This window comes from Artemia sp. Qi Xiang Cuo, chromosome 15 (assembly GCF_049724085.1).
Source record: "Artemia sp. Qi Xiang Cuo chromosome 15, ASM4972408v1, whole genome shotgun sequence".
NCBI lineage: Eukaryota > Metazoa > Arthropoda > Branchiopoda > Anostraca > Artemiidae > Artemia > Artemia sp. Qi Xiang Cuo.
Genome location: NC_142808.1, coordinates 62882716 through 63026894, shown reverse-complemented (window position 1 = coordinate 63026894; position 144179 = coordinate 62882716). Strand labels below are relative to the sequence as shown.

Here is a 144179-nt window from a genome sequence, read left to right as displayed (position 1 = left end):
GAACCTCTTACCCATATTTTTAATCTATCTATTTCAAAAGGTGTATAACCTGGTTCGTTTAAAATTGCAAAAGTACTCCCTCTTTTTAAGAAGTGTGACCCCAGCTTAGTGTCAAATTATAGACCTATATCAATTCTCCCAATTTTCACGAAATTAACTTAAAAAGTTGTGCATAAGAGGCTTTTTTCATTCCTGTCTACTGGTGCTTCAATTGGAAGCAATTCTGTTCTGTCTGATCACCAGTATGGCTTCCGACCTAAACTCTCTACTGCTTGTGCTCTAGTTGACATTACAGAATTTGTGCATGTTGCACTGTCTCTACTTGGAGTTTGGGGAATTGCCTTTAAATGGTTTAAATCTTACCTGTCTAATAGATCTCAGTTTGTTTGTTATGATGGGAAATGTTCTGATCTAGCTTTGGCTTCCAAAGGGGTACCTCAAGGCTCAGTTTTGGGACCACTCTTCTTTCTTATTTATATTAATGACCTTCCTCCATTTCCCAACCTTGATACCCACACTGTTTTGTTTGTAGACGATAGTAATTTTTTGCGATTTCTAATGATCTGCCCTCTGCTGTTGCTAAGGCTCAGCTCCTGCTCAACCATGTGTGTGATTGGTGTGAGCAGAACGGGGTGCTGTTAAATAGCTCTAAGAGTAGCATTATTCATTTTAGAACCCCATACCACATGTCTGAACCTTCCCCAACAATCTTTGTTTTTTTTTGGTACTGATATAATTCCCCAGTGCTCTTGTGTTAAACTTCTTGGTGTGCATGTTGATTGTTTTCTTTCTTTCAAAACTCATATTTCCTATACATATTCTATAATTTCTCGTCAAGTGTCTATGCTTCATTGTGCCAATCAATTTCTTCCTCCCGATGTAATGCTTTCTCTTTACTATGCATTTGTCCTTCCTTATCTTTCTTACTGATGCTCTGTATGGGGCAATACTAACTATTATTCCCTTCAACAACTCCAAACAGCACAGAATAGAGTGGGGAAGACAACTTTTTGCCTACCCCAACTCTATCCTACAGCTGATCTTTACAGTGATACAGGTCTAGATGCCTTAGATGTGGTTATCAAGAAGCAGAACCTAAAATTAGCTCATCAAGCCTTCAATTTCTTGCTTCCTCCAAGCATCTTATCCTATTTTGATATAGCATCAACATGTAAGTGCCAGACTTTGCTTTGGAGCTCTGTTCACCAATTTTGGCTGCCTAAAAGGGTATCCTCAGCAGCTCAGAGGTCACAAATTTATAGAGCAATTGCTCTTTGGAACTCTATTTCCAGTGAACTTTCTCTTATCAAAAACTTCTTCCCTTTGCAGAAAAATATTCTCTAAGGCTTGAAGTATTTTCATTTTTTTTTCTTTATTTCTTTATTCATTTTGCTTTATCTATTTATTCTGCTTTACTTTATATAGTTTTTTTTCTTTTTTCCTCTCTCATTATGTTGAATGAGATTTGAACCCTGCTTTTTAGTAATATTTATTAATGGTTTTGATTTTTAATAAATTACAGGACATTTTCAGTTCAGATAAAATTAAGGCAAAGGTTATTGTGTAGCAGTTGTTTTTTTTTGTTTTTTTCTGTTGATTTTTATCGCATTGTTTTTAAATTTTTGACATATGGTTGTATTTTTTTTCCTTCTCTGATTGGTTTTGTGTGTATTTTGTGATTCATACGAGGTCCTCTACAAGCTATGCTTCTTGGGACCTCTAGCGCTTAAGTGTATTTATATATTTATTGTAGTATTTAATAAATTGAATTGAATAAAAATTGAATTTGATTTATTAAAGTTATAAAAGTAAAAATATTTTAATTTTTCAGTCAAGTGTAAATTTTGTTCTGGCCTTGGGAAGGCATAGGGATTTTGAACCCAACTTATGTTAATTTCTGCTTGTTTTGAGTTTGACTTGGTTATTTATTGTAATTTCTGTTTGTTTTGGGTTTTATTTATTTATTGATGCTGATTTGTGGTAGTTTCAAGCTTGGTAGATTATTTGATTTTTGCTTCATTTTTTGTTTAATGGATTTCTTTACTTTTCTTTTAAAAACTTATTTTGTGGAAAAAGTTTTTTTAATTAATAAAAGAAAAACTTGGCATGTAAAATTGGTAAAATAAGGCAAAATTGGTAAAAATCAGGAACTTCCTAGGAAATATATGGTAAAATTGGTGTTTTAGAGTTACCATTTCTTTTTAAGCATCACATTCACCTTTACATTAAACTTTTTAATGATTCTGATTTCCCTAGGCTTAAAAAAGGTAATGCCCCTTCCCTTACAGTTTCATCAATTTAATTAACACACTAGCTTACTCTTTTGGTAATGTTGTGCCTAGGGGAATATCTCAGCACTTGGAGAGTACCTGATTTCAGAGAGTACCAAATCAGGAGAGTACCTGATTCCATTATGTAAAAAAAAATAAAACTATTTGGGATTAAAATCATATAAGAATTTTTTCTACATTTAAATCTAATAAATATTACCCTTGCATATGTGAACAGCCATATTCAGACACATTTCTTATATCATAAAACATATATATGTCATTTTTCATTTATTTATAAAGTACCACACACAAGTAAAAAAATGGCTTGTAACACTTTGATTACTGTGATCAACTCCTAGATACAGTTTTGAGGTGAGGATTAAACATCAATTTCTACCTCCACCCTCCCCTCACCTCTCCCTAATTCTGTATTTATCTGTAGATTCTTTCAAATCAACTGCTAAGACACAAGGGCAGTTAACCTAGAATAAGAATTTTTTAAAGACATTGTGGTCATTATCAACTCATTTGGTAGCAATTTGTTGAAAAGCAGGCAAAACATCAGAAAAGGTCACTGGAACTTTCAATTTCCAATTGACAGAACCACATCCAAAGTTTATTCAACCATCCCTTCCACACAAAGTGCCTCAGGGAAAAATGAACAAAGAACAATACATTTAACCCTTATGGATCTTTACTGTTGGCAGTGCTAGCAGATATGATTGCCTCTGACTCAATTGCAACCCGGGAATGATCCCGGGGGACGGGGGGGGCTTTTCGGTGGGAGAGGGGGAATTCTCTGCTGGGGGATGAAAACCAGCTTCTGGGGGAGCAATAACATGAACATGAGATTTCACTGAAATATGAAATAAAAAAAAAGAATATTGATTTTGCTTTGGTCCTCTGCATTGTTCAAAATCCAAATCATTTTTAAAGGTCATCAAAGTGAGGACCCTCTAGAGGGAGAAGCAGGGGAGGTAGGTACTTCAGAATATAGGCCTATTTCTGGGACATGGGCTACTTTAGCCTGTAGATCCATCCCTGAAAATTTCACTTTCCTAACCTAAGCTCTTTCCAAGATAACCAAAAGTAGCAAAAGTAGAATATTACCCTAAATTTTGCCATTCAAAACTTTGCTGTCAACAATTCAGGGTATATATTTGCACATTGGGGGAATAGAGGGGGGGGGGTAAACTTCATGATTTTCACTTTCTTCCTAGCTAAATTATAGGGCCACCCAGAAATTTACCCATGGTTTGAACCACTTTTGAAAATTCATCCCTACCCTCCCTCTCATTGTCTCATATAGCCCAAAGTTATGTAGAAACATGTAACATAGTAATTGATGGAAACAGATTCAAAACAGAAACATGATTCATTGGTGCTCGTTGCATATTATAAAGTAAGACACTTTAGCACCCAACCTGAAAGATATAATACATACATATTCAATTATTAATTTATAGAATCAATCAATCAACTGTAGTGATTCGAGGCGTGCGTTCTGAAAATCATATTATTTGCACCTCTTCCTTCAGGACTGGGTTGACAATGAATCCCAATCTTTGAATATTTCTTCTTTTATTAGGATAAACTCATATACTTCTTCTCGGGACAATTCACTTGCAACTGAACAGGATGCTGCCTTTTTATGTAAATTCACAAGTCGCAAAAATTATTTTACTATTAAAATAAATGGCGTAATTGTAAACACTGCTTATAAATATTCGAAATATGGATGAATATGTAAACATGTAGATTAGCTGGGGGAAGAAAAGATTAAACCGGTGATAAAAGATCTTTTTCTTCAAGTTACAATTTTATTTTGAGTATTGGTGATTGTTTGGATTTTATTAAAACATTTTTGACTATTAATAAATAAAAATTGACATTTGTGATTTTAGCTGAATGTTTCAGCTACCTGACCAGGTTTTACCTGGTCCCACCCAAAATTTCCACCCTCCTTACACTCAACCTATAATTGGTATCCTCCCCAATGGACAAAGAGTAAGAATTTTTAATCCAGCTGATATTCAAAGGAGCTCAACTCAAATAAGTGTAACTACAAGTCATATCCCTAGTTCTGTCCCTCATAGTTATGTTTTACCTCCCAATTATCCTAACTACACCATCCCAACAACAAACAGATATTCTGTGCTCAATGAAGAGTGCTATCCAGCTTTACCCTCTCATGACAGTGATGAAGAGCTCAGAACAGCTGGAAATCCATTGGAAATAGAAGGAATTGCTGTGCATGAAAATGGATTAGCATTACCAAGACTAGGGCAGAATCCCAACATTGGCACGAAAAGGAGAGACTTGTCCCCAGACAGTGAAGCAGGTTCAGCTGCAAAGTGTAAGCAAAGGAAATCTGCAACACCTCAAGCAAATTACATCAACAAAGATACACAGAGCATCATCCCAGAACAAGAACATTATAAAGTGTTATTAGAAATTATCATAGAGGAAAGTGGAAAAAACTTCCCTCCTGATTATGAAATTGCAAAATCAATCCAAACAACATTGAAGAATTCCAAATTTGAGCTTGAAGTTAAGAAAGAAAGAAGGAACATGCTTTTATATCTACAAGGTGAAGATGAGGCTGTAAAGATTTTATCTACCAGCACACTCTGCAACATCACCATAAAGACAAAAAGAATTCAACCTATAGTAAGAGGAATAATTAAAGATATCCCTATTAACTTATCCATAGAGGAAATCAAGGAGAGCTTACAAACCCCATTAACTGTGAAAGATGCTATAAGACAGAAAAGATACAATAAGGAATCTAAAAAACTTGAAGATAGCCTTGCAGTATTAATTATTTTTGGTGGAGGGTAGGACCCTACCACCAAATATCTGGTGCTTTGGAAGAAAAAAGAAGGTATACCAATACTATCGAAGAGTCCCCCAGTGTCACAAGTGCCAGAAATATGGACACACTCAAAAAGAATGTAGAGCTAAAGAGTCAATATGTTTGAGGTGCTCAGAGAGACACCCGTCAAACCAGTGCCCACATAAAACAGTAAACCCTGAAATCAGACCAAAAGCATACATGTGTGCCAATTGTGGTGGAAGTCACTCATCAACATCCAATTGGTGCCCAGGCAGCAAAACCAAGGAATCCTCCAAGTAGCTGAAAAATATCATATTGGGTTCCATATGGCACAGGTAGCTTATAAAAGCTATGCTGATGTAATAAACAAGAGGGGGCTACATCACTATCAGATCAATCAGACCTCACAAAGCCAGATCACAGACAGACTTGTAAAATCTTCAAAAACAGAAGCAGCTGAAAAGTTAGTAATTGGCCTATTATGCAGCCCAGATCTTATGAGTTTATCAAGCCTAAGCCTACCAGTTCGTATTGAAAAGCTCTGTAAGCTGGTAGAAGAATTAAATTTAGGCTCCCTTAATCAACAAAAGATTTCAAGTGTTTGTCTGCTTAGTAATGCTTCATTAGATATGCATCATGGTCCCTAAAATAATGTCATATTATTCTTGACCACTTCCAGAAAAATACTATTGATATAATCTGTATCCAGGAAACATGGCTACAACCACATATAAGAATGTGGATGACAATTTTGATGACATAATTTAATACGCAAATTTGTCGAATTGTATTGCAGTTTTTACAAGACATAGGAGCAGATAAGAAGATATAGTCCAGTTTATTACTTAAATTTTGTGCATCTTGATTATGAGTGTAGCGTAAAATTATATTGACAGTTCACCCCTTCCTTCATTTTTCAACTTCCTAAAGTGATATTTTGAGAAACCATTGAATGAGGACCTAAGTGACAGTTACTGTCAAAAAAGGTCCGAAATCCTGCTGCTGCTGCTGCATGTAGATTAGCTAATTAGGTAAAAAATGTGGTATAATCGTAGTAGGGTTTACCCAATTCAATAAGTCAGCATAAATTGATTGCTATATATAGTGTTGTAGGTTTAGATCCATTAACAGTTTGAAAGCATGAATGGAAAAATCTCTTTTTGAAGATTCGATTAAAGTTTTTATATTTGTCGGAGGGTTTGAATTCAGTCCTAGTTTAATTTTCAAATTTAAGAGATTCACTTGTTTTCTTTCAAACATTATATATTTCAGTAACATGTGCTCTGGGGGTTCTTCTTTGATCTTCCAGTACCTGCAAAATGGACTACAGGCAACTTCTCCAGTTGTCTGCCTAATTTTATGTGAAAAAGAATGCTGGCCGAGGTTAGTCGTATTTGTACTGAGGCAATGGAAACGGACTGATCGCATCCGGGTTTGGAGAGGAGGATAGATTGGATGGCTCAAATTGGGGTCATGTTGTCAATTGCAATCTAGTGATGTCCCTTGTTGTCAGAGGTTCCACTGGTTCCGCTTGGCGGTTTGTTCCTTGCTTTGCTATATTGTCCTTTTTTATTTCCTTCTATACCCAGGTGACTAGTTATATATTGAAATTTAATAACACAGCCTAATCTTCTAAGGCTGGTAAGGTTTTCTTTAGTTTGATGTAAGTCTATGTCCAGTGTCTCAAAGTTAGGGTTTGTTAGGATATTGAGAGCAGATTTGGAGTCAAAGAATACAACCATATGTTTATTGCTCTATTTCAGTTTAATTAGCGTCTCTAAGCCCAAATTGATTGCAGCTACTTCAGCTGTTAGTATGCTGGTCCCTGCCTTATGTTTTTCCATAATGCATAGGCTGTGCTCTCTTAGAAAGCACCCACTTCCACATCCATCTTCACTTAGTGATCCATCAACATATAGTTGGTTATATCTATCACATTCCTTTTTTAAGAGCTGTCCAAAATGTTGGATTGCAGTTTGGATTCAATTTCTTCCTTTTTTGGGGGGAGGAATTCTAGTGTAACCTCTGGGGTGATTGATATCCATGGTGGATCTTTTGCTATTTTAGTTTTAACATGCTCTAGTTTGATAAGGTATTGTGTCCTGGCCATAATTGCTGACATCAGTGGGTGATTTTTTGGCTCTAGTCGGCTAGCTCTGGCTTCTGGAAATAAGAAATGGTGAGGGGTTGTTTCCAATTTTGTCAGGTATCTTACGGTTAAAAGTTTGTATCTATTTTCAATAGTGGAACCCCTCCTTGTTGGAGAAGGTTTTGAATCTTTGTTGTTTTCCGACAACCTTTGGCAATGCTGATTGCTGTATTTTGCACACATTCTAATTTATTGAAGAGCTGTTTTGAGCAACTTCCATAGATAATCAGGCCATACTCAATTACTGGTCTGATGTACTGTGTGTAGAGTTTGAGGAGGGATCTATCCATGCTTCCCCAGGTTTTACCACATAGTCTTTGAATAATTCTCATCTTTTTCATGCACGATTGTATGATATGGTCAATGTGAGGTTTGAAGGTAAGCCTGTTGTCTAAAATTATTCCAAGGTATTTAGTTGCACTGGTAGTTGGGATTGTAGAATTTCCTAGGGTAACTGGTTGTAATTCTACTTTTCGTCTATTATGGAAATATATGATCACTGATTTGGGGACTGATATGGGTAGTTTCATGCTGGTAGAAAAGTCCTGGAGGTTATTAGAAATAGTTTGGAGTTTATTTGCAACTTCAGCAAATGTTTTCCCTTTTGCCCATGCTCCAATGTCATCTGCAAAAATTCCATGTAGTGAGTCAATTTTTAATGCTCTCATATACAATATGAATAATAAGCAGCTGAGTACAGCCCTCTGTGGAATTCCTTTTTAATAGGCCTCGAGCATGATAGTTTACTATTTGCTTTAACTTTAAGATTTCTGTTATATATAAAACTACCATTAAATTTTCTGATTGGTTGGGGGAAGCATCATGCACGGAGCCTTTCCCCTAGTATTTATTTTTCTGCATTATCATATGCTCCTTCTAAATCAATCAGTATAGCACCCAGTATTAATCCATCATTCATAGTTTTCTGTGCATCTGTCACAAGTTTCAAAATGATGTCTATAGTTGAATGGTAAGCTCTGAATCCAGCTTGCTATTTTGGGAGGATGTTATTGGTCTCTGTAGACCACTGGACACGGTTATAGAGCATTCTCTCAAGCAACTTACCAAGGGTTGGTAAACATACAATTGGTCTGTATGAATGTGGGTAATCTTTGGTTTTCACTTATTTGGTCCCTGGTGTAATAAGTTCTTGTTTTAATTGCTGGGGGAATACTCATTGTGAGTAGCAGCGGTTAAACTTACGTATAAGAGCTTCTTGGAAATTTCTTGGGGCATTTGATATCCAAGAGATATGGATTTCATCTTCACCTGGGCTTGCTTTTTGATTCATTTTATTAACTGCTTGCAGGAATTCATTTGTTTTAAAGGGCTGTGTTAGCTCATAAGCTGTATTTAATCTTTCATTGTGCCTTTGCTTATTTAACTCTTCTTTGTGGGAAAACTTCTGTTGGTAGATGTCAGCAAGTGCTTCAGCTTTTTTGCTATTATCTTCAAATTGGATACCAGATACAAGTAGGGGATGCTTAATGTTATTCTTTCTTTTTCCTGCTCCCATGATTCTGTCTAAAAATTGGTGTATTTTTGATTCAGGTGTGTATCTGTCAATCTTTTCCAAGTAGGAAGCCCAAGTTAGGGCTTTTGCCTTTCTTGTGTCTCTTCTGAGTCCTGCGCAGGCTTGTTTAAATCGGAGGTATGGGTTGGTGTTTGGGTTTTTTCTAAAATTCTTTTCTGCATCTCTTTTTGAAGTAAATTAGGCTTGACACTGGTCATTCCACCATGGTTTTGATGTCTTCCTTGATGAGTTGTTTATGTATTGTTTGTTGGTAGTTCTAGGTATTGATGATATTGCAGCTTCTTTAAGATGAGTAGTTAGTCTTTTGGTACAGAATTCTGTGTCTTGGCTTTCTTGAATTGGCATGTAATCAATATTTTTGAGAATTTCTTTAAATTTAGTCCAGTTTGCCCTGTTATTGTTAAATTTTGGTGTGTGCTCTTCTTCTTCATAAACAGTTCTACCAATTTCTACCAGTATGGCATAATGGTCTGTTAGTAGGTGATGGACTGTACTTATTTTTGAGTATTTAGATAGTTTATTTGGCATTAGTTGTAGGTAAATGGTAGAGAAAAGGTTAGTCTTGCAGTCGTAATAGGTATTCATACCATATGGTGTGACTATTGAAATTTCTGGAAATTCATTTAATAGGTTTTCTAAAAATTGGCCTGCCTTGTTGGTTTTCTTTCCTCCCCAAGTAGGGCTATGAGCATTGAAGTCTCCTGCTATTATTATTTTCTGATGAATCATCTTAGGTGCAATTTCTGTAAGGAATTCCTTAGCTTCTTGGTTACCATTGGGATTGTAAAAGGAGTATATTGTTAGTGTTTCTCTATCTTTAAGACTTATTTTTACTCCAACTACATCAACCTCATTAGGGTATTCCTTTGGTATTATGAAGTTGTGCTTAACATCTTTCCTTACAAGGATAGCTACACCCCCTCCTTTCCTGCCAGATGATCTTTCTTTCCTGTAGAGCTCATATTCTTCAACCCATAGTGTACTTTCTTGGTCAAGGTGGGTTTGCTGGAGACATAGAACATGTGTATCTCTTACTTAAATATACATGAGCAGCTGGTCTAGCTTTTCTTTTGATAGTGAGCGTGTGTTCCATTGGAGGATCTTTAGTGTTGTTTTGCTCTGGTTTTGTAATGGATGGTTGTGGATTTGGTCTTCATGCATTGGCCATATAGTGGTAAGCTTGATGGTTATTTAGGATGGTGATTAGATCTAGCTCTGCAGTCTCTACTAAGCTTTTAGAGAAGTATTTTGTGGCTAGTTCTCTCATGATGACTGCCTTAAGTCCTTGGGGCATTTTAGCTTGGGAAAGGAAAGTACTTACCATGGTGTAGGCTATGAGGTTGGTGATTGCCTTGGCTGTGTTGGTGAGCATTGATTCTGTGGCCTGGTTAGTGGCTGATGCTACTGGAGCTAATGGCTTGGGGTTTTGCTTGATACCTGGTAGGCTTGTGGGTCTTACTTGACTATTGCTGTTGCTGGAGCTGGTGCTTGCTGGGGCAGGGAACAGGGAAGAGAATCTGGAAGGTATTGGAGATTTTTGTGGTGTGCTAGATGTTCTTGGTGTCCATTGGGTCTCAAGCATGCTGTAGGTTGGGGAGAGGGGTGTGTAGGGAACTGTTTCTGAGGGGATAGCTGGCTTGTTGTATTTACTTACTTGTTGGGCAGCAAATGGGATTGGTATATTTTTCATTTCTGACATTCTAATTATGTTAAGACGCTCTCTGTACTTAGGACATAGTCTTCTATTATCAGAATGATGGGGGCCATTGCAATTTATGCATTTAGGTTGGGCTTTACAGTCATTGCTTTCATGTTCTTCTTGGCACACTATGCATTTGTTTATTGTGGTTTTGCAACTCTTGTAGGTATGGCCTAGTCTATGGCACTTTTTACACTGGATTGGTTTGTCCTTGTATGCTTTATGTGCCTTTGGCTGCCCAAATAGAAATATTTGTTGGGTGATCTGGGGGTGTCCATCCAATATTAAAATTACAGTCCGATTTGTTTGTGGAGAGTTTATTCTTGGTTTACCTAGGTGGTGGATAGTCTTAACTGGAATGTCTTCCGCATTGGCTGTCATTAAACCCTCGTTTAGTTCAGCTTCAGGGATTTCAGGTGATATATTGTATACTGCAATTTTTTCTTCTTTTTGTTGAGGTTTCCACTTTTCAGTTGTCACCTGGATGCTTCCAACAGTTGTTAGATGCAGAGCTGTGTTGGTATGGTTAGCTTCTGGAAACAGCACTTCTAATGAGCCATCTCTAGCTATGTAGATGATGAAATTGCATCTCAGGGCCTTGAAGAGCGTTAATCTTATCTGCTGTATATTCTTAGGTAAGAATAGTGTCTCCTGAGATTTTGGAATCAGTCTTATAACTGTTCCATCTTGGATCTATTTCTCTATAGTTTGTTGGGTTGGGCTATGAATTAGGAATGGTTGGGTGGTTTGGTAATGGCCTCTATGGTTTGTAGCCTGTAGAGGACTAGTAGATGGCTTCTTCCTTTTTGATTTTCTCTGTACAGTGATGAACTCAGTTTCTACTGTGCTGGTTTCTGGTCTCTCCTGAACTGTGATCAGGGTGTTGTTTTGGCTATCATCAGATGTTTCAGTTTCAATTTCCAATGCAGGATTTGGGACTTGATTAGGGGAGAGTATTGCATCTCCCCAAGACTGGCCCCCTTCCAAGTGGGGGCCAGGTGGATCTGGTTTTGACATTTAGTCAAGGAAAATGGCAAAAATATTGATAACAGGTAAATCAAAACAATAAATATATCAGCTAAGATACTTGACCAAAAAAAGGATAATAATTGTAATCCTCCTCAAAATGGTAGTAAAAAGGATAATTTCTGTATTATTTAATTTCTAGCCGTTTTCTTACTACTGCCGTTTTTTTGTCCAACCAAACAGAACGTGGTTGATGGTCTCGTCACGGGTTTGGCATAGGCGGCAAAGAGGGCTCGTCACTGTTGGAGTGATTGTGTTTTGATAGTGATAAGTTTGGCTGTTAAGGCTAGTAGCATTTGATCATATTCTGTGGTACATATTTGAGTCTTTCCTGGATGTAAATGGAGAAAGGTTTGGTGGACATTGGTTTGCAAGATAGCTTTTTAGGCACCAATGGTTTATATCTCTTACTGGGATAGGCCTTCCAGATATTATTTCTAACTGAAGGGCAGATTTGGCTATTTCATCTGCCTCGTGGTTTCTTTTAATACCCATATGACTTGGGATGTATTGGAATTTTGTGGATATGCCTTGTTTGATTAGTTGGTTCAATAGTACAAGAGTGGTGGAGGTATCATTGTCTGCGTAGTCTGAATGCTCTGGTGATATTGAGGCAAGGGCTGATTTTGAGTCTTAATAAATTATAAGAGGGGCGTTTCTTGGAGGGTTAGGCATCTTTATAATGGTTTCCAATAGAATGTTGATGGCAGCTATTTCAACTGTCATGATACTCACATCATTTTGGAGCCTTTCTGCAGCTGCTATACCTAAAGATGGGAAGTGGACTCCACAAGCAGTCCTGGAATCTGTTTTTGAGCCATCCACAAAAATTGGGAGGTGGGGGTTATATCTCTGAGACTCAAAATTGTGGAATAATAAATTTACATTGGCAAGGGAAAGATCTGCCTTAATAACTGACGCAAACAAAAGGTTCACTTCTGGGTAGTAGATAGCCCAGGGTGGTATCCAGGGGTATATTTGAAATAAGGAAGATGGAGGTATGGGAAAGGTTATTTGGGTGTTTGCTAAGGCCCGTGAAAGAGCCCTAAAAGCATTAGGGTTTCTTAGCCAATCAAGCCAACCATGTAATCTATGGGAACTGTTACCTTCAATTTTTTAAAGTAGCGGGCAAGTAGGTTTTCTCTGCGAGTAGCAATAGAGATGAGACCACTTTCACTGAGGAGGAAGGTGGTTTTGGTGTGGTTCTTAAGGCCAAGTATAGCACGGATCATAGTATTCTGCACAGTCTCCAGATTACATAATATGATTTTTGAGCATGAGCCATAGACAATTAGTCCATAATCGATCTGAAATCTGATATAAGTCTTACAGAAATTCATTAGGGTTTTTTCATGGCAGCCCCAAGGCATATTGAGTAGCCTTTGTAAGATGCGCATTTTTCTGAGGCATTTTTTTCTCACATTTTCAACGTGGAGCCTGAAGGTTAGTTTTTGGTCTAGATTAAGGCCTAGATATTTGATGTGTTGTTGCTTTTGGATGACAACACCATTTAGGGTTAGTAGGGCAGATTGGGGGTTTCTCTTATTATGAAACTGTACTATAGCTGATTTTGATGGAGTGGTGGGTAGGCATGAATTGTTGGAAAAACATTCAAAGGCATAAAGCGACTTTTGTAACTTGGATTGGGCCCGTTCAAAATTATTTGAGGTAGACCATAGGACTATATCATCTACAAACTGAATATTTGTTTGGGGTAGGTGCAGATCCCATAAATATAGAGAAAACCGGAGAACGCTGAGGAGAGCACCTTGAGAAAGGCCTTTGGAGACATACTTTTTAGAAGAAATGTAGGAGTTTACTTGGAGAACAAAGGAGCGTTTGGATAGGTAACTTTTAAAGAAATTCACTACAGGTATTGGAAAACCCATTTTTGATAATTTTTGCAGTAAGAGTGAATGTTGGATATTATCATATGCATTTTGGAAGTCCAAGAAGGCTGCAACTAGGATTTGGTTGTCTTTCAGACTGTCAAATATGGCATTGGTTAAGCAAACAAATGCGTCAATGGAAGAATGATATTTCCTAAAGGCTGTTTGGGTATGTGGGATAAGGTAGTTAGACTCAGCAAACCAATACAGTCGGGAGTGCATTATCTTCTCATATACTTTTCCCAGAACTGGGCTAATCATAATGGGTCTGAAGGAGTTGGGGTCCTCTTTGGGTTTATTTTGTTTTAATATAGGGATGATGAGTGATGTTTTCCAAATGGATGGGAAGAAGGAGTTATTCCAGGCGTTGTTGAAGAGAGATAAGAGTGCTTTTTTAAATTCTATTGGAAGGTGTTGGAGCAAAGATGGAAGGATCTGGTCGTGTCTACAAGATGTTTTGGGTTTGATTGAATTGATTGCTTTATCTAGCTCAATCATTGTAAAATTTTGGAGTAGATACTAGGACCCAGGCAAGTCAAAATGGGGTGTTAGGCTGATCTGAGGTGAATTATGAGGGGTGTTATTGAATTTCTTCTAAAAAAATCTGCTAAAAATTCAGCTTTTTCTTTGTTGGTTTCCAGCTGTTGACCATTTAGAGTTAGCTGGTAATGGAAAGGGTTCTGTATTAAGAATTTGCCACACATCTTGTCTAGGACTTTATGAATCTTTGATTCTTGTGTTTCACGGGACACTGATAAGAGAAAGTTTTTGCATGCCTCTTCTTTTGCAAGTTTGATTGTTCTCTTAAGATTTGCCTCTGCTTTAGTTTTGCTATATATTTTCCAGTGGATGGTTTTCTCTTGAAGGATCTGATGGCCTTCCTTTTATTGTGCCAAGCTAGTTGGCAGGAGGATGTCCATCATGGCTTTGTAAGTTATGTAGGAACATGTAACATAGTAATTGATGGAAATGGATTCAAAACAGAAACAGGATTCATTGGTGCTCGTTGCATATTATAAAGTAAGACACTTTATCACCCAACTTGAAAGATATAATACATACATATTCAATTATCAATTTATAGTAAGTAAACCTATTTGAACTCTCGTTTAACTTTTGATTTTTCTTCTTCTACTTCTTCTTAAAATGCCAAGCCTTCTGGATTCCACTTCGGTCTCCTTTTGGCTTCACGACGATTTTCAATCTACAGGGGGTGATGGGTCAGGAATAAGTCTTGCTACCATCTATGTGAACTACTCACAGATATTTTTATGTCTTAAGTAATCGAAAAACCTTTTGTATAGATGTCTTTCAGTGCTAGCTGGTAGGTTTGAGAGCAGCAACACTCTCAAGTCAGGCTGGAGCTTTGCCTTACTGAAGATTCTCCTAATGTTGATTACTTTTTTGCTGGATGCACTGACATTCAAAAATCAAGTAGCTCAGGGATTCTGGAAATGAGTTGCAAAATCTGCAATATGGGTCGGTTCGTTTGTGCCAAATAAACCCCTCTTTCCTCAGGATCAAAGAGTTGGTTTTGATTCTATAATAAATAATGTTATCTGCCCATGATGAAAATCTTCTGAGTATGTCTCTGAACGTCTGGGCCTTCAAATTGGGATTAATTGGATTATTCAAGGAGCTACTAGCTAGCTGGTCCACTACTTCATTCTATTTGATGCCTTGGTGGCTGGGGATATGCTGAAACTTGACTTCAATAAGGCTATTTTTGAGACTGATTAATTGATCTCTCATTGTCCTCAGGTCTGTATCCTTAGCACTCTAATGGATATTATTAATGAGCTGAAGGGCACCTTTGGAGTCTGAGAGTAATACTAGTCTTTTGGAAGCCGGTGGATTAATATTGATGACCTTTAAAGCCTCTTTTATTATCGATAGCTCTGCAGTGAGGATGGAAGTGTTATCTGTAAGTCTGGTTTTTATATTCAGTTTATAACTTGGGATAACAGCTGCAGAGCCACATTTGCTGCTTTTAACCAAGCCATCAGTGTAAATTTGGAGAGAATCTGGATACAAAGTGGTCATTTTCTCATGAAAAAGTGTCTGTATTTGGATTGGCAGGTAATTTGTCTTTTGCAAGGGTATCAACTCTAGTGAAACACTTAGAGGTGACATTTGCCATCCTGGGGGGGGGGGGGGTCAAGTAAAGGACTGAACAGGGTGGGTCAAGTTTCCAAGATGGGACAAGCTCGTTAAATGTTTTCCATGACCTTATAGATGTCAAAATATGGGAGATACCATCATTGGCAAAAGTGAGCTTAAAAATATCATGATCATAACCTATAGCTTGTATCTTGCTGCAGTATTTGATGATCAGCTGATTCCGTCTTTCTAAATGGCAGGCCAGTTAAGTGTTTAACTTTGTTAGAGGGGCACTGAGCATGAAGCCCTAGGGCAGTTTTTCTAGCCATATTTTGGATTGTTTCTAATTTGACAAGGTTAGTCTTACAAAATTCTCAATATGCTTCAATGGCATATCCAATCTTTGAACGAATAAACGTCTTGTAAAAATCAAAGAGTATTTTATGGGAATTTGCCCACTTTGACCCTACCAGGCGCTTAAGGATGAGTAACCTTTGCATTCATGAATTTTTCACAAAGTTGACCTGATTTTACCAAGTAAGTCTTGGATCCAGGCATACTCCTAGAAATTTAGGGTCTACGGAATATTCTATTTCCACATTGTTGACAAATAATTTTGGGGATATGACAGACTTTTTGTTGTGGAATAGGATTGCATTTGTCTTAGACTTAGAGATATGTATGGAAAATGCAGCAGAAAAAGTTGCTAATTCATATAATGCAAAGTTAATACTATTGGCAATAATGTTTACATCCCTACCTGCCGTCCAAAGAACTAAGTCATCTGCAAATTCAAGTTTGGATATTGAATCACTGCTAAACTGAAGCTCACTTAAAACTAATAAGAAAGAAGGGGCCTGAGTATGGACCCCTCAGGGAGTCCAACATGTAGTGCTCAAATACTGGATAGCTCATTTTGTACCCGGACTTCGTAGCTTCAATGAGATAGATAATTGAAGAGGAATTTGATGACTCCATCCGGGAAATCCATCCCTTTTAGAATTTGACAAATGAGATACTTACAAACGTAGTCAAAAGCTGATTCAAAGTCAATTGAGACTGCTATCATGATCTCACTGCTATTTATGGCAATTCTTGCAGCTGCTTCAAGCTGGATTGCGTTGTTTACAGTATTACGCCCCTTACGAAAGCCAGCCTGGGAATTAGGTAGATTTCTATTAATTTCCACAAACCATTCTAACCACCTATGTAGCATCTTTTCAAAAAGTTTTCCAAGCACTGGTAGTAGTGAGATAGGCTTGTAGGAATTTATTAAATTTGGATCTTTACCTGGTTTTCTAATTGGGATATTATTAAAGCCTTTTTCTATATCCTTGGGGATATTTTTCTAGTCCATGTGCAGTTATATACATGAAGCAAGGCACCATGAAAAATTTCTCCTGCATTTATGATCCATTGGATACTTATTTCGTCTTCTCCTGGTGCTGAAGAGGAATTAGACAACCTTATAGCCTCCTTTAACTCGAAAATGGTAAACATACATACAAGTTCCTTCTTCAAATTACTGTTCTTCTCAGAACAGTAATTTGAAAAATTGATTTTTAAAATCCAGATGGCACGAGCATATGCGAAAATTCTACAATAATGCCTATTTTTTACAAATAGGAAAAACTTGATGTTTTTTTTACAAAAACCATTGATTTTCCTTTTTTCTAGTTACGATAGGATTTTTCAGCGTCAATTTTGTTCTTGAAGAGCCTATGGCTACACCTACATTTTACATTTTCTGAAAAACTGGGTAGTGTAGACTGCTACCACTATTTCACTTTTTGGTTTCTGGGTACGGCACAAAAATACCGGAAGTGCCAAAAATTACTGCTACCAGTCTCTATGTCTGCAGTCCCAGTTTTCCACAAAACGCCGAACATAGACAAACTCTAAGATATTTGATTGTCCTTAGACCTGTTAGAAATGCTTGAATACTTTTAAGGAAGAAAGTACATTATTGTATTATTTTTGAACTAAGGCAAATATAAAGTTTTGGAATTAATACAAAATTATTACAGATGGTGCTTAGAATTTCCATTCGTGTCAGTTAGGCATAAGAGTAAAGCTTTTGCAAACTGAACCTCAAACTGCTAAAAAAAAAAAAAGAAAACTAGCGATAATTTAATGCCCAACACTCCAAAACATTTTTTTTAACGCCCAGAGCCCATTTCGCAAACTTGTAAGATAACCAAATATTCACATTAAATTAAAAGGAAACATTAAGTTTGTTTAGTTAACTAACCATTTGAAAATATTATAAAATTTGTAAAATAGATAGGGCATGGGCAAATGTGAAAACAACTCAAAATCCATAATTTCTTTTTAAAAATTATTCTGTGTGAGCAATTACGATTCCACAAACAGTCAAATGATATTAAACAAGAAGAAAAAGGCTGTTGGGTTCTTTGGGAGCTTGCATTTGGACAATTTTCAGCACTTTTATTTTCCACAAAAGAGTTTTATGATATCAATGTAAAAAGATTTGTACAAAAGAAAAATGCAGATAGCATGAGCATATGAAAAAATGCTAAAAAGTATATTTTCTTTTCAACCTCTTCACTGGCAATTGTTTTTCCACAAAGAGTCAACTGATATCAAGTCACAGAAGGGAGAAGAGCTTCTGGGTTCTTCGACGATTATTCAGTATGTTCATTAGAAAAAATTGAAAACCACACAAAAAATTTTTCATTAGGGATATTTTCTGGGTGGGTATTTTACACAGGACAGGGAGGGGGGCTTGTAAAATTTATTTTATTCGTCTTTCACGCTTTCGAAGTTTAATTAATTTATTGTCATTATCAAAATTATACCAGGTGAAAACAAAACTCCGAGTAGTACTGGCCAACACCACCCTTGCATGAAATTTTCTGCTGACGCTCATAATGCCCCGCACTACTTCAAAAGTATGCGCCAGTAGGCATGTGAATGTAATCTTAACTTCTACAGAGGAAAAGATCATTGCAGTGGGTATTTTCACCACCAATTGTCAAAGTTGTAGACCAAAAAGAATCCAGGAATTTGAGAAGGATTAGAGATTAATAGCTAACGCCTCCCCCTCTTCCCCAGAGTTATTTATTTATTATTTTAAGGTTGACTGACAGTTAGTGAATTTGGGCATGAAGGTGTATTTTTGAGGCTTTAGGCACACTTCTTCCACCTGATCAAAGGTCTACTGGCCCCCTCCATATTGGCTGATGCGCGATTATGCACCACAGTAATTTTTTTTATCAGATTTGGCATGAGTTAAGATAAAAACATGCTTAGTAAGCGGTTTATATTAACCATTTAATATATGGAACTGCATGCATCTTTAGGAACGAAGTTTTACCCTTTTTTACAAGGATTTCCCAACTTGTTTAGATAATATGCTAACTAGATAATATGCTAACTGTCTCATCTAACGTCATTGCAAAATACAGTTTAGGTGTATCAGTTACCGAACTTTTGGCTTGAATCATTTTCCTTCAATTTGGACTGTTATATCTATATTAAAAGAAGATAACTTTTCACGTGGGGAGAAGCCTGAAGATTTTATGTCTCTGATAGACTTATGGATATTTATTTATCCAACTTGTGACAGGTAATGTCCTGGCCTACCAACCGGGAGGGGAAAGCGACTCTGCTATCGAGTGAGCCATGGATTATTGTCAACACTATTGAAAAAATGTACGAGATGACCTTTCTTAAACGCCTACCTGAACTGTGAGTCTGATAACACCTGGGATATGTTTGAGAATGGATAAATTATTTGTGTTTTATTAGTTGTGTATTATTTTTGCATAAGGACAATGAATTGATATTATTCTAACAACAACGAACTTTTCAAATACAAAATTTTAAGAACTCATATCTTAGGGACAAGAAACATAAAATTAGGAGAAAGAAAAGAGCGGCAAGTGTTTGCGGTTTCTTTCAGTTCCATAGTCCACCGTCTCGGCGCAAATGCTAATACTAATGATCATTTATTTTGCCGTTTGTTTATCAAGCCCAATGTGTATGTTGCCGCCCACTGTGTATGTTGCATAAGGAAACACACCGAATGTGTACGCTACCATTTAGTTCTATAGGCCACCATCTTGGTGTAGGCACTAAAACGAACAATCTTTTCTTTTGCCGTTCGTTGATCGAGCGCTTTTTTAACCGCCCAGTGTATACGTCACAATAATATCCTGCAAAAAACTAAGAAAAGCTAGGTTGCGTGTCTCGGGGCTGAGGCCCGAGACATTCTTGGCGTTTTCTACAAACGTCGGTAAAACAAACGTCGACGGCAGCTATGCAGCCATCCATTATTACTTCGATAAATAAACAGAAAAATAAACAATTGTTTATTTTAACACCTTCGCTGAAATGGTTGCCTATGGAAGTAAATAGCAGCCTAAACATTCGGCGTTTTTTGTTTTTTATTGCCACTGTTGAGTGCTGATGAGAGAGTGTATTTGCAGAGGGTATATTGCAAAAGAAAATTAGATTGAAAGTTACAAATATATTCTTTTCCTGGGAAGGGAGAGGGCAATTAAAAAAATGCCAGATAATTTGATTAGAAAGTGCCCAGAATTCAAGGAAAATTTCAGAATACAAGTGTCAGGCGTTGGGCCCAAACCAGCCCCTGCCTTCGATTCTAAACAAACTAAAGCCTATTTATCATAAATAATAAAAATGAGGGTAAATCCAATTTATGTACCCTAAACTAAATGCTATTTTAACAAAATTTAAATTCAATTACATTAAAAAAATTTACCTATTGGTTTTCAGAAATTTCTAGTTTAGCTGCTCCCCCACCCCCAATGTCCTTTTGTAAAATAAATTCATACATTATAGGGGCAAGGGCACAATGTAATTATCAATATTTAGTAGTCCATCTGTTTGTTTCCTCTTCAATTGACGGCGAAATAAAGTTAATGTAAGAAGTTTTTCTCTGTTAATGCTTTACCCAACACTATGAATGAAATAAACTCTTCCAGGACAGTTTCAGATTGTTTGTGTCAAAAATAACTTCTTCACTCCATCATACGTTTAAGTCTCATAGAAGTGACTCCTCTAAAGCACAAAAAAGGCTGAAAAGTCTGATATAGGTCTTTAAATTAGGAACCGATAATAGGGTGACGACCGTTAACCAGCTTTTGGACCTCCTTTTTCAAGAGTTTTTTTTTCTTTTTGACTAAAATAAGTTCTGAGTTTTGACTAGAATAAAGCTTTAAGAGGAGAACAGCTTCGTTTTAGGACGGGGACAAATTTTCACTCTTAGATGAATATTGAGCAGTGTCTTAGTCATCTGATGGTTCGTTTACACATTGCGGAAATTCATGCGGATTTAGCAATCCTTGCGGAAATTCCGTCCGTTTTTGTGCTAGAAAAAATCTCTAGCTTTCCGCATCGTTTTGGTCAAATCAGGACGGAATCTTGGCAATATTTTTAAATGAATAAAATCATGAGTATGGACTATCAAAAACTACATGATCTTATAACTTTGGTTCAAGGCTACACCCAGCTTCTATCATCCTACGCACCCAGGCTATAAGAAAACTAAGAAAAACGGTGTCATTTGGCTCTCTATTGTTCAACAGCTTTCAGAATAGGGTAAGAACATAGGTCATGCTGTTGCAATAATTTGAAATCTTTGCCTTAAAACGCAGCGTTATTTTAGCCATAGTTCGAACAGATACGGACGGATTTCCGCAATGTGTAAACGAACCCGTTTAACCCTTAGTTTTATAGACTATAAGGAAGTGTTTGATTCAGTCGATGGAAGAGCTTTGAAGAAGGCCTTATCCTTGTATACCCGATAAATACATGAAAGTGATTAGTGCTATGTACAAGAACAACAATGCTGCAGTTAAGATAGGAATTGAGGTTAGTAGCAGGTTTCGTATTAAATCAGAATGGTAGCAGGGTTATGTTCTATCCATATTGATAAGGATGATTTTGAAGATTTGAGCACCCCAAGAGAAAATGTAAAAACAATAAATGAACTTCCGGAGATTTTGAGAGCTCAGAGCGCAAGAATAGGCTTGGAAATTAATGCAAATAAGACTACGTTACTTAGACTATGAATAAGTGAAGGCCAAGAAATAAAGATGAGGAACGAGACGATCATGGGCACCTGCAGGAGGACAGAAGGGATGGGAAAGGAAAGTGACTCTGCTATCGAATAAGCCATGGATTACTGATGAAACTATTGAAAGGATATAGGAGAACACCTAACTGAACTGTGAGCCTCATAACATCTGGGACATGTTTTAGAATAGATAGATTATGTGTTTAGATGGACAACAAATCAACACTATTTTATCAAATACAAACTTTTCAAAGTTAAACACAAAGCTATTTATGCATTGGTGTATCCCTTCAAAGATTCTTTTAGGTTTATTAGTGAAAATCATTTGTAGAATCACTTTACTGAAGCCTATTGCAGACTCTAAGTGGGAGCAAGGGAAAAGCTAAGGCTTGAAATATAATTGGCGATGGTAGAACTCTAGGAGGCTAAGCTTGATTCTCCGTAAATAGGGTAGTTCCTAAACCGACATTTGCAGAACCGGTGCGGTAGACGCGGGCATCACATTATAATTTGGGGCCGGGGCTTTCCCCTCCAGTAAGTGGTGACACCCGTACATTACCATGCTATTATTGGGGCATTGTAGCTTATCGGTATAACACTGGTAGGCATCAACCCGAACAAAGATCAAAGAAAGTTGTTAAATATTTTAAAAGGTATATCATTACCGGGAAAATCAGCCAAACATTTTATTGCCCGTGTAGGTCACCTGCTTCGGCAAAGTTAATGTAAAGACAGTGTCAGTGATGGCGAGGGAGATCTAGAAGTTGAGTCTTGAAGAACAATTCTGGCAAATCTTTAAACAGTGGTGAGTCTGCATCATTCATTAAAAGAAAAGACATTGAGTTAGTTCTGTCTGGTCCAATTATCATTGGTGGAACCAGCTGCTAGTAGCTTTTATTTTCTATTGATCAGGCCATCTACAACATAGGATAGTTCAAATTGTATGTTTTGGTCTAATAAAAGTTTTTGAATGAAAAGAATAACAAAAAAAGATGTCATACTGAACCCAGCATATCATACACTGGAGGTAATATGACACACTTGGCTATTTCCAGGAATAAGCCTGCTGAGACCAAACACTGAATAAGAAAAGTACGAAAAAAACGGAAATATTGTATGGGGAATCAATATATGCGACCAATACTATGGCAAGACGTGTTGAATCTATCCAAGATGGAGCTTTTATGTCTTTTAAATATGGTACCACATATTTACCACATATTGGTGTCTTTTAAATATGGTACAACATAGGATAGTTCAAATTGTATGTTTTGGTCTAATAAAAGTTTTTGAATGAAAAGAATAACAAAAAAAGATGTCATACTGAACCCAGCATATCATACACTGGAGGTAATATGACACACTTGGCTATTTCCAGGAATAAGCCTGCTGAGACCAAACACTGAATAAGAAAAGTACGAAAAAAACGGAAATATTGTATGGGGAATCAAATATATGCGACCAATACTATGGCAAGACGTGTTGAATCTATCCAAGATGGAGCTTTTATGTCTTTTAAATATGGTACCATACTTTGTTTTACTTTTAAAATTCCATGTCTTAAATTAGACAGCATTTTCCATGATTAAGCTCTAGCTTGAAACATGTGTCAAAGATTATTGATTTTCAATACATTTAAAAAGAGTTAGCACTGTTTATGGCTGAAACATTCTCTTCACTTTGAAGAAAAGTTTGACAATTTCATTGGTAAAGCAATTCAATTTCTAGGTGGTATAGTAAAGATTTTAAAGTAAATTCATTGCTGAAGGTGTGATTAGCTGTCTAAGCAAACTCTGGATATCTTATCCTAAGATAGTAAGCTAGTATCAGGGTTCCTCATAGGGCTTAAGGGTGCTGCCTGCAGTAATTTTCTTTTGTCATATTTTTATTACTAATTTCAGTCATGTTTAGATAATAGTTGATAATATCATTGAATGGTAAAACTGTAGATACGACTGTGGGTGATACTTTACTGCTATGAGTCATCTTAAGGAAACAAAATTAAAAAAGAGTGATACATTCTAATGTGCAATTTTATACTCTTTATGATGCTATAGTTCTTTATTACAATTGACATCGGACAAATTTTTTTTGACATTATATATATTTTTGACATTATATATATTATATATATATATATATATATATATATATATATATATATATATATATATATATATATATATATATATATATATATATATATATATATATATATATATATATATATATGTATACATACATATATATATATATATATATATATATATATATATATATATATATATATATATATATATATATATATATATATATATATATATATATATATATATATATATATATATATATATATATATATATATATATATATATATATATATATATATATATATATATATATATATATATATATATATAGAGTAGAAGTAGAGTAGAATATTTTTATTTATAACACGTACATAAATAAATATCACAAAACAGCGCACATGCCTGGTGGCATACTTTAGGGCTGAAAATATTGTCAACGAAAATACACAGCCATTGTCTAACTAAATTTCACAACAACGAAAAAGAAAACCCTAATGAACAAAATGCTTAACATGTCATAAGATATTTCTTCACCAGTCTTAGAAAATTTCGCTTGTTGCTGCATTCTCGAACTGATGCTGGAATTGAGTTCCAGATTTTTGGGCCAATGTGACGGATGCTGAATCCCGCTCTCGATGTTGGGCGAATTTCGCACGAAAACTCTGAACGATGCGTAGTAGGATAATAATGAAATTGAGAATTAGTCGGAAAAATGCCGCAGAAATTTACAGGTAAATTACTATATTGATAATCGTGAAAAATACTAGAGATAGAAATTAAATGAAGTTGGTCCAAAGAAAAAATTGCTGGAGTCCCATATAGGTGTCGAACTGAAGATCTGCAATCAACATTAAAAAGAATCCTCATTGCTTTATTCTGAAGTATTCGGAGAGATTTAAAAAAAGACGGAAAGGTAGATGCCCAAACCGAAATGCAATAGAGAAAATATGGGTGGACGAAAGAATAATAAATAGATTTTAGAATAGCTTTAGGAAAGAAGTGACGAAGACGAGTTAGCATGCCAACATTTCGGGAAATTTTTAACGAAAGTGTTTTTACATATTTATGAAACGACAGATTTTCATCTAAAATAATGCCTAGATATTGTAACTGATCTACCCGTCTTAATTCAAGACCATTCAAGAAAAGAGAGAACGTATCTGACACTACTGATCCAGTTCGCGAAAATAACATATATTGGCATTTTTTTTCATTAAGAGCTACTAAATTCCTTGAATACAAATCAGATACAGTTAGTAACGTACTTTCTAGTTTCCGGAAAAGAACTGATAGGTCCTGGTGAGAAGCAAAAATTTCTACATCGTCAGCAAACATTATAATTTTACAAAGAGGCGAAACTTCTGGCAAATAATTTATAAAAAGAATAAATAGAATAGGCCCAAGAACAGAGCCCTGAGGCACTCCGTAATTAATTGGAAAAGTTTCGGAACGGAGATCACGAGATTTATCAACACAATCAAGTCGTCTCCCAGAAAGGTAAGATGAAAAAAATTTAACAGCTTGTGTTGAAAACCCATAAGACTTTAGTTTAAAAAGAAGCAACGAATGATTTACGGTGTCAAACGCCTTTGCGACATTAAGAAAAATCGCCAACGCGTGTTGACCATCATCTAGTGAATCATTAATATTTAGTAAAAGCTCATGAATTGCCAGTTCAGTTGACTTTCCTTTTATAAAACCATATTGAGACTTGTGTAAAATCTTACTATCAAATAAATATTGTGTAATTGACTATTTGCAAGTTTTTCCAAAATTTTGCTGAAAACCGAAAGTAGAGAAATGCCTCTATAATCTGAAGGGTCAGTTGAACTCCCAGCTTTAGGTAAGGCTATAACATTTGCTTTTTTAAAAGCTCAGGAAAAACCCCATGCATAAGTGATAGATTAAAAATATGTGCCAACAAAGGTGAAATGCTTGACGCTATTTGCTTTACGGTTTGAGCCGAAAATCCAAATTAGTCCTTAGAAAAACTCCGTTTAAGCTTCAGAATAAGTTTTTCAATTTCATGAGTTTTAATCTCAGAAAAAGAAAACGAATTTTCTGCATGTTGCTCATTAACTGGAAGAGAAGGGGAATTCAGTTGCATATTCATAGTCAATGCAAGTCTAGAACCAATATTACTAAAATAATCTCCAAAAGCATTTAAAATTTCATTTGGGTCTGTAACATTTTCTCCATTTAAAACAAGGCAATTAACACTAGTATTCTTACGACTATGAGGACGTATCTTTTCATTTATCAATTGCCATGTCTTTCTCATATCCGATTTATTCTCCAAAAATTTCTCTTTATAATATTTTCTCTTCTCATGTCTGATAATTGAATTTAGCTTATTCCTATAAACTCTGAATTCTACAAAGGCTTAGGTGTCTGTAATTTTAAATAACTATTAAATTTTCTATTTTTATGTTTTAACGATGCCAAAATACCTTCAGTAATCCATGGGTCAAATTTCTGCGCAAACTTTCCATGCGAAACTCGTGTTGAAGAAGCCCAATCCCGCAGTCGCATCATTTGATCAATAAAATCTGAAAACGCAGCATTTGCGTCATCTGAGCCATAAACCGAACTCCAATCATGGTCACCAATTAATTGACGTAGAACTTTACAATCAATCCATGTATATCGCTTTTTTGAATTATCCATTGTTGAATCTCGATGTTGTTTATTACTATTATTTAAATTTAAAAGAAAACTCACCGAAAAATGATCTGACATATCAGACAAAATTACTGACGATTTTTCAGCATCAAATAAAACAGGAGAGAAAAATATTTTATCTAATAATGTAGCTGTGTTAGCTGTAACTCTTGTCGGCAGAGAAATACTTGGAAGAAAATTAAAACACAACATCATAGTTAAAAACTCCTTATTATTTCCAACATCGAGATTCAAAAGATCAAAATTAAAATCACCCTAAACAATAACCGCTTTTTTCAACGCTTCCAGATTTTTCAACAGCGGTTCAAAAACATCAAAAAATAATTTTGGGTTACCCGACGTAGATCGATAAACAGACCCGAAAATAAATGGATCACAGCCCAAAGGTACAACTTCAACAAAAATAGTCTCACATAACCCTTCATCAAATACAGACAAATCACTGAGAATACTACAAGACCAGTCATCACGAATATACAGCATCTGACCTCCTCTCGCATTCTGACACCTTGTACGCGAAATACACTTCATCCCGGGCAGATCCAACATTGTAAGGGGTGTAGTAGCAGACAGAAAAGTTTCGCCAACTCCAACAATGTCTATAGGACTAGATGCAAGCAAAAGCTTCAGTTCATTGAATGCACTTTGTAGCCCCTGGGCATTTACATGTAACGATCTGATCGGAAAATCACATCTTTTTGTTTTATCCGATAGAAACTCGCCTGAAGAATAATCCCATTCAGGTAGATTATTTACAGTTCAGTTCAGTTCAGTTCAATATGGGTTTTAATTCAAAAAAATATATATAAAAATACACTTAACTCAGTTCCTTATGCATTGATGCACGTTTGGGCCCGTAATAATTGCACACTCTAAATACAGCGTGGCCTCATGTCCTCTCCAATTTCGACCCCGAACCGCCATCAAATAACAATAAACTTAACACAACTTCTCCTCCGCTCACACCCCTTGAAGTATCAAACTAAAATATGATAATTAATAATAATATCTAAAAATTCTAAACATAATAATAATAAAATAAATATAGTAAAAAAATATTTAATCTTTTAGATATTTTTTCACATTCTTTTTAAAGGTGCCGAGAGACCTATATAACCTCAGCTCTTGCGGAAGTGCATTCCACTCTCTAGCACACGCAATTCTAGGAGAAAATTCCGACCTAGCTGTCGGTGTCGGGGGTATGTAAATGTCTGATGAAGATCGTGTATTTAAGCTTTGGATTTGTGATGCTAGTGTGAATAAGCCTCTAAATGGTGAAGGGAGTGTTCCTGAAAAATATTTAAAACAAAAAACGGTGCAAGATAGTCTGTAAAGTGATGCCATTGATAGTCTGTTCGGTGCTGGGCCTAAAATTTGAATTGCTTTATTGTGAACTGAGTTTAGTCTCTGTAAATGTGTCTTGAAAGTGGATTGCCAAACTGTAGAACAATATTGAATGTGAGGCTTGATAAGTGTATTGTAAATCAGGATCAGTATTTTTTTAGGGAACTGGTGACTGAGTTTTCTCAAAATTCCAAGGCTCCTTGAAAGCTTCGTCTCGACACTTGCTATGTGGTGTCTGAACGAGAAGTTTTAGTCGATTAAAACCCCTAGGTAACGAACGTGTCCTTTTTCTGGTCTCTTGATAAGTCCACGAGAGGTTTCAATACCAATCACATCAGAAGCCAGTGAATCTATACGTGAAAAAAATAAAACACTCGATTTGTTAGTGTTGATGACTAGATGATTTGTGTCCATCCACAATTACGTTTCTTCAAGAATGTCTTGGAGCTTCGTTTTGAGATACTTGATTTTCCATTCGGAGCTTGCCATAAGTGAATCATCCGCAAATGCCGTTAGGTTCGTCCTCGGCTTCTACCATAGACCCCGGCGTCGTTTGTGGGTGACAAAGTTTGCAGCAATAAGGGCTACGACTTGCAGGAGTCAGTACTTGCTGAAGATCATTTACGTGAACAAGAAACAATACCGGTCCCAATTTAGAGCCCTGTGGCACTCCGCAATTAACTACGACATCATTTGTATGGTCATTTCCTGTGTAAATTCGACGATTTTCCAGGTAAGACTTAAATCAATCTAGGACTTGGCCACGAACTCCAATATGATCCAGCTTTCCTAGTATTATTTTGTGGTGGATGCTATCAAACGCTTTCTTTATATCTAAAAGCACAGCTGCCGGTAAAGCACCTAAATCTAGAAATCTATTTACGAATAAACTTAGTGAATTAAGGGCATCTTCGGTTGAATGGCCAGCCCTAAACCCGAATTGGCGGCTGTTAAAAAAGCCTTTGGCCTCTAAATATTGGTAAAGCTGGTTTTTCATCGGCGTTTCAAAGACTTTCAAGAAAACTGATAAGACTGAGATTGGTCTATAATTTGCTGTGTCTGTATGACATCCACCTTTGTGAAGAGGTATTATCTTTGCCTTTTTTAACATTTCAGGAAAAACCCCTTTATCTAATGAAAGATTTATAAGGTAAGTTAGCGGCTCAGCAATGGTGGTCACTACTGCTTTCAGTGCCTTTGTGTGGACCAGGTCGAAACCTGAAGCAGAAGAGCCCTTCAAATTTTGTACGAGTAATTCGAGCTCACCTGGTGTTACAGGACTCACTGCCATTGATTTCATAAACTTCGGGCCAAGGTATTCTTTGTATGACTTAGATGCTATCCCGACAGAATTTGCTGTGGTATCGCCAATATTTGCGAAAAATGTACTCAGCGATGCGGCAACCTGTGTAGGTTCTGTAATTTCTTCATCATTCACGACCAATTTCGCTGGTAATGTGGAAGGCTTAGTGGTTGGCCGTAGTACTGAGTTGATAATTTGCCAAACTTTTCGACCATCCTTCCCGCTTTCCGTCAGCTTTTGCTGCAGGTAGCCACGCTTTGCTCTTCGTAATACAGTCCGAAGGACTTTCTTGTATTGCTCATACTCCTCTAGCCACACTAAGCTCGGAAAGCGTCTATACTCTCCCCAAAGGTGGTTTTTCTTATTCACACAGGCCAGAAGGCCATTCGTCATCCAGGGGCTAATTGGCTGGTCTTATTTTCGTTTATTAGTTCTCGGTTTTCTCATGCTACATCTACTGTATACATCCAAGAACGTCGAGTGAAATGACCCAAATGCTTCGTTTATATCTTGAATCTCCATTACGTTATCCCAGTTTAATTGCTCTAGTTCCTGTTTTAAATTCTTCAAGTTTTCCTGTGTTAAACATATAATCGGTAACATAGAGTTGATTCGTGACCTTATCTTAGCTGGTTCTGAAAGGGCGAGTGCTGCATGAATGGGGAAGTGGTCTGATGTGTCACTGACGAGGACTGCCACCGACTCTTGGAGCAAGGAGCTGAATATGTTGTCGATAAGTGAATGCGTACTCTCAGTAACCCGTGTCGGAATCGTAACAGCAGGATATAGGCCTGAACCTGCCACATTATTTAGCAAATCTGCTGCTTCGGCCGTTAGCGGAATACTGAGGTTAATGTTGAAATCTCCCATGAGAATAAGCTCATTTTTTTTACACTGGGCTAGCTCCAGAACTTGAGCCATATGTTCCATAAACTGAGACTTTGACCCTGACGTATAACGATAAATTTCACCCAAAATAAATTTTTTATTTGGGGACAGCCATACTTCTAAGAACAACGACTCGAAAATTCCTTCAGTATTTGGTGTAAGGTCTTGGCTAATTTGAACCGTGTGTGTGTCGTGGATATAAATTGCTATATCACCCCTTTTCATCTGTTTTCTGTGGAGAAAATGGCTAGTGTAACCTGGAATATCCAAAAGGCTTTCGGTTTGTTGTGTAATAAATGTTTCACATAGACCAATGCAATCTGGTCTAAGCTCCCGACATGTCGACTCTAGATCAGAAAATGAGGAATACAGTCCTTGGCAATTCAAATGAAATACCAAAAGCTGAGAATCAGAAGACCTCCCAGTAATTAAATTAGAAATTACATATTTACTTTTAGGAAAATTTTTATCATCAAACAAATGGAAATCATTTTCTTGACCAATGTCTTGATCAAAAATAAGCTTGAGATTTAAATAAGACTCTTCTAAATTTTTTAATCTATATATATCAAAATCTCTGATACCTCTCGGGGATGAAGCTGAAGAAAGAGTCATCACTTACCAAATTCAATCGGTGGTCCGTCGTGAAAATTCCGGAAGAGCGAGGAGTAAAAAACAATATACATACCCGATTTAACTTCTTTATGGAAAACTTAAAGGAAACAAAAACAAACTAAATACCTTGAATTTTGGGAAGATGATAAAAGAGAAAAGAAAATTGAACAAATATGAAACAAAAAAGGAAGAAAACTAAATTTTCGCTTTACATCCTTCACTGTCATACAACTTAAAACAGAATTACTGTGCGGCTTCAACAATAATTCAAAAAACTTCTCACGATATCACGTACATAAAAATTAAATATCAGATAAAAAAAAATGACAAAACTACTGGTCGGAAACAACCTCCTCTGGGTCATTTTTGGCAAACAGTTTTAGCGGATCGAAACAGTCATCATCGTATTTAACCCACTGCTGTGAGCTTTTTGACTTTTTTTTGTCTCCAGCCAGAGTTTCACGTTACGCTGGACCACACGAGTCTAACTGACCTTCTCTGCTCCCTTTGCATTTTTTAGCTTGTAACCCAGAGCCAATAATTACTTTCTTCCCTTTCCTAATTCAGCAGGTAAGTCAGTTGACACGCTGTAGCCCGTTTTCTTTAGTTTACCACATTCTTTAAGAATCAATGAGCGATCATAATTCTTGAGCTGCACGAAAATAGGCTCAACTGTTTTTTTCCTACCAATCCGCAGAATAGGACCAACACCATCATCAGACGCGGTGGATTTTTTGACCCTATACGCAACACTGATACCTATTTGATCAGGATCTGCAATAGTGAGTTTTTTTCCGAAGAAATTTTTTACTGTGTCACGAAGATTTTCAGATTCATTTGGCGTATCGATCCCGTGAAGCAAAATATTGTTTCTCCGTGTATGTAAATCCACACGAAATGCAAACGATTTCACCTTAATCTGATTTTAACAGCTTTTTTTCTGTCTTCAACACCTTATTTTCTTGTTTTCGCTTCTAAATCGTAGCCGTTAACTCATTCACTCGCCGGTCAACATACTGTTTTGTTAGTGATGTAGCCATGTCTTATTTTTTCAACAATAATGCCACATAATTCAGAAAATCCTTCAAAAGTCATGAAAGGAAACTTAATCGCAAGGGCCCGTAATTTGTAATATCCAGATATTACTTAGGGCCCACTTTTAGCAATCGCAATCAGTCAAAACTTATTATCCAAATTGTTTATCCAAGCAGCGTCCTTTGGGCAAGTGACGTAGCTAATCCAAATTCATTTCACACCCGGAGACCTTCACTGTCTGAATGCTAACAGGTAACTGCAAATACTTTCTCACCAAGGTGAGGCAAATCACGCGCGGGAGATTCTATCCCAGATACAATGACCTTAGTCAGAAGAGAAGACTGGTTTATATCATCCAGCTTAGTTTCAAGCTTATGGAGCTTTGCACAATTTTGAACAATTCTTGCCCGCAAATTGCCAAGTGATTTCTCAAGCAGTTCAAATTTACCCCTGAATTGCATATCGATCGCCTCATAAACAGCTTGCGTAACAGTATCAAGAAAATCTGACTTAATCTGTGTCACCGGAGAACTCCCTAATCTACTGCACTGCTCTTCTACTCTCCTACAAATTTCATCCTGTATGCCGTCACGAAGGTTAACAATTTCAGACTGCATCAAGTCAAACGACTCAGATAAATCCCCGGCTAAACCTTCCGAGTCCTCAGTACACAGCCTTATCGCTCTCTGAACATTTTTTGTGCCATCTCTCAGCGCTTCTTCATATTTTTCCGCGTAAGCCCATATATTCTCGGACGTTACTATTTTAATTTCGTCAGTTCCGTAACAGCACACTTCATAATTACTTCCATCACCTTTGACAGGTATCACCCGCGTAATTTGGCAAGGCCAAAGCTTGTAATATTTAAATTGAGCAAACGCCTGGTTTCCCACTTGCATAGCTTCGGCAAATGACAAAATGAAAAAAGCAAAATCTCTCTCTCAATACGTGCGCACACCTTCTGTATACGAATGTCTAGCAGCGACTGATGACAGTGGGCGGGATAAAAAAAAAGGTAGAGCCGAAAACAGCCAATGGAAAATTTACCAAGTATCCAAGTTAAAATATGCAAAAAAGTATGATATAGTTCTCTTGTGTTAACTAGTCAATGACTGAATCTATACTGAATCTATATATATACTGAATCTATATATATATATATATATATATATATATATATATATATATATATATATATATATATATATATATATATATCAGTATAGATTCAGTCATTGACTAGTTAACACAAGAGAACTATATCATACTTTTTTCATATTTTAACTTGGATACTTGGATACTAAATTTTCCATTGGCTGTTTTCAGCTCTACCTTTTTATATATATATATATATATATAAAACTCCTTGTCATGAACTATTCGCTTCGTATATATTGAACCTCTACCAAAATATAACACAAAATATGCAATTTCGCTGTCTGAGCACTCAAGTTGCATCTGAATCTGGTAATAATAATTGTGGTTTCTCTTTAGTCTCATTTCACTGCTGTCAATGATTTCAATACAACTGGACTTTTGTGATTCCAACCATTCAATGATACACAGCTCTTTGGCTGCTATGGAACATTTAACCTCTATTACGGCTTTTTCACCAGATGGGAACATTCATATACCCTCAGGACTAGCAGCCAAAAATGTAAAACTTTTGTGGATATATAAGCCAGCAGGACTAATTTTGCAGTCAAACTTTATTTCAAAAGACGACTTTGCCTTCGGCTCATGGATATGACCGTATTCCATTGCTTTAATTCTGTATTGTTTAGGATACAGAAGTTGTTTCACTACTGGAGCTACTGTCTTAACACGCCGCTTGCAAATAAGCCCTGCTACTGAAGAAGTAATTCTATTTTTTCTCTGCAGCTGCCAACTATTGTCGAAACAGAGTCCCTGAAGGCGTGAGGCTAATTCAATCCGGCAAATCTCTGACTCTGAACACTGTAAGCGCTGCAAAACAGACTTTTGCATTTTCAAAAGATTCAGCGTCAAGATCTGGAGCAATTGCGTTGAGACCACAGTTTTTGTCTCCTCGGCTAGCAATCTTTTTTGAAACACTGCCAAATAGGCGCTTTTTGGCTTTACATTTTTTTTTCCTTAAGCTAGCCATAATTCTATCACGTGTAAGTTTTTTCAATTGACGAGTTGGGGTTGCTCCTATGCCTTTCCTAAAAATTTCTTGGCGATCTAAATGCCCCTTTGCATACCGTATTCCTGCAGCAAAATTGTAAGCAAGTAACAAACTCTTTCCTGAAGTCACCTCTTGGATACACAATGCAGAAACTTCATTTAAAAAAACTATGAAAAAATTGTAAGTAAGTATGTAACAAATTCTTTCTTGAAGTCACCTCTTGGATACACAATACAGATATTTCATTAAAGAAATTATGAAAAAATTGTAAGTAAGTAGCAAATTCTTTCTTGAATTCGCCTGCTGGATAAACAAAAAGACATTTTGTTCAAGAAATTATGACAAAATTTTAAGTAAGTAACAAACTCTTTATTATTTTCACGACTTGGATAGACGATGTAGAAATTTCATTCAAGAAATTATGAAAAAATTCTAAGTTAGTAACAATCCCTTTCTTGAAATCCCCTCTTGGATACACAATACGGAAATTTCATTCAAGAAATTATGAAAATATTTGTAAGTAAGTAACAAACTCTTTATTGATTTCTCCTTTTAGATACACAATACAGATATTTCATTCAGGAAATTATGAAAAAATCGTAAGTAAGTAGCAAATTCTTTCTTGTTTTCAACTCATGGATATACAATACAGATATTTCATTTAAGAAAATATAAAAAATCGTAAGTGAGTAACAAACTCTTTCTTGAAGTCACCTCTTGGATACACAATGCAGAAACTTAATTTAGGAAATTATGAAATAATTGTAAGTAAGTAAGTAACAAATTCTTTCTTGAATTCACCTCTTGGATAAACAAAAAAGTCATTTCATTCAAAACATTATGACAAAATTCTAAGTAAGTAACAAACCGTTTCTTGAATTCGCCATTGGGATGCACAATACAGAAATTTAATTCAGGAAATTATCAAAAACATTGCAAACAAACTCTTTCTTCAACTCGCTTCCTGGACAGACAATACAGCAATTTCACTCAAGAAATTATGAAAAAATTGTAAGTAAGTAGAAAACTGTTTTTTGAATTCTCCTCCTGGATGCACAATACAGATATTTCATTCAAGAAATTATAAAAAAATTGTAAGTAAGTAACGTGCGCGCATGTAACCTCGTCTAAATTAACCTTACAAAATTAAATAAAGCTATGTCGACTTTGCATGTCTCTCTCACTATGTATGCGCCGTCGCGGTGTGTAACCAATCACCAATCAAGTTATCGTATATTGAGCAACCTCCGCTGTCTCTGATTGACCCCTAAAAAATGGGTGTTGTCTAGAAAAAAACCAGTCTGGTTTTAAACGTGGAGTTGAAACAAACTTGTGTGGGGAATCCCCGTTCGTACTATTCCCTTTTTTGCAATGTGTAGGAACCAGTGGGTAATCCCCGCTCGTTTGGACAGACACCAAAGAAAGGCAAGCAAACAGCATGTAGTTTCAAAACGTGTTTAATCACGTGTAGAGATCCCATAAAATGAAATTTCTGTATTGTGCATGCAAACGGCGAATTCAAGAATGAGTTTGTTACTTACTTAGAATTTTGTCATAATTTCTTGAATGAAATGTCTTTTTTTTCTATCCAAGAGGTGAAATCAATAAAGAGTTTGTTACTTAGTTTCCATTTTTTTTTATAATTTCTTGAATGAAATTTTCGTATTGTGTATCCAAGAGGGGACTTCAAGAAAGAGATTGTTACTTACCTGGAATTTTCTCATAATTTCTTGAATGAAATTTCCGTATCGTGTATCCAAGAGGGGACTTTCAGACAGAGATTGTTATTTACTTAGAATTTTCTCATAATTTTTTGAATAAAATATTTGTATTGGATATCCAGGAGGTTTATTCAATAAAGAGTTTGGTATTTACTTACAATTTTTTTTTATAATCTCTTGAATGAAATATATGTATTGTGCATCCAGGAGGAGAATTCAAAAAACAGTTTGCTACTTACTTACAATTTTTTCACAGTTTCTTGAGTGAAATTGCTGTATTGTCTGTCCAGGAAGTGAGTTCAAGAAAGAGTTTGTTTGCAATGTTTTTTCATAATTTCCTGAATTAAATTTCTGTATTGTGCATCCCAATGGCAAATTCAAGAAAGGGTTTGTTACTTACTTAGAGTTTTGCCATAATTTCTTGAATGAAATGTCTTTTGAAATTTCTGTATTGTGTATCCAAGAGGGGACTTCAAGAAAGAATTTGTTACTTACTTACTTACAATTTTTTCATAATTTCTTAAATGAAGTTTCTGCATTGTGTATCCAAGAGGTGACTTCAGGAAAGAGTTTGTTACTTACTTACAATTTTTTCATAATTTATTGAATGAAATTTCCGTATTGTATATCCAAGAGGTGAAAACAATAAAGAGTTTATTACTTACTTGCGATTTTTTCATAATTTCTTGAATGAAGTATCTGTACTGTGTATCCAAGAGGTGAAATCAATAAAGAGTTTGTTACTTACAAATATTTTCATAATTTCTTGAATGAAATTTCCGTATTGTGTACCAAGAGGGGACTTCAAGAAAGAAATTGTTACTTACTGAGAATTTTTTCAAAATTTCTTGAATGAAATTTCTACATCGTGTATCTAAGTCGTGAAAACTATAAAGAGTTTGTTACTTACTTAGAATTTTGTCATAATTTCTTGAACGAAATGTCTTTTTGTTTATCCAGCAGGCCAATTCAAGAAAGAATTTGCTACTTACTTACAATTTTTTCATAATTTCTTTAATGAAATTTCTTCATTGTGTATCCAAGAAGTGACTTCAAGAAAGAATTTGTTACATACTTACTTACAATTTTTTCATAGTTTCTTAAATGAAGTTTCTGCATTGTGTATTCAAGAGGTGACTTCAGGAAAGAGTTTGTTACTTGCTTACAATTTTTTCATAGTTTCTTAAATGAAATTGCTGCATTGTGTGTCCAAGAGGTGACTTCAAGAAACAGTTTGTTACTTACTTACAATTTTGTCATAATTTCTTGAATGAAATGTTTCTTTTATTTATCCAGAAGACGAATTCAACAAAGGATTTGCTACTTACTTACAATTTTTGATAATTTCTTAAATGAAATTTCTGCATTGTGTATCCAAGAAGTGACTTCAAGAAAGAGTTTGTTACTTACTTACTTACAATTTTTTCATAGTTTCTTAAATGAAGTTTCTGCATTGTGTATTCAAGGGGTAACTTCAAGAAATAATTTGCTACTTACTTACAATGTTTACATAATGTCTTTAATGAGGTTTTTGCTTTGTCTGTTCAAGAGGTAACTTCAAGACAGAATGTTGTACTTAATTTGAATTTTTTCACAATTTCTTTATTAAAATTTATTTTTTAGTTATCTAGGAGACGAATTCAAGAAAGGATTTGCTACTTACTTACAATTTTTGATAATTTCTTAAATGAAATTTCTGCATTGTGTATCCAAGAGGTGACTTCAAGAAAGAGTTTGTTACTTACTTACAATTTTTTTAATTTCCTTAATTAAATTTATGTATTGTGTATCCAAGAGGTGAATTCAAGAAAGAGTTTGTTACTTACTTACTTACAATTTTTTCATAATGACATATCCAATAACAGATGATGATAAATAATTTTTTCATTCTGATACCAAGATTTTGTCAAGGTTATCCCCCGTGTCGGACAATATATGTATGCAAATTCCTTTTCTTACATCTCCGACGTTTTATTAGACATTCTAAACGTTTGATATGCTTGCTTACTCTAAAAATTTTGAATACATAACAATGTAATGCATAATATATTTTTAATGAAATAATGCTAAGTAGAATATTAATACAAAAAATATATTATGATACATTATTAATATCAATGATTAACTTTGGACATTTTGAATCTGTGCCATAAAATAGTTCACCATGTTCTCTCTTGATATTATAGCTATTGTCTTCAGTAGAATAATCATTATTCCATTTTGACTCATACACAATTTTTACTGGTGTCTCATCAACAGGCTCAATATGCTTTTCGTCCTTGGTATTATTTGGTTCATTGACTCTTTGATCAATGGCAGTAATGTTTGCTGGTGCTTTGTTTTTCATCAATTCATCTTTATATTCCATAGTGATATTTTCTGACAATGCCCTTTTCATTTTTTGGCAATTTCACTGTCTATTATCAAATTATTTTTACACAGGTAACCGTTTCGGCACGTAGACAAGATATGGTTTACGATATTAGTAGAAGAGTAGGCCTTTCTTTTGTTGAACTTCCGTTGAATGCTAATATCCGAAAGCTGACGATTGGATGTATCAGTACGTAATGTGTTACCTGCAACCGTAGCAAGTAGTTGTCCTCTATCATCAACGATTATTTTTATATTGGCATTCTCTTTGAGTGCAATCATCTCTGGAGATCTCAATCTCGCATAACCACCAACAAAAGAATTGGATTTTTTCGGTATTCCAAAGAAACTTAATTCCTTACTGTCATGACAATGCATGCATATATTTCCAATAGTGCCACCACTTTTACTTGTTTCATGGTTTAAATATTTCTCCTTGTTGACAATCAATGCTACAATAACCTTGTTATGTGAACACACTTTATTAAATTGCTCCATCTTCACTTTTTTTTAAAAGATATGATTTATGTGTTTATCATTCGACTGCGTAAAAAATACTGATTTAATACGTGCAATAGACTAGGTAGTGTCGATAACCGGACATAGAATACCAGTTGGAAAGCCATATCATGTCTCTGACCAATCATAGAGTACAATTGTTAGAGCCGTAAGCATATTTTGTCATTTTAAGATACGTACAAAAAAATAAATAAAATAAATAAATAAAGTTGAATAATTTCGATATTTAAAAAAAAAGTTTATTTTTATGAAAAAAATATTGAATTAGAATTATCAGTCCTCATCAATATGAGTATCCAAAACTAAACTTAAGTTTCACATTTGAACTAGATACCTGTATTTGCCATAATTGTCGTACAAGAAACTAGAGTTAACGGTCAAAAACCCTTATTAGCTCAGATTTTACGGAAATAATTTCATTTTTCGATCCAAAAATAAACTTAAGTTTTAAACTTTAACCAGAGAATTGTGTTTTTTATTATTGTCTTATAAAAAACTAGATTTCACGGTCAAAAAACCCTTATTAGCTCAAATTTTACAGAAAGAGTTTATTTTTCGATCCATAACTGGACCTAAGTTTCACATTTGAACCAGAGAATTGTATTTTCCATAATTTTCTTACAAAAACAAAACAAAAACAAACTAGAGTTTACGGTCAAAAACCCCTATTAACTCAGATTTTACAGAAATAGTTTATTTTTAGATTCATAACTGGACTTAAGTTTCAAATTTTAACCAGAGAATTGTATTTTCCATAATTTTCTTACAAAAAAAACTAGAGTTTAAGGTCAAAAACCCCTATTAGCTCAGATTTTATAGAAATAGTTTATTTTTCGATCCATAACTGGACTTAAGTTTTACCTATGAGTCAACAAAATGTATTTTCCACAATTTTCTTACGCAATACTAGAGTTTACGGTCAAAAACCCTCATTAGCTCAGATTTTAAGGAAATAGTTTATTTTTATAGGTTTCAGACAACATATACCTGCGAAAGACTAAGAAATCTAGCTCATAAAAACCGGAAATAACAAATTAACCATCGCAAATCATAAGTTTCAGACAACAAACACCTACGAAATGCTAAGAAAACTGTCTCTGAAAGGTCGGAAATAGCAAACTAAACACCTCAAATCATAAGTTTCAGACAAAACACACCTACGAAATACTAAGAAACCTTAGCTCAGAAAAGCCGAAAAGCCTGAAATATCAAACTACTCATCCCAAACTATAGGTTTCAGACAACAAACACCTATGAGGGAACTATGAATCCTAGCTCTGAAAATTCCAAAAAGCAAACTACACATCCCAAATCATAATTTTCTGACAACACACACCTATGAAATTCTAAGAAATCTAGCTCAGAAAAGTCAAAAATAGCAAACTACCCATCCCAAATCATAGGTTTCGGACAACACACACCTATGAAAGGCTAAGAAATCCAGCTCAGAAAAGTCAAAAATAGCAACCCATCTCCCCAAAACAAAATGGGTTTATTTTCCATGTGAAATATCTATTATTTTATAAAGTTTCAACTATTACCTACACTTGAAATTTATTCCAAATATTAATAGGAGGGGCATCCCCTTCCATCCAACTCCTCTTTTTTTATCTACAACAATTACCCCCTTTAGTAAATGCACACGCGTACATAAAATGACCGTCTCATTAACTTTCTAATCGAAACAGCTGTGATGGACATGTGGCATTTATCTGCACATTCTTGTACACTTGTTATCAATGACAAAAACCTAGTCTAGTTGTCTTATACAACCATGACCATACTCTCAAAACATGTTGGACCATATTATAGGTTGCCAGCTTTTTTTTTAAATGTACACGCGAAGCTACGCTGCATATTTTTGTGAAATTCATTGTGCAATTGATATCAATAGCAAAAAAAAAAAAAAAAAAAAAAAAAAAAAAAAAAAAAAAACAGTATGATTGTTTTATACAACCTTGACTATTGTTTCAAACATGCTTGGGCACTTTATAGGTTGCCAGCTTTTTTGCAATGTAATCATCAAACCACACTGCCTCATGCGTAGGTTTTCTTGTAGGGTTCATATCTATTACACTTTTGAGCATATTCTTGTAGGGTTGAATGTAGAGTTCAAAGTGCGTACACGGTTACTACTCCCATCCTTTGAACTAATTCTGTTTAAACTTGAAGGCCCAATGAGAGTTAGAATGTTTTGGTATTAACACACACCTATTAGGCATCTGCTCTCCTCCCTAACAAGGAAAGAAACATACAGCGTAAGGCAGTGGCGGTTCCAGGGGAGGGGCGAGGAGGCGCCCCCCTAACGTAGTCTAAAGTAATGTAATTTATTTAATTAACGCAAGATTGCGTTAATTAAACCTGCTATTTTTTCAATACATTCATTGTGCTCAAGCGCTGTTCACAAGTTATGCAAGCTGTCTATTGTTCGTTTATAAGGTTTTTATCAAAGAGGTAAACGTATAGACTTCGAAAAAATCCTCATTCGATTTCAATTGAAAGTTTTAGATCCGTTTTTTAAAGTCAAGAATAATCGTACCATAAGCAACCCCCCCCATGCCATAAAAACTTGAAAGTTTTTTCAATAAAAAACGAACAAAAATTAATTAAAAAAAACTTTCCTAAAAATAATTTTTTAAAAGAAAAGTAAAGGCAATTTTAAACTTAAGCTCAGGAGATACAAATAACTGTTCAAATTCAAACTCAAAACGACCAGAAATTACTATTAAAGAATAAATGAAACCCAAAACGAACAATAATTAAATAAACAATCATAGCAAAAAACACACAACAAGTAATAATATAAATGAATAAATAGATCTTAAAGCAAGTAATGATTAGATTGAATATGAATATCAAGTTTAAAATGAAAAAAATAGTTTGCTATTAAAGTATAAATGAAACTTAAAATGAACAGAAATTAAATAAATAATCAATGCAAACAAACATACAATATACATTAATGTAAATGAATAAATAAATCTTAAAACAAGTGAAACTTAAATTGAATATGCAAATCAAGTTTGAATCGAATAAAAATAACTACAAACAAGAGTTTGGGTATCGCCTCACTGCAGAAGCCTAAAACCTACTGCGTCATTGGCGCTTTACTGAAAACGTATTATATTACATATGTTTTCTTTTGTACTTAATATTGAAGATAAATATTACAATTACAGTAAAATTTTGAACTTATGAGCTTTCACCAATTAATATCATTATACATAAAACATTCAGTTTAATTTATTAGTTCTTTCCAAGATTGGCCAAGACAAATACAGTTTCACTGCAAACAAAATTTGAATACTACCCCCTTCTTTAACTGTAAAAACATAGATACTTCTGCGTCATTGGAGCTTCACTGAAAACGAATTACTCGTATATTACAAATTTATTCTTTTCCAGTTCTTACAGCATTGAAAATGAAAATAAAAATTACAGTGAAAAAAAAATCTTGAACTGATGGATCTTTCAACAATTAATATCATTATATATCTAATATTGAATTTGATTCTTTTTATACTTTCCAAGACTCTTCAAGACTCGTTTAGTTTTTAGTAAGGCACTAATGAGGCAGTAAGTTTTAGGCTTCCACAGTGAGCCGATACCCAAACTCTTGTTTGTAGTTATTTTTATTCGATTAAAACTTGATTAGAATATTAAATTTAAGTTTTACTTGTTTTAAGATTTATTTATTCTTTTACATTAATATATATTGTATGTTTGTTAGCATTGATTTTTTTATTTAATTTCTGTCTGTTTTAAGTTTCATTTATACTTTAATAGCAAACTATTTTTTTTCGTTTTAAGCTAGATTTTCATATTAAATTTAAGCATTACTCGCTTTAAGATCTATTTATTCATTTATATTATTACTTGGTGTGTGTTTTTTGCTATGATTGTTTAAATTTTAAGTTTTTTAAGTTTAAGTTTTTTAAATTAATAACTCAAAACGAACATAAGTCGTTCCGTATACGAAGGATTACCCCCTCCTCAATACCTTGCTATTTACGCTAAAGCTATTAGCACTTAAAAAAAAACTTCCTTTTCTCATTAAACGGCCCCTGTGTTTCAGTAGCCGTTCTTAAAAAATTAGGACATACAGTGAAACTTCAGCGTAAAGAGCAAAGTACTGAGGAGGGGGTGACCCTTCATAAACGGAACAATTTATGTTCTTTTTAAGTTATAGTTTTGCTCCTTATTTTCAGTTAAAAGATTACTTTTTTTTTATTTAACTCCACAAAGAGTCAAATGATATAAATTACAGAAGAGAGTATAGCTTATGGGTTCTTTGTACGTTGGGTTTCAGATATGACACTCATTCTCAATGAAAAGGTAAATTCAATTTGACAATTTAGAGAAGAAAGCCCATGGTTTTCAAACGGAGAATTCCAAGGGACAATTTCTGGAAAGACGGTTCTAAATTAAGGGAGTTGCTTAGGGGTTTGATTTAACATCTGAAAATACATATTATCGGTGCTAGACTTTTCTCCTTGTAAAATCCCCGCCTCGAATTTTTTTTCCATGGAGGATCTACATGAAAAATGACCCCCCTCCCCCAGGAGAGGTCTCCCGTATTCCCCTCGATAGTTCTGCATGTTCATTAGAAGAAAAATTGAAAAACCCTACGAAACACAATCCAACAGAAAATTTTTCATTGTTTTTTTTTTCTGGGAGGGGATTTTATGCGGTACAGTGTGGGGGAGGGGGGCTTGTAAAATTTATTTTCTTCACCCTTCAAGCTGCCAATGTTTTGTAAATTTATTGCCATTTTCAATATTTTACCGGGTGAGAACAAAACTCCAAGTAGCACTTGCCAATCCTACCCTTACATGAAATTTTCTGGTGACACTCATGATACACTGCCCGACTTTCTCACCTATACGCCGGTAGGCATGTGGATGTAATTTTAACTTCTACATAAAAAGAAATCTTTGCAGTGGGTGGAGTATAGATCAGTTACCGTACTTTTGGCTTGAAACATTTTTCAAGCCAAAACATTAAAACATAAAAAAAAGAAAGATTTATTCATTATCAATACACATACAATAATACATTGTGCTAGTCCCCCCAAAGGCGCCTTGGCCTATAAATTAGATGAGTATATACGGATCACAAACTCAGAGAACAATAGCCAATTACTTACTTTTTTTTACTTCACATTAATATTTACTTAAGGAGCACAAAAGATACACGATAATATTGGAATTATGTCATGCATTGTATAAAAGGTGTTCTATACCGACAATATTTTTAATTAGAATAAAATATTCTAAGAGAACGAACCTAAAATATACCAAGCTAATGGCCTTTTAAGGTTCCTTTAGGTAAAACTTTGAATAACAAAAAAAGGCTAAGAGCATTAAGGTAAAGCTTTCAGCGAATGTTGAACATGATTTCAAACCAAATCAAAACACGCCATGTGCATAAAAGCGGTCAAAAAGACAGCAATTTCTCAGGAACTTCTCAGGCAATCAAGTTGAAACTGTTAAGGCATGCTGATTGAAATGTTTAATTAACTAAAAGGTACTATGTGTATACTACTGCTTCTGCTACTTGATACTTTTGCTACTTGATACTATTTCAAATATTAAGGTGAGTTCTCAGGGGATGTTGAACTAAATAAAAACAAACTATGTACATGCAGGTTGTCAAAAGGATATATCAGCGAATTCTCAGGAATGCCATAGAGTATTATTGGCATGTTGAAGGGAATGACGAACTAGGCAAAAGTCACCATGTGCATATTATAACTGCTACTTCTACTATCCTTACAACTTCTAGGAACATAAAAAAATGGCCTAGAATACTAAGTTAAGACTTTGAGGGTATGTTCAATCAATCCATCATTTATTCATACTTAAACTGTATTACACACATGAAACACACGCGCCATATTATATAAGGAAGATGCTTAAGTAACTGGTCAAACGGGTTTCTTTCAATAGACAGTTGGATTGTCTATTGCATTTTCTGTCTATTGTCTATTGGATTGGATAACTTCTCGTGTTTTAATATTAACCTACATAGTTTTATATTTTTCCACTTCTTCTTGAAGGTCACTGCTAGTAGCAATACATATCTAAATTTATGGAAGGGTAATTCAAATCAAACCTTGTGGTAGCAGAGTGGATTGGTGTACAGCTTGGCAATACTGGACCAAGGGTATTCAAGCTCCCGCAAGGTTAGGCAACGGACTTGCTGACCACCACTGCCAACAGACTCAGCAACCCAAAAGTCAACTCAACACCCTAATCGAAATGTCTAATCGAAAAGTCTAATCGAAATGTCTTTTAAAATAATTGATAACAATTGCTGAAACTTAGCATATCTTAAAACTAAAGTCTCTCGTAACGATAACGCAAAACTAAGAAAAAATGAATTCCAGTTGGTTTTCGCATCTCGAAACTAACCAAGAAAATTTTGGTCTGACATATCCGGGAACCATTTTACTCCGGAGATTTTGCCTTTCAGTCAAAAGTCGAAAATGAGTAAGAGTGCCTTTAGGAACCAGCATGAAACTTCACCTGTAAGGTGAGAGTCACCTCACAGGTGGTGGGGCAAATTTTTTCAACTCATAATTTTACGAGGAGGGGCAAAAGTACCTTCCAGTATGTAGAGGGGGCAAATTTATCCTTTGTTATTTCCTCAATGAAAATTCCATAAAACACATTTTTCAGTTGGAATTCATTTCCCCCAAAAAATATGTTTTCCAAAATCAAGGAAAGGGGGAACGGGGGGGGGGGGTGCGTGAAAAAATCAAGGGGGCAAATCCCTTCCTCTAATTGACACAACTGAGTATGGCACAAAATAGGAAAACATTTATCATGGTGTTACGTTAGACTGTTTGTTAAAAAAAAAAATAGTTATCTGAAGGTAATATTTATAAAGAGAAACATGAGGTAGATAAAACCAATCAATAAAAAGTGGAACAAACCACAAACAAAATTATCATAAAAATAATTCTGTATACAAACTGTATACAAAACAGTATACAAACAGTATACAAAACAAACAAGAAAAAAAAACAAATAGTATATATATAGAGTAAATGGATTGATAGTCACAATCTGAGTATACATAAAAAAAGAAAACAAAAAAAGAAACGAAAAACAATTAAATGAAAAACTATTGCCAACCATATAAAACACAAAAATAAACCACGAGAAAGGCTGCGCATAAGGTAAAAAAAAAAAAAAAATCTTACTCACAGACACAAAAAGAACTGCAAAAAGGAGAAGAAAAGAAAATAAAAATAAATATAAACTATGAAGTAAAGTTTATTCTTTATTGTAAAGAGTTATTATTCACTAATAAATACAAAATTGATATACAATACTATTATTCCCCCTCGAGAGGCTCCATGGCCAGGGATACAAGCAGGATACAAAAAAAAAGAAAAAACTGAAGATAATTTTCACGCCAAATGAAGCCTGAAAATTCTGATAAACGATCTTATATCTCTGATGAACTTATGGATATTCTTTATCCAACTTGTGACAGGTGCTGTCCTATCCTGCTAACCGGGAAAGGAAAGCGACTCTGCTATCGAGTAAGCCATGGATTACTGATGAAACTATTGAAAGGATATAGGAGAACACCTAACTGAACTGTGAGCCTCATAACATCTGGGATATTTTTTGAATAGATAAATTATGTGTGTAGAAGGACAACAAATCAATATTGTTCCAAAAAATACAAACTTTTCAAAGTTAAACCCAAAGGTATTTATGCATTGGTGTATCCTTTCAAAGATTCTCTTAGGTTTATTAGTGACAATCATTTGTGGAATCACTTTCCTGAAGGCTATTTGTAGACTCTAAGTGGGAGCAAGGGAAAAGCTAAGGCTTGAAATATCTGCGGCAATGGTAGAACTATAGGAGGCTAAGTTTGATTCTCCGTCCCTAGGTAGCAAAGTAAATCCGCTAGGGCACCTAAGCGTGGTGACGAAGTGTAAATATCGCAAAGCTTTCCCCGAAAAAGGTGATGGCTAGGGCACTGCAGGGTGACCTGAAGGAGTGGCGACCACTCCCCCAGGAAAAATTGGTCTAGTAAACGACACAGCATTTTCACTTTATTCTGATTAATGGACAATTGTTTTGAGTTTGGTCTGTTTTTGTAGGTGTTTTCAGGCTAAAAATTCTTTTAGATGTTTTCACTTTTATAACATTAAAATATAAAAAAATAATTAAGATTGTAAGAAATAAATATCAGTATATGTATATTAAACTGACATTGCACGTTCATTTAGATTTTTTTTTCAGTAAAGTTCAAATTTCATTCTGGCTTTTAGAAAGCATAGGGGTTTTGAACCCTACTCATGTTAATTTCTGCTTGTTTTGAGCTTGACGCGATTATTTATTGTAATTTCTGTTATTTTAGGGTTTCATTTATTTATTGATACTGATTTGTGGTATTTGTATGCTTGGTAGATAATTTGATTCTATTTTCGTTCATTTTTGGTTTAATGGAGTTCTTTACCTTTTCTTGAAAAACTTATTTTGCGGAAGGTTTTTTTTTAAATTAATTTCTGTTAGTTTTATATAGACATAGTCGTTTTCAGGGAAACAGAAAATAAAATGTTTGAATTTTCCTTTTTAAGAGTTTATAGTTTGGGCGGCTATTTGTATGCTGAAAAAACTTTTTTAGTAATTTAAAACAGTATAAACCCTTTTGAGAACCTTGACGCAAATACTAGTGTTTAATTTAGTCATATAAATCCTCCATTTGACCTGATAAATAAAACTTAATACCATTCACAAAAAATTATCTATATGCTCTTTCACAGCCTGGATACACTTACACTCTTTTGATTTACTGAAATTTTAAGATTAAAAGTAGTAATGGAAGTAGCCACGAAATTTTGAGCTTAATACCCTCAGTCGTTCTAGGTATATTGCTTATGGCTTATTTCTTATTTGCAACCAGCATACAAACCGTATATTTGATTTAATTTTAAAGCATAATTTAGTTTTTAGGCATAATGGGAAAATTACATAACTGTGGGGGTTGAACAACCCAATAACCCGAGAGTTTTAGTTACTAGACCGTTCACTAATTTGATTTTTAATCAAATTATAGGCTTGAAAATCAAATTATATTACTAACCATGATAGAGCAGCGCTGCCTATGTCCTTATGTGCCCTTTTAATACTTGCATGCATATAGTTTTTTTGTTTTATTGAAACTTCCCCTAAACGTTCCCTAAAAGTTTCAACTTAATACCATTAATCTTGCTAGTTACAGTAACCGTAAAGGCAGCAATTAAATGTATACGCACAGTGTCTTCTGTTTAGTTCAAATCCACAAACTATGAAGGTATGAAGGTGAAATTTTCAGAGAATATATGTGTTGTACGGATGACAACCTGCCACCCGTATGCAAGTTTTCAAAAAGGCGAATCGGAAATATCTTAGGAACTGCTTCGTGTGTGAAATTAAAACTTATAACACCTGTTGTGGAGGGGGGGGTGTTGAACGAACCAAAAGACAAAATTTGCATCATAACAGTACTGCTTCTACTCCTAGAACTACTACTACTGCTACTGAATCTAAGACTACAACTATTAACTGTACTACTACTGCTACAACTATAACTTCTGGTGCTACTACTACTGCTAATAAACCTAAGGGTATTAAGGCAAAAATTTTGGGCATTATTGAAGCTTTATTGAAATAAATCGAAACACATTTTGCCCCTATCTGTTATCAAGAGGACGCATCAGCAATGCTTCAGGACCGGTTGATGGTAATAAGTTCAAAATTGTATCGTATGTTGAAGGGTGTATTGAAAAAAAGGTACTATTTGCATACTGCTACCAATGATACTACAACTGTTGCTACGCATAATTACTGAACCTTACAAAAATGCTGAAAAAATTGATGTCTCAAAACTTTGTTTGGATGTTTGTCATGGGAAATGATGGGTATGGTGGATGGGGGCTCTCTCAAATCACTTTGACTCTTAAAAAGCGCACTATAATTTAAAATCAAATGAGACCCATATGAATTTAATACGACCACCCATTTCATATAAACATTATATGCCCCAGGGCATGACTTAAAGCCCTTGCCCCAGAGCTCTGGAGGGTTCTGCCACCCCTGGAGGCATTGTTATTTTAGAATATTTGACTATTTTAAACAAAATTGTCATACATATAATTTGAATCAGATACATTTGATGAAAACAAGGGGTAGTTGGGGGGGGGGGGGGGAGGGGCTACTAGACCTTCATCACTAGTGACTCTTAAAAGAGAACTAGGACTTCCAATTTCAACCAAATGAGGCACCTCTAAAGTGTATATAGTCAACCCTTCCAAAAAAGCCTTAAAAATCCCAAGGGTAAAACCTACAATCCTCGTCCTCAGGGTCCGGTAGTGTGTACCAATCACTAACGCCTTGTTATATGATCTGTGGACTATCTTAAACAAAAGAATCGCCTCAAAATATCTATTAGATACATCTCGGGAAAACACGACGTGTTTGTTAGTTTGTATATGGGGGGGAGGGGGTAGCTGCGCTCTGACAAACTCTTAAAAAGGGCACTCGAGCTTCTGATTACCAATCAAATGAGTCCCTTCCAAAGCATATACGATCACCCTTTCTGTAAGGACCTTATACACCCCCAGGGCATAACTTACTACCTTTTCCTTGGGAGTTATAGGGGGGGGGGTTGTCTTCCTCATAGGCATAAACTCCAAAACCTTCAACTACGATGAATAAAACTGTTATCTCCAAATTTTGATTGGAGGTATTAAGGGAAATGATGAGATTGGAGGGGGGCTGGTTGCTCTCAAATCACTTTGACTCTTGAAAAGGCAATTGTAACTTCGAATTTCAAATCATACAAGCCCCATCTGAAGTTTATACGACCGCTTATTTCATAAAAAAAACCTTATAAGCCCTCATGGCATAACTTTCAACCCTATCCCCAGGGCGCTGGAGGGTTGTACCAATCCTAGAGGCATTATTATATGTTTTTGGTCTATTTTAAACAAAGTTCCTATCTCATAATTTCAATCAGATGCGTTTGGGGAAAAGAGCGGCTGTCAGGAAGCGGAGAGGGGAGGAGGGTTAAATGCCCTCCATTACTTTTGACGCTTAAAAAGGATCTAGGACTTTGAATTTTCAACCAAATGAGCCTCTTCTAAAGTTAGATAACGATCCATTCCATAAAAACCTTAAATACCCCACGGCATAACTTACAACCCTTGTCGCTAGGCTCTGGTGGTTTGTTTTAGCCCCAAAAGCCTTTTTATACGATCTTTGAAATATTTTGAATATAATTACTGTCTAGAAATTTCCTATTCAATGTATTTCGGGAAAACACGACGTGTTGAGGGGGATGGGGTAACTGCCCTCTGATCACTTTGGCACTTAAAAAGGATACTAAAAATACAGATTACCAATCCAATGAGTTCCCTCCAAAGTATATAAAACAACCCTCTCTATAAAAACATTATCATCCCCCTGGGCATAACTTATAACCCTTGCCCTGAGAGCTGTGGGGGCGGAGTGTCTTCCTAAAAGACATAATTTCTGGACTCTTCAAATACAATGAACAAAAATTATGTCTCCAAATTTCGATTAGATGTTTTTAGGGGAGTGATGGGCGTGGGGGAAGCGGGGCTAGTTACTCTCAAATCACTTCTGACTCTTAAAAACGATGCTATAGCTTTCAATTTCAAATCAAATGAGCCTCATCTGAAGTATATGCGACCATCCATTCAATAAAAACCTTATATAACCCCAGACCATGATTTACAACCTTATTCCCAGGGCACTGTGGGGTTGTGTCAACCCTAAAATCATTGTTTTAGTTCTTTTGACTATTTTGAGCAAAAATACTATCCAACAATTTCAAATAGATTCGTTTGGTAAAAAGGAATAGTCGGGAGGGGGGGGGGTAGCTGCCCTCCATCACTTTTGACTCTTAAAAGGGAACTAGAACTTCCAAAATTTAACCAAATAAGCCTCCTCTAAAGTTTATAGAACCATCCCTTCTATAAGAACCTTAAACAGCCCCTGGGCATAACTTACAGCCCTTGTCCTTAGGCTCTGGTTTTTTTTCAGCCCAAAAAGCCTCGTTATAGGATATTTAAAATATTTTGAATAAAATGGCTATCTAAAAGTTTCTATTAGATGCATTTCGGGACAATACGACGTATGTGTATGTTTGTATGGAGGGGGGTATCTTCCCTCCGATCACTTTGACTCTTAAAAAAAGCAGTAGAGCTTCTGATTACCAAGCCAATGAACCACCTCCGAAGTTTATACGACCACGCTTTCTATAAAAAACCTTATATGACCTCTGGATATAACTTACAACCCTTGCCCTGAGGGGTAGGGGGATTTGTTATCCTCGAAGATATAATTTCTGAACCTTTCAAATACGTTGAACAAAATGGCTATCAAAAAAATTTGATTAGAAGTGTTTTGGGAAATGATGGGTGTGGGGTGATCATGAAGGGCATAGGGAAGTGTTCGTGGAAATGATGGGCTGGGGTGATCATTTGCCCTCCGATCACTTTCAACTACTAAAAAAAGGACAATAGTCTTCTAAACTTCCAATCAAATGAGCCCTTTTTGACGTTTCTATTACGACACTATCTGTGAAAACCTTACAACCCCCCCGGGCATACCTAACAACCCTTGTCCTGACTGCTGTGGGGGGGGGCGCGGGGGTGACATCCTCAAAGACATAATTTCCAGACCCCTCAACTGCGTTGAACAAGATGGCTAAATCACAATTTTGATCGGAAGTGTTTGGCGAAATGAAGGGCGTGGGGAGAGGGCATTCACCCTCCAATCACTTTCGAATATTAAGTCGAAGCCCTCTCAGTTTCCAATGGAATGAACTCTTTTTTAAGTTTCTACAACAACACTTTCTATAAAACCTTATATGCCCTCAGGGAATAACTTACAACCCTTTCCCTGAGGGCTGGGTGGGTTGTGATCCTTAAAACATAATTTTCGGACCTTTCAACTACGTTGAATAAAATGACTCTAAAACTTTTATTGGATGTATTTGAGGAAACGGTTGGCGTGGAAGGGGATTTAGTTGCCATCCAATCACTTTTGAATATTAAAAAGGGCACTAGTCCTCTCAATTTTCAATCACATGAGCCTTTTTGAAGTTTTTACGAGAATACTTTCTATAAAGAAAACCTTTATACCTTCAGGGCATAACTTAAAACTCTTGCTCTGAGAGCTGTAGGAGGGGGGGGGGTCATCCTCAAATACCTCATTTCCAGACTTTTCAACTACGTTGAACAAAATGGCTATCTCAAAATTTTGATTGGATGTGTTTGGGGAAATGGTGGGCGTCGGAGGGAGGTTAGTTGCCCTCCAATCAGTTTTGACTATTAAGAAGGGCACTAGCCTGATCAATTTACAATCATTTTTGAAGTTTCTACGACAACTTCTTTGATACAAAGTGCCCTGGTCTAAAAAAAAATAATAATAATAAATAATAATACATTGGGCCAACATCGTTCTTTACTAAGACAGCGCTATTGCACTGCCTATGATGGTATACCAGAAGAACACATAAAATATATAATTAGTATTAAGTACGAGAATAAGAATGCCACGGGCATCCCCCTCCCCAGGCTGAATGACACTGCCTTGTATTTTTATTCTGAAGCAAACATAATTCCACTTAGCTTTTCCAAAAATATTTTAGAAGGCAATTTATAAAAGGTTTTATAATTTTCTGAAATCGTCTAATTTTTTCATAAACTCACAATTAGGTTTTAGGTCTGGACACAATACTCTCATTGTGTCATCACAATGATTCCTCTCATCCAATATATTTATGAATGCTTAGACAGAGGAGAAATTTCAGTAACAATATATTTAAAAAAAACATTCAATACAATATGTATTCGTTTTTGTAAATTGGATAATTGTGGTGTGCACAGATCAGGGACGGATCTGCTTAAATCTTATCTGGATAATAGAAAGTAAGAAATATATGGAGGCAATTTTCTCTCTCCACCTATCCTCGGTCTTCGAAGGTTGGGGTACCTCAGGGCTCTGTCCTGGCGCTCTGCTTTTTCTAATTTAAATAAATGAATTCATCGCACTTTGGCAATACCGTGTCTTAACACACATTTTGCAGATGATACGGCAATTTCACTCTCTAAGAGGAATGACAAGGAGTTGGTTATAAAACAGGATACTGCATTTTCTAATGTTCTTGATTGGTGCTCATCAAATTTTATTGCTTTGAATTTCATAAAATTTTAAATTTCTCATCAAATTTTACTGATTTGAATTTCATAATTACGGCAGACAATCAAATGTTTCCCTCATATTACCCAAGCTACTTCTTCAAAATGTCTATTATCAATATCTCGGATGAAAACAATAAAGTACCCTGGACTTTGATTGACAGAAGCTTATGTTAGAAAATACACATTCAAAAACTACGCTTCACGATTTCAAGGTGTGTGGGTTTAATGCAAAGTTTGAAACATTATTTGCCCTATTCTGCTCTATGAAGCATTTATTTTGGTCTGATTAAGTTTAATTATTCTTCTCTAGTATACTTATCTACATTTAAAGGCCATATTAAACCAATACAGATTTTACAAAATAAAGCTCTAGGAATCCTGAAACACTTTATTCCACCACCTATTGCATTTCCAAAAATGTCTACATTAGTATCTTTATATATTTATCTAGATATACTTCTAGTTTCTCAACAATTTACTTTTAGAGCGATTATTTTCAAATTTAATTATGACATTAAGAAATTACGGCCATATTACCCCAATCAAAGTTTGTTCTCCCAATCACAAGATTTACATAACTTTAACACTCGGCAAAGCAGAGTATCTACATTGACAAGTATAGGACTCAGAGATCTAAATTATCTTTGTTTGTGTCGATAGTCTAGTGCTGGGAGGCTCACGGGGATCTTATTGGTAAATTTACTTCTATCCAAGTAATAAAAAAATCTGAAATTTCATTAGTTCGAAATTATCTTTAATTTAGCGTCTACATAACAAGATAAAGTTATTTGTATGCTTTGTTACTCTGGTTGAATGTGGGCCTCTCGGCTATCTATTATGATTAATTTATATTTAAGGTAAAAATATTTAAGTTTTTGATATTTTTTTCTGAATCCTGGGCTGGCTGCTAAATTCATATTTCTGTGGGGCTGTTGCATCTTTGCCGTCGTGTTTATCTTTTTACTGTAGTATTTTTGTTATTTTATCTTTGTTTAGGCCTAGTTTTTCGAGCATTTCTCACCATGGATCTATGTCAAATATATACATGTATATGTGAATAATAAAATGATTAAACTTGAACTTGAAACTTGAGATTTTTATTATACAGCATTGGAAGTGCCGATTAAGTGACAATGCTGGAAGTTCAAATTTTGATCGTGATTTAAGCATCTTTGCTTAAATCATCAACTAAGTTTGCAGCAAACTTTTGCGGGTTTTGCAAGTTCAGGGTGCTAGAAGAGATTTGAAAATTAATATTAAGAAAACTAAATCACAAAGGCTAGAATTAGGTGAAGATGAACAGGTCATACAGGGTAATGAATAGATGAATCATTTGAATACCTAGGTAGTATCATTACTTAGGACGGTGGGTGCAGCTGATATGTTTAAAGTAGAATAGCCAAGGGTTAGGGTGTTTTTTCTTACAGTTGAGAAAGTTTGGAAAAACTGGAAGATGGGCACGTTCTGCCTATGAAGGATGGTAGATTGCTGAAGACTGTCCTTTTTGGCCACCCACATGGGGCTAAAAGAATAGCAAGTCATCCACAGTTGGGATTGGAGGATATCGTAAGGAAAGATTTAAGGGAAATAAGAACTTCCTAGGAGGGTGTAAAGAGAAAGGCTTTGAATAGATTGGAATGGAGGAGCGTGCTTAGCAGTATTAGCCTTAAAGGCTTGGTGCTGTGGCGAGTTGTTATTGCATGAGATTCATCCTCTTTTAGATAATTTATTTCATGGATTTGAATAAAATTATTCCCTCTAATACCATTTATATATTTAGAAAACTCTTTTGATATGGTTGATTCTAGCATACATGACAAACAGTGCAAACGTCTAGGTATAAAAACTCTAAAATAAACTAAATCTCAAATTCAAGGTCTGTCTTTTAGTAGTTTTTCAACAACTTTACAACCTCTGTTATCTGTGATTCCATATCAGCTGCAATCTAAACTAGAAAGAATAGAAAATTAACATCAACCACATCTTCTAGAGGTCTAGGGATAATCCGAAAAGTCACACTGAAATGGTTTTTAACCTCTAAGAACCCTTTGATGCACATTCAAAAAGTAAGAAAAAAGCTTTCTTGCATATTTTACACTAAAAGGATTTTTCACCTGTATATATTCGTTTATGTCCTGTCACCTGTGCTGACTGAGCAGATGTTTTTCCTTACATATATAACAATGGAAGGGTTTTTCACCTGTATGTGCTTGTTGGTACATACTAAAATGTGATAATAGAGTAAAGGTTTCCCTACATATATAACACTGGAAGGGTTTTTCACCTGTCTGTACTCGTAGCTATTCAAATGTCCTAACTGAGCAAAGGTTTCCTTACATATATAACAATGGAAGGGTTTTTCACCTATATAAACTTTTTGATGTTTCTTGAAAGTGCTTGATTCAGAAAATCTTTTCTTACATATTTTACACTGAAAGGGTATTTCACCTGTATGCATTCGTTTATGTTGTTTCAAATTTCCCGAATCAGCAAAGGCTTTCGTACAGATGTCACACTGAAAGGCCTTTTCACCTGTATGAACTCGTTTAGGTACAGTCAAATTTGAAAAACAAGCAAAGTTTTTCTTACATATATCACACTGAAAGGGCTTTTCACCTATATGAACTCGTTTATGTACAGTCAAAGATGCCAAATGAGCAAAGGTTTTCTTACATATATCACACTGAAAGGGATTTTCACTTGTATGTACTAGTTGATGAACACTCAAATGCGCTAACTGAGCAAAGTTTTTCTTTTATATATCACAATGGAAGGGTTTTTCACCTGTATGAACTCGTTTATGTTTATTCACATTTGACAAATAAGCAAAAGTTTTCTTACATATATTACACTGGAAGGGTTTTTCACCTGTATGAACTCGTTTATGCTGAGTTAAATGTGGTGACTGAGCAAAGGTTTTCTTACAAACATCACACTGGAAGGGTTTTTCAACTGTATGAACTCGTTTATGTTTATAAAAATTTGCTGACTGAGCAAAAGTTTTCTTACATATATCACACTTGAAGGGTTTTTCACCAGTATGAACTCGTTTATGCTGAGTCAAATGTGGTGCCTGAGCAAAGGTTTTCTTACAAACATCACACTGGAAGGGATTTTCACCTGTATGAACTCTTTTATGTTTAATCAAAGTGCTTGAATCACAAAAGTTTTTTTTACATATATTACACTGGACGGGTTTTTCACCTGTATGAACTCGTTTATGCTGAGTTAAATGTGGTGACTGAGCAAAGGTTTTCTTACAAACATCACACTGAAAGGGTTTTTCACCTGTATGAACTCGTTTATGCTGAGTTAAATGTGGTGACTGAGCAAAGGTTTTCTTACATACATCACACTTGAAGGGTTTTTCACCTGTATGAACTTGTTTATGTACAGTCAAAAGTGCCGATCGAGCAAAGGTTTTCTTACATATCTCACATTGGAAGGGTTTTTCACCTGAATGCACTCGTTTATGTCTAGTCAAATTTGCCGACTGAGCAAAAGTTTTCTTACATATATCACACTTGAAGGGCTTTTCACCGGTATGAACTCGTTTATGTACAGTCAAATGTTCCATCTGAGCAAAGGTTTTCTTACATATCTCACATTGGAAGCCTTTTTCACCAGTATGAACTCTTTGATGAGCACTCAATGAGCCGAATTGAGAAAAACTTCTTTTACATAATGCCAATTCAAATATATTTGGTGAAAAATGATCCTGTAAAATTAAATGCTGTTTCATATTACCAATACTGTCTTGCAAACAAATGGGACATCTTCTTGCTTTCCCCATCTGATGTTCCATAAAATGACCCACGAAATGTCTATAATCTTTTACTACAGCAGGACAAACATCACACTCTATAGGGGAAAGTTCTTCACAGCCAGTGTCTATATGAAGATCTAGCATTAAAAAAGATTTCTCCATTTTTCCACAGGAGCTGCAACGCCAAATACCTGCTGTTAGCTCTTCTACAGCTTCAACCGTCAGCTTCCTTACCATTACAATTGGTTCTGGGCCTGAGAGCTTTGGTTGAATTACATCACCAACGCTGTACACATTTGTATCCATTGCTTCTATACTAAAGGAATAAAATTAAATAAATCTAACAATTCCAAAGAATTTTACAAAATGCAATACCCCCTCCCAAAGCTCTTGTACAACTTGTAAAACTGAACGAAATGGATATAATATTTTTGTTGACGCTGTAATAAAATTTTGCACCCACCCCCCCCCCAAAAAAAAAGGAATCCCGACAACAGTCTTGTTCAAAAGTTAAAATAACTACGAAATATCATTCTTTTGTAGTCTCCCTTTTTTTGGAGAGGAAGGCATAAAGACTTAAAAATTGCATTTTTGATCTAACTGTATTTCAGCATTTCAAGTTCCAAGGAAATTACACACTCCATGCTTTTGTCTGCTTGAAAACATTTTGTATAATAGAACAGTGAGAGTTTAAGAACAAATTCTGCCCTTAACTAGGGTCCAGATAGATATTTTATAGTTTATAAATTAATCAAGCTGTTTATGAAAATTCTTACAATACTAAAGCATTGGCAGAGCCTCTGGTTCGAATGTATAAAACACTAATGCATGCATCATCATTCTGGTTAATATATTGAATATTTATGTACTGTTATCACTATAAAACTAATTTAACTTCTATCCAAAATAGTTGTATTTGGGATAAAATAAAGTTGAGCTTTTTAAAGATATTTAATGGAAACTATATCTAGCTTGTGCTAACTTGTAAAACTTTCAGGAGGGCCAAAAGGCTAGAAATCCAAATTCTAAGATGGACAACAGATTTTTTCATGGTTTAAAGCTAATAAATGGTGGTTTTGTAATCTATAAATTTCCATATTAGCAAGAATAGTATAGCTGTATTGCTTTTAACTTCTAAGATGTGATCTTACTTAATTGATATGTAATCCTGTATTTATTAAATAGAACATTTTTAATTTAGTTCTATTTCCCGAAAATAAATAGTGGTTATTAGGTGTAACTTTAAGAGCTACAAGTGGAATTTGCAACAGTAGCAACAAGTATATTTACTGTGTGGTAAATTCACTGTTTTCCCAATTACTTATCATTATCATTTTATTTATAACCCATCACAAAATACTGTGCAGAGCCCAGAAAAAGACAGAGTAAAAATAAAAACAACAGAAATAAAAACACTTTGACTACTACAAACAAGGGACAAAAAAAATAACCAAAGATGGGAACACTTCTCGCATTCAGTAGAGAAATCCAAAATACGCTTCTCAATAATCCCAGCTAGATTCACCAATTGATATTTTCTTTGCAGAAAAGAGTTACTTGTCCAAGTTGGAAGTTCCATTAAATACTTTGCAAATTTAAAATACAGACAATGAACTGACAAAGGACAGAATTGAACTGACAAAGGACAGAAAGAAGCCTCACAAAAATTGGACAAGGACAAATTCCCTGCAGCCTTTGATGCTGGACCCTTCTGGGTCACTTGAAGATGTGGCAAAAGTTCTAAAATCCTGAATTAGCTGTGGAACTCTGACTCAGGATTATCTGATGTGGAGGTTGACCATGACTGGATACCATTACTAAATATTGAAATACGACTACACTGATCCATCAGGGGGAACGGAGCAAGGTTAAGTTAAGCAATGTACTCATATCATCTATATAGGTATGCATTTATGATCAGTTTAATATAGTTTTCAAGTTTTGAAACTACTTTTAACTAAAAACATATCATTTGAAAAACTTTTTCCGCAAAACAAGCTTTTCAAAGAAAAGTAAAGAGCTCCATTAAGCGAAAAATGAGCAGAAATAGAGTCAAATAACATAATTTGCGCTTTACTGAAAAAACAAAACAAACAAATAACCGTGAATGGTCAGTTTAATTGAAATACACAGATATTTCTTCCTTAAAGTTTTGACAATTTTCTATTTATGAAAGTTTTAAGCATGGAAACATTTAAAACGTATTTTATTTTCAGTAAAGCGCAAATTATGTTCTGGTCCTGAGAAACCATGGGGGTTATAAGCCCTACTCAAGTTAATTTTTGCTCGTTTTGAGGTTGACTGTTATTTGACTATTTATTGTATTTTCTGGTCGTGTTGATTTTTTTTTCATGAATTGTTGTATTTTTACGCTTAGAAAATTATTTGCCTTTATTTCTGCTCATTGTTGGCTTGATGGAGCTCTTTACTTTTCTTTGAAAAACTTGTTTTGTAGGAAAATCTTGATTAGACCCTAAAAGGTCTAAATTAAAACTATAAACAGTTCTTCAGATATTGCTTTGGCAACTTTTTGAAAGTCCATATTCTCAGTTTGTTTTGATTTAGTTCAACATCTGCCAAAAATATCCTTAAAAGCTTCACCTGAATACCCTTAGCTTGCGCAGTAGCAGCAGTTGTGGCAGCATTATTAGCAGTATGCGCATTCCAATTTTTGGTTTCTCCAATATCCCCTTCAACACACACTGAAAGTTTCAGCTTAATACATACCATCTACGGTTCCTGATGCGTCCGCTTGACAACCTGTGTGGGCATAGTGTGTTTCAAATTATATCCATACAGTTTCCACATATCCCAAATCTTTGGCCATATTATGCTTTGTTTTAATAGTAGTAGTAGTAGTAGTAACAGCAGAATTGATTGAAGTAGCCAAAGTTTTAGTGGCAGTAGAGGTAATAAAGGTAAAGGTAAAGAATATGGCATTGGACTTTACAGTCCCTGTCGGCGGTGCTGATCTCCGTTTTTTGGCCCTTCAGCCAGGAAGTGCAATGGGGGGTTGGGGACCAGCCATCCTGTGCTTTCGCACTCCCTTCCTGTTTACCTTCCCCAGATTTCTCCAGGTACCCATTAAAAGCTGGGTCGACTCTGGCTGAGCTTACAGAGTCACGCCACTGCCCCCGTCCCAAACCAACTAATTGGGTACACTAGGATTCGAACCCTCGTCCTCTCAGACAAAGGATCGTAAATCCAGCGCACCAACCTACTCGGCTAGGACGGCTCTAGTAGTGGTAATGGAAGTAGTAATAATAGTTACAGTAGCAGTAGTATGAGTAAAAGCAGTAGCATTAGGATGCAAATACTATTTTTGATTAGTTCAACATCCCTCACAACAAGCCCTGTTAGTTTCAACTTCCCACACCAATCTGTTCCTAAGATATTACTGTTACACCCTTTTGAAAACCTGCATACAGAGGGTGTGTTCCTAGTCAGTTCGTCTTCCCCCCATAAAATATCTTGAAAATTTCATCTTCATAGCCTTAGGCATAGTTGTAATAGTAGTCACAATAGCAGTATTGATATTACTAGTAATAGTATCGAATAGCGCTAGTACTACTGGCGGAAGTAGTATTACCCTATTGCCTTTTGGTCAGTAGAACATCCCTCTCACTAAGTCCTGGAAGTTTCACTTTAATACAATTAGAAATTGCTGATGTCTTGTCATCAGGTTTGGAACTCCCTGCCTTCTTCAGTACAGAAATGCCACTCGTTTGGCACTTTCAAGAGGATTCTTAAGGACCATTTAGTTAAGAATCAAACTGAATAATTTTTTTTTTAATTTTTAATTTTTTTTTGTGGAGTTGATGTCCCCTGAATGTTTAGTTCTGTTTTATGGTGGTCTTCTCTGTGCTAAGACTCCCAGACATCAGGTACGACAATCAATATTTATTGCTGAAACTTGTATAGTTCACTAAGGTGTAGCCTTCATGAAGACGGGTTAAATTCTATTGCTTTCGCGCCATTTTATTACAGTCCAATAATTATAAGCTTTATGATTGAATTAACCCATAAACCTCCATTTTACTACCTAGCCTCAGAAATAAGCAGAGCTGATTGAATTGGAATTTATATAGTTTTAAATACAAGCTTAAAAGAGGTGTACATGCCTTAAGTTATGATATTTTAATATCTTGGATAAGAGCTATGAATAATATCGTAACAGCTATTGTGATGTTGGTTCTACCTGACAATACACATAATTCTGTTTCGACGATAGGAATTCGCTTATAGTAATAATAATATAATTTTTTTTTATTATTATTTTTCTTTTTGGGTCTATTTAATATACTTAATAAATTTAGTTTATTTAATCTAATTTTTTCTATAGTTTCCAGTTTATCTATATTTTCTTTTCTTCTCCTTCATATGTGAGTAAGTGATCATTTTAAATTTTCTTTTGTTTTTTATCTCTGAGTATGTAATTCATGTGTCGTCCCTCTTTGTACAGACCAGTGAGCCTTTGAGGGATTAATAACATGTAATTTTGTATTTGTATTTAATGAAGAATAAAACTTATCTTATCTTATGATGTCCTTTTGATAGCCTGTATGATAAATATTTCTTGAAATTTTCATTTCAATGCTCTTAGCCCTACAAGTAATTACAATGGATGTAGTAGTAGTAAATTTAGCAGTAACAGTAGCATTAGCAGTAGAGTGCACATATTGCCTTTTGATGAGTTCACATGATAGTGTTATTGTAGCATTGAAGGCTGACAAGGAGAAGTATTTAAACTATGAAATAAGTACAAGTGGTACCACGATCGGAAATGTATGCGTGCATTGTCATGACAGTAAGGATTTAAATTTCTTTGGAGCACCAAAATAATTCAACTCTTATGTTGGTGGATATGCGAGATTGAGATCTCCAGAGATGATTACACTCAAAGAGAATGTCAACATAAAAATAATCGTTGTTGATATAGGACAACTCCTTGCTACTGTTGCTGGTAACACATTACCTACTGATACATCCTATCGTCAGCTTTCGGGTATTAGCATTCAACGGAAGGTCAAAATAAGAAAGGCCTACCCTTCTACTAATATCATAAACCATATCTTGTCTACGAGCCGAAACTGTTACCTGTGTAAAAATAATGTTTTAATACACAGTGAAATTGCCGTAAAAATAAAAAGAGCATTGTTAGAAAATATCACCAAGGAGTATAAAGATGAATCGATGAAAAACAAAGCGCCAGCAAACGTTACTACCATTGATCAAACAGTTAATGAACAAAATAATACCATAGACGAAACGCATAATGAACCTTTCGGTAACACACCAATAAAAATTGTGCATGACTCAAAATGGAATTATGATTATTCTACTGATTACGAGCTAAGAGAAGACAATAGCTACAATATCAAGAGAGAACATGGTGAACCATTTCATGGAACAGATTCAAAATGTCAAAAGTTGATCATTGATATTAATAATGTATCATAATATATGTTTGTATTAATATTCTACATGGTATTATTTCATTGAAAATATATTATGCATTACATTGTTATCTGTTCATTATTTTTAGAGTATGCTGGCATATCAAACGTTTAGAATGTCTTGTAAAACATCGGAGATGTAAGAAAAGGAATTTGCATACATCTATTGTAATACACAGTGGATAACATTGACGAAATCTAAGTATCAGAGTGAATAAATTTTTTCTATCAACATCTTTGTCAGATACATCGGATAAAATTGACTAAATCTATGTATTAGATTGAATAAATTCTCTATCAACTTCCTCTCTCGGATACGTTTGATAACATTGACGAAATCTATGTATTAGAGTAGAAAAATTCTTTATCAACTTCCCTTTGTCTGATACATCAGATAACATTTAAAAAATCTGTGCATTAGAATGAATCAATTCCTTATCATCATCCTTTGTCGGTTACGTCGGGTAAAATTGAGAAAATCTAAGTATCAGAGTGAATACATTCTTTGTCAATGTCTTTTTGACAGATACGTTTGATAATACTGACCATATCTAAGTATTATAGTGAATTAATTCTATATCAACTTATTTGTCTGATACATCAGATAACATCCACAAAATCTAAGTACCAGAGTTAAAAAATTCTTTATCAACATGCTTTGTCACATATGCTTGATAAAATTGAATAACTCTAAGCATCACAGTAAATAAATTCTTTATCAATGTCTTTTGACAGATACGTTTAATAGTACTAACATAATTTAAGCATCAAATTGAACAAATTCCTTATTAAAATTCTTTATCGTTATCAATTGTCAGATACATCGGATAACATTAAAAAATCTATTTATTATAATGAATAAATTCTTTATCATCATCCGTTGTTAGATTTAGATTTTGACAATTATAGTCGTTGTAAGTGATAAAAGTTGTTGATAAAAAAACTATTCACTCTGATTCTTAGATTTTGTCAATTTTATCCCATGAATCCGAGAAAGGGATGTTGACATATAATTTAATCACTCTGATACTTAGATTTTATCCGACATATCCGACAAAAGATGCTGATAAAGCATTTATTCACTCTGATACATAGATTTTGTCAATTATATTTGATGTATCTGACAAAAGATTTTGATAAAAAAATTTACTCACTCTGAAACTTATATTTTGTCAAGTTTATCCAACATATCCCACAAAGGATGCTGATAAAGCATTTATGCACTCTGACTTTAAGATTATGTCAATTATATTCGTTGTATCTGACAAAAGATGTTGATAAAAAAATTATTCACTCTGACACTTAGCTTTTGTCAATTTTATCCCATGTATCCAGAAAATTGAATTTGATACAGAATTTAAACAATCTGATACTTAGATTTTGTCAATTTTATCCGATATACCAGACAAATGATGTTGATAAAGCATTTATTCACTCTGATACTTAGATTTTGTAAATTTTATCCCATGTAAGCGAGAAAGGGATGTTGACATGGAATTTATTCACTCTGATACTTAGATTTTGTCAATTTTACCCGACATATCCGATAAAGGATGTTGATAAAGTATTTATTCACTCTGATATTCACATTTTGTCAATTTTATTCGATGTATCTGACCAAGGATGTTGATGGAAGCGAATTCAATCGATAAAGAATGTTAATAAAGAATTTGTTCAATTTTTTTTCATAATTTCCTGAATTAATTCTCTGTATTGTGTATCCAAGAGGTAAATTCAAGAAAGATTTTGTTACTTACTTACTTACAATTTGTTCGTAATACTTAGATTTTGACTTTGTCAATTATATTTGTTGTAACTGATAAAAGATGTTGTTAAAAAAAAATTATTATCTCTGATACTTAGATTTTGTCAATTTTATCCCATGCGTCCGAGAAAGGGTTGTTAATATAGAATTTAATCACTCTGATACTTAGATTTTATCCGAGATATCCGACAAAGGATGCTGATAAAGCATTTATTCACTCTGATACTTAGATTTTGTCAATTATATTTGATGTAACTAACAAAATATATTGATAAAAAAAATTTATTGAGTCTGATATTTAGATATTTTCAATTTTATCCAACATATCCGACAAAGGATGCTGATATAGCATTTATTCACTCTGACACTTAGCTTTTGTCAATTTTATCCCATGTATTCGAGAAATGGATGTTGATATAGAATTTAATCAATCTGATACTTAGATTTTGTCAATTTTATTCGATATATCCAACAAATGATGCTGATAATGCATTTAAATGATGCTGATAAATCATTTATTCACCCTGATACTTAGATTTTTGTCAATTTTATCCCATGTATCCGAGAAAGGGGTGTTAATATGGAATTTAATTATCCCGATACTCGGATTTTAATCACGGTGATACTTAAATTTTGTCAATCCTATCCGACATATGGGATAAAGAATGATGATAAAGTATTTTTTTAGCCCAGTATTTATATTTTGTTAATTTTATTCGATGTACCTGACAAAGGGTGTTGATAAGAAAAAAAATTATTTACTCTGATACTTAGATTTTGTCAATTTTATCCAATGTATCTGGCAAATGATGTTGATAAAAAAATTTATTCACTCTAACACTTAGATTTTTTTAATCACTCTGATACTTAGATTTTGTCAATTCTATCCGACATATCCAATAAAGGATGTTGTTAAAGCATTTATTTACTCTGATATCTAGATTTTGTCAATTTTATTCGATGTATCTGACAAAGGATGTTGATAAAAAAAAACTTATTCACTCTGACTCTTAGATTTCGTCAATTTTATCCTATGTATCCGAGAAAAGGATGTTGATATTGAATTTAATCACTCTGACACTTATTTTTTGTCAATTTTATCCGACAAAGGATGTTGATAAAGCATTTATTCACTCTGGTACTTAGATTTTGTCAATTTTATCCAACGTATCTCACAAAGGATGTTGATAAAAAAATTTATTCACTCTGACAGTTAGATTCTTTCAGTTTTATCAGATGTATCTGACAAAAGATGTAGATGAAAAAAAATTACTCACTCTAACACATAGATTTTGTCAATTTTATGCTATTTATCAGAGAAATGGATGTTGATATAGAATTTAATCACTCTGATACTTAGATTTTGTGAAATTGCTGTATTTGTTCAGAAAGAGAATTCAATTGATAAGGAATGTTAATAAAGAATTTGTTCAATTTTTCATAATTTCCTAAATTAAATTTCTGTATTGTGTATCCAAGAAGTGAATTCAAGAAAGAGTTTGTTACTTACTTACTTACATTTTTTTTCATAATGACATATCCAACAACGGATGATGATAAAGAATTTATTCATTCTAATAAATAGATTTTATCAATGTTATCCGACGTATCTGACAAATGATATCGATAAAGAATTTTAATAAAGAATTTGTTCAACTCGATACTTGAATTATGTCAGTGTTATCAAACGTATCTGTCAAAAGACATTGATAAAGAATTTATTCACTCTGATACTTAGATTTTTTCAATTTTATCAAGCATATCTGACAAAGCATGTTGATAAAGAATTTTTTCACTCTGATACTTAGATTTTGTGAATGTTATCCGATGTATCAGACAAATAAGTTGATATAGAATTTATTCACTATGATACTTAAATATGGTCAGTGTTATCAAACATATCTGTCAAAAAGACATTGACAAAGAATTCATTCACTCTGATACTTATATTTTCTCAATTTTATCCGACGTAACCGACAAAGGATGATGATAAGGAATTTATTCATTCTAATGCACTGATTGTATGAATGTTATCTGATGTATCAGACAAAGGGAAGTTGATCAAGAATTTATCCACTCTAATACATAGATTTCGTCAATGTTATCCAACACATCCAAGAAAGGATGTTGATAAAGAATTTATTCAATCAGATACTTAGATCCAGCTAAATTTATCCGATTCATCTGACAAAGGTGTTGATAAAAAAGATTTAATCACTCTTATATTTTTATTTTGTCAATGTTACCTCATGTGTCTGACAATAGATTAATGCATATTCCTTTTCTTTCATCTCCGATGTTTTAATACACATTCTAAATGTTTGATATGCTAGTATACTCTAAAAATAATAAACAGATAAATATGTAATGCATAATATATTTTTAATGAAATAATACCATGTAGAATATTAACACAAAAATATATTATGATACATTATTAATATTAATGATCAACTTTGGACATTTTGAATCTGTTCCATGAAATACTTCAAAATGTTCTCTCTTGATATAGTAGCTATTGTCTTCTCTTAGCTCGTAATCAGTAGAATAATCATTATTTCATTTTGAGTCGTAAACAACTTTACTGGTGCGTTACCGAAAGGTTCATTATGCGTACGTCTATGGTATTATTTGGTTCATTAACTGATTGATCAATGGTAGTAACGTTTGCTGGCGCTTTGTTTTTGATCAATTCATCTTTATATTCCTTATTGATATTTTCTAACAATGCCCTTTTTATTTTTCCGGCAATTCAACTGTGTATTAAAACATTATTTTTACACAGGTAACAGTTTCGGCAAGTAGACAATATATGGTCTATGATATTAGTAGAGAGTAGGCCTTTTTTCTTTTGACTTTCCTTTGAATGCTAATATCCGGAAGCTGACGATAGGATGTATTCGAAGTCCAAAAACAAATTTAGTCCAATAAAAAGTGCTACTACAAACAATATTTTTCTAATAGTAAAAGTCACGACTAACATTTCTATATCATTCTCATTTTGAATTTGGAAAATATTAAATGTGATTTTTTTTTTGTTTCAAATATGTTACTTGTCATTCTAAGAGATATAAAAAAAGTTGAAAAATTATAACATGTTAAAAAAAATAATAAAAAAAACTTAAAAAAAATGGGGGAGGGGGGCAAACATCTTTTTATCAACATCTTTTGTCAGATACAACGAATATAATTGACAAAATCTAAAAGTCAGAGTGCATAAATGCTTTATCAGCATCCTTTGTCGGATGTTGGATAAACTTGACAAAATCTAAGTGTCAGAGTGAGTAAATTTTTTCATCAAAATCTTTTGTCAGATACATCAAATATAATTGACAAAATCTAAGTATCAGAGTGAATAAATGCTTTATCAGCATCCTTTGTCGGATATGTCGGATAAAATCTAAGTATCAGAGTGATTAAATTCTATGTCAACATCCCTTTCTCGGATTCATGGGATAAAATTGACAAAATCTAAGAATCGGAGTGAATAGTTTTTTTATCAACAACTTTTATCACTTACAACGAATATAATTGTCAAAATCTAAATCTAACAACGGATGATGATGAAGAATTTATTCATTATAATAAAAAGATTTTGTCAATGTTATCCGGCGTATCTGACAAATGATATCGATAAAGAATTTTAATAAAGAATTTGTTCAATTCGATACTTGAATTATGTCAGTGTTATCAAATGTATCTGTCAAAAGACATTGATAAAGAATTTATTCACTCTGATACTTAGATTTTCTCAATTTTATCAAGCATATCTGACAAAGCATGTTGATAAAGAATTTATTCACTCTGATACTTAGATTTTGTGGATGTTATCCGATGTATCAGACAAAGAAGTTGATATAGAATTTATTCACTATAATACTTAGTTATGGTCAGTATTATCAAACGTATCTGTCAAAAAGACATTGACAAAGAATGTATTCACTCTGATACTTAGATTTTCTCAATTTTACCCGACGTAACCGACAAAGGATGATGATAAGGAATTTATTCATTCTAATACATATATTTTGTGAATGTTATCTGATGTATCAGACAAAGGGAAGTTGATAAAGAATTTTTCTACTCTAATACATAGATTTCGTCAATGTTATCCAACGCATCCGAGAAAGGATGTTGATAAAGAATTTATTCAATCTGATACTTAGATTTAGTCAATTTTATCCGATGTATCTGACAAAGATGTTGATAGAAAAAAATTATTCACTCTGATACTTAGATTTCGTCAATGTTATCCACTGTGTATTACAATAGATGCATGCAAATTCCTTTTATTACATCTCCGATGTTTTAATAGACATTCTAAACGTTTGATATGCCAACATACTCTAAAAATAATGAACAGATAACAATGTAATGCATAATATATTTTTAATGAAATAATACCATGTAGAATATTAATACAAACATATATTATGATACATTATTAATATCAATGATCAACTTTTGACATTTTGAATCTGTTCTATGAAATGGTTCACCATTTTCTCTCTTGATATTGTAGCTATTGTCTTCTCTTAGCTCGTAATCAGTAGAATAATCATAAGTCCATTTTGAGGCATACACAATTTTTATTGGTGTGTTACAGAAAGGTTAATTATGCGTTTCGTCTATGGTATTATTTTGTTCATAAACTGTTTGATCAATGGTAGTAACGTTTGCTGGCACTTTGTTTTTCATCGATTCATCTTTATATTCCTTATTGATATTTTCTACCAATGCCTTTTTTATTTTCCGGCAATTTCACTGTGTATTACAACATTGTATTTACTCAGGTTGCAGTTTCGGCACGTAGACATGACATGGTTTATGATATTAGTAGAAGGGTAGGCCTGTCTTCTTTTGATCTTCAGTTATATGCTAATACCCGAAATCTGACAATACGAAGTGTCAGAAGGTAATGTGTTACCAGCAACCCAAGCAAGGAGTTTTCCTCTATCATCGACCTTTATGTTTATGTTGACATTCTCTTTAAGTGTAATCATTTCTGGAGAACTCAATCTCGCATATCCACCAACATAAGAGTTGAATTTTTTCGGTACTCCAAAGAAATTTAACTCCTTACTGTCATGACAATGCACGCAATACCTTAGTTCGCAAGGTACCTTAGTTCGCAATACCTTAGTTCGCAATGCACGCAATCTCAACCATAGTTCCAAAACATGTTTGATCGCTTTGCTTGGAAAGGAACATAATGTCCCCAAATAGCACGGTAAAGAACATAAAGTAAGCAAATCCATAAGGTCATGCTCTGGAAAGGTACCAAGGAACATAATGTACGCAAATAGCATGGGAAGGAACAGAATGTCCCAAATGGAATGTAGCACTCTACTCACTAGTTCCCAGCGTCGCACCTATAAGAGAATATCGAAGCAATGTTGACCAGAAATTTTTTTTTTTTATCAGTCTTCCTCAAATCCCATTTTTATTTACAAGATATTCTACCTATTCACGAGGTAGAAACTTTGCGAGTTGCTGGCTGGATAGCGACGCTGGTCTTCTTCATTGTTCATCAAGAGAAGTGGAAATCTAGAAAAAACAAAATAGCTGTGGCATTTCAGAACCCTTGCAGAATAGTTGAAATATCTAAGAGCTATGTATTTCTAACAGAACTAATTATAAAAATTAGTAATATGTTTATTCGTCAAAAATTACTGTATACAAAACTTCAAATACCGTATCACAAAATTCATCATTTATCTATGAAAATTAGTGCAAGTTTAAAAAAAAATCCTAATTAGTATATTAGAACTGCAGAATGTGGCTATAATTATTGTGAAAGAAAATCAACCTATCCACTCTGTGTGGAAAGAGGCCATTTCTCTTCTAAGTCACTATCAGGCCTACTACCGAAAATAGTCTTTCTGCGGTCACACTAGTTGCAGGAATAGACAATAACTTTCTGGCAAGTGCGGCGACGTACGAAATTTTATCACGATTGTGTCTCCGGAACTGAAGAACGTTGCCGTCACTGTCGTCTTCGGTTTCTTCCTATCAAAGGCTGCGCAATATCGCGGCCTAAGTAAAGAACGATGTTGGCACAATGTATTATTTTTTTCCAAACTAGTGCACTTTGTATCGAGGGAGTTGTCGTAGAAACTTCGAAAGGGGGCTCATTCAATTGGAAATTCAAAGGGCTAGTGTCCTGTTTGATTGTTAAAAGGGTCTCGTGGGCAGCTGATCCCCCTCTCACGCCCACCTTTTGCCCAAACACATCTAATCAAAATTTTGAGATAGCCATTTTGTTCAACGGAGTTGAAATTTCCGGAAATTAGGTCTTTGAGGATGACAACCCCCCCCCCGCCCGCAGGGCAAGGGTTGTTAGTTATGCCCGTGGGGTATATATGGTTTTTATAGAAATATGTTGTTGTTGAAACTTCAAAAAGGGCTCATTTGATTGGAGATTGAAATGGCTAATGCTCTTTTTAATAGTCGATAGTGATTGGAAGGCAACTAACACCCCTTCCACGCCCACCATTTATCAAACACATCCAATCAAAATTTTGAGATAGCCATTTTGTTCAAAGTAGTTGAAAGGTCCAGAAATTATATCTTTGAGGATGACACTCCGCCCACAGCCCTCAGAGTAAGGGTCGTTATTTGTGCCCTGGGGGCATATAAGGTTTTTATTGAAAGCTTTGTCATAGCAACTTGAAAAATGGCTCATTCAATTGATAATTCAAAGGGCTAGTGCCCTTTTTAATAGTCAAAAGTGATTGGAGGGCAACTAACCCCCCTCTCACGTAGACCTTTTCCCCAAACACGTCCAATCAAAATTTTTTGATAGCCATTTTGTTCAACGTAGTTAAAAGCTTTAGAAATTAGATCTTTGAGAATGATAACTCCCTCAGAGTTCTCAGGGCAAGAGTTGTAAGTTATGTCCTGGAGGCATATAAGGTTTTTCATAGAAAGCAATGTTGTAGAAACTTCAAAAACGGCTCATTCGATTGGAAATTAGAAGGGCTTGTGTCCTTTTTCGTAGTCGAAAGTGATTGGAGTATAATTTACACCTCTCTCACACCCACCATTTGTGGTGAAGCCTTCTAATTTAGTCAATTTGGAATTTAGTAAAAATATATTAAGACGCAAATACAAAGTTTAGAATACCACTTTTTATTAAGATAAGGAACATATCCTGCCAAGTTTCTGCTTAACGGGAAATTGAGAAATCACCACTTCCTAGCTAATATGTCGGTTGGGTACAGGAAGGTGTGGTTGATAAAAATGTATAAAAAAAACATTTTATGGGAAGAGGTAGATGGATACTGACTTTATGCCGGACTGACATCTGGTCCGTTGATTTAGAAATACCTTGGAATATTGTTGGATTAGTGTAAGTGTCTAAGTATCTTATTATATATTATTGTAGTTTTCTGAGACTTGTGGTCTACTTGGGACAGCCAGTCCCAGCAGAATATATATATATATATATATATATATATATATATATATATATATATATATATATATATATATATATATATATATCTGGTATTATTATATGTTAACTGAATAAAAGTATTGTGTTACAGACAACCTCTATACAATCTAGCTTTAGCCCCTCGAACATACCCAGCTGGTACGCCTCATTAGTTCGGTCATAGCCTAAGGCACGCTACCAAAGTTTAATTAACTTAGGGCCAGAGTTTATCTCCCCTATAAAGGGAGAATAAAAGGCATCTACCACTACTACACCCAAACACCATAAGAACCACATTACCACAACTGGTGGAAGTTTGAAAAACTGAGCCGAGAGTACCAAATAAAAATTGTATATTGAAACAGAAAAGGCTTTGTCAAAAGAGGAAGGTAAATGGACTTCGCTTTTAGCAGTGTTCAAACTAACAAAACTTCGAGCAGCTTTGCTCGAACTTTGGCTATTAGAAATAGATTTGTGCCCCCTCAAAGATTTGGGTACAATAGAAAAAATGGAAAAAAGGCTCAATCAAGAATTGTAAAATAGAAAAAATACAGTATCTAGTTTTTAGCAAGTAGAAGTAAGTGTATAATTAGTAGTTTTCTTAGTGTTAGTAATAAATGTAATGTAGTAGTGATGTACATCACTAAATAATAAAGTTTTTGTACCGCGAATTAAAAGAATAAAATCAAAGATAATACGTAAAGAAAAAAAATCTAGCTGGACCAATGAAACGTTGGTAAAAACAGAAGAATTTTAGGTATAACAGTAGCAAATAGGGTCCTGATTCAGCCTTACTAAAGGTGTGGCTGATAAAAATGTATAAAAGATACATTTTATGGGAAGGGGTAGACAGATGCTAACTTTATGCCGGACTGACCTCTGGTCCGTTGATTTAGAAATACCTTAGAATATTGTCGGATTAGTGTAAGTGTCTAAGTATCTTATTATATATTATTGTAGTTTTCTGAGACTTGTGGTCTACTTGGGACAGCCAGTCCCAGTGGAATATATATATATATATATATATATATATATATATATATATATATATATATATATATATATATATATATATATATATATCTGGTATTATTATATGTTAACTGAATAAAAGTATTGTGTTATAGACAACCTCTATACAATCTTCCTTTAGCCCCTCAAACATACCCAGCTGGTACAGCTCATTAGTTTGGTCATAGCCTAAGGCACGCTACCAAAGTTTAATTACCTTAGGGCCATAGTTTATCTCCCCTATAAAGGGAGAATAAAAGGCATCTACCACTACATCACTTAAATACCAGTAAAACCACCTTACCACACATTTCCCCAAACACATCCAATAAAAATTTTGAGATAACCATTTTGTTTGACGTAGTTAAAAAGTCCGGAATTTATGTTTTTGGGGATGACACAAGGTTTTTTTTATAGAAATAAGTGTTGTAGAAACTTCAAAAAGGGCTCATTCGATTGGAAATTGATTGGAGGGCAAGTAACCCCCCTCTCACGTCCACCATTTCCCCAAAAACTTCCAGTCAAAATTTTGGAATACCCATTTTGTTCAACAAAGTTTAAAGATCTGGAAATTGTCTTTGAGGAAAACACTCCCCCAACAGCCCTCAGGGTAAGGGTTGCAAGTTTTGTGCAGGGGGCATAAGGTTTTTATAGAAAGCGTTGTTGTGGAAGTTTCAAAAAGGGCTCATTCAGTTGGAAATTGAAAGAACTAGTGCCTTTTTTAATAGTCGAAAGTGATTGAAGGGCAACTAACCCCCCTCTCACGCCCCCTATTTCCCCAAAAACATCCAATGCAAATATTGAGATAGCCATTTTGTTCAACATAGTTAGAAGTTCTAGAAATTAGGTCTTTGAGGATGACAACCCCTAAGAGCCCTCAGGGCAAGGATTGTAAGTTAAGCCCTAGGGGCATATAAGGTTTTTTATAGAAAGCATTGTCAAAGAAAATTCAAAAAGTGCTCATTTGATTGGAAATTGAAAGGACTAGTGCCCTTTTTAATAGTCAAAATTGATTGGAAGGCTTGACATTCTTATAGAAAAGAGCAATGTGGGTACAATGTATTATTGATATTTTTCTTTTTCTTTTTTTAGACCAGGGCACTTCGTATGAAAGGAGTTGTAGTAGAAACTTTGAAAAGGGCTCATTTGATTGAAAATAGAAAGGGCTAGAGCCCTTTTTAATAGTTGAAAGTGATTGGAGGGCAACTAATCCTCGTCCAACACCCACCCTCCCATTTGTCCATTATGCTTAAAAACTAAATGTTGCCTTAAGATTAAATCAAAATGCACTGTGTTAAAGTTAATTCCCAATAAGGCATCTCAGCAGTAGCCCAAGAATGACTGAGGGTATTATGTTCAAACTTTTGGGGCTACTTCTGCTCTTAAAATTTAACCAAATCAAAATAGCGTAAGTGTATCCAAGCTTTTAAAGAAAGTAAACAGTTTTTTTTCCAAATGGTATCAAATTTTCTATTTCAGGTCAACTAGTGGAGGTATGAAACTAAATTAAATACTACTATTTGTGTCCAGATTTTTAAAAGGGTGTATGTTGTTAAAAATTGCTGAATGTTTTTCTCCAGCATACAAATAGCAGGCCAAAATATGAAGTCTTAAAAAACAAAAAGATTTAAACTGTTATTTTCTTTTCCCCTGAAAAGACTATGCAAATAAAAAACAAACAGAAATTAATTAAAAAAAAACTTTTTCCACAAAACAATTTTTTCAAAGAAAAGTAAAGAACTCCATTAAACCAAAAATAGAAAACAAGCAGAAATTAACATGAGTAGAGCTAAAAACCCCTATGACTTCCCAAGGCTAGGACATAACTTGCACTTTACTGACAAAACAAAACAAATGAATATGCATTGCCAGTTTAATATACATATGCTGGTATTTATTAATCAAAATGTTAATATTATTTGATTTATTGGAGTTATTAAGTGCCTCAGGGAAAAATAATGAACAAATATTAATACATTTAACCCTTATGGATCTTAACTATTGCCAGTGCTATATGATTGCCTCTGACTCAAACAGGAGAGTAGAAATTTCAATTTCCCTTCAAATAAAGATTTGGAATTATCCAGAGGGAAGGGGGTATTTTCCATTGGGGGGGAGGAATTCTCTGCAAGGGCGGATAAACACCAGCTTCTGGGGGAATAACAACATGAACATAAGATTTCACTGAGATATCACCAAGAAAAAAAATGAGAATATTGATTTTGCTTTGCCCCACCACAATGTTGAAAATCCAAATCATATAGGGCCTAGTTCTTTTTAACCAGGAGACTTTAATATCTGAAGCAAAAGCCTTCCCACATTCCTTTAGAAAGGAAATTGAAATTAAAATATCCATAAATAGAGATCTAGCTTTAAATAGAGATACTGGAGATATTTCCATAAACCCAATTTACAGCAACATAAAATTAAAGGATTCAAATAATGTTTTTCTTCAGTTTGAATTAAGATCATCTGACCATTCTTGTCCAATCTAATTGGTGATTAGTCTTTCATTTATTGTGGCTTGGTTTGTTTGATTCAGTCTCTCTTCTGCTCTGTCAAGAGTTACTTCAAAAGGTTAGTTTTCTTTCTTTTTGTTTGAAGCATAGCAGATGGATGGGCAGAATTCCAGGACAAAATATCTGCTTCTGTCTTTTTTTATTCTTTTCTGTCCACTGGCAGACACTACTCTTGTCTTTTTTTGCTATTTAATTTTATTCTTGTTTGTCATACATTCAATCCTGCCTGTAGCCCTTTCTGTCTTTAATAGCTCACAGAACTAATATTATTTTATTTAAGCTAGTATTTCATCATTTAAAACGTATAATTAATTGTACTATAATACACTTTATTGTTCTGATAACAAGAGACTAAAGTCAGACAGATGGCCTTTTAAACTGAGTAATACAGCTATACATAAAACAAAATCATATCCAAACCTGTTTCTGCCAGCCTCTTTGCTATGAAAAGTGTAGATGTCCTAAAATGTGGCAGAAAAATACATAAGATACCAGTAAAATACATAAAAGACCAATTTTAGATGGGGTGTGTAAAATAACGGTAAAATAGACAAAATTTACCATGACCAATTTTACCAGTCACAACACTACTAACTGAGTAAGAATTCCTTCATTTTGTACTAGGGCTATATTTGGGACTATTAGGAAGGAGGGGGTTGCCAAGATGAAGGAAATAATGTTTTCAGGGAAGGATGGGGGAATTTAATAGTGCCATTTAAGTACAGGTCTAAAATAGGGCAACTTCAGAAGGAGATATCCTAAACATTGAGACGTTTTTAATTTCTAATTGTATGATAATCTTTATGGTTTGGTCCACTTTTGACAATTCATCCCTATCCTCCCTCTAATTGTCTCATATAGTCTTTATCTATGTAGAAACATTTAACATAGTAACTGATTCAAAACAGATTAAAATAGAAATATGATTCATTGGTACTTGTTGCATATTATAAAGTAAGACACTTTAGGGTAAAATTCTACTTTAGCTACTTTTAGCTATCTTGGAAAGGGGTCACGTTAGGAAAATGGAACTTTCAGGGATGGGTCTAGAAACTAAAATATGGGTAAATTTTTGGCAGTTCATATTATTGACTTACAAATAAAGTGAACATACTACTTAATGCCTTTTATGGTCTTTACAAATATAATAATCACTTTTGTTGGAAATGAATTTTACCCCCACCCCTATATATACCAATTCAGGGTATATTTTTGCACATTCGGGGGTGGGGGGGGGAGGGGGGTAAATTTTAAACTTACCTCTCATTTGCATCGGAAATAAACTTTATCCCCCACCCCCTAATGTGCCAATATATACCCTGAATTGGAATATATAGGGGTGGGGGTAATATTCATTTCTGACAAAAATGATTGTTATATTTGGAAAGAGCATACAAAAAAGGGGTACTTTTGCATTATATGGGCCCCTCTAAAGAAGTCCAACAAGAGATGCTACAGTAAAATGGGAAAGATGCAATAAAAAACCTGTTTTTACAAGATGATTCAATACAAGGAAGTAGAGAAACACATTGTATAGCGTGGTTTTCAGATATTTAAAGTGTTGTTCTTTGGTGTTTTTTTTTTTTTTGGGGGGGGGGGAGGTACCTGTGTAAGGTTACATATTTAATATATGCTATACTTTGCCCCTAATCTTCCTAATGTGCAAATATATAGTCCAAACTTGTTTCTAAACTGTTATATAGTCATCCTATATTTTATTTGATTAGCATTAACCAAACTTGACTTTTTAGAAAGGCCTATATAATGCATAAGTTCCAAAAAAGACATAAAGTGGTATGTTTACTTTATTTGTAAGTCAATAATATGAACTGCCAAAAATTTAGCAAAGTAGCCTATGCCCCAGGAAGGTATTTTGAAGTGCCTACCTCCACTACTTCTCCTTCTAGAGGGTCCTGAAATTTGCCTACATGACAGGTCTTTCTACCTATTGACATTTTGAAAAAACGAAGATTTACTTGAATTTTCAGTTATCAGTTTCTTTTCCTCTGGCTTTAGTTCTGAAAATACATTTCCTATTGTTTCAGTAGAATTTTAAGGGTAAAATTTTACCAAATCATATTATTGACTTACAAATAAAGTGAATATACTACTCAATGCCTTTTTTTAAGCACTTTCCCAATATAATAATCATTTTTGTCAGAAACAATTTTCACCCCCACCCCTATATATACCAATTCAGGGTATATATTTGCACATTGGGGGGGGCCAAATTCTATTTCTATGTAAATGGGAGGTAAGTTTAAACTTTGCCCCCACCCCCCTAATGTGCAAATATATACCCTGAATTGGTATATAGGGGTGGGGGTGAAATTCATTTCCAACAAAAATGATTTTTATGTTTGGAAAGAGCATAAAAAAAGGCATCAAGTGCAATATTCACTTTATTTGTAAGTCAATAATATGTTTTGGTAAAAATATACCATTTTAAGCCATATCAATGTTTTTTTTTCAAAATTTAGGAAATTTATTTGCATATCTTTAAAACCTTTTAAATTTGGGATTGAGCAAAGTTGTGAAGCTGAAAACAATTTTGTTCTGTTTCATTTAAGCAGAAAACCTGTTTTACAAGGTTTCACTTTTATAACAAACAGATTGTAAAGGTCAGGACCCATGGGCATAGGCAGCATATTGCCTAGGGGGGGCAGTCAATAGAGAGATGGAAGGGGAGATGGAGTTATCTTGGCATGGGCGCATGTTGCTTCTTGCCTATGGAAGGGGGCAGAAGCCCCCTACCCATTATTTATGTATATCTATAATTACCTTTATACATAAATGTAAAGGCAATTTGGCCTATGGAGTTATTAGCCTGAATGAAGGCAGTTGTGAAGTCAAAAATATGACATGGATTGAAATATTAATTTTGCTTCTGCAAGTAAAGTGAAGGTCTAGGGGGGCAGCTACCCCCCTCCCTACACCCATGTCATGACCCCCTACAGGGAGGTACATGCTTCAAAACAACTTCCTGGGACATACTTTAACCCCTTTCCAAGATGGCCAAAAAGAATTTTACTTACTTTAGTACCCAACTTGAAAGATATGATACATATATACTCAAGTAGGCCTATGTATGTAGTTGATATTATGAAGCCAGAATTGTTTTCTAACTTCATGCTGTCCAAATTCTTTACCCCCACCCCCCCTAATTTGCAAATATATACCCCAAATTATATAAGTCTAATGTATTCTGTCACCCACCAATTGTTTTTTACTGAGCCTAAGCTAATTGTCTCTTAATACAGACTGATGAAAAACCACTTCTATGTTTGTTCTCAAGTTTTAGAGAGCATAATTTTTGAGTGGAGTTGCCATAACAGAAAAGAACCACTAAAGATACTACTTACAAGGACAGTAATTTGTATATTTTAAAAGTTTATTAACTGAAAGATCAAGTGATATAGGCTATTCACAATGTATGTGGCTAAGAGCAGTACAATACTCCATATTATAAACTTTGCATTTTCAGAACTAGGCTAGAGCCAGAGAAAAAGATACGGTAAAATTCTACTTTAGCTACTTTTAGCTATCTTGGAAAGGGGTCAGGTTAGGAAAATGAAACTTTCAGGGATGTGTCTACAGGCTAAAGTATGTCCCGGGAAGGTATTTTGAAGTACCTATCTCAACTCCTTCTCCCTCTAGAGGGCCCTGAAATTTGCCTACATGACAGGTCTATACCTATTGAAATTTTTACAAAACAGCATTTTACCTTAATTTTCAGTTATCAGTTTCTGTTTCTCTAGGTTTAGTTCTGAAAATGCAATTCCTGTTACTTGAGTAGAATTTTAAGCCATATGATTTTTTTTTTTTCACAATTTAGGAAATGTATTTGCATATCTTTAAAACAGTATAAATTGTGACTTAGGAAATTTGTGAATCTGAAAACAATTCTGATGTATTTCATTTAAGTAAAAGATCTACTTTGGAAGGTTGCAATTGTCTAATAGAAAAAATTTTAAAGGTTATCAAATGTCTGGACCCTGTAGAGAGATAAGAAGTGGAGATAGTTAATTTATAATACCTTCCCAGGACATACTTTAGACTGTAGACCCATCCCTGAAAGTTTCATTTTCCTAACCTAACCCCATTCCAAGATAACCAAAAGTTGCTAAAGTAGAATTTTACCAAAGATACTTATAGCAAAAAATCAAGATAAAATTTCAATAGGTATGGACCTGCCATGTAGGCGAATTTCAGGACCCTCTACAGGGAGGAGTGGAGGTAGGTACTTCAAAATACCATCCCGGGACATACTCAAAACTCTTTCCAAGATGGCCATAAGGAATTTTACCCACTTTAGTACCCAACTTGAAAGATATGATGCATACATACTTAAGTATCAATTTATAACAAGTAAGCCTATTTGAATTCTCTTTTAACATTTGATTCTTTTCTTCTCAGAACATTAATTTTAAAATGGATGTTTAAAATCCAGATGGCACAAGCATATGCTAAAAATTGTACTATAATGCCTACAAGTTTTATGAATAGGATAAACTGATGTTTTTTTTTTACAATAAACATTGGTTTTCCTTTGTTTTTGTTTTTCTCTAGTTATGACGGGATTTTTCAGCTTGACTTTTATTCTGGAAAAGCCTAAAGCTGCAACTAAATTCGGTATTTTCTGAAAAACTGGGCATTGTGGACTGCTACCACCATTCCATTTTTTTTTTTTTTTTGGTTTCTGGGTATGGCACAGAAATATGCTAGTAAATGGGCTGGAAGTGCCAAAAATTGTTGCTACCAGTCTCTGTTTGCTCTACCAGTTTTACACAAAATGCCGAATATAGACAAACTCTAAGGTATTTGGTTGTCCTTAAGCCAGTTAGAACTGCATGAATACTTTTAAGGAATAATGTATATTATTATATTATTTTTAACTAAGGCAAATATAAAGTTTTCAAACTAATGGGAAATTGATACAGTTAGTGTTTGGAATTCCCATTCGTGTGAGTTAGGCATAAGAGCAAAGCTTGTAGACAAGAGGCTTGTATATCCAAGAGGCGAATTCAAGAAAGAATTTGTTACTTACTTACTTACAATTTTTTCATAGTTTCTTAAATGAAGTTTCTGTATTGTGTATCCAAGAGGTGACTTCAGGAAAGAGTTTGTTACTTGCTTACAATTTTTTCATAATTTATTGAATGAAATGTCCGTATTGTATATCCAAGAGGTGAAAACAATAAAGAGTTTATTATTTACTTGCGATTTTTTCATAATTTCTTGAATGAAGTATCTGTATTGTATATCCAAGATGTGAAATCAATAAGGAGTTTGTTGCTTACTTAAAAATATTTTCATAATTTCTTGAATGAAATTTCCGTATTGTTTATCGAAGAGGGGACTTCAAGAAAGGAATTGTTACTTACTGAGAATTTTTTCATAATTTCTTGAATGAAATTTCTACATCGTGTATCTAAGACGTGAAAACAATAAAGAGTTTGTTACTTACTTAGAATTTTGTCATAATTTCTTGAACGAAATGTCTTTTTGTTTATCCAGCAGGCCAATTCAAGAAAGAATTTGCTACTTACTTACAATTTTTCATAATTTCTTTAATGAAACTTCTTCATTGTGTATCCAAGAAGTGACTTCAAGAAAGAATTTGTTAAATACTTACTTACAATTTTTTCATAGTTTCTTAAATGAAGTTTCTGCATTGTGTATCCAAGAGGTGACTTCAGGAAAGAGTTTGTTACTTACTTACAATTTTTTCATAATTTATTAAATGAAATTTCTGCTTTGTGTATCCATGAGGTAACTTCAAGAAAGAGTTTGTTACTTACTTAGAATTTTGTCATAATTTCTTGAATGAAATATCTTTTTTATTTATCAAGGAGGTGAATTCAAGAAAGAATTTGCTACTTACTTACAATTTTTGATAATTTCTTAAATGAAATTTCTGCATTGTGTATCCAAGAGGTGACTTCAAGAAAGAGTTTGGTACTTACTTACAATTTTTTTTTCATAATTTGTTTTTCATCAATTCATCTTTATATTCCATAGTGATATTTTCTGAAAATGCCCTTTTCATTTTTTTGGCAATTTCACTGTCTATTATCACATTATTTTTACACAGGTAACCGTTTCGGCACGTAGACAAGATATGGTTTACGATATTAGTAGAAGAGTAGGCCTTTCTTTTGTTGATCTTCCGTTGAATGCTAATACCCGAAAGCTGACGATTGGATGTATCAGTAGGTAATGTGTTACCTGCAACAGTAGCAAGGAGTTGTCCTCTATCATCAACGATTATTTTTATGTTGGCATTCTCTTTGAGTGCAATCATCTCTGCAGATCTCAATCTAGCATAACCATCAACATAAGAGTTGAATTTTTTCGGTATTGCAAAGAAATTTAATTCCTTACTGTCATGACAATGCATGCATACATTTCCAATAGTGCTACTACTCGTACTTGTTTCATAGTTTAAATACTTCTCCTTGTTGGCATTCAATGCTACAATAACCTTGTTATGTGAACAAACTTTATTAAAATGCTCCATCTTCACTTTTTTTTTAAAGATATGATTTGTGTGTTTATCATTTCACTGCGTAAAAAATACTGATTTAATACGTGCAATAAACTAGGTAGTGTCGATAGCCAGACATAGAATACCAGTGGGAAAGCCACATCGTGTCTCTGACCAATCTTAGATTACAATTGGTTGAGCCGTAAGCATATTTTGTCATTTTAAGATACGTACAAAAAAAATAAAAAAAATAAATAAAGTTGAATAATTTCGAGGTTTAAAAAAAAATAGTTTGTTTTTATGAAAAAAATATTGAATTAGAACTATCTGTCCTCATCATTATGAGTATCCAAAACTGGACTTAAGTTTCTCATTTGAACTAGAGAATTGTATTTGCCATAATTTTCTTACAAGAAACTAGAGTTTATGGTCAAAAACCCTTATTAGCTAATATTTTACGGAAATAGTTTTATTTTTCGATCCTAAAATGGACTTAAGTTTCGCATATGAATCAGAGAATTGTTGTTTTCATAATTTTCTTACAAAAAACTAGAGTTCACGCTCAAAAAACCCTGATTAGCACAAATTATACCGAAATAGTTTATTTTTCGATACATAACTGGACCTAAGTTTCAAATTTGAACCAGATAATTGTAATTTCCATAATTTTCTTACAAAAAAAACTAGAGTTTACGGTCAAAAACACCTATTAGCTCAGATTTTACAGAAATATTTATTTTTCAATCCATAACTGAACTTAAGTTTCACATTTGAACCAGAGAATTGTATTTTCAATAATTTTCTTACAAAAAAAACTAGAATTTAAGGTCAAAAACCCCTATTAGCTCAGATTTTACAGAAATAGTTTATTTTTCGATCCATAACTGGGCTTAAGTTTCACCTATGAGTCAACGAAATGTATTTTCCATAATTTTCTTACACAAAACTAGAGTTTACGGTCAAAAACCCTTATTAGCTGAGATTCAACGGTAATAGTTTAGTTTTACAGATTTAAGATAACACATACCTACAAAAGACTAGGAAATCTAGCACAAAAAAATTAGAAATGCCAAATCAACAACCACAAATTATAAGTTTTAGAAGGCCCGCACGAAAGAAAGGCCCGGATACCGAGCTAAGAACTGTCGGAAATAGAAAATTACACACCCCAAATCATAAGTTTCAGACAACACACACCTACGAAATACTAAGAAACCTTAGCTCAGAAAAGCCTGAAATAGCAAACTATTCATCCCTAACTATAGGTTTCAGACAACAAACACCTATTAGGGACTATGAATCCTAGCTCTGAAAATTTCAAAAAGCAAACTACACATCCCAAATCATAATTTTCAGACAACACACACCAACTAAATACTAAGCAACCTTAGCTCAGAAAAGCCTGAAATAGCAAACTACTCATCCCAAACTATAGGTTTCAGACAACAAACACCTATGAGGGACTATGAATCCTAGCTCTGAAAATTCCAAGAAGCAAACCACCCATCCCAAATCATAGGTTTCAGACAACACACCAATGAAAGGCTAATAAATCCAGCTCAGAAAAGTTAAAAATAGCAACCCATCTCCCCAAAACAAAATGGGTTTATTTTCCATGTGAAATATCCATTATTTTATAAAGTTTCAACTATTACCTACACTTGAAATTTATTCCAAATATTAATAGGAGGGGCACCCCCTTCCATCCAACTCCTCTTTTTTTATCTACAACAATTACCCCCTTTAGTAAATGCACACGCGTACATAAAATGACCGTCTCATTAACTTTCTAATCGAAACAGCTGTTATGGACATGTGGCATTTATCTGCACATTCTTGTACACTTGTTATCAATAACAAAAACCTAGTCTAGTTGTCTTATACAACCATGACCATACTCTCAAAACATGTTGGACCACATTATAGGTTGCCAGCTTTTTTTTTAAATTTACACGCGAAGCTACGCTGCATATTCTTGTGAAATTCATTGTGCAATTGATATCAATAGCAAAAAAAAAAAAAAAAAAAAAAAAACAGTATGATTGTTTTATACAACCTTGACTATTTTTTAAAACATGCTTGGGCACTTTATAGGTTGCCAGCTTTTTTGCAATGTAATCGTCAAACCACACTGCCTCAGGCGTAGGTTTTCTTGTAGGGTTCATATCTATTACACTTTTGAGCATATTCTTGTAGGGTTCAAAGTGCGTACACGGTTACTACTCCCATCTTTTGAACTAATTCTGTTTAAACCTGAAGGCCCAATGAGAGTTGGAATGTTTTGGTATTAACACACACCTATTAGGCATCTGCTCTCCTCCCTAACAAGGAAAGAAACATACAGCGTAAGGCAGTGGCGGTTCCAGGGGAGGGGCGAGGAGGCGCCCCCCTAACGTAGTCTAAAGTAATGTAATTTATTTAATTAACGCAAGATTGCGTTAATTAAACCTGCTATTTTTTCAATCCATTCATTGTGCTCAATCGCTGTTCACAAGTTATGCAAGCTGTCTATTATTCATTTATAAGGTTTTTATCAAAGAGGTAATCGTATAGACTTTGAAAAAAGCCTCATTCGATTTCAATTGAAAGTTCTAGATCCGTTTTTTAAAGTCAAGAATAATTGGACAGTAAGCAACCCCCCCATGCCATAAAAACTTGAAACTTTTTGCAATAAGTTTCAAAACGAACAAAAATTAATTAAAAAAACTTTCCGAAAAATAAGTTTTTCAAATAAAAATATAGGCCATTTTAAACTTAAACTCAGGAGATAAAAATACCTTTTTAAATTCAAACTCAAAACGACCAGAAATTACTATTAAAGAATAAATGAAACCCAAAACGAACAATAATTAAATAAACAATCATAGCAAAAAACACACAACAAGTAATAATATCAATGAATAAATAGATCTTAAAGTGACTAATGATTAGACTGAATATAAAAATCAAGTTTAAAACGAAAAAAAAGTAGTTTGCTATTAAAGTATAAATTAAACTTAAAATGAACAGAAATTAAATAAATAATCAATGCAAACAAACATACAATATATATTAATTTAATGAATGAATGAATCTTAAAACGAGTGAAACTTAAATTGAATATGCAAATCAAGTTTGAATCGAATAAAAATAACTACAAACAAGAGTTTGGGTATCGCCTCAGTGCAGAAGCCTAAAACCTACTGCGTCATTGGCGCTTTACTGAAAACGAATTATATTACATATGTTTTCTTTTGTACTTAATATTGAAGATAAACATTAAAATTACAGTAAAATTTTGAACTGATGAGCTTTCACCAATTAATATCATTATACATAAAACATTCAGTTTAATTTATTAGTTCTTTCCAAGATTGGTCAAGACAAATACAGTTTCACTGCAAACAAAATTTGAATACTGCCCCCTTCTTTAACTGTAAAAACAAAGATACTTCTACGTCATTGGAGCTTCACTGAAAACGAATTACTCGTATATTACAAATTTATTCTTTTCCAGTTCTTACAGCATTGAAAATGAAAATTACAGTGAAAAAAAAAATCTTGAACTGATGGATCTTTCAACAATTAATATCATTATATATCTAATATTGAATTTTATTTTTTTTTTATACTTTCCAAGACTCTTCAAGACTCGTTTAGTTTTTAGTAAGGCACTGATGAGGCAGTAAGTTTTAGGCTTCCACAGTGAGCCGATACCCAAACTCTTGTTTGTAGTTATTTTTGTTCGATTAAAACTTGATTTGCATATTCAATTTAAGTTTCACTTGTTTTAAGATTTATTTATTCATTTACATTAATATATATTGTATGTTTGTTCGCATTGATTTTTTATTTAATTTCTGCCCGTTTTAAGTTTCATTTATACTTTAATAGCAAACTATTTTTTTTCGTTTTAAGCTAGATTTTCATATTAAATTTAAGCATTACTCGCTTTAAGATCTATTTATTCATTTATATTATTACTTGGTGTGTGTTTTTTGCTATGATTGTTTATTTAATTTCTGATCGTTTTGGGTTTCATTTATTCTTTAATAGTAATTTCTGGTCGTTTTGAGTTTGAATTTTAACAGGTATTTTTATATACTGACCTTAAGTTTAAAATGGCCTTTACTCTTCTTTGAAAAACTTGTTTTTCAGAAAGTTTTTTAAATTAATAACTCAAAACGAACATAAGTCGTTCCGTATACGAAGGATTACCCCCTCCTCAATACCTTGCTATTTACGCTAAAGCTATTAGCACTTAAAAAAAAACTTCCTTTTCTCATTAAACGGCCCCTGTGTTTCAGTAGCCGTTCTTAAAAAATTAGGACATACAGTGAAACTTCAGCGTAAAGAGCAAAGCACTGAGGAGGGGGTGACCCTTCATAAACGGAACAATTTATGTTCTTTTTCTGTTATAGTTTTGCTCCTTATTTTCAGTTAAAAAATTAATTTTTTTTTTAACTCCACAAAGAGTCAAATGATATAAATTACAGAAGAGAGTAGAGCTTATGGGTTCTTTGGACGTTGGGTTTCAGATATGACACTCATTCTCAATGAAAAGGTAAATTCAATTTGACAATTTAGAGAAGAAAGCCCATGGTTTTCAAACGGAGAATTCCAAGGGACAATTTCTGAAAAGACGGTTCTAAATTAAGGAAGTTGTTTAGGGGTTTGATTTAACATCTGAAAATACATATTATCGGTGCTAGACTTTTCTCCTTGTAAAATCCCCACCTCGAATTTTTTTTCCATGGAAGATCTACATAAAAAATGACCCCCCCCCGGGAAAGGTCTCCCGTATTCCCCTCGATAGTTCTGCATGTTCATTAGAAGAAAAATTGAAAAACCCTACGAAACACAATCCCACAGAAAATTTTTCATTGTTTTTTTTTTCTGGGAGGGGATTTTCTGCGGTACAGTGTGGGGGAGGGGGCTTGTAAAATTTATTTTCTTCACCCTTCAAGCTGTCAATGTTTTGTAAATTTATTGCCATTTTCAATATTTTACCGGGTGAGAACAAAACTCCAAGTAGCACTTGCCAATCCTACCCTTACATGAAATTTTCTGGTGACACTCATGATACACTGCCCGACTTTCTCACCTATACGCCGGTAGGCATGTGGATGTAATTTTAACTTCTACATAAAAAGAAATCTTTGCAGTGCGTGGAGTATAGATCAGTTACCGTACTTTTGGCTTGAAACATTTTTCAAGCCAAAACATTAAAACATAAAAAAAGAAAGATTTATTCATTATCAATATACATACAATAATACACTGTGCTAGTCCCCCCCAAAGGCTCCTTGGCCTATAAATTAGGGGAGTATATACGGATCACAAACTCAGAGAACAATAGCCAATTACTTACTTTTTTTTACTTCACATTCATATTTACTTAAGGAGCACAAAAGATACACGATAATATTGGAATTATGTCATGCATTGTATAAAAGGTGTTCTATACCGACAATATTTTTAATTAGAATAAAATATTCTAAGAGAACGAACCTAAAATATACCAAGCTAATGGCCTTTTAAGAGCTATATTGCTGACTTAAGAGCTATGGTTTAAGTCAGCTATGGCTTAGCATGGCTAATTGTAGACAGAGAAAAGCCAAGACAGATGGTCCAAGTAATTGAGAAGCAAATGTTTAAATGGCTGGGGCACGGGTAAATTTTGTATCTTTTAAGTTTCGAAGCCCTCATAAGACAAAGCTCTAAGTGAACAATGAGAAACCAGGAAGTAGTTTCTAGCGTAGATAGAATAAATACCATATTTGTGATATAGGTTGTCCACATTTATACAAGATCGAAAGAAAATATAAGAGCCAAAATCACACTTAATTCGAAACTGCTGTTAGTCTTTTTTAAGGTCAAGAAAAAAGACAAAAGAAAAAGAAGAGGCAATAATCAACACAAAGAAAATTTTATAGGTTTAAGCCTAATTAAAAGCCTATTTTGTTCATATGATCAAGGGAAGAATTAAAAAAAAGGGCTAAAAAAAATGCATAAGTCCTGCTCCTGTCCGTGAATCCAAGAAGATAACCAATGCTGTTACCGTATTGTTGTTTTGGTTTTTCTTCAATTCTAAATAAAAGTGTAAAAACGCGAAAAGAAATGGTGATTGACATTCTCAGTTAATTAACAATGTACAAGTCTGTAATAATACCGATATTGTCATACGGAGTAGGAGTTTGGGCCGATTCAACTTGGATTATAAGCAGTATGACCCATTTCATCAGAGTACAAAGCTTGCATGCCTAACGGTAACATCAGCTCACAATGAAATGTTAGGATAGCTATGAAGCTCTTCTTCAGGATTTCAACGTAAGAAAATTCTCTTGGGGAAGAACCAGTAAAATTTTCTGTCAGATAACAGGTAAGTGGTCAGTGGACCCAGACACAGCAGCTATGAAATGACAAAAGCAAAATTTTGTATCTTTTAAGTTTCGAAGCCCTCATAAGACAAAGCTCTAAGTGAACAATGAGACACCAGTAAGTAGTTTCTAGCGTAGATAGAATAAATATTTTCCCTTAGGAACTACTAACCTCGTATTTCCTCCGTACACCCATCCATACAAAGACAAATGCTGGTGGGACCTCTTTCTTGGAATAGGGAAAAAATACGTAAAACTTAATCGAACTCTAAAAAAATGGAATTGTCAGTGAAAAACTCACAAATATAGCTCTTAAGTTCGTGTATTTTCCAACTAAAATACGTAAATACCGATTAAAATAAGATACAATTTGTATCATTACTTTCATTATTGTAGGTAGGTCAGGGCATTGCTAAAAAAAATAGAATTTTCAGTGAAATAAAAAAATAGAGATATAATCTTTCAGTTTTAATAAAAAAGTATATAATATTAATAATTATTAATTACGTTAAAAAGTGTATTTTACTTTTACTTCTATTTGGTTTTTATTGTAATTGATAAAAAAATGGTATTGTCATCGAGAATCTCTATTACAAATAAATTATTTAGTATTATAATAAATAGAAAATACTGCTTCTGCTACTTCATACTATTTCAGATATTAAGGTGAGTTCTCAGGGGATGTTGAACTAAATAAAAACAAACTATGTACATGCATGTTGTCAAAAGGATATATCAGCGAAGTCTCAGGAATGCCATAGAGTATTATTGGCATGTTGAAGGGAATGACGAACTAGGCAAAAGTCACTATGTGCATATTATAACTGCTACTTCTACTATCCTTACAACTTCTAGGAACATAAAAAAATGGCCTAGAATACTAAGTTAAGACTTTGAGGGTATGTTCAATCAATCCATCATTTATTCATACTTAAACTGTATTACACACATGAAACACACGCGCCATATTATATAAGGAAGATGCTTAAGTAACTGGTCAAACGGGTTTCTTTCAATAGACAGTTGGATTGTCTATTGCATTTTCTGTCTATTGTCTATTGGATTGGATAACTTCTCGTGTTTTAATATTAACCTACATAGTTTTATATTTTTCCACTTCTTCTTGAAGGTCACTGCTAGTAGCAATACAAATCTAAATTTATGGAAGGGTAATTCAAATCAAACCTTGTGGTAGCACAGTGGATTGGTGTACAGCTTGGCAATACTGGACCAAGGGTTTATTCCAGCTCCCGCAAGGTTAGGCAACGGACTTGCTGACCACCACTGCAAACAGATTCAGCAACCCAAAGGTCAACTCAACACCCTAATCGAAATGTCTAATAGAAAAGTCTAATCGAAATGTTTTTTAAAATAATGGATAACAATTGCTGAAACTTAGCATATCTTAAAACTAAAGTCTCTCGTAACGATAACGCAAAACTAAGAAAAAATGAATTCCAGTTGGTTTTCGCATCTGGAAACTAACCAAGAAAATTTTAGTCTGACATATCCGGGAACCATTTTACTCCGGAGATTTTGCCTTTCAGTCAAAAGTCGAAAATGAGTAAGAGTGCCTTTAGGAGCCAGCATGAAACTTCACCTGTAAGGTGAGAGCCACCTCACAGGTGGTGGGGCAAATTTTTTCAACTCACAATTTTACGAGGAGGGGCAAAAGTACCTTCCAGTATGTAGAGGGGGCAAATTTATCCTTTGTTATTTCCTCAATGAAAATTCCATAAAACACATTTTTCAGTTGAAATTCATTTTCCCCCAAAAAATTGTTTTCCAAAATCAAGGAAAGGGGGAACAGGGGGGGGGGTGTGCGTGAAAAAATCAAGGCGGCAAATCCCTTCCTCTAATTGACACAACTGAGTATGGCACAAAATAGGAAAACATTTATCATGGTGTTACGTTAGACTGTTTGTAAAAAAAATAGTTATCTGAAGGTAATATTTATAAAGAGAAACATGAGGTAGATAAAACCAATCAATAAAAAGTGGAACAAACCACAAACAAAATTATCATAAAAATAATTCTGTATACAAACTGTATAAAAAACAAACAAGAAAAAAAAACAAAATAGTATATATATAGAGTAAATGGATGGATAGTCACAATCTGAGTATACAGAAAAAAAGAAAAGAAAAAAAAACGAAAAACAATCAAATGAAAAACTATTGCCAACCATATAAAACACAAAAATAAACCACGAGAAAGGCTGCGCATAAGGTAAAAAAAAAAAAAAAAACTTACTCAAAGACACAAAAAGAACTGCAAAAAGGAGAAGAAAAGAAAATAAAAATAAATATAAACTATGAAGTAAAGTTTATTCTTTATTGTAAAGAGTTATTATTCACTAATAATTACAAAATTGATATACAATACTATTATTCCCCCTCGAGAGGCTCCATGGCCAGGGATACAAGCAGGATACAAAAAAAAAGAAAAAAATGAAGGTAATTTTCACGCGAAATGAAGCCTGAAAATTCTGATAAACGATCTTATATCTCTGATGAACTTATGGATATTCTTTATCCAACTTGTGCTATCCTGCTAATCCTGCTAACCGGGAAAGGAAAGCGACTCTGCTATCGAGTAAGCCATGGATTACTGATGAAACTATTGAAAGGATATAGGAGAACACCTAACTGAACTGTGAGCCTCATAACATCTGGGATGTTTTTTGAATAGATAGATTATGTGTGTAGAAGGACAACAAATCAATATTATTCCAAAAAATACAAACTTTTCAAAGTTAAACACAAAGCTATTTATGCATTGCTGTATCCTTTCAAAGATTCTTTTAGGCTTATTAGTGAAAATCATTTGTGGAATCACTTTCCTGAAGCCTATTTGTAGACTCTAAGTGGGAGCAAGGGAAAAGCTAAGGCTTAAAATTTCTGCGGCGATGGTAGAACTCTAGGAAATAAAGCTTGACTCTCCGTCCCTCGGTAGCAAAGCAAATCCGCTGGGGCACCTAAACGTGGTGACGGAGTGTAAATATCGCTAAGCTTTCCCCGAAAAAGGTGATGGCTAAGGCACTGCAGGGTGACCTGAAGGAGTGGCGACCACTCCCCCAGGAAAAATTGGTCTAGTAAACGACTTAGCATTTTCACATTGTTCTGATTAATAGACAATTATTTTGAGTTTGGTCGGTCTGTGCAGGTGTTTTCAGGCTAAAAATTCTTTTAGATGTTTTCACTTTTATAACATTAATAAATGAAAAATTAATTAAGATTGTAAGAAATAAATATGAGTATATGTATATTAAACTGACAATGCACGTTCATTTAGATTTTTTTTTTAGTAAAGTGCAAATTTTAGTCTGGCTTTTTAAAAGCATAGGGGTTTTGAATCCTATTCATGTTAATTTCTGCTCGTTTTGAGCTTGACTCGATTATTTATTGTAATTTCTGTTATTTTAGGGTTTCATTTATTTATTGATACTGATTTGTGGCATTTGTATGCTTGGTAGATTATTTGATACTATTTTCGTTCATTTTTGGTTTAATGGAGTTCTTTACTTTTCCTTGAAAAACTTATTTTGCGGTCAAGGTTTTTTTTTAAATTAATTTCTGTTCGTTTTATATATACATAGTCTTTTTCAGGGAAACAGAAAATAAAATGTTTGAATTTTCCATTTTTAAGAGTTTATAGTTTGGGCGGCTATTTGTATGCTGAAAATTTTTTTTTAGCAATTTAAAACAGCATAAACCCTTTTGAAAACCATGACGCAAATACTAGTGTTTAATTTAGTCATATAAATCCTCCATTTGACCTGATAAATAAAACTTAATACCATTCCCAAAAAATTATCTATATGCTCTTTCACAGCCTGGATACACTTACACTCTTTTGATTTACTGAAATTTTAAGATTAAAAGTAGTAATAGAAGTAGCCCCGAAATTTTGAGCTTAATACCCTCAGTCGTTCTTGGTATATTGCTGAGATGTCTTATTGGCAACCAGCATACAAACCGTGCGTTTTGATTTAATTTTAAAGCAACATTTAGTGTTTAAGCATAATGGGCAAATTACATAATTGTGGGGGTTGAACAACCCAACAACCCTAGAGTTTTAGTCACTAGACACTTCACTAATTTGATTTTTAATCAAATTAGCGGCTTTAAAATATCAATGATATTACTAACCATGATAGAGCATCGCTGCCTATGTCTTTATGTGCCCTTTTAACACCGGCATGCATATAGTTTTTTTGTTTAATTGAAACTTCCCCTAAAAGTTTCAACTTAATACCATTAATCTTGCTAGTTACAGTAACCGTAAAGGCGGAATTAAATGTATACCCATAGTGTCTTCTGTCTAGTTCAAATCCACACACTATGAAGGTATGAAGGTGAAAGTTTCAGAGAATATATGTGTTGTACGGATGACAACCTGCCACCCGTATGCAAGTTTTCAAAAAGGCGAATCGGAAATATCTTAGGAACAGCTTCGTGTGTGAAATTAAAACTTATAACACCTGTTGTGGGGGGGGGGGGGGTGTTGAACTAAACAAAAGAAAAAATTTGCATCATAACACTACTGCTTCTACTCCTAGAACTACTACTACTGCTACTGAATCTAAGACTACAACTATTAACTGTGCTACTACTGCTACTATTATAACTACTGGTGCTACTACTACTGCTAATAAACCTAAGGGTATTAAGGCAAAAATTTTGGGCATTATTGAAATAAATCGAAACACATTTTGCCCCTATCTGTTATCATAAGGACGCATCAGCAATGCTTCAGGACCGGTTGATGGTAATAAGTTCAAAATTGTATCGTATGTTGAAGGGTGTGTTGAAAAAAAGGTACTATTTGCGTACTGCTACCAATGATACTACAACTATTGCTACGTATAATTACTGAACCTTACAAAAATGCTGAAAAAATTGATGTCTCAAAACTTTGTTTGGATGTTTGTCATGGGAAATGATGGGTATGGTGGGCGGGGGCTCTCTCAAATCACTTTGACTCTTAAAAAGCGCACTATAATTTAAAATCAAAAATCAAATGAGACCCATATGAATTTAATACGACCACCCATTTCATATAAACATTATATGCCCCAGGGCATGACTTAAAGCCCTTGCCCCAGAGCTCTGGAGGGTTCTGCCACCCCTGGAGGCATTGTTATTTTAGAATACTTGACTATTTTAAACAAAATTGTCATACATATAATTTGACTCAGATAAATTTGATGAAAACAAGGGTAGTTGGGGGGGAGGGGCTACTAGACCTTCATCACTAGTGACTCTTAAAAGGGAACTAGGACTTCCAATTTCAACCAAATGAAGTACCTCTAAAGTTTATACAACCATCCATTCCATAAGAACCTTAAATGCCCCAGGGGCATAACTTACAACCCTCACCCTCAGGCTCTGATGGTTTGTATCAACTTCAAAAGCCTTGTTATATAATATTTGGACTATTTTGAATAAATGGACTGTCTCAAAATATCTATTAGATACATCTCGGGAAAACACGACGTGTTTGTTAGTTTGTATATGGGGGGGAGGGGGTAGCTGCGCTCTGACACACTCTTAAAAAGGGAACTAGAGCTTCTGATTACCAATCCAATGAGTCCCCTCCAAAGCATATACGATCACCCTTTCTGTAAGGACCTTATATACCCCCAGGGCATAACTTACTACCTTTTCCTTGGGAGTTATAGGGGGGGGTTGTCTTCCTCATAGGCAAAAACTCCAAAACCTTCAACTACGATGAATAAAACTGTTATCTCCAAATTTTTATTGGAGGTGTTAAGGGAAATGATGAGCTTGGAGGGGGGCTGGTTGCTCTCAAATCACTTTGACTCTTGAAAAGGCAATTGTAACTTCGAATTTCAAATCATACAAGCCCCATCTGAAGTTTATACGACCGCTTATTTCATAAAAAAACCTTATAAGCCCTCATGGCATAACTTACAACCCTATCCCCAGGGCGCTGGAGGGTTGAACCTCCCCTAGAGACATTATTATATGTTCTTTGGACTATTTTGAACAAAATCGCTATCTCATAATTTCAATCAGATGCGTTTGGTGAAAAGAGCGGCTGTCAGGAAGCGGAGAGGGACTTTGAATTACTTTTCAAAGTAATTCAAAGTCCCTCCATTACTTTTGACGCTTAAAAAGGATCTAGGACTTCGAATTTTCAACCAAATGAGCCTCTTCTAAAGTTAGATAACCATCCATTCCATAAAAACCTTAACGACCCCACGGCATAACTTACACCCCGTGTCGCTAGGCTCTTTTGGTTTGTTTTAGCCCCAAAAGCCTTTTTATACGATCTTTGAAATATTTTGAATAAAATTACTGTCTAGAAATTTCCTATTCGATGTATTTCAGGAAAACACGACGTGTTGAGGGGGATAGGGTAACTGCCTTCTGATCACTTTTGCACTTAAAAAGGGTACTAGAAATTCAGATTACCAATCCAATGAGTTCCCTCCAAAGTATATAAAACAACCCTCTCTATAAAAACATTATCATCCCCCGGGGCATAACTTATAACCCTTGCCCTGAGAGCTGTGGGGGCGGAGTGTCTTCCTCAAAGAAATAATTTCTGGACTCTTCAAATAGAATGAACAAAAATTATGTCTCCAAATTTCGATTAGATGTTTTTAGGGTAGTGATGGGCGTGGGGGAAGGGGGCTAGTTACTCTCAAATCACTTCTGACTCTTAAAAACGATGCTATAGCTTTCAATTTCAAATCAAATGAGCCTCATCTGAAGTATATGCGACCATCCATTCAATAAAAACCTTATATAACCCCAGACCATGATTTACAACCCTATTCCCAGGGCACTGTGGGGTTGTGTCAACCCTAAAATCATTGTTTTAGTTCTTTTGACTATTTTGAGCAAAAATACTATCCAACAATTTCAAATAGATTCGTTTGGTAAAAAGGGATAGTCAAGAGGGGGGGGAGTAGCTGCCCTCCATCACTTTTGACTCTTAAAAGGGAACTAGAACTTCCTATTTTTAACCAAATAAGCCTCCTCTAAAGTTTATAGAACCATCCCTTCTATAAAAACCTTAAACAGCCCCTGGGCATAACTTACAGCCCTTGTCCTTAGGCTCTGTTTTTTTTCAGCCCAAAAAGCCTCGTTATAGGATATTTAAAATATTTTGAATAAAATGGCTATCTAAAAGTTTCTATTAGATGCATTTCGGGACAATACGACGTATGTGTATGTTTGTAAGGAGGGGGGTATCTTCCCTCCTATCACTTTGACTCTTAAAAAAAGCAGTAGAGCTTCTGATTACCAAGCCAATGAACCCCCCCCCCCCAAAGTTTATACGACCACGCTTTCTATAAAAAACCTTATATGACCCCTGGATATAACTTACAACCCTTGCCCTGATGGGTAGGGGGATTTGTTATCCTCGAAGATATAATTTCTGAACCTTTCAAATACGTTGAACAAAATGGTTATCTAAAAAATTTGATTAGAAGCGTTTTGGGAAATGATGGGTGTGGGGTGATCATGAAGGGCGTGGGGAAGTGTTCTGGGAAATGATGGGCGTGGGTGATCATTTGCCCTCCGATCACTTTCATCTACTAAAAAAGGACAATAGTCTTCTAAACTTCCAATCAAATGAGCCCTTTTTGACGTTTCTATTACGACACTATCTGTGAAAACCTTACAAACCCCCAGGGCATAACTTACAACCCTTGTCCTGATTGCTGTGGGGGGGGGGGCGCGGGGCTGACATCCTCAAAGGCATAATTTCCAGACCCCTCAACTGCGTTGAACAAGATGGCTAAATCACAATGTTGATCGGAAGTGTTTGACAAAATAAAGGGCGTGGGGAGAGGGCATTCACCCTCCAATCACTTTCGACTATTAATAGTCGAAGCCCTCTCAGTTTCCAATGGAATGAACTCTTTTTGAAGTTTCTACAACAACACTTTCTATAAAGGGCTAGGCACACGTAGCTGATTTCGAGAACTGATTTCAGCATCAGTGGACAAACCAAAGCGGTAAGAAAAATTTGGTTGAACGAAAAATTTATTGCGCAAAATTTTCAAAACAAAAAAATCATGGACAAAAATAGTCAACTAGAGTCTATTAATAGTTACTTGATTAATCCTAGCTTAGTTCTCAGTTTAATTCTCAAGCTCAGTAGTCGGGTCTTTCACCACAGATATCTCTGGCTGACTATTTATTTGTATCCCTATTTTTTGGTGATGATCATGATGAAAATCAGCGCTGATTTTGTAAATCTGTTGAAAATTTTTCAACCTCAAATCGACGCCGATTTCTTTTAAAATCTGCGCTGATTTGGAAATCAGTTCCTGAAATCTGCTACGTGTGCCCAGCCCTTAAAACCTTATATGCCCTCATGGAATAACTTACAACCCTTTCCCTGAGGGCTGGGGGGGGGGGGGTTGTGATCCTTATGACATAATTTTCGGACCTTTCAACTACGTTGAATAAAATGACTCTGAACATTTATTGGATGTATTTGGGGAAACGGTTGGCGTGGAAGGGGAGTTAGTTGCCATCCAATCACTTTTGAATATTAAAAAGGGCACTATTCCTCTCAGTTTTCAATCACATGAACCCTTTTTGAAGTTTTTACGAGAATACTTTCTATAAAGAAAACCTTTATGCCTTCAGGGCATAACTTAAAACTCTTTCCCTGAGAGCTGTAGGAGAGGGGAGGGGTCATCCTCAAATACCTCATTTCCAGACTTTTCAACTACGTTGAACAAAATGGCTATCTCAAAATTTCGATTGGATATGTTTGGGGAAATGTTGGGCGTCGGAGGGAGGTTAGTTGCCCTCCACTCAGTTTTGACTATTAAGAAGGGCACTAGCCTGATCAATTTACAATCGAATGAACCATTTTTGAAGTTTCTATTACGACACTATCTGAGAAAACCTTACAAACCCAAAGGGCATAACTTACACCCCTTGTCCTGATTAATGGGGGGGGGGGCGAGGGGTTGACATCCTCAAAGACATAATTTCCAGACCCCTCAACTGCGTTGAACAAGATGGCTAAATCACAATGTTGATCGGAAGTGTTTGGCGAAATGAAGGGCGTGGGGAGAGGGCGTTCACCCTCCAATCACTTTCGACTATTAAGTCGAAGCCCTCTCAGTTTCCAATGGAATGAACTCTTTTTGAAGTGTCTACAACAACACTTTCTATAAAACCTTATATGCCCTCAGGGAATAACTTACAGCCCTTTCCCTGATGGCTGGGTGGGTGGGTTGTGATCCTTAAGACATAATTTTCGGACCTTTCAACAACGTTGAATAAAATGACTAAAACTTTTATTGGATGTATTTGAGGAAACGGTTGGCGTGGAAGGGGATTTAGTTGCCATCCAATCACTTTTGAATATTAAAAAGGGCACTAGTCCTCTCAATTTTCAATCACATGAACCTTTTTGAAGTTTTTACGAGAATACTTTCTATAAAGAAAACCTTTATACCTTCAGGGCATAACTTAAAACTCTTGCTCTGAGAGCTGTAGGAGGGGGTGGGGACATCCTCAAATACCTCATTTCCATACTTTTCAACTACGTTGAACAAAATGGCTATCTCAAAATTTTGATTGGATGTGTTTGGGGAAATGGTGGGCGTCAGAGGGAGGTTAGTTGCCCTCCATTCAGTTTTGACTATTAAGAAGAGCACTAGCCTGATCAATTTACAATCGAATGAACCATTTTTGAAGTTTCTACGACAACTTCTTTGATACAAAGTGCCCTTGTCTAAAAAAAAATAATAATAATAAATAATAATACATTGGGCCAACATCGTTCTTTACTAAGACAGCGCTATTGCACTGCCTATGATGGTATACCAGAAGAACACATAAAATATATAATTAGCATTAAGTACGAGAATAAGAATGCCACGGGCATCCCCCTCCCCCAGCTGAATGACACTGCCTTGTATTTTTGTTCTGAAGCAAATATAATTCCACTTAGCTTTTCCAAAAATATTTTAGAAGGCAATTTATAAAAGGTTTTATAATTTTCTAAAATCGTCTAATTTTTTCATAAACTCACAATTAGGTTTTAGGTCTGAACACAATACTCTCATTGTGTCATCACAATGATTCCTCTTATCCAATATATTTATGAATGCTTAGACAGAGGAGAAATTTCAGTAGCAATATATTTAAAAAAAACATTCTATACAATATGTATTCGTTTTTGTAAATTGGATAATTGTGGTGTGCACAGATCAGGGACGGATCTGGTTAAATCTTATCTGGATAATAGAAAGTAAAAAATATATGGAGGCAATTTTCTCTCTCCACCTATCCTCGGTCTTCGAAGGTTGGGGTACCTCAGGGCTCTGTCCTGGTGCTCTGCTTTTTCTAATTTAAATAAATGATCTTCATCGCCCTTTGGCAATCCTGTGTCTCAACACACATTTTGCTGATGATACGGCAATTTCACTTTCTGAAAGGAATGTCAAGGAATTGGTTATAAAACTGGATACTGCATTTTCTAATGATCTTGATTGGTGCTCATCAAATTTTATTGCTTTGAATTTCATAAAATTTTAAATTTCTCATCAAATTTTATTGCTTTGAATTTCATAATTACGGCAGACAATCAAATGTTTCCCTCATATTACCCAAGATACTTCTTCAAAATGTCTATTATCAAGATCTCGGATAAAAACAATAAAGTACCTTGGACTTTGATTGACAGAAGCTTATGTTAGAAAATACACATTCAAAAACTACGCTTAACGATTTCAAGGTGTGTGGGTTTAATGCAAAGTTTGAAACATTATTTGCCCTATTCTGCTCTATGAAGCATTTATTTTGCTCTGATTAAGTTTAATTATTCTTCTCTATTATACTTATCTACATTTAAAGGCCATATTAAACCAATACAGATTTTACAAAATAAAGCCCTAAGAATCCTGAAACATTTTATTCCACCACCTATTGCATTTCCAAATAAGTCTTCATTAGTATCTTTATATATTTATCTAGATATACTTCTAGTTTCTCAACAATTTACTTTTAGAGCAATTCTTTTCAAATTTAATTATGACATTAAGAAATTACCACCATATTACCCCAATCAAAGTTTGTTCTCCCAATCACAAGATTTACATAATTATAACACTCGGCAAAAAAGAGTATTTACATTGACAAGTATTGGACTAAGAGATCTAAATTTTCTTTGTTTGTGTCGATAGCCTTGTGCTGGGATGCTCACGGGGATCTTATTGGTAAATTTACTTCTATCCAAGTAATAAAAAGAAATCTTAAAGTTCATTTAGTTGAAAATTATCTTTAATTTATCGTCTATTTAATAAGATAAAAGTTATTTGTATGCTTTGTTGCTCTGGTTGAATGTGGGCCTCTCGGCTATCTTTTATGATTAATTTATATTTAAGGTAATAATATTTAAGTTTCTGATATTTTTTTCTGAATCCTGGGCTGGCTGCTACATTCATATTTCTGTGGTGCTGTTGCATCTTCGCCGTCGTGTTTATCTTTTTACTGTAGTATTTTTGTTATTTTATCTTTGTTTAGGCCTAGTTTTTCGAGCATTTCTCACCATGGATCTATGTCAAATACGAGGGCAATTCAGAAACTAACCTCCGATTGGTCACAGTGCGTGTAGGGGGGGGGGAGTAGCGCGCCATCTGTGCATTCACGCGCTCAGCAGGTCAGTCGGCATCAAGCCGTAGTCGAGTGAACATCGTACCTGCGCTAGTTTAGTTATTGTGGTAGTTTGAAATGTGTGCTGCAATAGAAAATCCCGCCAAATGTGAAGTGCGTGCTGTTATAAAGTTTTTTACAGCCAAAGGATACTTTGCAGCAGTTATTCATCGTGAGCTTTGTGCCGTGTACGGACCAAAAGTTATGAGTGAAGGAGTTGTCCGTGAATGGGTACGTTTATTTAAAAGTGGACGAGAAAACGTTCATGATGAAGAGAGGAGTGGTAGACCATCCGTGGTGACTGACGAACTCGTTCAGACAGTTGATGCAAAAGTTCGTGAAAATCGACGTTTCACAATGGCGGAGTTGTCTACTGATTTTCCACAGATTTCTAAGACTCTTTTGTACGAGATAGTGACAGCAAGATTGGGTTACCGTAAGTTCTGTGCGCGATGGGTGCCCAAAATTCTTACCGACCACCACAAAACTCAATGAATGGCCTCTGCATTAGACTTTCTGTCACGTTATGAGGACGAAGGAGAACCATTGTTAAACAGAATCGTGACCAGTGACGAAACCTGGATTAAGTACGTGAACCCTGAGACAAAAGAACAGTCAAAGATGTGGGAACATTCAGATTCGCCTACCAAACCAAATAAAGCCCGGCAAGATTTTTCTGCCAGAAAACTGATGGCAACGGTGTTTTGGGATGCCAAAGGGGTGTTGTTGGTTGAATTCATGGAACGTGGGACGACCATTAATCAAGAGGTGTACTGTGAAACACTAAAAACATTACGACGGGCTATACAGAACAAACGCCGTGGTATGCTGACTTCTGGTATCGTTTTTTTCCACGATAACGCCCGTCCTCACTCTGCTCGCAGAACAACAGCCCTTCTTGAGTCCTTCAAGTGGGACGTTTTCAACCATCCACCTTACAGCCCAAATCTGGCGCCAAGCGATTCTCACCTCTTCATGCATATGAAGAAATGGCTCGGGTCCCAGCGGTTTGATGACGACGAAGAGCTCAAAGATGCGGTCACAGGCTGGCTCAAGGCACAAGCGGGTGATTTTTATGTAGAAGCAATTTCAAAGCTTGTGAAGAGATACGATAAGTGCCTCAATCGTTATGGAGACTATGTCGAAAAATAGTGCAAAGATGTAGTTGTAAGATGTATATATTAAAATATTTTTACTTAACTTGGTGTATTTTTTTCAATCAACCGGAAGTTAGTTTCTGAATTGCCCTCGTATATACATGTATATGTGAATAATAAAATGATTAAACTTGAACTTGAGATTTTTATTATACAGCATTGGAAGTGCCGATTAAGTGACAATGGTGGAAGTTCAAATTTTGACGGTGATCGAAGCATCTTTGCTTAAATCATCAACTAAGTTTGCAGCAAACTTTTGGGGGTTTTGCAAGTTCAGGTTGCTAGAAGAGATTTGAAAATTAATATTAAGAAAACTAAATCACAAAGGCTAGAAATAAGTGAAGATAAACAGGTCACACAGGGTAATGAAAAGATGAATCATTTGGATACCTAGGTAGTATCATTACTTAGGACGGTGGGTGCAGCTGATATGTTTAAAGTAGAATAGCCAAGGGTTAGGGTGTTTTTTCTTACAGTTGAGAAAGTTTGGAAAAATTGGAAGATAAGCACGTTCTGCCTATGAAGGATGGTAAATTGCTGAAGATTGTCCTTTTTGGCCAACCACAAGGGGCTATAGGAATAGCAATTCGTCCACAGTTGGGGTTGTAGGATGTTGCAAGAAAAGATTTAAGAGAAATGGGAACTTCCTAGGAGGGTGTAAAGAGAAAGGCTTTGAATAGATTGGAATTGAGGAGCGTGCTTAGCAGTATTAGCCTTAACGGGCTTGGTGCTGTGGCGAGTTGTTATTAGTATTTTGGTTATAGAAATCGCAACTCAAAATTGCATGAGATTCATCCTCTTTTAGATAATTTATTTCATGGATTTGAATAAAATTATTCCCTCTAATACCATTTATATATTTAGAAAACTCTTTTGATATGGTTGATTCTAGCATACATGACAAACAGTGCAAACGTCTAGGTATAAAAACTCTAAAATAAACTAAATCTCAAATTCAAGGTCTGTCTTTTAGTAGTTTTTCAACAACTTTACAACCTCTGTTATCTGTGATTCCATATCAGCTGCAATCTAAACTAGAAAGAATAGAAAATTAAAATCAACCAAAGCTTCTAAAGGTCTAAGGATAATCCGAAAACTCAAACATATTTTTCCAGTCTCAGCTATTGAACTAACATATAGCCTAGCTCCATAAGTAACAAATAAAATATTCAAATGGCATAAAACAATTATTGAGAAAACTTAAGAATCCTAGATGCTAGACAAAGTCATGAATATCTGCTATCCGTTTTCGCAATTCAGTGTATAAACAAGTTGTCTTCAGATTACTTCATCGACAAATATTACTTATATATCAAACAGTTCGTGGTAACGAACTGTGAGTAAGGAGCGACCCGGCTCAATGGTAACCGAAACTCTAAAAAACGGAATTTTGATACCAATAGATACATCAAAAGAATCAGATTTTAATTTTGATTTCAAAAATATAAGTTTCATCAAGTTTAATCTTACCCATCAAAAGTTACGCACCTGAAAAAATTTGGCTGATTTTCGAAAAAAGGGGAAAAGACCCCCTAAAAGTTATAGAACCTTAATCAAAGTCACACTATCATATTCAGCGTATCAGAGAATCCTACTGTAGAGGTTTCAAGCTTCTATATGCAAAAATGTGGAATTTTGCATTTTTTGCCAGAAGAAAGGTCACGAGTGCGTGTTTATTTGTTTTGTTTTTTTTTTCCCAGGGGTTATCGTATCGACTCATTGGACCTAGAATATCGTAGGAGGGCTCATTAGAATGTAAATTAAAAGTTGTAGTGCCATTTTTAATTGACCAAAAAAAATGGAGGGCAACTAGGCCCCCTCCCAGGCTAATTTTTTTCCCAAAGTCATCTGATCAAAATTTTGAGATAGGCATTTTGTTCAGCATGGTCGAAAATATTATAACTATGTCTTTTAGGATGACTTAATCCCTCGAAGCCCCCAGGAGGAGGGCTGAAAGGTTGAAATATAGTATTGGTTATCTGGACCCGGCTCAATGGTAACCGAAACTCTAGACAACGGTATTTTGATAAAAATATATACACCAAAAGAATTAGATTTTAATGTTGATTTCAAATATATAAGTTTCATCAAGTTTAATCTTACTTATCAAAAGTAACGTGCCTGATAAAATGTGTCCTATCATTGAAAAAAAGGGACAATACCCCCTAAAAGCTGTATAACCTGAATGAAAATCACACCATCATATTTCGTGTATCAGAAAACCCTACTGTAGAGGTTTCAATCTCCTATCTATAAAAATGTGGAATTTTGCATTTTTTGCCAGACAAAAGATCACGGGTGCGTGTTTATTTTTTTCCCCAGGGGTGATCGTATTGACCCAGTGGTCCTAGAATATCGTGAGAGGGCTCATTGGAATGGAAATTAAAAGTTCTAGTGCCCTTTTTAAGTGACCAAAAAAATGGAGGGCAACTAGGCCCCCTCCTATGCTCATTTTTTTCCCAAAGTCACCTGATCAAAATTTTGAGATGCCATTTTGTTCAGCATGGTCGAAAATATTATAAGTATGTCTTTTAGGATGACTTAATCCCCCGAAGTTCCCGGGAGGAGGGCTGAAAGTTATGAACTTTACCCAATGTTAACATATAGTACTGGTTATTGGGAAGTATACAGTACAGACGTTTTCAGGGGAGATTTTTCCTGGTAGTGGGGGGGGGGGTCGGGCAGGGACGTACGCAGGCGGGGGAGGGCCTCCGGGCCCGCCCCCCACCCGAAATCTCACGATTTTTTTAATTTTCACATAATTTTCTGATTTTTCTAACAGAATAATGGGTTTGAAGGATTTGCCCCCCCCCTGAAACAAATTGCCCCCCCCCCCGAAACAAATTCCTGCGTACGTGCCTGGGGTCAGGGGTTATGTAGGAGGATCTTTCCATGAAGGAAGTTTTCATGGGGGAAGGGACATTGCTATGAAGAGGACGCCAGACATCCCAGCATTATTTAAAAAAAGATCAGAAATTAAATATAAAAAAACAAGTTTTTCAACTGCAACAGCAGCAACATCAAAACTTTAAGCGAACAGAAAATATTACATATATGATTGGGTTCACCTCCCAGTCAATACCTCACTCATTAAGCCAGAGATTTTTTAGTACTTTCATAAGAGCTATCTATTCTAATTAACGGCCTTTGTGATTAAGCGGCCATTTTTAAAGAATTGGAACAAAATTTGAACTTTTGCTTAAAGAGCAAGGTATTGACTAGGGGGCGAACCCCCTAATATATGTATTAAAAATATATGAATATAGAAGTTTGATACGTAAATTAATTCGTAAGTTACATATATTTATTACTAATAAAAACGTTTGTAAATAAAATGAAACAGGTTTCGAGAAAGCCATTTAACCAAATAAAAGTAAAATTAATATGAAAATTTTGTTTTAATTATTCATGTGCTATGAGCCAAGATCAAAACCTGCATTTATACAAAAACGTTCAAAAATTAAATAAAAAACAAGCTTTTTTAACTGAAAGTAAGGAGCGACATTAAAACTTAAAACGAACAGAAATTATTCCGTATATGAAAGGGGCTGTCCCCTCCTCAACGCCTTGCTCTTCACGCTAAAGTTTGACTTTCTCACAACTCTATTTTTTTTAAACAATAAAAAACTTTAGCGTAAAGAGCAATGCGTTGAGGAGGGACAGCCCCTTTCATATACAGAATAATTTCTGTTCGTTTTAAGTTTTAATGTCGCTCCTTACTTTCAGTTAAAAAAAACTTGTTTTTTTTAATTTAATCATTTAAAGAGCCAGATTCAGAAAAAAACATTCTTACATAATTTACACTGAAAGAGTTTTTTACCTGAATGTGGCCGTTTATGACAAATCAAGTTTAGCCAAGTTTTTTTTTTTTTTTTAATATATATCAAACTGAAAGGGGTTTTAACCTATAATAACCCATTTATGCAAATTAAAAAATTAATAAAAAAGCTTTATTGAAAGGATTTTTCACCTGTATGCATTCGTTTATGTCCTGTCATATGTGCTGACTGAGCAGATGTTTTTCCTTACATATATAACAATGGAAGGGTTTTTCACCTGTCTGTACTCGTAACTATGCAAATGTCCTAACTGAGCAAAGGTTTCCTTACATATATAACAATGGAAGGGTTTTTCACCTATATGAACTTTTTGATGTTTCTTGAAAGTGCTTGATTCAGAAAATCTTTTCTTACATATTTTACACTGAAAGGGTATTTCACCTGTATGCATTCGTTTATGTTGTTTCAAATTTCCCGAATCAGCAAAGGCTTTCGTACAGATGTCACACTGAAAGGCCTTTTCACCTGTATGAACTCGCTTATGTACAGTCAAATTTGAAAAACAAGCAAAGCTTTTCTTACATATATCACACTGAAAGGGCTTTTCACCTATATGAACTCGTTTATGTACAGTCAAAGATGCCGTATGAGCAAAGGTTTTCTTACATATATCACACTGAAAGGGATTTTCACTTGTATGTACTAGTTGATGAACACTCAAATGCGCTAACTGAGCAAAGTTTTTCTTTTATATATCACAATGGAAGGGCTTTTTACCTGTATGAACTCGTTTATGTTTAGTCACATTTGACAAATAAGCAAAGGTCTTCTTACATATATTACACTGGAAGGGTTTTTCACCTGTATGAACTCGTTTATGATTAACCAAAGTGCCTGAGTCAGAAAAGTTTTTTTTACATATATCACACTGGAAGGGTTTTTCACCAGTATGAACTCTTTTATGTCTAATCAAAGTGCTTGAATCACAAAAGTTTTTTTTACATATATCACACTGGAAGGGTTTTTCACCTGTATGAACTCGTTTATGTTTAGTCAAATTTGACGAATGAGCAAAGGTATTCTTACATATATTACACTTGAAGGGCTCACCTGTATGCACTCGTTTATGTTGTGTCAACTTTGACGATTCAGCAAAAGCTTTCTTACATATATCACACTGAAAAGGTTTTTCACCTGTATGCACTCGTTTATGTACAGTCAAATGTGCCTACTGAGCAAAAGTTTTCTTACACATATCACACTGGAAGGGTTTTTCACCTGTGTGAACTCGTTTATGCACAGCTAAATTTGTCAAATAAGCAAAAGTTTTCTTACACATATCACACTGGAACGGTTTTTCACCTGTGTGAACTCGTTTATGTACAGTAAAATTTGAAAAACAAGCAAAGCTTTTATTACATATATCACATTGGAAGGGTTTTTCACCTGTATGAACTCGTTTATGTCGAGTCAAATTTGCCGACTGAGCAAAAGTTTTCTTACATATATCACACTTGAAGGGCTTTTCACCGGTATGAACTCGTTTATGTACAATCAAATGTGCCATCTGAGCAAAGGTTTTCTTACATATCTCACATTGGAAGCCTTTTTCACCAGTATGAACTCTTTGATGAGTACTCAATGAGCCGAATTGAGAAAAACTTCTTTTACATAATGCTAATTCAAATATATTTGGTGAAAAATGATCCTGTAAAATTAAATGCTGTTTCATATTACCAATACTGTCTTGCAAACAAATGGGACATCTTCTTGCTTTCCCCATCTGATGTTCCATAAAATGACCCACGAAATGTCTATAATCTTTTACTACAGCAGGACAAACATCACACTCTATAGGGGAAAGTTCTTCACAGCCAGTGTCTATATGAAGATCTAGCATTAAAAAAGATTTCTCCATTTTTCCACAGGAGCTGCAACGCCAAATACCTGCTGTTAGCTCTTCTACAGCTTCAACCGTCAGCTTCCTTACCATTACAATTGGTTCTGGGCCTGAGAGCTTTGGTTGAATTACATCACCAACGCTGTACACATTTGTATCCATTGCTTCTATACTAAAGGAATAAAATTAAATAAATCTAACAATTCCAAAGAATTTTACAAAATGCAATACCCCCTCCCAAAGCTCTTGTACAACTTGTAAAACTGAACGAAATGGATATAATATTTTTGTTTAGGCTGTAATAAAATTTTGCACCCTCCCCCCCCCAAAAAAAAAGGAATCCCGACAACAGTCTTGTTCAAAAGTTAAAATAACAACGAAATATCATTCTTTTGTAGTCTCCCTTTTTTTGGAGAGGAAGGCATAAAGACTTAAAAATTGCATTTTTGATCTAACTGTATTTCAGCATTTCAAGTTCCAAGGAAATTACACACTCCATGCTTTTGTCTGCTTGAAAAAATTTTGTATAATAGAACAGTGAGAGTTTAAGAACAAATTCTGCCCTTAACTAGGGTCCAGATAGATATTTTATAGTTTATAAATTAATCAAGCTGTTTATGAAAATTCTTACAATACTAAAGCATTGGCAGAGCCTCTGGTTCGAATGTATAAAACACTAATGCATGCATCATCATTCTGGTTAATATATTGAATATTTATGTACTGTTATCACTATAAAACTAATTTAACTTCTATCCAAAATAGTTGTATTTGGGATAAAATAAAGTTGAGCTTTTTAAAGATATTTAATGGAAACTATATCTAGCTTGTGCTAACTTGTAAAACTTTCAGGAGGGCCAAAAGGCTAGAAATCCAAATTCTAAGATGGACAACAGATTTTTTCATGGTTTAAAGCTAATAAATGGTGGTTTTGTAATCTATAAATTTCCATATTAGCAAGAATAGTATAGCTGTATTGCTTTTCACTTCTAAGATGTGATCTTACTTAATTGATATGTAATCAGATTCAGATTTCAGATTCAATCGGGTTTAATTAAAACAAATAGAAATAAATAAACTTCTCTATGCAAAAAAATGCACGTTGAGTCCCTTAAAAAAATAATGATTCCTCCTAATCACGCTTTACGACTCCCGCTTTACTCCTCAACACAACCACATCCCTCAACCATACAAATCACTATCTAAGAGATTCCCCCCTTCCTCCCCAAAAGCACAGCTACCTTAACCATACAAAAAAAATCAATAAATAAATAAATAAAAAAAAAAAAAAACGAGATAATAATCATAATAATAAAAAAAAAAAATCTCAATTATTAATAAACTCTATTTAATGAATATTCAATACGATATTTTTTCAAATTATTTTTAAAAGACCCAAGAGAGCTCCTACATCTCAGCTCTTGTGGAAGCATGTTCCACACTTTCGCGCACGCCACATCCGGTGCAAAATCCGACCGTACTGTAGGTGTTCGTCTCACCAGAAGGTTTTATTAAATAGAACATTTTTAATTTAGTTCTATTTCCCGAAAATAAATAGTGGTTATTAGGTGTAACTTTAAGAGCTACAAGTGGAATTTGCAACAGTAGCAACAAGTATATTTACTGTGTGGTAAATTCACTGTTTTCCCAATTACTTATCATTATCATTTTATTTATAACCCATCACAAAATACTGTGCAGAGCCCAGAAAAAGACAGAGTAAAAATAAAAACAACAGAAATAAAAACACACTTTGACTACTACAAACAAGGGACAAAAAAAATAACCAAAGATGGGAACACTTCTCGCATTCAGTAGAGAAATCCAAAATACGCTTCTCAATAATCCCAGCTAGATTCACCAATTGATATTTTCTTTGCAGAAAAGTGTTACTTGTCCAAGTTGGAAGTTCCATTAAATACTTTGCAAATTTAAAATAGAGACAATGACCTTGCTTTCTCTTACCACAAAAAAAAACAAACAGGAGCAAGGGCAAGCAAGTGAGGAACTGTTAGGCTATTATATAACTGAGAACGGTGAACTCTACTCACATACAAAACCTTTTAAGCCAGGGGGGGGGGCATACGCAGCCCAGATCTTACTAGCATAATTTTTCATTGCCAGATTTATAGTTTCTTTCAGGTTTAACCCAATAGATCTGTGTTTTTATCAAGGTACAAGGTGAATGCATCCCTAGATCTTTTTTTTCTGCTCTTTCAAAACACGCAAATTCCTTTTGTCAAACTTTCAGTTTAAGCCTTAATTGTTCCTTATTATAAAATGTAAAGAATACTGTCAAAAGATTTAAGAACAATTTTGATGTGTTGGGTTCATAGAGAGCCAAACATCCAGTGTAGGTCTCTGACAAAGCAAACTAAAATGATTGACAAAGTTTGACTAAGAAGGTAGAAATACCGCGGTCACAGTTAAGAAGCCTGACAAAAATTGGACAAGGACAAATTCCCTGCAGCCTTTGATGCTGGACCCTTCTGGGTCACTTGAAGATGTGGCAAAAGTTCTAAAATCCTGAATTAGCTGTGGAACTCTGACTCAGGATTATCTGATGTGGAGGTTGACCATGACTGGATACCATTACTAAATATTGAAATACGACTACACTGATCCATCAGGGGGAACGGAGCAAGGTTAAGTTAAGCAATGTACTCATATCATCTATATAAGAATGCATTTATGATCAGATTAGTATAGTTTTCAAGTTTTGAAACTACTTTTAACTAAAAACATATCATTTGAAAAACTTTTTCCGCAAAACAAGCTTTTCAAAGAAAAGTAAAGAGCTCCATTAAGCGAAGAATGAGCAGAAATAGAGTCAAATAACATAATTTGCGCTTTACTGAAAAAACAAAACAACCAAATAACCGTGAATGGTCAGTTTAATTGAAATACACAGATATTTCTTCCTTAAAGTTTTGACAATTTTCTATTTATGAAAGTTTTAAGCATGGAAACATTTAAAAAGTATTTTGTTTTCAGTAAAGCGCCAATTATGTTCTGGTCCTGAGAAACCATGGGGGTTATAAGCCCTACTCAAGTTAATTTTTGCTCGTTTTGAGGTTGACTGTTATTTGACTATTTATTGTATTTTCTGGTCGTTTTGATTTTTTTTTCATGAATTGTGGTATTTTTAAGCTTAGAAGATTATTTTCCTTTATTTATGCTCATTGTTGGCTTGATGGAGCTCTTTAATTTTATTTTAAAAACTTGTTTTGTAGGAAAAGCTTGATTAGACCCTAAAAGGTCTAAATTAAAACTATAAACAGTTCTTCAGATATTGCTTTGGCAACTTTTTGAAAGTCCATATTCTCAGTTTGTTTTGATTTAGTTCAACATCTGCCAAAAATATCCTTAAAAGCTTCACCTGAATACCCTTAGCTTGCGCAGTAGCAGCAGTTGTGGCAGCATTATTAGCAGTATGCGCATTCCAATTTTTGGTTTCTCCAATATCCCCTTCAACACACACTGAAAGTTTCAGCTTAATACATACCATCTACGGTTCCTGATGCGTCCGCTTGACAACCTGTGTGGGCATAGTGTGTTTTAAATTATATCCAGTTTCCACATATCCCAAATTTTTCGCCATATTATGCTTTGTTTTAATAGTAGTAGTAGTAGTAGCAGCAGAATTGATTGAAGTAGCCTAAGTTTTAGTGGCAGTAGAGGTAATAAAGGTAAAGGTAAAGAATACGGCAGTGGACTTTACAGTCCCTGTCGGCGGTGCTGATCTCCTTTTCTTGGCCCTTCAGCCAGGAAGTGCAATGGAGGGTTGGGGCCAACCATCCTGTGCTTTCGCACACCCTTCCTGTTTACCTTCCCCAGATTTCTCCAGGTACCATTAAAAGCTGGGTCGACTCTGGCTGAGCTTACAGAGTCACGCCACTGCCCCCGTCCCAAACCAACTAATTGGGTACACTAGGATTCGAACCCTCGTCCTCTCAGACAAAGGAATGTAAATCCAGCGCACCAACCTACTCGGCTAGGACGGCTCTAGTAGTCGTAATGGAAGTAGTATTAATAGTTACAGTAGCAGTAGTATGAGTAGAAGCAGTAGCATTAGGATGCAAATACTGTTTTTGATTAGTTCAACATCCCTCACAACAAGCCCTGTTAGTTTCAACTTCCCACACCAATCTGTTCCTAAGATATTGCTGTTACACCCTTTTGACAACCTGCATACAGATGGTGTGTTCTTAGTCAGTTCGTCTTCCCCCCATAAAATATCTTGAAAATTTCATCTTCATAGCCTTAGGCATAGTTGTAATAGTAGTCACAATAGCAGTATTGATATTACTAGTAATAGTATCGAATAGCGCTAGTACTACTGGCGGAAGTAGTATTACCCTATTGCCTTTTGGTCAATAGAACATCCCTCTCACTAAGTCCTGGAAGTTTCACTTTAATACAATTAGACATTGCTGATGTCCTTTTGATAGCCTGTATGATAAATATTTCTTGAAATTTTCATTTCAATGCTCTTAGCCCTACAAGTAATTACAATGGATGTAGTAGTAGTAAATTTAGCAGTAACAGTAGCATTAACAGTAGAGTGCACATATTGCCTTTTGATGAGTTCACATGATAGTGTTATTGTAGCATTGAAGGCTGACAAGGAGAAGTATTTCAACTATGAAGCAAGAACAAGTGGTAGCACTATCGGATAGTTATTGCGTGCATTGTCATGATAGTAAGGAGTCAAATTTCTTTGGAGTACCGAAAAAATTCAACTCTTATGTTAGTGGATATGCGAGATTGAGATCTCCAGAAATGATTACACTTAAAGAGAATGTCAACATAAACATAATGGTTGATGATAGAGGAAAACTCCTTGCTTGGGTTGCTGGTAACACATTACCTTCTGACACTTCCTATTGTCAGCTATCGGGTATAAACATATAATGGAAGATCAAAGGAAGAATCGCATACCCTTTTAATAACATCATAAAACATGTCATGTCAAAGTGCCGGCACTGCAAACTGAGCAAAAACAATGTTGTAATAGACAGTAGAATTGCCGGAAAAATAAAAAGGGCATTTGCAGAAAATTTCACTATGGAATACAAAGATGAATCGATGAAAAACAAAGTGCCAGCAAACGTTACTACCATTGATCAAACAGTTTATGAACAAAATAATACCATAGAGGAAACGCATAATGAACCTTTCGGTAACACACCAATAAAAATTGTGTATGACTCAAAATGGAATTATGATTATTCTACTGATCACGAGCTAAGAGAAGACAATAGCTACAATATCAAGAGAGAACATGGTGAACCATTTCATGGAACAGATTCAAAATGTCAAAAGTTGATCATTGATGTTAATAATGTATCATAATATATGTTTGTATTAATATTCTACATGGTATTATTTCATTGAAAATATATTATGCATTACATTGTTATCTGTTCATTATTTTTAGAGTATGCTGGCATATCAAACGTTTAGAATGTCTTGTAAAACATCGGAGATGTAAGAAAAGGAATTTGCATACATCTATTGTAATACACAGTGGATAACATTGACGAAATCTAAGTATCAGAGTGAATAAATTTTTTCTATCAACATCTTTGTCAGATACATCGGATAAAATTGACTAAACCTATGTATCAGATTGAATAAATTCTTTATCAACTTCCTTTCTCGGATACGTTGGATAACATTGACGAAATCTATGTATTAGAGTGGAAAAATTCTTTATCAATGTCTTTTGACAGATACATTTGATAACACTGACATAATTCAAGTATCGAATTGAACAAATTTTTTATTAAAATTCTTTATCGATATCATTTGTCAGATACGTCTGATAACATTGACAAAATCTGTTTATTAGAATGAATTAGTTGTTAGATTTAGATTTTGTCAATTATATTCATTGTAAGTGATAAAAGATGTTGATAAAAAAAACTATTCACTCTGATTCTTAGATTTTGTCAATTTTATCCCATGAATCCGAGAAAGGGATGTTGACATAGAATTTAATCACTCTGATACTTAGATTTTATCCGAGATATCCGACAAAGGATGCTGATAAAGCATTTATTCACTCTGATACTTAGATTTTGTCAATTATATTTGATGTATCTGACAAAAGATGTTGATCAAAAAATTTACTCACTCTGACACTTAGATTTTGTCAATTTTATCCAAAATATCCGACAAAGGATGCTGATAAAACATTTATGCACTCTGACTTTTAGATTTTGTCAATTATATTCGTTGTATCTGACAATAGATGGTGATAAAAAAATTATTCACTCTGACACTTAGCTTTTGTCAATTTTATCCCATGTATTCAAGAAATGGATGGTGATATAGAATTTAATCAATCTGATACTTAGATTTTGTCAATTTTATCCGATATACCCGACAAATGATGTTGATAAAGCATTTATTCACTCTGATACTTAGATTTTGTAAATTTTATCCCATGTAGGCGAGAAAGGGATGTTGACATGGAATTTATTCACTCTGATACTTAGATTTTGTCAATTTTACCCGACATATCCGATAAAGGATGTTGATAAAGTATTTATTCACTCCGATATTTACATTTTGTCAATTTAATTCGATGTATCTGACAAAGGATGTTGATAGAAGAGAATTCAATCGATGGAGAATGTTAATAAAGAATTTTTTTAATTTTTTTCATAATTTCCTGAATTAAGTTTCTCTATTGTGCATCCAAGAGGTAAATTCAAGAAAGATTTTGTTACTTACTTACTTACAATTTTTTCGTAATACTTAGATTTTGACTTTGTCAATTATATTTGTTGTAACTGATAAAAGATGTTGATAAAAAAAAATTATTAACTCTGATACTTAGATTTTGTCAATTTTATCCCATGCGTCCAAGAAAGGGATGTTAGTATAGAATTTAATCACTCTGATACTTAGATTTTATCCGAGATATCCGACAAAGGATGCTGATAAAGCATTTTTTCACTCTGATTCTTAGATTTTGTCAGTTATATTTGATGCAACTAACGAAATATACTGATAGAAAAAATTTATTCACTCTGACACTTAGATTTTGTCAATTTTATCCAACATATCCAAGAAAGGATGTTGCTAAAGCATTTAATCACTCTGATACTTAACTTTTATCAATTTTATCCCATGTATTCGAGAAATGGATGTTGATATAGAATTTATCTGATACTTAGATTTTGTCAATTTTATCCGATATACCCGACAAATGATGCTGATAATCCATTTAAAGGATGTTGATAAAGCATTTATTCACCCTGATACTTAGATTTTTGTCAATTTTATCCCATGTATCCGAGAAACGGGTGTTGATATGGAATTTAATTACTCTGATACTTAGATTTTAATCACTCTGTTACTTAGATTTTGTCAATTTTATCCGACATATCCGATTAAGGATGTTGATAAAGTATTTATTCACTCTGATATTTACATTTTGTCAATTTTATTCGATGTATCTGACAAAGGGTGCTGATAAGAAAAAAAAATATTCACTCTGACACTTCGATTTTGTCAATTTTATCATATGTATCTGTCAAATGATGTTTATAAAAAAATTTATTCACTCTAACACTTAGATTTTGTTAATCACTCTGATACTTAGATTTTGTCAATTTTATCCGACAAAAAAAGCATTTATTTACTCTGATATCTAGATTTTGTCAATTTTTTTCGATGTATCTGACAAAGGGTGTTGATAAAAAAAAACTTATTCCATCTGACACTTAGATTTTGTCAATTTTATCCTATGTATCCGAGAAAAGGATGTTGATATTGAATTTAATCACCCTGATACTTATTTTTTGTCAATCTTATCAGACAAAGGATGTTGATAAAGCATTTATTCACTCTGGTACTTAGATTTTGTCAATTTTATCCAACGTATCTCACAAAGGATGTTGATAGAAAAATTTATTCACTCTGACAGTTAGATTCTTTCAGTTTTATCCGATGTATCTGACAAAAGATGTAGATGAAAAAAAATTACTCACTCTAACACATAGATTTTGTCAATTTTATGCTATGTATCAGAGAAATGGATGTTGATATAGAATTTAATCACTCTGATACTTAGATTTTGTGAAATTGCTGTATTTGTCCAGGAAGCGAATTAAATTGATAAATAATGTTAATAAAGAATTTGTTCAATTTTTTTCATAATTTCCTGAATTAAATTTCTGTATTGTGTATCCAAGAGGGGAATTCAAGAAAGAGTTTGTTACTTACTTACTTACAATTTTTTCATAATGACATATCCGACAACGGATGATGATAAAGAATTTATTCATTCTAATAAATAGATTTTGTCAATGTTATTCGACGTATCTAACAAATGATATCGATAAAGAATTTTAATAAAGAATTTGTTCAATTCGATGCTTGAATTATGTCAATGTTATCCAACGTATCCGACAAAGAACATTGATAAAGAGTTTATTCAATCTGATACTTAGATTTTTCTCAATATTATCAAGCATATCTGACAAATAATGTTGATAAAGAATTTATTCACTCTGATACTTAGATTTTGTGAATGTTATCCGATGTATCAGACAAAGAAGTTGATATAGAATTTATTCACTATGACACTTAGATATGCTCAGTGTTATCAAATATATCTGTCAAAAAGACATTGATAAAGAATTTATTCACTCTGATACTTAGATTTTCTCAATTTTATCCGACGTAGCCGACAAAGGCTGATGATAAGGCATTTATTGATTCTAATACACAGATTGTGTGAATGTTATCTGATGTATCAGACAAAGGGAAGTTGATAAAGAATTTATCCACTCTAATACATAGATTTCGTCAATGTTATCCAACACATCCAAGAAAGGATGTTGATAAAGAATTTATTCAATCTGATACTTAGATTTAGTCAATTTTATTCGATGTATCTGACAAAGATGTTGATAGAAAAAAAATATTCCCTCTGATACTTAGATTTTGTTAATGTTATCCCACGTGTATGACAATAGATGCATGCAAATTCCTTTTCTTACATCTCCGATGTTTTAATAGACATTCTAAACGTTTGATATGCTAGTATACTCTAAAAATAATAAACAGATAAATATGTAATGCATAATATATTTTTAATGAAATAATACCATGTAGAATATTAACACAAAAATATATTATGATACATTATTAATATTAATGATCAACTTTGGACATTTTGAATCTGTTCCATGAAATACTTCAAAATGTTCTCTCTTGATATAGTAGCTATTGTCTTCTCTTAGCTCGTAATCAGTAGAATAATCATTATTTCATTTTGAGTCGTAAACAATTTTTACTGGTGTGTTACCGAAAGGTTCATTATGCGTACGTCTATGGTATTATTTGGTTCATTAACTGTTTGATCAATGGTAGTAACGTTTGCTGGCACTTTGTTTTTCATCAATTCATCTTTATATTCCTTATTGATATTTTCTAACAATGCCCTTTTTATTTTTCCGGCAATTTAACTGTGTATTAAAACATTATTTTTACACAGGTAACAGTTTCGGCAAGTAGACAATATATGGTCTATGATATTAGTAGAGAGTAGGCCTTTTTTCTTTTGACTTTCCTTTGAATGCTAATATCCGGAAGCTGACGATAGGATGTATTCGAAGTCCAAAAAAAATTTAGTCCAATAAAAAAAAGTGCTACTACAAACAATATTTTTCTAATAGTAAAAGTCACGACTAACATTTCTATATCATTCTCATTTTGAATTTGGACAATATTAAATGTGATTTTTTTTTGTTTCAAATATGTTACTTGTCATTCTAAGAGATATAAAAAGTTGAAAAATTATAACATGTTAAAAAAAATAATAAAACACCTTAAAAAAATGGGGGAGGGGGGGGGGGCTAAACATCTTTTTATCAACATCTTTTGTCAGATACAACGTATATAATTGACAAAATCTAAGTGTCAGAGTCAGTAAATTTTTTGATCAACATCTTTTCTCAGATACATCAAATATAATTGACAAAATCTAAGTATCAGATGAATAAATGCTTTACCAGCATCCTTTGTCGGATATCTCGGATAAAATCTAAGTATCAGAGTGATTAAATTCTATGTCAACATCCCTTTCTCGGATTCATGGGTTAAAATCTGTCAAAAGACATTGATAAAGAATTTATTTACTCTGATACTTAGATTTTCTCAATTTTATCAAGCATATCTGACAAAGCATGTTGATAAAGAATTTATTGACTCTGATACTTAGATTTTGTGGATGTTATCCGATGTATCAGAAAAAGAAGTTGATATAGAATTTATTCACTATGATACTTAGTTATGGTCAGTGTTATCAAACGTATCTGTCAAAAAGACATTGACAAAGAATGTATTCACTCTGATACTTAGATTTTCTCAATTTTACCCGACGTAACCGACAAAGAATGATAATATGGAATTTATTCATTCCAATACACAGATTTTGTGAATGTTATCTGATGTATCAGACAAAGGGAAGTTGATAAAGAATTTTTCCACTCTAATACATAGATTTCGTCAATGTTATCCAACGCATCCGAGAAAGGATGTTAATAAAGAATTTATTCAATCTGATACTTAGATTTAGTCAATTTTATCCGATGTATCTGACAAAGATAATGATAGAAAAAAATTATTCACTCTGATACTTAGATTTTGTCAATGTTATCCACTGTGTATTACAATAGATGTATGCAAATTCCTTTTCTTACATCTCCGATGTTTTAATAGACATTCAAAACGTTTGATATGCCAGCATACTCTAAAAATAATGAACAGATAACAATGTAATGCATAATATATTTTTAATGAAATAATACCATGTAGAACATTAATACAAACATATATTATGATACATTATTAATATCAATGATCAACTTTTGACATTTTGAATCTGTTCCATGAAATGGTTCACCATGTTCTCTCTTGATATTGTAGCTATTGTCTTCTCTTAGCTCGTAATCAGTAGAATAATCATAATTCCATTTTGAGTCATACACAATTTTTACTGGTGTGTCACAGAAAGGTTAATTATGAGTTTCCTCTATGGTATTATTTGGTTCATTAACTGTTTGATCAATGGTAGTAACGTTTGCTGGCGCTTTGCTTTTCATCGATTCATCTTTATATTCCTTGTTGATATTTTCTACCAATGCCTTTTTTATTTTTCCGGCAATTTCACTGTGTATTACAACATTTTTACACAGGTAACAGTTTCGGCACGTAGACAAGATATGGTTTATGATATTAGTAGAAGAGTAGGTCTTTCTTCTCTTGACCTTCCGTTGAATGCTAATACCCGAAAGCTGACGATAGGATGTATCAGTAGGTAAGGTGTTATCTGCAACAGTAGCAAGGAGCTGTCCTCAATCATCAACGATTATTTTTATGTTGGCATTCTCTTTGAGTGCAATCATCTCTGGAGATCTCAATCTCGCATATCCACCAACATAAGAGTTGAATTTTTTCGGTACTCCAAGAAATTTAACTCCTTACTGTCATGACAATGCAAGCATACGTTTCCGATAGTGCTACCACTTGTACTTATTTCATAGTTTAAATACTTCTCCTTGTCAGCATTCAATGCTACAATAACACTATCATGTGAACACACTTTCTTAAAATGCTCCATCTTCACTTTTTTAAAGATATGACTTATGTGATTATCGTTCCATTGCATTAAAAATACTGATTTAATACATACAAAAAAATAAGTAGTGTCGATAATCCCGCCATAGAGTACAAGTGTGGAAGCTGCATCGTGTCTCTGATCAAACAAAGAGTACAATTGTTAGTGCCATAAGTATGGTTCATGTCATTTTGATATACGTAAAAAAAAGTTAAACAATTCCGGAGTTCAAAAAAAATTTAGTCGAATAAAAGAAAAAAGTGCTACTACAAACAATGTTTTTCTAATAGTAAAAGTTACGACTAACATTTCTATATCATTCTCATTTTGAATTTGGAAAATATCAAATGTGATTTTTTTTAAGTATGTTACTTGTCATTCTAAGAGATATAAAAAAGTGGAAAAAATATAAAATGTTAAAAAAATAATAATAAAAAAAAATTTCAAAAAAAATGGGGGGAGGGGGGCCAAAATGTTGGAGGGAGGGGCCCCTTGGAGGTAGGGGACGTTTGGAGGTTGAGGCCCTTGGTGGTTATGGTCATTGGTGCTTATGATCCTTGACGGTTCGTACTCATAAACACCTCACTACTTGATTTGTAAGGATTTCTATGGATTGTTCTGAATTTCTTTATTAAAATTCTTTTCTTGCCATCTACATCCCTCTTAGTATCAGTTTTTTAGCATACTATAGCGTTAGATTCTATTTAAATTGACAACACTGTTCAAACGACACTTGTGCACTATACAGAACACATCAAAGAAGTCAAGCTAGGTCAAGTCACAAGACTATTTTATCATTGTGAACCATTTTCATAGATTAGTGGTATTCTAAATTTATAATAAATAAGCTATGAGTTAACAACCCCGAGGGGTTACCTTAACTGATAATCAGTTTAGCCCTTTTTTTACCACCTTCATACAATCCGATCACTAATTAGGATCATTCACATCCCAAATGACCCAAAAATCACATCGCAAATGCTATACCCTATTTTGCAATTAGAGTTAGCTTTTACGCAAAAAGAATTAACACCATATACCAATCAATTCTAGACACGAAGCAAGGTACCTACAGCCTAGAGCTTATTACTGTTTGACATTTTTTTACAGAAGGCGCAATAAACCTTTTGAATACGTAATGTGACTATCATAAGTTTTAGCTTAGAAGCCTGTGTCTAAACCAGTCTGATTGCATTACACAATCTCAACCATAGTTCCAAAACATGTTTGATCGCTTTGCTTGGAAAGGAACATAATGTCCCCAAATAGCACGGTAAAGAACATAAAGTAAGCAAATCCATAAGGTCATGCTCTGGAAAGGTACCAAGGAACATAATGTACGCAAATAGCATGGGAAGCAACATAATGTCCCCAAAATGGAATGTAGCACTCTACTCACTAGTTCCCAGCGTTGCACCTATAGGAGAATATCGAAGCAATGTTGACCTGAAAAATTTATTTTTTTATCAGTCTTACTCAAATCCCATTTTTATTTACAAGATATTCTACCTATTCACGAGGTAGAAACTTTGCGAGTTGCTGGCTGGATAGCGACGCTGGTCTTCTTCATTGTTCATCAAGAGAAGTGGAAATCTGGAAAAAAACAAAATGGCTGTGGCATTTCAGAACCCTCGCAGAGTAGTTGAAATATCTAACAGTTATTTATTCCTAACAGAATTAATTATAAAAATTAGTAGTATTTTTATTCGTCAAAAATTACGGTATACAAAATTTCGAATACCGTATTATAAAATTCATCATTTATCTTTGAAACTTAGTGCAAGTTGAAAAAAAATCCTAATTAGTATATTAGAACTGCAGAATGTGGCTATAATTATTGTGAAAGAAAATCAACCTATCCACTCTGTGTGGAAAGAGGCCATTTCTCTTCTAAGTCACTATCAGGCCTACTACCGAAAATAGTCTTTCTGCGGTCACACTAGTTGCAGGAATAGACAATAACTTTCTGGCAAGTGCGGCGACGTACGAAATTTTATCACGATTGTGTCTCCGGAACTGAAGAACGTTGCCGTCACTGTCGTCTTCGGTTTCTTCCTATCAAAGGCTGCGCAATATCGCGGCCTAAGTAAAGAACGATGTTGGCACAATGTATTATTTTTAATAGGGAGTTGTCGTAGAAACTTCGAAAGGGGGCTCATTCATTTGGAAATTCAAAGGGCTAGTGCCCTTTTTAATAGTTAAAAGTGATTGGAGGGCAACTAATCCCCCTCTCATGCCCACCTTTTCCCCAAACACATCCAAACAAAATTTTGAGATAGCCATTTTGTTCAACATAGTTGAAAGCTCTAGAAATTGGGTTTTTGAGGATGACAACCCCCCCCCCGCCCTCAGGGTACGGGTTGTAAGTTATGCCCTGGGGGCATATAAGGTTTTTATAGAAATATGTTGTTGTTGAAACTTCAAAAAGGGCTCATTTGATTGGAAATTGAAATGGCTAATGCCCTTTTTAATAGTCGATAGTGATTGGAAGGCAACTAACACCCCTTCCACGCCCACCATTTATCCAAACACATCCAATAAAAGTTTTGAGATGGCCACTTTGTTCAAAGTAGTTGAAAGGTCCAGAAATTATATCTTTGAGGATGACACTCCGCCCACAGCCCTCAGAGTAAGGGTCGTTATTTGTGCCCTGGGGGCATATAAGGTTTTTATTGAAAGCTTTGTCATAGCAACTTGAAAAAGGGCTCATTCAATTGATAATTCAAAGGGCTAGTGCCCTTTTTAATAGTCAAAAGTGATTGGAGGGCAACTAACCCCCCTCTCACGTAGACCTTTTCCCCAAACACGTCCAATCAAAATTTTTTGATAGCCATTTTGTTCAACGTAGTTAAAAGCTTTAGAAACTAGATCTTTGAGAATGATAACTCCCTCAGAGTTCTCAGGGCAAGAGTTGTAAGTTATGTCCTGGAGGCATATAAGGTTTTTCATAGAAAGCAATGTTGTAGAAACTTCAAAAACGGCTCATTCGATTGGAAATTAGAAGGGCTTGTGTCCTTTTTCGTAGTCGAAAGTGATTGGAGTATAATTTACACCTCTCTCACACCCACCATTTGTGGTGAAGCCTTCTAATTTAGTCAATTTGGAATTTAGTAAAAATATATTAAGACGCAAATACAAAGTTTAGAATACCACTTTTTATTAAGATAAGGAACATATCCTGCCAAGTTTCTGCTTAACGGGAAATTGAGAAATCACCACTTCCTAGCTAATATGTCGGTTGGGTACAGGAAGGTGTGGTTGATAAAAATGTATAAAAAAAATACATTTTATGGGAAGAGGTAGATGGATACTGACTTTATGCCGGACTATCATCTGGCCTCCGATTTGATTTAGAAATACCTTGTGAAATATTGTTGGATTAGTGTAAGTGTCTACAGTATCTTATTATATAGGTTATTGTAGTTTTCTGAGACTTGTGGTCTGACTCATGGGACAGCCAGTCCCAGTAAGAATAAATATATATATACGTAGATATATAGTATCATGAGTGGTATATAGAGATTTTAGTATATATAGTATATATATTATTATATATGGTTGATATATGTATAGATATATTTTATAGGTATATGATATATTTATATATGATCTATGTTGATATATATATATATATATAGTATGTAGTGTATAGTATCTTATATATATTATGTATCTGATATTGTGGTATATGGGATAGTAGTATGATATATATATATATATATATATATATATATATATATATATATATATATATATATATATATATATATATATATATATATATATATATATATATATATATATATATATATATATATATATCTGGTATTATTATATGTTAACTGAATAAAAGTATTGTGTTACAGACAACCTCTATACAATCTAGCTTTAGCCCCTCGAACATACCCAGCTGGTACGCCTCATTAGTTCGGTCATAGCCTAAGGCACGCTACCAAAGTTTAATTAACTTAGGGCCAGAGTTTATCTCCCCTATAAAGGGAGAATAAAAGGCATCTACCACTACTACACCCAAACACCATAAGAACCACATTACCACAACTGGTGGAAGTTGGAAAAACTGAGCCGAGAGTACCAAATAAAAATTGTATATTGAAACAGAAATGGCTTTGTCAAAAGAGGAAGGTAAATGGACTTCGCTTTTAGCAGTGTTCAAACTAACAAAACTTCGAGCAGCTTTGCTCGAACTTTGGCTATTAGAAATAGATTTGTGCCCCCTCAAAGATTTGGGTACAATAGATAAAATAGAAAAAAGGCTCAATCAAGAATTGTAAAATAGAAAAAAATACAGTATCTAGTTTTTAGCAAGTAGAAGTAAGTGTATAATTAGTAGTTTTCTTAGTGTTAGTAATAAATGTAATGTAGTAGTGATGTACATCACTAAATAATAAAGTTTTTGTACCGCGAATTAAAAGAATAAAATCAAAGATAATACGTAAAGAAAAAAAATCTAGCTGGACCAATGAAACGTTGGTAAAAACAGAAGAATTTTAGGTATAATAGTAGCAAATAGGGTCCTGATTCAGCCTTACTACAAGTACAGGCTATAGACTTATTGTTCTAGGAAAACACTGCTACAATTTAGCAAAGGAAACACATAAATTGTGGTCCGAATAATTACAGGTTGGAAGCTGCCATTTGCAAGTGTTTTCCAGGAGGCACACTTGTGCCTCTTTAAAGAGGCGACCCACCACAATGTTAAGCGATTTCCGGTCCTAGCGGTCGCAGAGAGACGGCGGTGATCGCATTTTGTGGCCTAGGCTCAAACTAAGAAACAAGCAAAATTTCACCCCCTCCGACTTTATCTTCACGGGGGAAAGTGGGCCGGAAGTTTCAACCCTCCCACCACAGCCCCCATTTAACGTTGTCCAATTTAACGTTGTTCTAATTTAGTCAATTTGGAATTTAGTAAAAATATATTAAGACGCAAATACAAAGTTTAGAATACCACTTTTTATTAAGATAAGGAACATATCCTGCCAAGTTTCTGCTTAACAGGAAATTGAGAAATCACCACTTCCTAGCTAATGCGTCGGTTGGGTACAGGAAGGTGTGGTTGATAAAAATGTATAAAAGATACATTTTATGGGAAGGGGTAGACAGATACTAACTTTATGCCAGACTGACCTCTGGTCCGTTGATTTAGAAATACCTTAGAATATTGTCAGATTAGTGTATGTGTCTTATTATATATTATTGTAGTTTTCTGACACTTGTGGTCTACTTAGGACAGCCAGTCCCAGTGGAATATATATATATATATATATATATATATATATATATATATATATATATATATATATATATATATATATATATATATATATATATATATATATATATATATATATATATATAAATAATATATATATATATATATATCTGGTATTATTATATGTTAACTGAATAAAAGTATTGTGTTATAGACAACCTCTATACAATCTACCTTTAGCCCCTCAAACATACCCAGCTGGTACAGCTCATTAGTTCGGTCATAGCCTAAGGCACGCTACCAAAGTTTAACTACCTTAGGGCCAGAATTTATCTCCCCTATAAAGGGAGAATAAAAGGCATCTACCACTACATCACTTAAATACCAGTAAAACCACCTTACCACACATTTCCCCAAACACATCCAATAAAAATTTTGAGATAACCATTTTGTTTGACGTAGTTAAAAAGTCCGGAATTTATGTTTTTGGGGATGACACAAGGTTTTTTTTATAGAAATAAGTGTTGTAGAAACTTCAAAAAGGGCTCATTCGATTGGAAATTGATTGGAGGGCCAGTAACCCCCCTCTCACGCCCACCATTTCCCCAAAAACTTCCAGTCAAAATTTTGGAATACCCATTTTGTTCAACAAAGTTTAAAGATCTGGAAATTGTCTTTGAGGAAAACACTCCCCCAACAGCCCTCAGGGTAAGGGTTGCAAGTTTTGTGCAGGGGGCATAAGGTTTTTATAGAAAGCGTTGTTGTGGAAGTTTCAAAAAGGGCTCATTCAGTTGGAAATTGAAAGAACTAGTGCCTTTTTTGAAAGTGATTGGAGGGCAACTAATCCCCGTCCAACACCCACCCTCCCATTTGTCCATTATGCTTAAAAACTAAATGTTGCCTTAAGATTAAATCAAAATGCACTGTGTTAAAGTTAATTCCTAATAAGGCATCTCAGCAGTATCCCAAGAATGACTGAGAGTATTATGTTCAAACTTTTGGGGCTACTTCTGCTCTTAAAATTTAACCAAATCAAAATAGCATAAGTGTATCCAAGCGTTTAAAGAAAGTAAACAGTTTTTTTCCAAATTGTATCAAATTTTCTATTTCAGGTCAACTAGAGGAGGTATGAAACTAAATTAAACACTACTATTTGGGTCTAGATTTTTAAAAGGGTGTATGTTGTTAAAAATTGCTGAATGATTTTCTCCAGCATACAAATAGCAGGCCAAACTATAGTCTTAAAAAACAAAAAGATTTAAACTGTTATTTTCTTTTCTCCTGAAAAGACTATGTAAATAAAAAACAAACAGAAATTAATTAAAAAAAAACTTTTTCCACAAAACAATTTTTTCAAAGAAAAGTAAAGAACTCCATTAAACCAAAAATAGAAAACAAGCAGAAATTAACATGAGTAGAGCTAAAAACCCCTATGCCTTCCCAAGGCTAGGACATAACTTGCACTTTACTGACAAAAAAACAAATGAATATGCATTGCCAGTTTAATATACATATGCTGGTATTTATTAATCAAAATGTTAATATTATTTGATTTATTGGAGTTATTAAGTGCCTCAGGGAAAAATAATGAACAAATATTAATACATTTAACCCTTATGGATCTTAACTATTGCCAGTGCTATATGATTGCCTCTGACTCAAACAGGAGAGTAGAAATTTCAATTTCCCTTCAAATAAAGATTTGGAATTATCCAGAGGGAAGGGGGTATTTTCCATTGGGGGGGGGAGGAATTCTCTGCAAGGGCGGATAAACAAAAGCTTCTGGGGGAATAACAACATGAACATAAGATTTCACTGAGATATCACCAAGAAAAAAATGAGAATATTGATTTTGCTTTGCCCCACCACAATGTTGAAAATCCAAATCATATAGGGCCTAGTTCTTTTTAACCAGGAGACTTTAATATCTGAAGCAAAAGCCTTCCCACATTCCTTTAGAAAGGAAATTGAAATTAAAATATCCATAAATAGAGATCTAGCTTTAAATAGAGATACTGGAGACATTTCCATAAACCCAATTTACAGCAACATAAAATTAAAGGATTCAAATAATGTTTTTCTTCAGTTTGAATTAAGATCATCTGACCATTCTTGTCCAATCTAATTGGTGAATAGTTTTTCATTTATTCTGGCTTGGTTTGTTTGATTCAGTCTCTCTTCTGCTCTGTCAAGAGTTACTTCAAAAGGTTAGTTTTCTTTCTTTTTGTTTGAAGCATAGTAGATGGATGGGCAGAATTCTAGGACAAAATATCTGCTTCTGTCTTTTTTGCTTCTTTTCTGTCCACTGGCAGACACTACTCTTGTCTTTTTTTGCTATTTAATTTTATTCTTGTTTGTCATACATCAATCCTGCCTGTAGCCCTTTCTGTCTTTAATAGCTCACAGAACTAATATTATTTTATTTAAGCTAGTATTTCATCATTTAAAATGTATAATTAATTGTACTATAATACACTTTATTGTTCTGATAACAAGAGACTAAAGTCAGACAGATGGCCTTTTAAACTGAGTAATACAGCTGTACACAAACAAAATTATATTCAAACCTGTTTCTGCCAGCCTCTTTGCTATGAAAAGCGTAGATGTCCTAAAATGTGGCAGTAAAATACATAAGATACCAGTAAAATACATAAAAGACCAATTTTAGATGGGGTGTGTAAAATAACGGTAAAATAGACAAAATTTACCATGACCAATTTTACCAGTCACAACACTACTAACTGAGTAAGAATTCCTTCATTTTGTACTAGGGCTATATTTGGGACTATTAGGAAGGAGGGGGTTGCCAAGATGAAGGAAATAATGTTTTCAGGGAAGGATGGGGGAATTTAATAGTGCCATTTAAGTACAGGTCTAAAATAGGGCAACTTCAGAAGGAGATATCCTAAACATTAAGACGTTTTTAATTTCTAATTGTATGATAATCTTTATGGTTTGGTCCACTTTTGACAATTCATCCCTATCCTCCCTCTAATTGTCTCATATAACCTTAATCTATGTAGAAACATATAACATAGTAACTGATTCAAAACAGATTAAAATAGAAATATGATTCATTGGTACTTGTTGCATATTATAAAGTAAGACACTTTAGGGTAAAATTCTACTTTAGCTACTTTTAGCTATCTTGGAAAGGGGTCACGTTAGGAAAATGGAACTTTCAGGGATGGGTCTAGAAACTAAAATATGGGTAAATTTTTGGCAGTTCATATTATTGACTTACAAATAAAGTGAACATACTACTTAATGCCTTTTATGGTCTTTACAAATATAATAATCATTTTTGTTGGAAATAGATTTTACCCCCACCCCCATATATACCAATTCAGGGTATATTTTTGCACATTAGGGGGGGGGGGGGGGTAAAGTTTAAACTTACCTCTCATTTGCATCTGAAATAAACTTTATCCCAACCCCCTAATGTGCAAATATATACCCTGAATTGGTATATATAGGGGTGGGGGTAAAATTCACTTCTGACAAAAATGATTGTTATATTTGGAAAGAGCATACAAAAAAGGGGTACTTTTGCATTATATGGGCCCCTCTAAAGAAGTCAAACAAGAGATGATACAGTAAAATGGGAAAGACGCAATAAAAAACCTGTTTTTACAAGATGATTCAATACAAGGAAGTAGCGAAACACATTGTATAGCATGGTTTTAAGATATTTAAAGTGTTGTTCTTTGGTGTTTTTTTTTTTTGGGGGGGGGGGAAGGTACCAATGTTAGATTACATATTTAATATATGCTATGCTTTGCCCCTACTCTTCCTAATGTGCAAATATATAGCCCAAACTTGTTTCTAAAGTGTTATAAAGTCATTCTATATTTTATTTGATTAGCATTAACCAAACTTGACTTTTTAGAAAGGCCTATATAATGCATAATTACCAAAAAACACATAAAGTAGTATGTTTACTTTATTTGTAAGTCAATAATATGAACTGCCAAAAAATTTACCAAAGCAGCCTATGTCCCAGGAAGGTATTTTGAAGTGCATACCTCCACTCCTTCTCCTTCTAGAGGGTCCTGAAACTTGCCTACATGACAGGTCTTTCTACTTATTGACATTTTGACAAAACGAAAATTTTACTTGAATTTTCAGTTATCAGTTTCTTTTCCTCTGGCTTTAGTTCTGAAAATATATGTCTTATTGTTTGAGTAGAATTTTAAGGGTAAATTTTTACCAAATCATATTATTGACTTACAAATAAAGTGAATATACTACTCAATGCCTTTTTTAAGCACTTTCCCAATATAATAATCATTTTTGTCAGAAATGATTTTCACCCCCACCCCTATATATACCAATTCAGGGTATATATTTGCACATTAGGTGGGGGGGGGCAAATTTTATTTGTTATGTAAATGGGAGGTAAGTTTAAACTTTACCCCCACCCCCCGAATGAGCAAATATATACCCTGAATTGGTATATAGGGGTGGGGGTGAAATTCATTTCCAACAAAAATGATTTTTATGTTTGGAAAGAGCATAAAAAAAGGCATCAAGGGCAATATTCACTTTATTTGTAAGTCAATAATATGTTTTGGTAAAAATGTACCCTTAAAACCTTTTAAATTTGGGATTGAGCAAAGTTGTGAAGCTGAAAACAATTTTGTTCTGTTTCATTTAAGCAGAAAATCTGTTTTACAAAGTTTCACTTTTATAACAAACAGATTGTAAAGGTCAGAACCCATGGGCATAGGCAGCATATTGTCTAGGGGGGGGGGGGGAGTCAATAGTGAGATGGAGTTATCTTGGCATGGGCGCATGTTGCTTCTTGCCTATGGAAGGGGGCAGAAGCCCCCTACCCATTATTTATGTGTATCTATAATTACCTTTATACATAAATGTAAAGGCAATTTGGCCTATGGAGTTATTAGCCTGAATGAAGGCGGTTGTGAAGTCAAAAATATCACATGGATTGAAATACTTATTTTGCTTCTGCAAGTAAATTGAAGGTCTAGGGGGGCAGCTGCCCCCCTCCCTACGCCCATGTCATGACCCCTTAAAGGGAGGTACGTACTTCAAAACAACTTCCTGGGACATACTTTAACCCCTTTCCAAGATGGCCAAAAAGAATTTTACCTACTTTAGTACCCAACTTGAAAGATATGATACATATATACTCAAGTAGGCCTATGTATGTAGTTGATATTATGAAGTAAGAATTGTTTTCTAACTTCATGCTGTCCAAATACTTTACCCCCACCCCCCTAATTTGCAAATATATACCCCAAATTATATAAGTCTAATGTATTCTGTCACCTACTACATGTTTTTCACTTAGCGTAAGCTAATAGTCTCTTAATACAGAATGATGTAAAACCACTTCTATGTTTGTTCTCAAGTTTTACACAGCATAATTCTTGAGTGGAGTTGCCATAACAGAAAAGAACCACTAAAGATACTACTTACAAGGACAGTAATTTGTATATTTTAAAAGTTTATTAACTGAAAGATCAAGTGATAGGTATTCACAATGTATGTGGCTAAGAGCACAACAATACTCCATATTATAAACTTTGCATTTTCAGAACTAGGCTAGAGCCAGAGAAAAAGAAACTTATAGCAAAAAATTAAGATAAAATTTCAATAGGTATGGACCTGCCATGTAGGCGAATTTCAGGACCCTCTACAGGGAGGAGTGGAGGTAGGTACTTCAAAATACCATCCCGGGACATACTAAAAAATCTCTTTCCAAGATGGCCATAAGGAATTTTACCCACTTTAGTACCCAACTTGAAAGATATGATGCATACATACTTAAGTATCAATTTATAACAAGTAAGCCCATTTGAATTCTCTTAACATTTGATTCTTTTCTTCTCAGAACACTAATTTTAAAATGGATGTTTAAAATCCAGATGGCACAAGCATATGCTAAAAATTCTACTATAATGCCTACAAGTTTTATGAATAGGATAAACTGATGTTTTTTTACAATAAACATTGGTTTTCCTTTGTTTTTGTTTTTCTCTAGTTATGACGGGATTTTTCAGCTTGACTTTTATTCTGGAAAAGCCTAAAGCTGCAACTAAATTCGGTATTTTCTGAAAAACTGGGCATTGTGGACTGCTACCACCATTCCATTTTTTTTTTTTTTTGGTTTCTGGGTATGGCACAAAAATATGCTAGTAAATGGGCTGGAAGTGCCAAAAATTGTTGCTACCAGTCTCTGTTTGCTCTACCAGTTTTACACAAAATGCCGAATATAGACAAACTCTAAGGTATTTGGTTGTCCTTAAGCCAGTTAGAACTGCATGAATACTTTTAAGGAATAATGTATATTATTATATTATTTTTAACTAAGGCAAATATAAAGTTTTCAAACTAATGGGAAATTGATACAGTTAGTGTTTGGAATTCCCATTCGTGTGAGTTAGGCATAAGAGCAAAGCTTGTAGCCTAAAAACTAAAGCTTAAACTGCTAAAAGGCTAAAAAGGATCAATGATAATTTAACGCCCAACTCCCGAGAACCCAAAACACTTATTTTAGCACCCAGGGCCCATATCACAAACTTGTAGGATAACTAAATATTCACATTAAATTAATAGGAAACAGTAAGTTTTTTTTTCTTAACTTACAGTTTGAAAGTATTATAAAATCCGCAAAATAAATAGGGCATGGGCTAATTTGAACACAACTCAAAATCCATATTTTATTTTTAAAACCTGCTCTCTCTTTGGGCAATTACGATTCCACAAAGAGTCAAATAAAATAAAGTTAAGACTGGACGATATGAAAACCAAAAATTAACTATGCAGAAGAGATTTTACTGTGCAAAAATGGGGCGGTTATCTTTTGATGAATACAAACGGGTTTAGAAGGCGGTCCTTAACTTGACTCTGCAAAATTTGAATAGCAGGGTTTCAAGCTCTCACCTGATTTTAAAAGACAAATTCCCCAAAAAAAGGTAAAAAGCGGATAGATATGTAGAATTTTGTTTCCCTCTAAGTATTAGCCTCTAGTCAAATTGAGAAAAAACTGGAACTTTAAAAAAGAAGAATGATCAATTAAAGAAAAACATAAGGACGTTTGATAAAACGTTGATAGGAAAGAATACACTTATATAGCAAGGGCACTGGCAGAAAATCGTCCAGGGGGGCCGACGCCAAAATACTAGTGGTGGTGGGGGGACAGGGAATATATTTCAGGATATTTATTTTTATAGGAATAAGTTTATTTTTAAATACTTTTAGTGAAAAATTCTCAAATAAAAAGAGTAATTAAATTGCATACAAACTGAAACAAAATACAGCAAATCTTAAACAAAAGTTCTTTGCAAAGGATTGCTTTATTTAATCAATAATGTATTTAATTATTATGCATATAATCTTAAAAGAAAATCTGAAGAAAGATTTATTACTTCCATAGATTATAACAGATGTAGACTTATTCTTATGCAATTTCCTATCCTTAGAATAGATTACAGAAAGAGTAGAGATGCTCAAAAATCATCCTACCTGCATAGATACCGCGTCTTGGTTTTATACCGGCCATGTAAAATGTACCTCATTCATAATAGGACAATTCTCCACCTCGAACTTAAATCCCTTTTATATTCATACATTTAAAAACTAACAGAACAGCGAAAGAAAAAACTAAATTTAAACTTACTATCCAGCCGTCAAATTGATCCTCTTTCTTTTTATTAGCCTATTCATCTAAAAAAAAGGAACAGGTTTCAACAATCTTTGTCAGAGGAGAATCTTATCAAATTGTTAGTTATAAAAAAAACAAACTGGAAGTAAAAAGTGACTTGGGCCAATATCCACCAAAACTAAAATCTTGAAAATTGCTAAACCGACAGTATTGGCTTTTTATGCTGATTCTAAACATATAAAATTATTTCAGTTTATTGTTACCCACCCACAACTAAAAATTTGAGAAAATTTGCCTATTTTTAAAAAAAAAAGGAGAGCACCCCCAGAAATGTTAGCGATCGAGTGAAAATCCCTTAATAAATCCCTTAATACAAGGGATTGAAAATCCCTTTATAAAAAATCATTTCAGAGAACTCTACGATAGAGGTTTCAAGCTCCAATCTTCAAAATGTAGAGTTTTGCATTTTTCTTTTCCAGAAGAAGCATGATCGAGTCATGTTTATTTGTTTTGTTTTTCACAAAGGTTATCGTGTACAAGCGAGTTTCGAAGAGAACTGGAAGGGAGCTCATTCAAACATAAATTGAAAGTTCTTTTTTAAATGACACAACACATTGTGCCAGAGGAAAAGTCTAGTTTTCTGCCAATTTATGGCACCAAACTACCACTTTACCCCAAAAAGGACAAATTTGCAATCAATTTAAAATTGTGAGAAGTTAATTGATTTAAAAGTACCAATAACTATATTTTATGCTTCTCTGTTGCAAAAGAAGTAATGCCAAACGGTGGCAGTACTGGATTCAACCAAGTTGATTCACTTTATTTGTAATGAAATTAGGCTACGTTTTGTGATCTGTAATGGCGTATCAGCTACAATGGGGGGGGGGGGGAGGGGGGAGTCATTCTTTAGTTGGGGATAGGGTAGATTCCTAAACAAGTAGATATTAAATAACACATTGCTTACTCTTCATGAGGCTTCAGATAAATGTTAAAAGAGGTAGAAATGAGTCGGAATTAATTAAAATGTTTCTCTATACAGCTAAAATATTAAATTCCATATCTTTCAGCACACAGGGGGGAAATTTTTTCTTTTTTCTATTTATATGAAGTACTTCAATGTTATTTTTTAGGTATTTATTTTTAGGTATTTAAACAAATGAATGCAATGTACTTATCGATAAAAGATCCTATTGCAGAGCTTGTGATGGCTTCAGTTATGTAAAAGATCAAAAGTCTGTCTCATCCTTAAATCCTTACTCTTTATTGTGAAGTTTGGCTTTTGTCAAAAATTATATAGAAAGTTTGCAATTGAAAAAAAAGAGGATTTTTCAAAGCATTAAAAAACTTTCCTTTAATGATCAGGTTGTTGAAAAGTGAGGCAGTCCCCCTTATATTCAAAGTAACCTCAATCTGTTATAAGTTTTAAACTTGCTTTTTACTTTAGTTGAAACATCTTTTCTATTTGTTTAATTACATTTCATAAGACTGTAAAGAATTATGAATGTAATACTTTTGGTAACGCAGAAAAAAGATCAACATTTGAATGATCTCTGTTTGGATTTTGATGTTGATCAAAAAGTTCATGGTAATTGACGGTAAGTAAGGAGAAATTATAACGTATATGAGGGGATTTGCCCCCTCCTCAACACCTCGCTCTTTAAATTGTGTCCCAATTCTTTCCATTTTGAACAAAATGCCTAATTTTGATCAAATCTCATTGGAAGAAGGGTAGCGAAAAAAAGGCTTGGGAGGGAAACGGGTTGCCATCAATCTTTTTGACTCTTATAAAAAGCACTAAAATTTCTAATTTTCAGCTGACTGAGCACCTTCCAAAGTTTCTACGACAACTCCTTCCATGCCGAAAAAGACTAATAAATTGAAACCCTATTGCTCTCTACTTATATTGCATTTCAGAAATTCTTATTGAAAACCGCAAATAATTTCATCATTTCAACACAAACTTTGAAGAGGGCTAATTAAATGGTAATAAAAGGATTTATTCTGGTACGCAAAAATTGAACACATTGACTGAAGAGAAACGACACACCCTATAGAAATAAAAATACATAAATCATTAGTTATTCGGTATGGCATCAAAAAAAGATATAGAAACAGTGCAATTCATCTCTTGTTCCAATTTAAACACTTTACCAGGAAAATTCTTATTAAACTTCAAAAATTTATATATATTGAGCTTTTAGAGTTGCTTCCAATTTAGTTCTGTCCAAAATAATGTGAAAATAGGGGTACGCAAGGATTCTACAGTTGAAAGTATCCCAACAGAGTTAGCTTTGGGAAAACATATGAGTAAATATAAGTATTCAGCAAAAAACATGCTCTATGAATGATGATGAATTAAAAGAATCGTTCCTCCCCAATGGCATAAGTTCTTTCCCATTCTTGGCCTTCTTGAAATCTTTACATCCCAGGAAATGATAGTGTCTCCTGAGGTAAAATTCTGTTAATGTCCTCAAGTGAGATCTAGCTATTATGTTTATCCTCTTTTCGTACTGAGGATCAGGATAAAAACTAAATTGTCAAAGTTGGCTGTGAAGTTCGCTTAGCTATTAGACTTTTATGTTGAAACTTTCAGGCCATGATGAGGGAGATGTTCAACTGATATAAAGGCAATAATTACATACAACTAAACTCCAAACAAAAAAGTTTGAGATTTGCCAAAAAAAATTTTGTTATGTTTATCAGCAAAAATCACACAAAGGTTATCCGTATTTGTTAGAAAAACATTGGATTCAGAGGGTAAAATATGTTGATAATTGGTATTTTTAAGAATAGGATTGCAGCTTCAAAAATTTTCTAGTTAAGGAAAATCACAAAACAAATGTATTACGAAACAAAATCGCCTATAAAAGTTTTATGCAAATTTAATATTTATTGACAAATTTTTGTGTAAGCACATTCTAGACGTGTAAATTAAACTTTTACCAACTCATATCAACCCAAATTTTATAATCTCTTTTTTATACAAAACGGCAATTAGCTTCTTTTTTTCTGTTTTAAAACTAACCTCTGATTTGGATTGATATGTAACATACTAATTTAAATGTTGCCTTAATTAAATTCAATATAATATTCTAAAAAATTTTATCTAGTACACAAATCCAAACATTATGGATTAATAAAGCCTCTTTTCTTTGGGAATTACATTTTTCTGCTGAAAAATACATAAATCTTAGTAATTTCAAAAATTTTATGGACCCAAATAACAAATAAAAATTTCAACGAAAAAATTTACCGGTTTAAATTCCAGCAAATCAAATTCCAGCAAATCAAATATTGGAAATCAAATTTATTTTTTAGAGTTTACTACCACTCCTACTGTTGCTACTCCTGCTGCTACTAATTAGGCTACTACGGTATTATGGTGGCATAAAGGTATTACGGTGAAAGTTTTAGGGAATATTGAGAAAAAAGATTGAACTAAATCAAAACACACTATTTGCATGCAAGCTGTCAAAGGAACCTATCAATAATATCACAAGACCGATGTTGTGTATTTAATTCAAAATTTATGGGATATGTTAAGGGGGAGGTTTGACTTACTCAAGAGCACTATGTACATGCTGCAACTTCTTCTTCTGTTGATACTACTAGTGCTGTTGCTACTACTGTTATTACTATTACGAATACCAACTCTTCTACTACTACTGTCAACGTCTCCTGATCTTGTACATGACCTCCTTGTACCCTCTCCCCCATTCAGGAGCCCTGTATATGTGTTAAAGATAGATCCTTAAAATTTATATGCGTACGATATTCCCTTTTAATAGTTATATTAATTATTAGAAAAAGTGTACTGAACTGCAGCGTAAAGCATTGTTTAAAAAAAACCTACAAAGAGGTGAAATAAATTACTGGAAAGGCCAGACAGAGTATATTTCTTCAGATGCATCCCTTCTTCTTCCAAGAGAGCAAAAAATGCTGTCCAGGACAACTACTGTCACCCTTTTATCCCAATGATAACGTAAAAGTCCAACTATAGAATCGATCAATTGATTTCAAAAAGCTTCGAAATTCTTCAAAATAAAAATTAACATGAAAAATACTAAAAAAAAGAAAGTATAAGGAACACATTTTTGTAAATGACAACATCTTGTAAGAATAATCTTAATAAAACAATAAAAAAAAATATACAAAACAGCTGCGTCCTCACTTATGTTAAAAACTAAATTAAACGAATTATATAATGGTCAAATAGTAAGAATTGTGGAGGTATGGCTATTAATTTTTTTTTTTATATGATGGTACGCGATAATATCATATGATATTAAGTATTAATTCAAGCTGACAGTAAAAATGCTTTACATGATAGTAAAATTGATTCAAGCTGATTTCATTGAACAAAAAATCATTTATCTATACGAAACTAAGTTAATTGCTTCAAAGGAATGGTTCCCGAATGTCCATGCTTCTTGGAACTCTACCATCAACTGTTTATGGCAGAAGTGCTTCAAAGAAGAATCTTTCTAGCTTTGGTAGCATTTTTTGTGACCAAAACTCCTTGTCATGAACTATTCGCTTCGTATATATTGAACCTCTACCAAAATATAACACAAAATATGCAATTTCGATGTCTGAGCACTCAAGTTGCATCTGAATCTGGTAATAATAATTGTGGTTTCTCTTTAGTCTCATCTGACTGCGGTGAATGATTTCAATACAATTGGAATTCTATGACTCCAACTATTCAGGAATATACAGCTCTTTTGCTGTTATGGGACATTTAACCTCTATTATGGCTTTTTCACCAGATGGGAACATTACTATACCGTCAGACCTAGCAGCCAAAAATGTAAAAATTTTTTGGATATATAAGCCAGCAGGACTAATTTTGTAGTCAAACTTTATTTCAAAAGACAACTTTGCCTTCGGTTCATGGATATGACCGTATTCCATTGCTTTAATTCTGTATTGTTTGGGATACAGAAGTTGTTTCACTGCTGGAGCTACTGTCTTAACACGCCGCTTGCAAATAAGCCCTGCTACTGTGCTACTGAAGAAGAAATTCTATTTTTTCTCTGCAGCTGCCAACTGTTGTCGATACAGAGTCCCTGAAGGCGTGTGGCTAATTCAATCTGGCAAACCTCTGACTCTGAACACTGTAAGCGCTGCAAAACAGCCACTTTTGCATTTTCAAAAGATTCTGCGTCAAGATCTGGAGCAATTGCGTTGAGACCACAGTTTTTATCTCCTCGGCTAGCAATCTTTTTTGAAACACTGCCAAATAGGCGCTTTTTGGCTTTAATTTTTTTTTCCTTAAGCTAGCCATAATTCTATCACGTGTAAGTTTTTTCAATTGACGAGTTGAGGTTGCTCCTATGCCTTTTCTAAAAATTTCTTGGCGACCTAAATGCCCCTTTGCATACCGTATTCCTGCAGCAGTAACACGGGTGTTATAACGTCCCCTTTTGCTTACTATTATATTTTTCCGCCTATAAACCTAGCAACAATGGACATAAAATACTCCGCCAAATTACTTGTGCCGTTTTCGATCAGTAAGCGAGCTCGCCTAATGAGGGTGTCAAACGCTTCATATATATGGCTAATGAACGCACTGCTTGAGATTTTTTCAGTTCTCAGTTCCACGATTTTTCCGGATAACTGACAACAAGATGAACACTGTCTGTGGTCCCAACGGAAAAAATGTAAAGGAATTGCGTTTAACTCTCTAATCAGATCTTTTGACGACATGGCATGCGTAGTGGTTCGCACAATTGCTTTTCTTGCAGAATCGCACAATTTATTTATTACTGGACCGCTGAGAAATTTCCTAGATTCTGCGCTTTCTTTGCATTTGTTATAAAGCCTCTTTTCCAAACGCTTACAAGCATGATTGGCGCGTTCAATTTGTTCCACTATCCTACCATATGAAACCTTTGTAATAATTTCAGAATGGGTGCTTGAATCACCATCGGCTATAAACATTGTATATCTTAGTTTATGCATAGCTGGTGCAACACGAAAGGCCTCTACCAGTATATCTGATTCCATCACAGTGCTAGAACCATTCCAGTTCATAAAACATCTATGTTCAGGAACTGAAGTAGAATCTTGTTGTCGATTTGCCATGCATACACAGCAATACTTGTTTCTAATTCCTACAGGAAGGAGTCTTTTTCAATAAAATCCAATTACAACACCACAACCAGACAGTACAGTGTATCTATTACCTTAACTTCGTGTACACCAACTTCCACCAACTATAACACATGTATCGACTATTCCACTAGAGTCAATGTTTCTATCAGCCTCCATTGCCTTTCGACACTCTATTTTACCATTGTCTAGCCAATAATCGTGAAGGATTTTCTCTATGGACTCCCTGATAATGCTTTCGTACTTGGTAAATGTTTTTTGCGATGGGCAGTTAATTTCAATTGTAGAAAAAAGTTCTTGAATCTGGGCATGAGTCATGCAGGCGTTTATAGCGGCAACTACAACTTCTTTGTTGATATTTCTAGACCCCGTTTCTTTTTGTTGCCTCTTTTTGTCCATACCTTGAATTGACCAGTCGATTTTTTCCGTTTCAGGCTGAGCGGTTGTTTATTTTACAGTTCTGTTTTTTCCTTTTGTGTTATGTTAATGCTGCCAGCTTTCGTATCCTTTTGAAATTTCACTGGAATATCAGTGTGAAGCGTGGCGTCTTCTTGGCAAGATTCACATTTGAAGATAAAGCGGGAGCGTAAACCAACAATGTACTCTCTGTCGAACATCATGTTTGAAATTAGATTGTAGTCTTGACACCTACAATAGTAGTATAAGAAATACAGGATCTGGACCACATCATTAATTAATTCAATTTACCCCCTTTTCAATTGAATTCACCCCATTTTAAATGAAAATTTCCAACATTTTAACAATTTTCCAACATGAGCTTTAACCTTAAAAAAGGTCTTGTGAGATAAGAATTTTTGATGTAATTTGAAAAAATATTCGATTCTTCTTATACTACTGATAAAATGTAATAATTTAATATTTATTAGATCGTTCGATATATTAATAATTAAGTTCAATATCTAAATAATTATTATTATTTCTCCCTTTTCTTTCAATAACCTTTAAAATCATACCTTTATCTTTTTCTATTTTTTTAAATTTCTTTTCAAAGTCAGCTGCTTTAGAATCAAATCGTTTTGGTGCAAAGATATCAACCATTTCACCCTCAAAATTAATAATAACAACAAGTTTATTACCATATTTAGTTACTACGTTTCTCATTGCTTTGATTGTGTATTCTATTCCAATGTCTAAGTCTTCTTTCTTAACGGTTCGATTGTATTTATTTTCCACTTTCATTTCTCTTAAAAGTTTCTCCATTTATTTGTAAATTATTTTATGAAACAAGTTTTCTGAATCGAAAATAATTTATATATAACAATTTAATTTATAGATTAACATTTAATTTATGATCAATGACATCCATGTTTGCTTTTCTCTCTGAAAATATAACGCAGTAAATGTTGTATAAATCAGCACGGTTTTGATTTAACAAAAGTTTAATATCTATATCAGCAGTTGATCCAGATGCATAAATATTAGGTTCATTTTTTGAAGCATCAAAACAAAACAATGGATACACTGTTTTAAAGTCATTATAGCTAACAATAGTTCCATTATCAACGTTTCGATGTTTGTACCCTAAATATAAAAATCTTAGATAAGCATCAGCATAATCCTCATTATCATAACTAAAATCACATTTTAAATCTTCGTGTGGATATTTATAGCCATTCACTCTCACTTCAATTTTATTAATATTCATATGATCAAACACCATATTTTTTGTAAAGCATTATCATCTTTTTATGTTTTCTGTAATACTACAACAATTTTAGTTGCTTTATATCTTTCACTGACGACTCTCAATGTTAATTCTCTATCATTTTATTATCACTTTTATAAGTATTACACGCTTCCCATCTTAATTCAAATGAACTCTTTTTAACTAATTTACCTTCTAACTCATTTCTATTGGATAAACTAGGATTTAATGTTGGTAGAATCCAAGATAAATCTATTATATCTACTTAAAAGTTTTGAAAACCCTTTTGTATAAGCATATTATTGTTACTATTCCTTTTCAACTCAATTTTGTGTGTAACACCTCTAAATACGCGATTAATGTCTTGACAAAATCCAAATAATCTCGATAATGGTAAATACATACTAACTACATGACTTTCTTTTGTTTTATTATATCTTTTTAATAAACCGAAGTTAAATTTATCATTTTTCTTTGTTTTAATTGTTGGAATTTTACCTGCTTTTGCAGCTGTAGAAGTACTTACAAACTCACTTTCTTCTGTAAATGAATCATTTGTTTGCGTTTTATGTTTGTACCAAAACATATTTGTTGCTGCGCTTCTAGAATAGTCATCAGAAAATTCTAATAGATTTTTAACGGTTGTTGATATACCAACATAATCAATAGATTCAATTGCTTTACCATTAATGATATATTCAGCACTTTCAAACAGATTAAACCCATTATTTGTTAAAATAGCCTTATCTATAGCATCCATATTCTTTCCATCATCTCGCGATATTTTTATTTTTGCATGAAGATAGCTATTGCTAGGAAGGATCCAAGATTCTAAATCTTTTGTTATAAAGTTAAATTTAGATAATCCTGAAACGTTAACATTTGTTTCTCTAATTTCTTTAAATTTATATTTCGTTGTCAAATCATCAACAATAGGCTTTTCAATATTTGCCAATAAGGAGTAACAACTTCATTAACAACCTCCATGTATATAGAGAAGAAATTTATTAAATAATTTTTCATTTTAAAATGTTTAATCCCTTACTTGTGATCAACGTATTTAAGAGATCTCGACCTCTTCTACCTATATAATTTTTATTATTACCAATAGATTCTTTCCTCGATTTTTTATTTTTTTTTTAAGTGCAAATGTCCATATTACATCAGATCTAACCCCATTAACGATTGAACTATCGACTAATGAACAATTGACTTGGATTTTATCAACATTTCTTGTAATATTTGGAACTTTAGTACCTTCATTAATTTTATCTGATAATTCAACATCATTTTCAAATCCTAATATAATACTTAAATCACTATTAAATTTAAATTCATAATTATCTTTCAATAGTATAACGAATCTCATTGTTGCAGGATTTGATGAAACAGTTATAGCACAATTTTCTCTAGAAGCATTAAAATAATGACTTAGAAAATAATTGAAACACTCGTTATTATACATACCATTGGGTATCACAACATTTATCCATGGTTCATTTTTATTTTTCTAAAATAAAATGCATTGTTTTTAAATTTATCACTAAAATTAATTCATGAACACTCTAAGCTGGACTGCATGCGACCAATATCGTAATCACTATAACAATATATTCCAATTGCATTACTTGCATGAGATTCTTGAATTTCAATTTTATTACCTTCAATAATAATCATACCCATTTAATAGAATACTTTTTTTAAGAACAATTTTTTTCTTTAGAAAATTTATTTAATAATTTCAGTCTCTTATAAATGGAAATGAATTTACAAAGTAAAATTTATTGTATGCGATGTAAAAAGGTTACTGCTACTACTTCAATGACTCAAGCAGTTTCAAAAAGAAATGAGGTGCCAATGATTAAAGGTATATGTGCGCTGTGTGGTTGCAAGAAAAATCGTTTTTTAAAAAGGAAGCAATGGACAAAAACCCTGGGTAGAGCGAAAAGCTGGGTACAAGCAAATCGAAGACAAGGTTTTGTAATTATATTACTTTAATTTTTCAGGGATTGATGATTTACATAGAAAATTAAGAGAAAATGGTTATAATGTTTCAAAGGCGAAAATAAAAGAAATATTGCAAAAACAAAATATTTATTCTTTACACTATCCCTCTTATCACACATTTGAAAGAAGGCGAGTTTATTTACATAGTATTAATGAACAGTGGCAACCTGATTTAGTTGATATGCAACAGTAAAAAAAAAGAAATGATAATCCTGTCTACATTCTTACAGTGATTGTTTTTTTTATTCAATATGCTTGGTGAATCCCTTTAAAAATAAAATGGGTAAGGAAATTAATGATGCTTTTACGGACTTATTTAAAAATACAAAACATAAAAAGTTACAAACAGATAAAGGTAAAGAATTTGTTATGAAAACCGTTTAAGTATTTCTTATGAGTCATGAAATTTATTGGTTTTCATCTGAAAGTGAATTGAAAGCTCAAATAGTGGAACGATTTAATAGAACTATGAAAGAGAAATAATGGAAATATTTTACTTACAACAATACTAAACGCTGGATACATGTATTACCGTCATTCGTTGACAATTATAATAATTCATATCATAGATCAATCAAAATGAAACCAATAGAAGCTAGTAGAAAAGAAAATGAAAACAAGGTGTATAAAAATCTGTTTCAAGACATAGAACCTCAAACAACGAAACAAAAATTTAATTTAGGAGATTTGGTTGGAATTAATAAGAAAAAGAGTGTTTTTGATAAAGGGTATCTTCTAAATTATACAACGGAAATATTTCAAATTGCTACAGTTAAACAGACAACTCCTATTACGTATGAATTATCCGATAAATCGGGTGAGTTAATTATTGGTGCTTTTTTTGAAAAAGAGTTATCAAAAGTTATTGATTTATAATAATAATAATTTTTCTTATGTATAATTTGATATATATAAATGGATGTTAAAGAATTAAAGAAATTGTTAACAAATAAAGTTAACAACAGGGAAATACTGAGACAAAAGGTTAGACAAAATGCATTAATACAAGAAGGATTTCATGAATAAACTGAAGAGTTAAATGCTCCAGTTGTTGAAAAATTAAAGGAAAATGATGATAATTTGAAACGGCGGTTTCTAAGATTAGATCAAAATTTAAGAAACTCTTTACCAGCACCGTCACAATTTCAAGGTATTGAATCATTATCACACCATCATCGCTACTTTAAGATATTGAACCATTAGAAATACCAAAAGCAAAAACTCCTGATAAATCACCGAGAGTATATGATCTTAGTTTGAATCTTGACACTAAACTGCTGAAACGGTTAAATGAAGACGATAAAAAAAATTATCATCACGAACAAACTTGTTTTGAATTGCCTAACTATTACATAAATTATCCTGAATTCCTCCAAGACATTATAAGGAAATCGGGTGAATTGAATCAAAAAAAATGGTGGGAAAGACATGGAATACCTGGATATGAAGAAATAGTTGATTTTGTAAAAAATTTATAGGTACAGATTGTTAAAGGTTGCTGAAATCCTTAAAATGGACATAGAAATACCACAAGTAGGAACTGGATTGTTTCTGAATGCAAACAAAATGATTGAACGATTATACAGTCTAATAGGTAGCAGAGCTGCTGGAAGTACATCAGATGAAGTTAGAAATGAAGCTGTAACTTTGTTAAATTCATTATTAAAAAATAAAATATTAAAGAAAAATGAATATAACACAATTTATCAAAATTATCTTAAAAGTTAATGAAAAATAATTTGTTATTTAAAAAAAAAACCAAAAAAATACGTTGAAATTCCTCAGGATTGAAAATTCTTAAGATTTGGAAATTTGTTATATAAAATAATCTTTAAATAAATGGAGAGTATTGCAGAAGTGATTAAAAGTTGTTTACAACGAAAATCCAAATTCATCAAAACAAAAAATAAATTATCGCGTTACACAATTCATGAATTACGCGCAGCAGCTAAATTATTTGATTTAAAAGCTGTTGGTAGAAAAGATGAACTATTCGATAAAATAAATAATCATCTTAATAATAAAATAATACTTGAAGATAATCTGATTAAGTTAGAGCGTAATGCAAAGCGTCGAGATGATAAGAAACCCTACAGATTTAATAATATTCCAGAGTTAAAAAGGGTTAGAAAATGAAATAAAAGAAAAGAATGAAATAATTTCAAATTTACAAAATTAATTTAACACTATGAGAAATAAAGATATTATCGAACTTAAAAGATTCTTAAAATCAAAACAGATTACAACTGCTGGAAATTATAGCGAAGTGAAGAATAAAGTAAAAATTTATTTCAATAAACAAGTTGAGATTAATAAAAAAGTGAATGACAAAACTCGAAAACTTATTAAAAACTTAAGTGGTAAAAATAGGGTTAAAAAAGATCGGAATATTGACATTTCTAATTAATTTATCAATAAGAAAAATACAAGGGAAGTTCCAGATATTCCAGAGTATATTTTTAAAGAAGAAGAACAAGAACACAATAATAACCCAAGTATTCAATGGATTAGAGAAAATTCCCTTACATTTAATATTTCAATGAATGCAAATGGAGCTGATTTTGGAACACTGTTTGACTTTGTTGTTGGGGATGTTAAAAATAGAATGAATAAAAGAGATGGTTACAGAGTTCAATTCACAACTCGGGTATATTTTATTCTCAGAAGGATAGTGAAGAACTTGAACCTATCCATTATCATAGTTATTCCTGGATTTTTAATAAAATAGGGATATCGATCAAAGCCATCTAAATAGTAATCACAGGAATATACACTAGAATCACAGAAATAGTAATCATTGAAAATACCCCAAGATCAGGCATACAATTTGAAAAAATCAATGGAATTGATTATCGAATGACAAGATTACCCAATTATGTGGGAGGTACTTATAAAGAATTATCAGAATTTGTAAAAAATAAAAAAGCGTGTATTAATGTAAAAAATAATGATAATAATTGCTTTCTTTGGTCAATCTTAGCTTATCTTCACCCAGCTAAAAATCATGTAGACAGACTATTAAACTATCAAAAATATGAAAATGAATTCAATTTTACAGGGATTACTAATTTTCCAATGGATATTCAAGATATTTATGAATTTGAAAACAAGTACAATATAAAAATTTTTTTATTTGAAATAAGTGAAAATAAAGTGATTGGAACACATATTCCTAAGACTAAGATCAATGGAAAAACTGCTACACATATCATTCATTTAATCTATTTTGATAATCATTATTTTTTAATTAAATATATAAACAAACTATTTTCATCTCAAATATCAAAAGTTAATTGAAAAACTCAACTTTGCATCTGTTGTAGAAGACACTATAATAGACAACAAAAATTTGAGAACCATTATAAAAAAGAAAATTGTGAAGATCCTGATATCATTATGCCCAAACCAGGATCTAAAATTGAATTTAAGAATACAGCTAAACAAATGAAAGTCCCTTACTGTATAATAGGTGATTTTGAATCGTATAACGAAAAATTTAATCAAAATAAAGGAAATATGACAATTAAAGTAGCAGAACAAAAAGTATTTGCTTATGCATTTGCTTAAGTATGTTGTTCTTTTGATACAGCGCAAAATAATCATTACGAATACTTTGGTGAGGATGCTAACAAACATTTTGTAGCTACCATAACAGAAGTTGGTAAGGAAATAACCAATAAGTATGAAAATAGGCAAAACGAACATGGTTATACACAAGAAGAAGTAAGAGAAAAATGGAAAAATACAACTAATAAAAGCTGCCATATTTGTGAAAAAGAAAAAAGTAGATAATAATTTCCATTTAGATCATGACCACATGACTGGTAATATACGTGGATTTACGCATGCAGAAGTTAATATCAGCTTTATAATTCGCAAACATATACCTATTGTAATGTATAATCTATCAAACTATGACCCTTATTTATTTTTTAGAGGATTATTACCTGATAATAGTACTTTAGATCCAATTAAGAGTTTTTTATCATTTTATAAAACAATTACTGTTAATGAAACCCAATAAGAAATGCGCTTAATAGATTCATTTCGATTTATGGATTCATAATTGAATAAATT

General features: G+C 33.9%; 2 protein-coding genes and 1 pseudogene across 3 annotated transcripts; 1 reads left to right on the top strand and 2 right to left on the bottom strand.

Moving 5' to 3' along the window:
* Positions 1-54648: 54648 nt before the first annotated feature.
* LOC148943972 (uncharacterized) lies at positions 54649-128511 on the bottom strand. The gene is given in 3 exon segments (XM_089101904.1): positions 54649-56602; positions 87494-87589; positions 128476-128511. A coding segment is annotated over 1 exon segment (1944 nt). The 5' UTR covers positions 56593-56602; positions 87494-87589; positions 128476-128511.
* LOC148943973 (uncharacterized) lies at positions 54655-106049 on the bottom strand (annotated as a pseudogene). Its single transcript, XR_016142968.1, has 2 exons — positions 104109-106049; positions 54655-54720 (listed from the first exon to the last, which is right to left on the bottom strand). The product of XR_016142968.1 is annotated as an uncharacterized LOC148943973 (transcript).
* LOC148943974 (protein GVQW3-like) lies at positions 99060-99476 on the top strand. The gene has a single exon (XM_089101308.1). The coding sequence runs from the start codon at positions 99060-99062 to the stop codon at positions 99474-99476; it is 417 nt and encodes a 138-aa protein (XP_088957434.1).
* Positions 128512-144179: the final 15668 nt, after the last annotated feature.

Bases quoted from the DNA above. Each gene is read 5' to 3' on its own strand.
- LOC148943974 (XM_089101308.1), top strand. From the start codon at position 99,060: ATGTGTGCTGCAATAGAAAATCCCGCCAAATGTGAAGTGCGTGCTGTT.